The sequence below is a fragment of the Melampsora larici-populina genome (genome assembly GCF_000204055.1).
Source record: "Melampsora larici-populina 98AG31 unplaced genomic scaffold MELLAscaffold_20, whole genome shotgun sequence".
In the NCBI taxonomy this organism is placed as follows: Eukaryota; Fungi; Basidiomycota; class Pucciniomycetes; order Pucciniales; family Melampsoraceae; genus Melampsora; species Melampsora laricis-populina.
In genome coordinates this window covers 797,445-931,167 of record NW_006768784.1, presented here as the reverse complement: position 1 = coordinate 931,167, position 133,723 = coordinate 797,445, and the positions used below count along the sequence as shown (strand labels likewise).

General features: G+C 39.9%; 24 protein-coding genes across 24 annotated transcripts; 10 read left to right on the top strand and 14 right to left on the bottom strand.

The window, feature by feature from the left end:
• Nucleotides 1-5,957: 5,957 nt before the first annotated feature.
• On the top strand, nucleotides 5,958-6,326 carry MELLADRAFT_63568 (uncharacterized protein; the record flags this gene model as incomplete). Its single annotated transcript, XM_007410459.1, has 1 exon — nucleotides 5,958-6,326. The coding sequence occupies one exon, from the start codon at nucleotides 5,958-5,960 to the stop codon at nucleotides 6,324-6,326; it is 369 nt and encodes a 122-aa protein (XP_007410521.1).
• A 5,761-nt stretch (nucleotides 6,327-12,087) lies between these two features.
• MELLADRAFT_106934 (uncharacterized protein) lies at nucleotides 12,088-13,126 on the bottom strand (the record flags this gene model as incomplete). Its single annotated transcript, XM_007410411.1, has 3 exons — nucleotides 12,088-12,225; nucleotides 12,296-12,402; nucleotides 12,823-13,126. The coding sequence occupies 3 exons, from the start codon at nucleotides 13,124-13,126 to the stop codon at nucleotides 12,088-12,090; spliced, it is 549 nt and encodes a 182-aa protein (XP_007410473.1).
• Nucleotides 13,127-17,666: 4,540 nt separating this feature from the next.
• Nucleotides 17,667-19,429, bottom strand: MELLADRAFT_71976 (uncharacterized protein; the record flags this gene model as incomplete). Its single annotated transcript, XM_007410410.1, has 5 exons — nucleotides 17,667-18,031; nucleotides 18,091-18,149; nucleotides 18,237-18,432; nucleotides 18,505-18,743; nucleotides 18,805-19,429. 5 exons carry the CDS (start codon nucleotides 19,367-19,369, stop codon nucleotides 17,882-17,884), a joined length of 1,209 nt encoding a protein of 402 aa, XP_007410472.1.
• Nucleotides 19,430-20,925: 1,496 nt separating this feature from the next.
• Nucleotides 20,926-21,645, bottom strand: MELLADRAFT_106933 (uncharacterized protein; the record flags this gene model as incomplete). The annotated part of the gene is made up of 4 exons (XM_007410409.1): nucleotides 20,926-21,043; nucleotides 21,149-21,226; nucleotides 21,326-21,403; nucleotides 21,503-21,645. The coding sequence occupies 4 exons, from the start codon at nucleotides 21,643-21,645 to the stop codon at nucleotides 20,926-20,928; spliced, it is 417 nt and encodes a 138-aa protein (XP_007410471.1).
• Nucleotides 21,646-22,534: 889 nt separating this feature from the next.
• On the top strand, nucleotides 22,535-23,065 carry MELLADRAFT_63565 (uncharacterized protein; the record flags this gene model as incomplete). Its single annotated transcript, XM_007410460.1, has 1 exon — nucleotides 22,535-23,065. The coding sequence occupies one exon, from the start codon at nucleotides 22,535-22,537 to the stop codon at nucleotides 23,063-23,065; it is 531 nt and encodes a 176-aa protein (XP_007410522.1).
• A 955-nt stretch (nucleotides 23,066-24,020) lies between these two features.
• MELLADRAFT_106932 (uncharacterized protein) lies at nucleotides 24,021-25,466 on the bottom strand (the record flags this gene model as incomplete). Its single annotated transcript, XM_007410408.1, has 5 exons — nucleotides 24,021-24,464; nucleotides 24,528-24,683; nucleotides 24,743-24,820; nucleotides 24,878-25,329; nucleotides 25,409-25,466. The coding sequence occupies 5 exons, from the start codon at nucleotides 25,464-25,466 to the stop codon at nucleotides 24,021-24,023; spliced, it is 1,188 nt and encodes a 395-aa protein (XP_007410470.1).
• Nucleotides 25,467-26,146: 680 nt separating this feature from the next.
• On the top strand, nucleotides 26,147-28,022 carry MELLADRAFT_87385 (uncharacterized protein; the record flags this gene model as incomplete). Its single annotated transcript, XM_007410461.1, has 6 exons — nucleotides 26,147-26,222; nucleotides 26,277-26,607; nucleotides 26,678-26,757; nucleotides 26,822-27,192; nucleotides 27,266-27,554; nucleotides 27,619-28,022. The coding sequence occupies 6 exons, from the start codon at nucleotides 26,147-26,149 to the stop codon at nucleotides 28,020-28,022; spliced, it is 1,551 nt and encodes a 516-aa protein (XP_007410523.1).
• A 10,726-nt stretch (nucleotides 28,023-38,748) lies between these two features.
• On the bottom strand, nucleotides 38,749-41,404 carry MELLADRAFT_116607 (uncharacterized protein; the record flags this gene model as incomplete). The annotated part of the gene is made up of 6 exons (XM_007410407.1): nucleotides 38,749-39,506; nucleotides 39,662-40,053; nucleotides 40,137-40,331; nucleotides 40,427-40,569; nucleotides 40,643-40,719; nucleotides 40,794-41,404. 6 exons carry the CDS (start codon nucleotides 41,081-41,083, stop codon nucleotides 39,260-39,262), a joined length of 1,344 nt encoding a protein of 447 aa, XP_007410469.1.
• A 449-nt stretch (nucleotides 41,405-41,853) lies between these two features.
• Nucleotides 41,854-42,758, bottom strand: MELLADRAFT_106929 (uncharacterized protein; the record flags this gene model as incomplete). The annotated part of the gene is made up of 3 exons (XM_007410406.1): nucleotides 41,854-42,189; nucleotides 42,286-42,664; nucleotides 42,742-42,758. 3 exons carry the CDS (start codon nucleotides 42,756-42,758, stop codon nucleotides 41,854-41,856), a joined length of 732 nt encoding a protein of 243 aa, XP_007410468.1.
• Nucleotides 42,759-43,486: 728 nt separating this feature from the next.
• Nucleotides 43,487-44,648, top strand: MELLADRAFT_74881 (uncharacterized protein; the record flags this gene model as incomplete). The annotated part of the gene is made up of 5 exons (XM_007410462.1): nucleotides 43,487-43,760; nucleotides 43,841-43,952; nucleotides 44,031-44,091; nucleotides 44,178-44,265; nucleotides 44,334-44,648. The coding sequence occupies 5 exons, from the start codon at nucleotides 43,732-43,734 to the stop codon at nucleotides 44,365-44,367; spliced, it is 324 nt and encodes a 107-aa protein (XP_007410524.1).
• Nucleotides 44,649-45,895: 1,247 nt separating this feature from the next.
• On the top strand, nucleotides 45,896-47,444 carry MELLADRAFT_87381 (uncharacterized protein; the record flags this gene model as incomplete). Its single annotated transcript, XM_007410463.1, has 6 exons — nucleotides 45,896-46,107; nucleotides 46,237-46,310; nucleotides 46,405-46,547; nucleotides 46,657-46,851; nucleotides 46,947-47,304; nucleotides 47,437-47,444. 6 exons carry the CDS (start codon nucleotides 45,896-45,898, stop codon nucleotides 47,442-47,444), a joined length of 990 nt encoding a protein of 329 aa, XP_007410525.1.
• Nucleotides 47,445-48,135: 691 nt separating this feature from the next.
• On the bottom strand, nucleotides 48,136-50,352 carry MELLADRAFT_74880 (uncharacterized protein; the record flags this gene model as incomplete). The annotated part of the gene is made up of 6 exons (XM_007410405.1): nucleotides 48,136-48,707; nucleotides 48,792-49,321; nucleotides 49,389-49,547; nucleotides 49,626-49,902; nucleotides 49,982-50,141; nucleotides 50,214-50,352. The coding sequence occupies 6 exons, from the start codon at nucleotides 50,350-50,352 to the stop codon at nucleotides 48,395-48,397; spliced, it is 1,578 nt and encodes a 525-aa protein (XP_007410467.1).
• A 2,482-nt stretch (nucleotides 50,353-52,834) lies between these two features.
• On the bottom strand, nucleotides 52,835-54,292 carry MELLADRAFT_87379 (uncharacterized protein; the record flags this gene model as incomplete). The annotated part of the gene is made up of 4 exons (XM_007410404.1): nucleotides 52,835-53,343; nucleotides 53,406-53,733; nucleotides 53,804-53,917; nucleotides 53,987-54,292. 4 exons carry the CDS (start codon nucleotides 54,290-54,292, stop codon nucleotides 52,835-52,837), a joined length of 1,257 nt encoding a protein of 418 aa, XP_007410466.1.
• Nucleotides 54,293-59,861: 5,569 nt separating this feature from the next.
• On the bottom strand, nucleotides 59,862-60,179 carry MELLADRAFT_106925 (uncharacterized protein; the record flags this gene model as incomplete). Its single annotated transcript, XM_007410403.1, has 1 exon — nucleotides 59,862-60,179. One exon carries the CDS (start codon nucleotides 60,177-60,179, stop codon nucleotides 59,862-59,864), a length of 318 nt encoding a protein of 105 aa, XP_007410465.1.
• Nucleotides 60,180-64,752: 4,573 nt separating this feature from the next.
• On the bottom strand, nucleotides 64,753-65,514 carry MELLADRAFT_87378 (uncharacterized protein; the record flags this gene model as incomplete). The annotated part of the gene is made up of 3 exons (XM_007410402.1): nucleotides 64,753-65,164; nucleotides 65,251-65,387; nucleotides 65,488-65,514. The coding sequence occupies 3 exons, from the start codon at nucleotides 65,512-65,514 to the stop codon at nucleotides 64,753-64,755; spliced, it is 576 nt and encodes a 191-aa protein (XP_007410464.1).
• A 3,367-nt stretch (nucleotides 65,515-68,881) lies between these two features.
• On the top strand, nucleotides 68,882-70,683 carry MELLADRAFT_74879 (uncharacterized protein; the record flags this gene model as incomplete). Its single annotated transcript, XM_007410464.1, has 4 exons — nucleotides 68,882-69,263; nucleotides 69,355-69,426; nucleotides 69,519-70,119; nucleotides 70,234-70,683. The coding sequence occupies 4 exons, from the start codon at nucleotides 68,925-68,927 to the stop codon at nucleotides 70,422-70,424; spliced, it is 1,203 nt and encodes a 400-aa protein (XP_007410526.1).
• Nucleotides 70,684-71,990: 1,307 nt separating this feature from the next.
• MELLADRAFT_29223 (uncharacterized protein) lies at nucleotides 71,991-72,535 on the bottom strand (the record flags this gene model as incomplete). Its single annotated transcript, XM_007410401.1, has 3 exons — nucleotides 71,991-72,097; nucleotides 72,149-72,347; nucleotides 72,425-72,535. Coding segments are annotated over 3 exons (417 nt in total), but the record flags the coding sequence as incomplete, so codon positions are not given.
• Nucleotides 72,536-78,164: 5,629 nt separating this feature from the next.
• MELLADRAFT_106921 (uncharacterized protein) lies at nucleotides 78,165-78,530 on the top strand (the record flags this gene model as incomplete). The annotated part of the gene is made up of 1 exon (XM_007410465.1): nucleotides 78,165-78,530. One exon carries the CDS (start codon nucleotides 78,165-78,167, stop codon nucleotides 78,528-78,530), a length of 366 nt encoding a protein of 121 aa, XP_007410527.1.
• Nucleotides 78,531-81,904: 3,374 nt separating this feature from the next.
• Nucleotides 81,905-83,218, bottom strand: MELLADRAFT_43586 (uncharacterized protein; the record flags this gene model as incomplete). The annotated part of the gene is made up of 5 exons (XM_007410400.1): nucleotides 81,905-82,400; nucleotides 82,482-82,563; nucleotides 82,646-82,703; nucleotides 82,779-82,926; nucleotides 83,080-83,218. One exon carries the CDS (start codon nucleotides 82,372-82,374, stop codon nucleotides 82,153-82,155), a length of 222 nt encoding a protein of 73 aa, XP_007410462.1.
• Nucleotides 83,219-83,554: 336 nt separating this feature from the next.
• MELLADRAFT_63555 (uncharacterized protein) lies at nucleotides 83,555-84,107 on the top strand (the record flags this gene model as incomplete). The annotated part of the gene is made up of 2 exons (XM_007410466.1): nucleotides 83,555-83,917; nucleotides 84,003-84,107. The coding sequence occupies 2 exons, from the start codon at nucleotides 83,555-83,557 to the stop codon at nucleotides 84,105-84,107; spliced, it is 468 nt and encodes a 155-aa protein (XP_007410528.1).
• A 7,661-nt stretch (nucleotides 84,108-91,768) lies between these two features.
• Nucleotides 91,769-93,533, bottom strand: MELLADRAFT_63554 (uncharacterized protein; the record flags this gene model as incomplete). Its single annotated transcript, XM_007410399.1, has 4 exons — nucleotides 91,769-92,286; nucleotides 92,346-92,411; nucleotides 92,474-93,349; nucleotides 93,503-93,533. The coding sequence occupies 4 exons, from the start codon at nucleotides 93,531-93,533 to the stop codon at nucleotides 91,769-91,771; spliced, it is 1,491 nt and encodes a 496-aa protein (XP_007410461.1).
• A 3,082-nt stretch (nucleotides 93,534-96,615) lies between these two features.
• Nucleotides 96,616-97,554, top strand: MELLADRAFT_87373 (uncharacterized protein; the record flags this gene model as incomplete). Its single annotated transcript, XM_007410467.1, has 3 exons — nucleotides 96,616-96,672; nucleotides 96,748-97,328; nucleotides 97,413-97,554. 3 exons carry the CDS (start codon nucleotides 96,616-96,618, stop codon nucleotides 97,552-97,554), a joined length of 780 nt encoding a protein of 259 aa, XP_007410529.1.
• Nucleotides 97,555-114,240: 16,686 nt separating this feature from the next.
• Nucleotides 114,241-115,685, top strand: MELLADRAFT_116600 (uncharacterized protein; the record flags this gene model as incomplete). The annotated part of the gene is made up of 3 exons (XM_007410468.1): nucleotides 114,241-115,021; nucleotides 115,082-115,484; nucleotides 115,507-115,685. The coding sequence occupies one exon, from the start codon at nucleotides 114,241-114,243 to the stop codon at nucleotides 115,012-115,014; it is 774 nt and encodes a 257-aa protein (XP_007410530.1).
• A 12,857-nt stretch (nucleotides 115,686-128,542) lies between these two features.
• Nucleotides 128,543-130,233, bottom strand: MELLADRAFT_87371 (uncharacterized protein; the record flags this gene model as incomplete). Its single annotated transcript, XM_007410398.1, has 9 exons — nucleotides 128,543-128,548; nucleotides 128,596-128,929; nucleotides 129,039-129,069; nucleotides 129,178-129,202; nucleotides 129,269-129,373; nucleotides 129,453-129,457; nucleotides 129,536-129,620; nucleotides 129,687-129,752; nucleotides 129,832-130,233. 9 exons carry the CDS (start codon nucleotides 130,231-130,233, stop codon nucleotides 128,543-128,545), a joined length of 1,059 nt encoding a protein of 352 aa, XP_007410460.1.
• Between the last annotated feature and the right edge of the window lie 3,490 nt (nucleotides 130,234-133,723).

The window sequence follows — 133,723 nt, the reverse complement described above, 5'->3', positions numbered from 1 at the left end:
TTTTGTGATGTAATATTATATCTTATATGCTTTCAAATCTCATCGGAGCCATATCCACAAGGCTTAGGCCGTCTTAGGCTATTACAAGGGGACGTAAGGCCCATTTTTTACGACGCTCTCAAGCTGGGCGGAGCAATCCGTTTCACATGAGATGCACACCAGAATATGTAGAAAGGTTTGACAAACACTGAAATCTGAGACATTTTGTGGAGAAGCGTAGAGGGGACGCTGAAAAAATAACATAAGGGGACTTAGTCCTTGAAGCTACTCAAACTTAACTAAGTCCCTCGCCAACGGCCCGACTTAGTTAAGTTTGGAAGCTACTCCGCAATAAAATCCGAGCCCGTCCTAAGCCCCTCTTTGAGGGCGCGGCGACCGCGCTCGTGAGGGGCTTAGTTAAGCTTACGTCACCAGCAACTTGTGGTTTCACAAGTTACAGCTGTTCATTCCGGATCTCGCTCAAACAGAGCTCAACAATGATGTAAATCGAAGATAGAACAAGCAGACCACAAATAATCTTTATTTCTTAAAGCAATTTATAATCAACCTGGTACGAGCTTGAGATAACATTATCATCGCAAACATTCGATGTTAGTGTGGATAATGACTTATAAAGGTATTCTATGAATGTTTGAGAAAACAAATCAGTATCAAAGATATGGACAAGATAGTAAAGTAAATTAAAAACTTTTATAGTAGATTTCTAGACTGGCTCTACGGTACGATCAGGAGTAAAAACCGTGATGAGATTGTGTCAAAAAAACAAAATGAATTAATATAGATATTTGTAAGTATAGGTATGATGGGAGTCCAGCCAAAGTTGAAAAAGGGAAATTGAAAACTTCAAAGTTTTTTTCGGAGGTATGGGCTAGACCTCTTGGTTATTTATAGAGGAGAATTTGTCAAGAAAACAAGAAGACAAGATTGAATACTAGGTGGGATTTTGGATGGTTTGATAAATGATGATCGCATCATACGCGAAGGCTCAGGAAGACACTATGTATTAAACGAATGCAAAGGAAACTACGAAATGATGGGTAATATTTATGTGGTATATTTGAGTGGGGGTGACATCTTCTCGCACGTCAAAGCTAAACCATCGTGTCGGCCTATCGGAGGTACTTGTAGCAAGTAGCTTGATATTGAGTACCCATGGAGGGTATGATTCAACTAAAGTTTTTGACTGTTAGTGGACAAAATCTCTGGGACGGCGTGAAGTATGAAAGAAATATTTGCTCACCTGCCTCAGGTCTCAGGGGCTCAGAGCCTAGCCAGACGACGTGCCCCCCGACGGGGGCGGGGGAGGAGGGTATGATGGGGGAGGTCCGGGACAAGGCGGTGGCTTTGGACGGAGCGGCGGTTTAGGTATAGGCTTGATGCTGATTGATGGCAATGGAATTGGCGATACTGGAATGTTGTTCGCAACAGTGCCAAAAGTCGATAACATATCGAATGAAGATATTTGAAGCTAATTGAACCAATCGTAAGATAAAGTGAAAATGAAACGGCGTTGCCGAGCTGTGAAAAATACACGTAAATATTATTTTTTGGATTCTAGTTGGAGGAGGTTTAGCAGGAGACATGGAGTCTTTTATCAGCCGGCCGCCCATATGTGCCCGTGTGTATCTCGATGGCACAGTAGATGTCCGAGAACCTCCGAGGACCCTTCGAGAATTTTAGCTTCCTCGTGATACGATGGCACAAGAGTTGATTGACTATCCATCCCATTTATTCATCACGCGACTGAGTATATCGAATTTCAAATCAAATAAAGTTAGGGTGCTTTCACTCAAGCACATTCATGATTCTTATCAGGATGTCAACATGATAAGGAATTCTGTCAATTTTGAATTGTAAAAGTGAACCATACTCCATCAAACCAACACTTTGAATTTTGCAGAATGCAAATTCTCACCGCAATTTGCTTACATATATGATTAATAATAGTACAGTAGTGAACGTGCCATCGTGACGAAGGTTATGCTCCCACAGCGCTCATGTCGAAGTCGATGCGACACGGGCAGATAAGCCTTACGTCACCCTCCTATGATATGCACAATCTCACCCAATCTTGCTTCGTACAGTGAGCTTGTGACCATCCGGTCCAAACTACACCTCCGTGATTTAAAAAGTAACACTGGTTTGATCGCAATCTGAACTGTTCAGATACAAGCGTGACGACACTCACAATAGCTCACGAGCTTGAACTTTGCCATACCTAATCTATATCTAAATCACATGAATGGACCTGAAGACATAAAAATGTCAGAAATATGACACTGGATATAAAGTCGGGAGCCCCAGTAGAACGGAATCTACGTGGGAAGGACGGTGCGTGGTAAAGGTGTCTGATTCAAGCCTTGATGTTTTTTCACCACATGTATTGCCTTGAAGAGATTGTGTATTTGTTTCGCCTCAAGTATCGTTATTTACTTGAGGCACATAAAATCATGAAAGACATTTTTGGCAAGGCAAATCCGGCCAGTTTTTGGAAGTAAGACTGTGGACCAATATATCAGGCGCGGCACGTTTCCGACCCCTACTGAAATCCTTGGAGACAACGGATTGTGCAAAACTAAAAATGGCTTCATGTTGCTTAAGATTTTGAAGCGCACCAGCTCTCTTCAGTCCCCACCGGCGGCACATGGGCATCATTTACAAAATACGTGCGGGAAGTTCCAACCTATCAATATGTTGTAGATGCTAAAAGATTTGAATCATGAATCCTATGCCATTTTTTAGATTTTTTTTGTGGTAGGTGTGGTTTTTATGTCAATTACACGGTGGTCAATTATCATTCTATATTGTGAATGTTTGACAAGCTTACAATACATCAGTCTAAATCTGCTTCCTCCTCCTTCCTTGGCACATTTTGTTGACAACTTTGATCTCAAAGCTTTGGCAAAGGCTTGGTACATATACATACTTAGCACCATATATGAATGTAACACCAAAAGTCCCACACTGTCACTTGGGACTTTGTTCAGTTTATGTAACTTGATCTAAGTAGCTAAGTGGATATGTTGTACCTTTCTTAAAAACCCTATGAGTTGAAAGTATCATTATAAAATCAAAAAGCATGTACATATTTATGTTGTGCTTCAAAGTTTAAAAACAACGGTATCAGAACTTATCAGAGCCCATTGCCAAGATGGCTTAGCTTAACAAAGGCCTCTCTGGGTGGGCGCGTCCGGGGGCTTATAACTAATTGTTGAATTCTGGCATGAACACTCCAAGGAGTATGTGTTGTTATGTAGTTTTTGCATTTTTTTTGCTTCCCTCACAAACAAACATCTCTTTACTCCGCAGGGAAAGTTGTTTAGAATGATTTTCTACACATGCTTTCAGCCTCATATTATAGGCACTCTGAGTAGCAAGGACAAAAGATTGGTCTGAAGATGACTGCAATATCACCTGTAGTGTGGCCTTTTGGGATCCTAAATTTGCGTAAGATGTGAACACACCCTGTACACCACTTTACAAGTGAGACACAAGGCTCAAAAATTTACCTCAAGAGTGTATGATGGCAACAGTTTTCCCAATGCTCATGATCTTCTTGAGCACTTTGAGTGAATTTAAAGTGTTGGTATAATGCAAGGATAACCTCTGAGAGTTTTGAAATCTCCTCATTGCAACTCAAAACACTATTTACGTCCACCAATATTGACAACTCAAATCAATTTTTATGTCTGCCAATATCCTCATCACAACTCAAATCACTATTTACGTCCACCAAAATTCTCATTGCAACTCAAATCACTTTTTGTGTCCACCAATATCCTCATTTCAACTTGCAAAAACCCCTTTTGGTCGCTGAAAAGGTGTCATAAAAGGTATTATATGTGGTTCTGAAATACCTGTCTGACCAGTCTTGAGTTTTAGGCGCTGTTTCACAGCCAAAAAAATGTAGGTGCTTAATTTTTAGTGCCTACATATGCCAAACTGCAAGTAGGTGCTTATTTGACCAGAATAATAAATGTAGGTGTTTTTCATGCGCCTACATTATCATACCAGGCAGTCATTTTCCAGTGCCTCCATTGCAAATTCCCGCAGATTTTCGATGTAGGTGCTTTTTGGTGGGAAACATCCATGTAGGCACTGTTTTGGCAGCACCTACATGGCTTTTCTGTGGGCTGCAAATAGCAATGGCCTTTGATAGGGAAGACAAAATATAGAAAGGTGAATAGTAAAGATGAATTTGTTTGACAATAGTGAACTTGATGGGATATATTCATATGGTGGTAAACAGGAATGACAGAACCAAAGCTACTCATGGTATCTAAAATCTCAGTACTGTTTGATATGATCTGACTAGTCTTACGTACAGAGACTAGAGCTATTGGGTCTTGGATCAATGTGATTGTGTTGCAGGGGATTGTGTCTTGATAGTGAGATCTGATGATTAGATTGTACCATAGAGAAGAGAGCCATCTCTGAGGATGACGTACAACTGAGTATATATAAGAAGAGCTTGTACATGTATAAGCATACAAGCATATCCAATACAATGATCATAAGACGTGATCATAACACTGTTGCAGATAGAAAAAGTTCCAAATTAGCATGTTCCATTTTGTTGATAAAAGGTTACCAACCACAATTCTCTTTCAAGGTTGATACTCCAAAAAATCTGCCAATGAAAAACTATCAATCTCCACACTGAGTATTTTGACTAAAAGATGGGCAAGGACAAGATTAGCACAATGGAAAGAATATTTACTTCACGGAATGACAGAGAAAACAGCAAAGGGATTGATGAATGGCTGATCTTTCAAGGTTGCAGAAAAAAATCAAAGAGAGGGGTTCTTCATAAATCGCAATTTACAAAGGGTGAAGTCCTTGGGACACATTCAGAATGAAGAATGCAGTCTCATATCTTATCAGGGAATGGGGGTAGTGCTTCATTGGTGCAACAGTGCCCTTACCACTGCTGGATCCCCATGAAGGAGTTCTTGCTCAAAAAGTATCCATCCAGGTGTTTGAGCCTATCAAATTTCTGTGGATCTGAAACTAATAGCTTGTCTTTATGGCTATGTAATTTTGCTTGCATAGGCTGTCAAAACAAAAAGGGTAATTTCTTGACAATGCAAGACAAGTGCCATTAGCCATCCATCAAAAGCCAGCCAAAAGAAAGGGGTGGTTATGGGATCAATTATGCCTGGTGGAAGCTCTTATGAAATTGGGACCCTTGTAGTTTGGCCCAGAAAATGGATTTTCCTGCACTTGGTGCTCCAATGGAGTATTGCTCAGTTTGTGCTAATCAGAAAAGTGGGATGAGTATCTACAGAGTTGATGGTGAAACTTTGGATTTTGAATGATCATTGTTGAAAATGTGTTCAACAAAGGATGGGACAATATCATGGTGGATGTTTGAGAAATACAAGCAAAACTGAATCAAGGAATGAAAGGTATTGTTAGTACCAAGTGTTATATGAAGATAAAAGCCACTTTTGAACCAAGATCATCGTGTTGGACCTTTGGTCTGTGGGTTTGTTTGTGAATGTGTGAATATGATTGAAAAGGAATGTGAAGTTTGTCACACAAATTGAAGTTTGTCAGTTTGCTGCTGGGGTTTTGACGAGGCACAAGGAATAACCCTTGTCCATGTCACCAAGACCCGAGATGTTTAGGCTGGGTAGGTCTATCTAGGCTACTAGATACGCACGGTAAAATGATTAGGAGATGATCTGGGCCTGGACCAGGCACAGAGAGAAAGTAAACTCTTTGGTTAACAAGATAACCGAGATCTTTCCCTCTCGGTCTGAAAGAAGTCTTCCTGGACTTTGCTTTCTCACTTTACCAGAATCACTCTGGTGTCGTTTCTCCTACTCACTTATCCTCTAAGCCTTAAGCATCTCACTCTTTTTCTCTTCTCTCAAGAAGCTTCCTTTTCGAACGCGGAAACACTGCTAGACTCATCCTTAACACTTCTAAACTCATCCTTCCAAGAATAAAACATGGATGACCAATCTAGTCTAGAAGCTCAAAATAACAGAGAGACCAACCTGAAGGCGGCATTAAAAGGAGGACCCAAGACCAGAGCAGGAGCAAAACAACTTTCAATCACAACTACTCAACGAGAAGGTAAAAACACCGAAGAAATTGATGAAAGTGGCGAAAGCGACCAAGACAAAGACGAAGACCCACCAAATGAACAACAAACGACATCAAAGAAGACTGTTAAACAAGTTATTACCTTAGATGACCTGAATATGGACGACGGAGAGAACTCAGATGAAGCAGGTAACAAGGAAGCAACAAGCCCGATATTCAATGAGAAATCCTCTTCAGACGATTCATCATCAGAAGACGATAAAATCAGTTAGTTAATTCACTCTGTAACATCCGTCCCAATCCACAGTCATGATATAGTCCAACATCTCAATTATACCAAGGCGTGATATAGTCCGACCTTTTCCCTATCTACTTTCATCCACACAGATATATGTATTACATCGTGATTTAGTCGGATAGTATATATGTTGGATTAAAATCCAACTACTTTATGAATCATAAAGTATTACATCGTGATCTAGTCCGATAGTTGTATGTTGAGATTTGAATCCTAAATCGTGATATAGTCCGAGATTAATGTAGATGCAGGTCCGGAATCGTGATGTAGTCCGAAGTTTCCGAATAAAATGACCTAAGGAGCATGTTAAAAAGCTCAATGGTTCTAATTTAAAGATCTACATCTCAAACTAATCCAATCGCAGAATTCGATCCCAAATTTCACTAAAGCAATGAGAATGCTGACGAAGAAATTTGTCTCTACATTCGTTTAGATAACTTAGCTGCGAAAGCACAGAAGGCCTTACTAAAGGGGAACAATGCTAAAGCAGCGTCAATTTTAGCGAAGTTATCAAAAGTGGAAGGAGCAGCTCAATCTGGGAAGAAAGAGCCTTTAGCGATTAACCCGTTGCCGTACACCGGAAGAGTCTCGAGTTCGCATCTGAAGACTTTCAGCAGGTTTTGGAGGCATCACATCAAACTTCTAGATATGCACCTGCCACTAACCATTTTTAACGAAGAATGGATTGAATCAGATTCATTTACTGCTGAAAGCTCATCTTCGAAAAGCAAGTCAAAGAACACCGGAAAGGTACCGGATAATGAATGGTATCTAACTTACGCAAACTGGGTAGATGCTAGTCAGTTGATGTTAAACTATTTAAAAGACTTTGGCCATGTTGACATAGCACGAGGGTGAGTATAATCCGTTGAATCCTACCTTTGATACGAAACAAACACTAATTTGTTAAACGGCAATCAGCATGGAGACCCATTTCAAGTATGTACAAAGATTGAGCAAGCTCTACAACTGGGTTACAGCCTTCAGATACGACATAGCGGTTAGGCAAGATGTATTCTGCAACCACGTAGAAGGCAGTCCAGGTAACCCATCTATACCTCGACCAATTTTCTTAGAAGAAGCGATTGCTAGAACAACCACTCACTTGGACGGGCAAATCTTACCAAAAGATAATCGTCAGTCATAAACCTTGATACATGTCAAAACTGATCAACTGATGTATAATTTGAATATGTCAAATCATACAGCATATGCAAAAGGCCAAGCGAAGGAGTACTTCAACCTGATAAATGGACTTGAATATGTTTATGGAAAAAATCACAACTCAACCGAGGGTTTAGCCGCATCAGAGCAAAACACCTTGACGGTACCTGGAAACAGCGGAGGTAATTTCCAAGGCAATAGAAGGAACAAGAGAGGAAAATTCTTGAATAGGTCTACATCACCTTACGAGAAGCCTGATGATAAAGGAAAGGCTCCCTTCAAAAGAAGGTTAGTCACGTTTGTAGAGTTAAGTAACGTCTGTTTAAGATTGACCTAACTTGACCCACAATTTTTTTCGAGATAGCTTCAATGAAAGATGTGCTAGTAGTTGGAAGAACAAAGGAAGTGGAGAAGGAAGCTCTAAAGATTTGGAGAAACCAAAAGAGTGAGACTACTTCTAATGTATCTTTGTGTAACTTCCTGTTGGATTAGATTGTATTTTAATACTTATATGTCTCGATTTGTATCTCTGAAATAAATAGTAGTAGAGTTGTATGTGAATACGACAAAGACATAGAGATGAAATTTGATTCAATGACACACAACACAATTGACGAAGATGTAGATATGAATTTGAACGCGGTCGCACAAATCAAGTTTAATAACAGATGGCCAAAACAAGCTAGATGTGAAATGAATGTTGACGAATGGAGGAAGAAATTGATGGAGCACAATTTGATAGAAAAGTACGAGTACTTGTTGATAGGCTTCATTGAAGGTTTCCACCCTTACCATACGATAGGAACCGAGAAATGGTATACGCCGGACAACCATAGTTCAGCGATTAAAGCAAAAGCTAAAATAGAAGCAAACATTGCTAAGGAGATAGCAAAAGGCAGGATGTGTGGTCCATTTACGCACGAAGAGTTATATAAAAACCTCGGTTTCTTCAGGACAAGTCCTTTAGGCGCGGTAATAAACAGCGATGGGTCTTTCAGACCTATAAACAACATGTCATATCCAAAGAACGACAAAAACACCCCTTCGGTAAATTCATTCGTTAATAAGCATGACTTCAAAACAACATGGGATGATTTCAGGATTGTGTCGACATTCTTTAAGAGACTTCAATCAGCAGTTCTTCTGGGTATTTTTGACTGGGAAGGAGCATATCGGCAAATCCCGACACACCCGACTCAGTGGCCTTATCTGGCAATCAAAGGCTTGGATGGTTATATTTACATTGACTTGGCAATATCATTTGCGGCGTAGGAGGATGCGGGTCATTTGGAGGACCTGCCGACGGCTGGAAAGATCTAATGAAAGCTACATTTAAGTTAAGAGAAGCCTTTCGTTGGGCCGATGATAATTTGATGATTAAAGACGTTGAAAGCAATGTGACCATGGAGATGATAGTAAAAGCAAGTGAATCTCTAGGAGTTAAAACTGATGTGACGAAGTACTCAGAGTTTGCTGAAGAGTAGAAGTATATCGGGTTTGTTTGGAAGGCAAAGAATAAAACGGTGACTTTACCGGCGAAGAAACTTGAAAAGCGACTGAAAGACATTGAGGCCTTTTGGACGAAGACTGAATGGACCAAAAACGAAGCTGAAAAGATAAACGGCAAAATAGGTCATTTGACACTGATACTGCCCCAACTAAAATGTTATTTGACAGAAAATTTCAAGTGGGCAGCAAGAATGAGGGGGTGGTCAAAAGTGAAAGCAACAGATGAAGTCTTGGAAGATATGGCTTTTTGGAAAAACGCCTTACTTCATTTGGAACCTACAAGGATCGTACCAGACCACATTGTCAAGAATGTCGGATGGGTAGGAGATCCTTCAGGGAGCTATGGTATTGGAATCATCATAGGGAAGCGTTGGGCGCAGTTTAGATGGTTAGAAGGATGGCAGAATCCAGAAGGAAAACCAAGACAAACAATCGTGTGGGGCGAAACCGTTGCTGTCCGCCTAGGATTCATAATGTTAAAAGAAATCATGGTAGTTAAGGGTCTGACATTCTCGTGTTTGACTGATAACACTACGACAGAGGCAGCAAGGCGTAATAGGAAATCAAGAGATTTTTGGGTTAACAACGAATGGAAGAAGATCCAAGGGATGCTGATACATGACGACTGCGACCTGAACCTTGTACGGGTAACTTCTTTAGACAACGACACAGATAAATTGTTGCGCGGATTAGATAGTTCCAAGGGTATTCAAAACCACTTATGGGTTGAAATGCCAGAAGACTTAAAACATTTGATCATTCAAGTTGATCCGAAATCGAAAATAAAGTAACCATGTCTTCAGCAGAACTTGTGTTAAGAAAGATCACTCCTAACGAGGCCGGAACGCTAGACGACGCGAGTGAACTTATCTTGAAACTTGGCTGGACTGCTGCTACTAAACGACAATACGCATCAGCTGTAAACAAATTCTTTGCTTTCTTGGAATCAAAGTCTGCACTTTCAACCTTTCCTGCATCATCCAAAACAATCTATCATTTCATTCTATGGTGTAGCGAATCGAAGTCTGTAATCAGCGACATGACAAAGAGATATCTAACGGGCCTACGCATGTGGCACGTTCTCCACGACGTGCAATTTCCTAATATCAACTTAGATAGAGTAAGGTTACTGTCAAAGGCAGCAAAGAAGAATGATGTGAAAACGACATCTTGATCTAGGGTGGGCCTCACGTTGATGGACCTGAACAAGATACTTTCGAAGCTTGACCTAAGTAAACAAGGCGACGTAGTTATCAAAGGAATTTTGCTAGTCGCCTTCTGGGGATTGGCGAGGCTTGGAGAATTGACCTTTCACAGAGACGATCCTGATGTGTTCGTCAGGAGGGGAGACGTAAAGTTCTCCGATGATAGAAAATGAGCCTCGATTCAAATCCGTCTAGCAAAAACCGCGGCTCCTGGCGAAGACCAATTCATAAACTTATGGTCTCAACCAAATGTACTGGATCCCATTCAAGCCTTAAAGGATGTGTTGAAGATCAAGACGTCATTTCTGCAACCACTATTCCCGAGCGATGACATGTGGGTCCCAATGAAGGCCAGCACAATCAACTCTTTATTGAAACGCCTACGGCCCAAAAAGGATGTGTACTGGTCGGGCCACAGCATGCGAATTGGTGGAGCATCCCTAAGGAATCATCTGGGTGTTAGCATTGAAAAGATTAAGCGTCATGGAAGATGGAGGTCATCGGCGTACAAGCTGTACATAAGGCCTTACAGCAAGACAATAGCTAAACGGACCACCTTGTTAGCAGCGAAGTTAAATTCTTCTAGAAAATAGGAATACACTTGTTTCTTTGTGTTGCAAGTTCCGGTTTTGTTTGAAGGGTTATGCGCTGTAATTGTGAAATGTGCAACTGGGTTTTGTGGTGAACCACGTGCCTCGTGTTCTTTGTTTTCTGAGAGTTCCATCTCAGTGAGATTGGGTTTGAGCCCCTTCGGTCAGTGACTCGGCTCAATGAGCCTACACTCCCTGAATTGGGGTTCGAAAGGACTCTTTCCCCTTTCCCTCACTGATTTCTCTCTCGTGAAGAGAAACTCCCGAATATCTCAAGATGTGAGATCATTCAGTAAGAGTTCTTGGAGACAGAAAAACGCATTTTTGGTTTTTCACCCACAGCACGTAAGCCTCACTAAGAGGATAAACTCCTGTTGGCAAGTCTTATCAATTGCACACCTTAGCGTAAGTAAGGGAAAAAGGTCTTTAACACCCTTTTTTGTCTAATATCTTTAGGCATCTAAATGGTCTGTACGTAGACATGGATTGCAGATTTGAATTTCAACACAACAAAAATGGAACTTCAAAGTCATGGCCCTCTGTGGCAATACTGACATGTCCCATAATTATCACAGATCCTTCAGGTAGAATAACTTCAGGCATCATGTAGGCACCATTTTGAAGAATTTAGGTGCTGTTTTGCAGATTCCAGGACCTGTCTCTGTGATGTATAGTGGGTTGTGTCAAGACTGTGGTAACCATGAGTTTTGGCCCAAAATCTACGGCCATCCACAAATCTAGATTTTTGAGAAATCGAATACAATTCCAAAAGACTTCTTTACACTCTCATTCTGAAAATAATTTCTTGGCCCAATCAAAGACAATTTTGTTAGACTTTCACTATAAAAATTTGAATTTTTCACTGGCTTGTACAGACTCACAGTATCAAAGGTGTGGAGCTACTGATTTGGGCTTACCACTGTCCTGACACAAGCAACCATAGGTGCCTTCTCCTGGGAAACAAACTTGCATGGTTATCACCATCAAGACTCAATGAGCCTTGGGTCAGAATCTCCAGCCAAATTTGGAGATTTTCACAAGATTTTTTCTCATTCTATTCATCTCATTTGAACTGAAGATAGTCAAAATCATCAACATGGCCAAGTGAGCTTGTAAGCTTGCATCAACTCAAAAACCAGCCAAATCCAATGATATTCAAACAAGTAAAAAATCTCAAAACTGGTTAATGCAAGTGATTTTTGTTTAATAAGATACAGCCAACCTATTCAGACTGGAATACTCTAGAACTTGATGATGGCATCCTGATTCATTTTTCCATGGATGAGGCAGTGAACATCTGTTTTTCATGCATGGTCACAATTTTGACAGTCAATCTTGTAATTTTCCAACCCAAGGCTTCTTGAGTCTTGATGGTAACACTAATACACCTCTGGCTACTAGACTCCTGGGATATCATCCGGAGGAAAATGAGACGTATTGGTCGGACTCTATCCGTATCTCACTGCCAGACGCACATACGCGTGCGTCGTGTCATTTCGCGTCTGATTTCCATATCCATCCATGCAGAGTCCGACATCCAGACGTGTCCTGGCCTCAGACGTGTCTATGAGGCTAGCCAGACCTGTCTGGCCTCCAAACCCAGTGGTCTTACCAGTCTTTGAGGCCTTCTACGACCGATTGTACAAATGTAATTCCCTTATCTCCCACTCTTTCATTAACTTTATCAACAACGGCCTATCAAGACCAAATCATTTTGAATTCTGAATCAAAACCAAGGACTCAATCATCAATATCAAGCAAACCCTTGTTTTTTAACTCATTTCGACAAATCGAATTGCAAAGACATTTCAACCAATTGAACCGCAAAGACAACTATGTACAGGCACCTATAGACAAATCATGATGAGTCAACCTCAATCAACACAATCAACCTAAACGCAAAAACACACATTTTATACAACTATTTACATATCTGTCTCTCATCAAAATGATCAAATTCATAACTCAATTTAAAGATCATCAGTAAATGGGTCGTCCCCACCTCCATCAGGCTCTTCCACCTCGAACCCAAACTCATCAGCCTCAAACACCTCGACCTCATCCCGTGGCAGCCTCAATTCCTCCTCTTCCTCCCCCCACATTAGCATCCTATGCTCCAGAATCTCCTGATCATCCAGCACCTCGGCTTGAAGACTACGTGCGTTCACATTAACCTCCCACTCCCTTTGGCACTTCTCAATCAGCCTGTCCCAATCACGTGCTAATGAATTGTTGAATTCAGAAGTCGAGCTCGAGTACGGCGCTGTTTCTCTCAGCAAACCGAGCATGTGTACATTCCATGACATCCAGTCTCGACTGTGAAGCTGGCAAAGATTTATCTCTGCTGCCTTCAAAACGGTTTGACTTTCATTCCATACATCTTTTGTTTGTCGGCCCCCAGGCTGAACCAAATCGATTGGACTTTCTATTCCATGACATTCCGGGTCCCATTCTGTAATTACAAGTTGTAACGTAATTCATCGAATCAGTCGCAGACCTGTACCACTTCATTATGTTATGTGCACAAATGATACAACTTACCTTTGGTAGATAAAGTAGAAATACGATCAAAGCTCTGGTCTGTTTTGAGGGCATATAGCATCATTTGGCGGATCTCCCTGCTGATGCGGCGGAGCTCTTCAGAACAACTTCGCTGTTCTAAAAAGGCTTGAATACCTTCTATAGTGCCTCGGTCAACAGCCCAAGCCTCCGCTGGATGTGAGAGTGACCCCATGCTCCAGAATTCATCCTCAATTGACAACTCCTTTGTCTCTCCGAACAAAGGACACAGTAAGTAACTGACAGGCAAGATTGCATTATACTTTGACACTTGTAATTTGAATGAATCATACTTCTTCTTGAATAAGTTATGTTTGTTTCTCATGAACTGCTTGAGACTCTGTTGTACGCGAGTGCCTAACAACATCCAAATGCATTTGAAACATCACTCTGAATTGATTCAAAAATAACAAACTCGTAATCGAAAGGTAGAAGTTATGTACCTTGGCCATGCTTGTCCCATCGTCTTTGAGCCTCTAAAATCCCCACCTTGGCTTCATACAGCCTCTGCTTTGCCATACGAACTCGGATGAGCGCCCGAGCCTTAGCATCTACCAGATCGTACAGTGCATGAGACTTTTGAAGGGAAATACAAAAGGCAAAACTTGTACTTACTGGTGGCTGCTTTGAGAGTGCGAAACTCTTCGCTTCCTAAATCAGCCACCACGGTTGCGATTGCCTCTTCAAATGCTACAATTGAACCTGGCAGAGTGAGTGCCTGCTCTCGTTCCGATTCAGTTGTATTCGGATCACGAGTGTTCCTCAGACTTGCAAGTTTCACACTGTTTCCAATTGTACATATATCAGCTTGGTACAGCTTCGTACTGAAAGTGAGGAGGGAAGATGCAATTCACTGTGATTCTTGCAACTTCTCCTCAAGATCAAGCAAATGAACTAATCGCTCCTCAAATTTGAGACGACTCTTGTCTGCCATGGCGGCCAGTTGCAGAGCTCTCTGTCTGGCCCACTGAGCGGCAAAATAGTCCTGAGTGTAGCGTGGATCAGACTGCAACAAATCGTTTAATGTCTTAGTAGCTTTTAAGCTACGTTCCCTAGCATGCGTCAATTTCTCTCGAGCGGAACCAACTAATTATACACACAATACAATGCATCAGCTAAAAGTGTGATGTGGTTAGTACAAAGAGACTGACTTGACTCTCACCTGCATTACCGCGCAAAAGACTGTTTCGATGCTTCGATCGGAGATGTAAGGTGATCAATTGATGCTGTTTTGTTGAGTACCTATTTGGCATAACCAACGGAGACAAAAAAGACCAGTCACGCTCAAGACCCTCGCCATCCGAGAGTCCCCAGCCCTTGTTGAGGCGAGGGTTATATTCCAATTGACACGACCACCTGTGCACATATGAGTGGAATACACTCGTGCCAAATTTCAGCTGCTCGTTTTGGAACAGTGCATTCTAAGTTGAGACCTTCTGTCAGTAACAAGTAAGAAAATACAAAAGATCACCTGTGGCATACAGATCCTCTGGTGAAACACCGAAGAAAAAGAGAAAAATACATACAGTATCAGACCGTAAGATTGTTATCAGATCGGTCAGCTCGCCCAGATTGGTTTTTCGTAGGGACTACAAGTCACTACCAGACCGATCTGGTCGCTGAAATTTATGCAGACCGGAGAAGTCCTTGCAGACCGGTCTGTACTCACCAGACCGGTCTGTACTCCCTCAGACCCAGACCAGTCTGTCCACATCATTTGGCAAAGACCCCACAGACCGGTCTGACACCTCCTCGCAGATCAGTCTGGGCTCATATCACAAAACCTCACTTGAAGATCCCTCACGAAGACATCAGCCAGACTGGTCTTGCTACACTTCACCACTCACTCTGACACCACTCACTCCGACACCACTCACTCCAACCAGTCTGGACTTGGTTTTCAAAATTTCAACTTATCAAAAATAAACAGAATCGATCTCAACCCACCACCACACAGCCACCTCAACCGATCTATGCAGTCAGCCACATTTAAACCAATGATCAGTTGATCATCACTCTCAAACCAAGCTCAAGTCGAACGAGACCAACTCTCGTTGCACTTCGTCAAGAAATCCACCAGCTAAATCGATACACAATTCACAGTGCAAACTTGCTTGCCTTCTTCAGTGACCTTGGATTTAGCTTTGGTTTCAAAACTGAGGCTAACTCCAAGGCCTTTGAAGAAGGCAAGCAAGCAGTGTTCTACTCAAGACGAACAATCCTTACGACTCAATACACTCTCACTAACGATCACCAATATACTGATTGAACATCATTTAATAGATCAACTGTGTCAAACTTCAGAATCTATTTCATCATCATCAACTTTATCATTCATAAATAAAACAGCAACCAGTCAAACTACACATTCCAATCATTTTCTTCAACCTGTCCATCACCTAACAACAAAGCCTGTTCAATCAATTCTAATTCATCAAGTGGTCGCGAAACAATCGAGCAGCAGTGTACGGTTTTCTCCCAGGTGCTTTTCAACTTTTGAATCAATGCACCCCACTTCGAGACCAACAAATTGACCTCTTCAACACTGCTAGTCGAGTATTGTGCGGTTCTTTGAATCAGCGAGGGAATCTGACTATTCCAGATCAACCAAGTTCGGCAGTATTTCATCACGAGCTCGCTGTGCAAGGCTTTGAGAACGGCTTGACTCGTTTCCCACGATACCTTTGAAATAAGGCCACTGCGTTGAACCAGCTCAACCGGACATTGTCCATTTGGACAGCCGTCCACCCAAGCTACATACACAAAGAAGAACTGTCAGTGTTCAACAAGTAAGTTGACAAAGTACTTAAACTCACGCATCTCACTCAGTGCGAGCAAGCCCAATAATCGTTCCTCCAGTAATAAAGCACATCGAACCATGTTGTGTACTTCACAGGCAATTCGCTCAACTTCCTCCTTGCCACTTCTTGCTGTACGAAAAGCCTGGATCCCGGTCTGTGTATCCAAGTCAACTGCCCAGGGCTCGTCGGGATGTGTAAGGTGGCCCATATTCCAAAATGGATCAGTGATATCCATCGACTTGATCTCATCAAAGCTGGGCAATTTTTGAGCAGGAAAGTCTGGAAATCCAACATTATAAGCTTCAACATTGGTCTTGTATGTATTGTATTTTTGCAATAATGCTTTGTTTCTTTTCTCCATGACAGACTTGTATCTTGGCTGGTCCGAAGTACCTGAATAGACATGAAATTTTAACTCTAAAAGCATAGTATGGAGACTTGTACCTCTACTTACCAATCCCAGGTTTATCCCATTTTTTTTGCCACTCGATCTTCCCAACTTTAGCTTCATAAAGCTTCTCCTTTGCCATTTGTATTTGCATCCTTGCTCGGGCGCGTGGGTCTAAGGAGTAAGAAAGTGAACAATTAGTCTCGTGAATCAATGTATAAAAGCTAGCAAATTTAGGTTCAATTACCTTTGACCTCCGGCATATCTCGAAAGTCATTGCCTCCTATATCCATTGCCAGATCAGCTATAGACTCCTCTAAAGCCACCAGTGTTGATGGTAGGGATCGCAGAGAGCTGTATTCTTCCTCTGTCATGGTCCTCCGACGCTTTCTTCGAAGCTTAACGAGTTCATCACTTAATCGAACAGGACAGCATACAATGGAAGAAACTGTATCGGTATATGAAAGACCTGACAAACAACTTAAAAAAACTCACTGTTGTTCTTGGAACTCTTCTTCAAGATCAATCAGCTGTCCCAGTCGGACCCGAAGGTCTTTGAGAGAGTTGTCAGCCATTATCTCAGACTGACAGGTTTTCTGTCGATCCCACTGCTGGGAAATGTACTCGATCGTGAGTCCTGCAGTAGATTCTAGATGAAAAAGCTGAGCGCGTGCCTCAGCCAACCTCTTTTCAGCAATTCCTAGCTTGCGATGGGCTGATTTGGCTACCAGACACAGTCAAACTTGTCAAAAAAAGTAGAATCAAGATAATGGAAACAACAGAGAGTGACAGCTTACCAGCATCACGTAGCTTTATTGCAATACTGTGTAAAATCTTCAGATGTATTGCATCTAAACGGTTCTGCTTTGTTGCCCATTGAAGCGCAGGAATGAGAGACATGATACCAAACCAGTTACGCTCCAAACCTTCGCCATCCAAAAATCCCCATCCAATGTTCAGACGTGGATTGTACTGGAGTTGACAGCTCCATCTGTGAACGTAGGCGTGGAATGCACTCGTGCCAAAGCTCAATCTTCCTTCTGAACGCTCGTCGGAAAACAGATTGTTCTATAATTACGAATTGTTATAGTCATTTTTGAGTTGGCAAGGATATTTACGCAAATAAATTCTCACTCTGATTACTCCTTTCTCCATAGTACATCCTATATCATACAGAACACCCACACCCGCTTTGTTGGTATCTGTACAAGCTTCCATGACCGCTTCGAAGAGAAATCCCAGCAAGGCATGCACAAAATATGCTCTGTATACAAGATTAAATCAATAAGAGACCTGAAAATGAAAAGAGTAATTCACTTTTCACCACTTCGGATCACATTGACTATCTTGAGCATGTGGTCGTGTCGGCATGCCAGACCGATCAGACCAGTTTCTTCGCTGCCTCGCCAGCTTGAACCATCTCTTCGGTCTTCTGCAGCTGTGTGTTGAGTTGTGCATGGGTCCTGTGAATCAATTTTTTTAAGACCATCTGTCAAGTACATTACCAACTAGATATACATACCAGAGGGACTTCAGTCCTTCCATTACCTGACTGTTGAGGTTCCCAACGTGCAACTTCATCTGTGCGAATAAATAAGGACGGATTGGAAATCAGAATTTCTTCGATATCTCGACTGGCTGCCTCATGACGGCGCTGTTGAAAATTACCATCAACACAAACGATGTATTGCGGGCCTTTCTTGATAGGGGAACATCCTGCTGGACCGAAACATCTTGGACAATTGCACGCAAGTTTCTCCAATGGGGTAAGATTCAGGCTCTGAGCCTCGAGATCCTCAATCATCTTGAGTATCTGGCGATAGTAATATACAGCTGACGCAAGGGGTTTTCGCCAGAGGCGAGGCTGACACAACCACGTCAGTCAGTATCTAAATTATACATTCCAGCTTGAAAACGTAATGAGATATGTACGCACCTCGTAAGTTCCAGGCACTAACAGCTGAGGATTGAATGCATCGAGAAATTCGTCGATCATGAGAGAAAAGGGTTGAATATTCGAATGGCAGTATTTCCAAGCAAGATGATACAACCGAAGGAGTCTCAACGAAAAAGCAGTCTCAGGAGTTTTTGGGGATGCCCCAAAGTATCCTTGATTGAGAAGACGAACTTGATCCGGTGTGCAGCTGCAGAACTCGACTTTGAGTTGTCTACGATCTATAACACTAGGTCAGTTAGTTCTGATCTATTGATGATCAAGAATGAGATATCATCTCACACAACAAATCGACTGTGTCGACCAGCCGAGTACGCTTACGACTTGGTCCACATGAGCAGATCTCGACAGTGTTGAAATTATGATCCCAAAGTGAATGATCACCGCCATTGGATGTTTGCTTGACAGCCTTCATGAAAGCAATAAAGACCCTTTGCATTGTTGATTTCCAATGTATGTCCTCTTGGATTTTTTGATGTTTGTAAGTATCTCTGGAAAAATACCGTACATATGTGTGCATTTCTTCTTGATCTGACTCTTGACCCAAATCTTGAAACAGCTCTTGATCGCGCTCATCTTCATCAGGGAATCCAGAATAATTGAAGTCGTTGTGCATAATTTCCGGAGCTTCTTGCTGTTGATTGATAGGATCCAGATTGGCGGTATGTTCCGAATTTCGAGACGGATCATTGAGGGCGTGGCTGATGGATTCACACTTACGCTGACCCCATTCCTTTTGAGCTTGATCCCGTTCCGCTTTTTCGATGGTAGCTTGAGTGTCGGCACGCTGACGTTTAGGCTTGTGTTGAGAGCCTATACATGGTATGGATCGACCTGATGTTCCCATGTTAGAAGATTGATTTCACCAACGTGGAATTGGATAATTCAGGGACCCATCACCGCTTTGCGCTCAACTTGTTTTAGCACATCTATTCAGCATATCACTTCCCCTTTGGGCAGGTCCCTTAAGTGCATACAGATCTCAAATGTCCAAGTCCGGCTCTGTCTCAAATATGGAATTGCCACAAAGTTACGTAATGAAGCAAAACACAGCTAGTCTAGCTGACTGACCGTCTTAAGGTTTCTTTGGGCAGCTCAAGTTGTATGTAGTTGAAGAATAAGGTCTGTGACAGGCACTGACAGGCATCAGTCTGTCAGACTGAGCGTGTGAGATCTAAAAGATTCCTTTGAGTTAATTCCAATGGTAGTTGAAGAACACGGACTTTGCAAGATGAAAGCCTTCAACCACTTGGAAAACAATCACCCAAAGGTACTCGAATGATGAGACCTGACACAGAACATTGATTGAGGAGGTTGTGATTTAGGGAGTTTCTTCAGATTGCAAACTCATGTATATTAGCTGGACTGTGGCAAAAATTAATGAGTGTTTAGTCTGATGCGGGTCAGATGTGGGGGTCTACGTGAGCTACAGAGGTATGGTAAAACCTTTGCTATATGGCAGATGAGCTCAAAGTGGAACCATTTTCAAAGAGTTTGAGAATTATACTATGATTGTTTCAATGGTTGACAAATCCACATTTCTCTATCCCCATTCAAATGAGTGTTGAGTGCAATTTGGGTCAGATCTGGGGGTCTATGTGAGTTACAGAGAGCAAATAAAACTATTGCTGCATGGCAGATGAGTTCAAAGTTGAACTAGTATTGAAAAGATTGAGGATGTTCCTATTATTGATGAGATTTTCAACTTCTGGACAGTGCTCTGTCACCACTTTGATGAGTGTTGAGTCCAAGGCGGGTCAAATGTGGGGGTCCATATGAGTTACGGCGAGCCAATAAAACTTTGGCTGTATGGAGGATAAGGTGAAAATTTAATTATTTGCAGTGCAAGTGAGGAGGGATCTATCTTTGGTGAACTTATTGAAAACTTCACAGCTCTATATCACAACTTGAATTAGTGTTTTGTCACTTTGTGGGTTGATGTTGGGGGTCCATCTGACTTACGGAGCGCAAATAAAACTTTCACAGATTTCAAGGGAAACCAATGTTTGAACCATTTTATTGAAGTACTAAAAATTCTCCATAAAAACTGGAATTTCTTGGAAGTACTTGGGAAATACAAATTTGTGAATGATGACCACAGCTATCAGCATACACATAATTGAATGGTCAGATGCAGCCAAAAAAAAAAATCAAAAAGTTGGAAATTATTTTTGAGAGCAGTTGAAATAATGGTGGAGTAATATTGGGGCATCATGAAAATGTGTGCCATTTTGGTCTGACTTGAAAACTGTAGAAGTTTTATTTGATCACCGTCATTCCAAAAGACCCATACAATAGTAGAAAAAACACCACAATGGGTCATAGAGCAGTATAAGACTGTCAGTAAGGGGTTCAAATGCTGGGCTTTTCCTAAATATATTTTAAAATGTTTCAAATCTAAACTCATCTACCATATTGCAAAAAATGTACTTGAGCAACAACCCTCACATATACCCCCAATTTGACCCTGGCACCAGCAAAACAAGCTGCAAAATACACATAGAGCACTTTGGGAGGGTGACTAAAAAGTTTCTAAATATATAAGATTTCTCAAAGACTTGAAAATACTTCAACCACATTCTCATCTGAAATGCTGTGATTGTTTTATTTGCACCCCGTAACTCACATGGACCCCCACATTTGACCTGCATTGGACTCAACACTTGTCAAAGTGGTGACAGAGCACTGTCCAGAAGTTGAAAATCTAATCAATAATAGAAAAATACTTAAAATATTCAATACTAGTTCAACTTTGAACTCATCTGCCATGTTGCAAGAGTTCTATTTGCTCTCCGTAACTCACATAGACCCCCACGTCTGACCCAAATTGAACTTAACACTTGTCAAAGTGGTGACAGAGCACTGTCCAGAAGTTGAAAATCTAATCAATAATAGAAAAATACTTAAAATATTCAATACTAGTTCAACTTTGAACTCATCTGCCATGTTGCAAGAGTTCTATTTGCTCTCCGTAACTCACATAGACCCCCACGTCTGACCCAAATTGAACTTAACACTTGTCAAAGTGGTGACAGAGCACTGTCCAGAAGTTGAAAATCTAATCAATAATAGAAAAATACTTAAAATATTCAATACTAGTTCAACTTTGAACTCATCTGCCATGTTGCAAGAGTTCTATTTGCTCTCCGTAACTCACATAGACCCCCACGTCTGACCCAAATTGAACTTAACACTCATTTAAATGGGGACAGAGAAATGTGGATATGTCAATCATTGTATCAATCATAGTATCATCATCAAAGTACTTAAATATGGTTCAACTTTGAGCTTGTCTGACATATTGCAAAAGTTTTACTATACGGCCGTAACTCACGTAGACCTCCACATCTGACCCGCATCAGACTAAACACTCATCAATTTTTGCCACAGTCCAGCTGATATACGTCAGTTTTACTAGATAAATCTTGATGATAATAACTTAAGATATGTGACCATACCAAACAACATCTGGTCCAATGCAACCATATAAAATGACTATATCTGCTTGAATTCAACGCCCTGAAGGCTATGTTTTCTTGGGAAAATCCACTTTTTTGACCTCTTGCTTTACTAAATAAGAACTAATATTTATTCTGAACCAATGCGGTCCATCTATCAGTAAAGAACACATTTTCACAATTTTTAAGAGACGTTCCAAAAGTCTACTGGCTTGCTGATCATGTTCCTACTAGTAGTAGTATGAATCAAGAGTAATAAATGAAGCTCATTCTCAGTTTGTGCACCGAGTCTAACACATGCAATTTCTTGTCACTTTATGCTGCAAGTTGAACTTCACCCAAGTTCAAGCTGGTCTGATGAGTCCTGATGTTTCCTTGTACATACAGCCGTATGCATGATTGATGAACATTTGAAAAAAACTTCTCGAATGTTTTGAAAAACTTTTCGAATAATTGAAATTTCAAATGAGTTTGAGAACCCATGATTCTCTCTTTACCACTGTCAAAAGCGCCCAAATCAACAATTCTCAGCAGCATACTCTTCAATCCGTATCATGAACACTTACAGACGAGCTGGTAATGGCCGTTTTTATCATCCTCAAGTGAAGTTAATGGTTGTTCAATGGCTGCTTCAAGGCGCAACAGTCCAGGATGTCTTTCTACGAAGCGGCTTGAGGATCTCCAGAGCTTCTTGTGAGAGATGGTTATTCAAGTACCAAGCCACTGGCTCTGTCATCTCACCTCCAGAGGACTACAAAACACTCGGCGGACCCACTCACATCGAGCCCCATGAGCGTGAGATGCTAAAGGACGCCATCGAGGACGATCCGACTCTTTTCCAAAGAGAGATGGTGTGGAATTTGGAGGAAGACTCAGGAGTTCGAGTGTCACAGCCAACCATCTCCCGCGAGCTGAGCAAGAAGATTCACTTGACTCATAAAGTTTGTCGAACTCGCAATCCCAACCAATCTGAAATGGATCGGGCGGCGTATACACAAATGGTCTCTGGAATCCCACTTGATCGATTGGTTTTCCTGGGTCAGTCTTTCTCTCTACTTGTTTTTCCAAATTGCTTGCTGATCTAATTGCAATTGTTCTTTGTCTTTTGCTTCTAGATGAAACCTCAATCGATAAACGTAATATGTACAGGACTATGGGATGGGCACCAATTGGTGAACATACTGATCGAGTTGACCGCTCACTCCGAGGGACTCGCTACACAGCCATAGTGGCTATTTCACTGGATGGATGTCTTGCTCTCCAAGTCTTAGAAGGTGGACCGTGGCGCATCGACTTTGAGGAATTCATTCGGACCTATTTAGTACAGTTTTTTCCCTCGTTCTCATTGTTTACACCAATCTAATGTTTTGATATCTTGCTTTCTAGCTGCCTATGATGAATCCATGGCCTGAAAAGAACTCTGTTCTTGTAATGGACAACTGTCCAATTCACATGGGTCCTGAAACTGCTTGGTTGTGTTACGAGCAAGATGTAGTTTTGATGTACCTACCGACGTATAGCCCGGACATGAATCCGATTGAGAAGACCTTCTCTGTAACAAAGTCTCATTTTGTCGACTCCCAAGAACTGAACCGCGAGGATTTAACAACAGAGGAAGAGATTGATCGGATTTACATAGAGATTACACGAACAATGACACCTGAGTTGATGATAAGGGTCTACTTTGGTGCCGATTACTTTTAGTCTCAAGCAATTTAATTTGTATCATCCATGTATCAATCAAAATTGTAAAGTGGTCAATTCTCGAGATTGATTCAAAAGATAACTTTTATCTCATATTGCTTTCATTCTTCAAACCTCACTAGTCTCAAAGTTGTTTTCTGTTATTTACACTATGTTGTTAGATTGCATAAAGAGATACAAAAGAAAAAAAACAATAATAATAACGCTGTAATACATTTTGAATCGATTGATTGTTTTGTGTTTCAACAATAATGATACTGTGATAAATATTGAATCAATTGATTGAGTGTTTTGTGTTTTGTGTTTTGTGTAAAACGAGAACGCGAAAGAGATGCTTTAAGTTGTATTATGACCAGTGGCTGCTTTATCATGATAATGTTGTCGATATACTTTAGCTGTGTTAAGCAATCCTGAACGAGTCCCTAGATCAAGACCTTCATTCTTCAAAATCTCAGAAGTCATTGAACCTTCAATCACTTCAAAAGCTCTCCAAGTCGTGAAGCCAAGTGCCTTGATTTTTGAACCTCCGACAGAGTTGAGGTCAATCTTTGCACGAGAAATGAAATCTTCGAATGGCGGGGTGATTACACCACTATCAGATGCATCGAACGGGCCGGCATGCCTGTTGGTTGTAATGGCAGTTGTAGAGGTACTCGCCGAGGGTGGAGTTGCTCTGATTGTTTCCCCTCGAACAGGGGGAAACAAGGCTGAGGCATTTGTCATTGAGAACAGTTCGGTCTTTGGTGGGTGTTCGTCATCGACTTCATCATCCCCATTAATCTAGACATAAAAGAATGAAGTTTATGAGTTTTTTTTATACTTGTTCCAACAACACATGCTTACATTTGCTTCAGCCCAAGTTGTCAAGCGTAAGTGACTTAGCGGTAGCTTCCCCAAGCTACTCGTGAATTCGCAACCATCGCCCCTTGCAGTTTTCTTATGGTATTTGTCTCGTAAGTGTGCCACTTCAACTTGGATCGGCCCAATGGGTTCAACAGGCTAAGTTCAAAGATCAAAATCAGTATCACCCAAATAAAAAAATGTTGAGTAGAACTGACCAATAGACCGGGCTGATAAGCAGCAGTCGCTTGAAATGTTTGGTTTCCACCCGACAAAGTGCTGGAGAGACTTGATTTCTGAATCACTTTGAAGATAATCAGTTTAGCTCAAGAGAACAAATGTAAAGAACTTACTGTGGCTTCATCTCTGGCAGCAACCCGGGGGTTATCCATAAGAACATGAGCCTCAACATCCATTTTACTATTGTCGTTCTTTTTAAGAAGCTCATAAGCCTCGGTCCATCTTGATTCGTCCTCAAGTGGTATGATAGTCCAATTCTTGCGATTGTGGCGGAATCTAATGTCCCAGGTGATATCATTTGCCTCAGGCCCGGTGAGAAGACGTGAGGAGAGAAAAGGTTGGAATCGATTGGCTACTTCAGCCAGTTGGGTTTTGAACTTTGTGAAAGTGAGTCTATTGATTTCGACTGCAAAGGTGGCATCAATCTTGTTGTTCTTTTTCGACTTTGAGCTGATCTGATCCCAACCGGGATGCTTTGGAGCATCGCTTGCATTTCGGGGTCGTTTTTGTAACCTTACAGTCTGCTTGGCTATAAATACATCGATAATTGCTTTGATCAAAACAGCTTTTGTGTAAACAAGAGAAAAGTTCACTTTATCAGTCAATCAGAAGGCTTTCAAGATTGATGTTGATGAAAAACGTACGTTGCAAGTCTTCAACATCAATCTCAATTGATTGATTGTCTTGTGAGTCTGAGGTCATCGGATTGAATCTCCAGGGTCCTGATGAATCAGGTATGAATCAATTGATCAAACTGGGCGCTTTTGACAGTGGTAAAGAGAGAATCATGGGTTCTCAAACTCATTTGAAATTTCAATTATTCGAAAAGTTTTTCAAAACATTCGAGAAGTTTTTTTCAAATTATGGTTCTCAAACCTATGCAAAAATTTGTGCAAGTTTTGAGCAACTTCTGTGCAAGACATGAATAGAACTTGCACGGAACTTGCACGGAACTTGCACGTCGGTCTCGCACGGTTTTCGTACCAGTTGGAACAAAATAGCTGGGGTCGTCAAAAAATTTAATGCGCAAGATTGGTGCAAGAAATCTTGCACGGATCTTGCACGTCGGTCTTGCACAGTTCTTGCACAGGTTTGAGAACCATAAATGTTCATCAATCATGCATACAGCTGTACTTTGAAGAGAAAGAAACTGAAAAAGTAACCATATGTAGTACGGTATGTATACTACGGTACAGTATGAGAAATTTATTGAGCGAGTAAGTATGTAATCAAACCCTGGACAAAACTTCTGGAAGCTTCCAGATCCAATTTGCCCTTTTGATCTCTTCATCAGACTTCTCCACTTGCCCAATTCGCCAGCAACTCCTCAACTCACATCATCTCTCAGCCAACACCAGCCAACACCTTCATCCCACATTGACATGGCCCCTTCCACTCGAGCCACTCGATCCAATGCCCTTCATCGTTCTCCATCACCACGTCCTTCAAAACGAGCACGTCAGCCTCGTGCCACAACCCGAGTCGCTCCAAAGTCTACATCAGCTAATTGAGAGGGTGATGGTGCTCAACCTACCCTGTCTAACCCTCAACAACTGCTTCAAAATACAAACAATACTCAACCAAACCCATCCCACCCTAACAGTGCCACTATCAACACTGATATACCACTCAGCGAGATCACTTTACAAAACTACCATCAGGTCAAGAACTACTGGCCCATCGGACGCATCCAAGAGCAATTAGATAAGCAGAAAACCACAAACCACCAGATCAGCGCAGCCGTAATCACCGAAGGACAAGCACTCATGGCTAGTCTTGACCATAGTCTTCATATGATTGCTATGATTTCAGGAGTCGACATAGACAATTTGAAGCGCTCATTGTAAGTTTAAACAAAATTACACTACCTATAACACCTTCACTTACATGACCATTTTGTATTGGCATCACAGGGGCTTGAAGGGAGGAAGTCACGCCGAAAACACGTGGCATCGGTGGCTGTCTTTTGCACTTGAGGCCAATAAACATCCAAGTGAGTCATTTTTACAGTCTTTATAGAATTTTGTAGTTGAACACCAATCTTGCATCTTTTCCAGTGCCTCCTAGAGGGTCTCCAAACTCCTCTGAGCTTCTCACGATCCGCAATCAAGCTAATTCGAAGGCTTATCAAGCTCTCAAAGACGAAGAACTCGATGTTTTCACAGCCGAAATCTTCTTCTCCCTCGGAGGTTACCCAGACTACTCTTCAATAGTTATACCGGAGGATAATGTACACGGAGACTCTGAAATACTAGTTCCAGAAGTTCCTAAGCTGGCTCCTGAGGAAGAAGAACTGTACCGTCCTATCTATAACCGACTTGTCGATCAGGATAAGGTCACCAGGGACCGCGAGCTGAATACACCCAGCAACTCATCTCGAAAAGAAGAGAAACGCTCGCTACAATGTATCAAAAAGATAGCACAGCATGTAAGTCCTTCAATGGCTATTCTATCTGAGAAGAAACCATCAGATTAATTTTGCTTACTAACTTTCTTTCCAGCTTGCGCGGGACCATCAACTAGTTGGCCTAGAATATTATCTTATCGCCTGTAGTAATACAACTGTAGGTGGTGGATGGTGTCGGGAGTATACGAGTCGTGACGAGATATCTACGTGGGTTTCGACCAAGGCTAACCTGCAAGAGGTGTTTCCCTTATACTGTCAGCATCGGGCTACCATTGAAGAGGTGAATACTGTGGCAGCCAAAGCCAAACCCAATGATCCTAAACCACCAAATAAATCCGACCAAGATAAGAAGAAACTAGGTGGGCTATTGAACAAAATGGTTGGTACGTCAATACCTCAGCTTTTCACTTCATTCAACGTGTGGTCTGATGATACCTTGTTCCCTAGATGATCTCATCGGGTATCACCCTGCTCATGGCTTTCCCCGTGTCCCCGATCCTGTCTGGGCCATCACCGATCGCAAAATACCGATTATTGTTGAGCGTGATGATGACTCAGAGATGACCCCCGAGGAGTTTTCCCTTGGTTTCAATGGCATGAATGCAAGAGCTCGACGTCACTGGCTTGCCGACATTGACAGTGGTAAATTTAGGATCAAGAAGAAGGTTACAAGCAATGAAAGTGATGCAACAGGTGCTGGTACATCTGGTTTGAACGATACTAGTGCAGCTACTAATTCCAATGATCAACAAACAACTGATACACACGATGATAATCAAGTAGACACGAATGATCTGGGAAACGGTAATGCAGCAGCACAGGCTGATCTTGATGGGGAGCCATTGAATTGAGTTTGTAGCTTTTCATATTGTAGAATGGATTTGCAATCGGGGAATCTCATGGATATCTTGATCAAACAGTGACGATTTCTATAATTGTTTCATCCGTTTTGATTTTTTATTTGTGTTCAACTTTTACCTTTCAACTTGTCTTCAACTGTGTCCTTTCTTTATCTTATAACAAACTCATATTGAGTATTGACTGCAACTCTGCAACTTGGATCAAATTGAATTCTTCACATGATGGAACAATTGGTCGAATCACTGTACTGAAACAATTTGTTTGCCTAGCACTTGTCGGTTGAAATGATTGTAACCCCAACATCAACTTCGAACTTGGCGAGCGCTAGTATACTTCATGTTCTTTTCTTTGTTGTCGACTTTCTTATTTCTGTTGGAGGGGAAGATTGAGGCAATGAGTTTGTACAGCATTCTTGATGTGTTTCTTGAAGTTGAAGTAACTCAATGGATTTTGAATTGCATCACGCATTCACTTATTCAATAAGTCATTACAGATCCAAAGTGAAGTATTCAAATTTATTCAAATTGAGTTTCAACAGCATCGAAAATTCAGTCAATTTGTAGAAGTTAATGAGTGAGTCTTCTACAATCCGACTGAACTTCCTTGTTGAAGATATGTACATATCAACCATTTGATTTCTCAAATCCAGCTCAACTTGACCAAGTGCCTTTTGCTGAGTTATTAAATTATTCCATATCAAATCTGAACAGCATCAAAAACTAATTTGGTCAAAGAATGATGACGAGTATAATAAAATTTAATAAGAAACTAGTGTTTGGCATGTGGACTTGTATTGACACTACAGTATAGTTTTCTATGCGCGACCGGTTGTTGTCTCTTTGAAACCTACGTGGGGAGAGTCGCAAAGAACAGTCCACCTGGGATACTTGTATTGGTACATTGTGGGAAGATGGTTTTCCCGGACCCGGAGGTGCGCTTTTCCTCATGTTCAAACGTGACCAATACATGTAATTTGATCCAATCGAGGATTCAAGTGAGAGTTGAAGGCGTGCTTGCGAACAGTACAAAGCGCTGATTTTCAAGTTTTCAAATTGCCAAGTTGTTATTTGTTAGACTTACAATTCGAGACTTGAGAATGGGACAAAGTCTGATGTGACACATGGAATCAAAAGGATCCGGTGAAAGTGAGAAAACACAAAGTCGAATATGTAGTAAACCTTTGGGCTCATGTTTCAATAATTGAGGGAACACAAAGAGTGTCAGATACAATCTTGAAAACGATGACTGTGTGTATGTATGTGTAGTGGGAGTCGGACAAATAAAACATCTAATGAAACTGCTATGAAAGTTCATGCAGTATGTATTGCTATGGAGTGAGAGTAAAGGAGTGGAAACTCGACTAAGATATTGTCCAGGCGAGCGAGAGGTGCAATACGAGCACAGGACGGTAGAGTGGCGAAGTTTGCTCCTCATCCAATGTGTGAGATAGTCTGGTTTGTGTGGACACTGGTTGGTAATGCTTGGGAGGTTGGTTCTCCAGACCGTTTTGAAGTGGTGAGGCAAGGTAATCGGAACACTCAGTAGCAATTCGACCAGACTGGTCTGTGATTATGGACTGATCATCTGGATCGCCGTCAGACCTGTCTGTGAGGCCTTGGCTTTTTTGATATTTCTTAAGACTGGTCTGGGTTTGACTGGTCGGGATTGGATGAGTAAGACTGGTCTGGGTTTGACTGAGTAAGACCGGTCTGAGGGAGTACAGACCGGTCTAAGGGAGTACAGACCGGTCTGCAAGGACTTCTCCGGTCTATGAATTTCAGCGAGCAGATCGGTCTGGAAATGACTTAGAATCCCCGCAAAAAACCGGTCTGGGCGAGCTGACCAATCTGATAACGATCTTGCTGTTAGATACCGTATGCATTTTCGTCTTTTTGTTCGGTGTTTCACCGAGGGATCTGTATGCCACAGGTGCAAAAGATACTGGCTGATTCAAAAATACCTTCTTGAGACTCTTCTCCAAAGTACAGCCAATATCATACAATATACCAAGCCGCTTTGGGCGGTCTACTTCGGATTGTCCCGCTACAAATCCTAAGATTTCATCGAGGAGGGCAAGAACATAATACTGCCTGTAATTGTCAAACACGAGTATTTATTAATGAACATTCATCAATGATAAAAACAAGTGTGTACTTGCTTTTCACCGCTTTGTACAACGTTCACAAACCGCAGGATATGATCGTGGCGGCAACCCATACCGATCAGGCCGGTTTCGTCGCAGGCTTTCCAAGTGGTACCTGCTCGGTGATCTGCAGCAGCTGTGTGCTGTGCACTGCACGGATCCTGTTTCAAAATGTACTCTGAAGTTAGAATGATACAGTCAAAACTTATTAACCTAGATACGACTCACTGAAGCAACTGATTTCTTATTGGTTTCGGTTGGTGCCCACTTCTCTACTTTGGCAGGTTTCATGAATAAAGGTGGATATGCCGGTTTGCGTTCGTCGGACTCACGACTTGCTGCTTTGTGTCTTCGATGTTGAAAGTTACCATTGAAGCATATTATGTAGTCAGGTTCATCCTGCTCATTATTATCCTGGAGAGGACCAAAGCATCGGGGGCAGTTGGAAGCCAGCTTGTCCAAATGCGAGAGGTCCAGTGCCAAGTCACAAAGCTCGTCCTCCATTAGCAACATGTGTCGATAAACATCAACAGCGGCAGATAGGGTTTTTCGCCAGAGCCGGGGCTACAACTCATATGTAGTATATACATATGGTCAGGTTTGAGTTTCAAGTTTGTAGGAATAAGGCCAAGGAAATGACTGACCTGAGTTGTTCCGGCCACAAGAATAAGAGGGCTACTGGCATCTAGAAAGGTGTCTAGTCCCAATGCAAACCCTTGCATGCAAATGCTGCACTGTTCCCACAGTGTGTGGTGGAATCGAAGAAGCCGAATGGAAAACGCGGTTTGAGGATGAACCGGTGATCCCCCAACGTATCCCATTCGGATCAGCCTCACTTGGTCACTGGTGCATTGGCAAAACTTGATCTCTTTCTTGTCACGAGCTATGTACAGTATCCGTACATTCAAATTAATGCTGGCTGATATTTAATTTGACAATAAATCATGAGACTCACAGAGAATATCCACTAGGTCGACTGATTGTGTTGTAAGATCTCCAACACCACAAGCACAAGTGTCATTAAAATCTTCATTCCAATTTTGAAGATCACCCCATCGTGCGGTCCTTGACGACTGGGTCATGAAAGCCACAAACATTGGGCCAAGTACCTTCTTCCACCAAAGGTGCTCAAGCAGCTGCTTGGATTGGTAATAAGTTCCCCTGATGTACTCTCCAAAGGACACGTGAAATCCTCCAACCAATGGAGGAGTAGGTTCTCGAGGTTCGCTATCTTCCGACGGAGACAACGGTGTTTCAAAACGGTATATATACGACATGGCATCTGCCTCATTGTTCTCGGATTCGGAAGTTTGATCGTGATCAGGGCCACCTGTGTTTGGATCGACCGGATTGTTCTGGTTTGCATGCCGGTTCGCGGTAAGAGCATTATGAAGATTTTCCGCGTTCTGAAGTGCTGTTCGAGATTCCACAGCCGCAAGATCATTAGCAACTCTCTGAGAAGGGCCAACATCTGCTCCTCGTGCCCGTGGCCGCTTGGTTCGAGGACCAAGTGGGCACTTGATGACTCGACCTTTTCCCATTTTAGATACTTATTCTTCAAGCCGATAAAATGAGACAAACAATGAAGACCAAGGTGAGTTGTTGAACTGAATCAAAAAAATTAGGATGGGATAAAGAATATCTCGAAAGGAAGTTTGTTCAATGATAGATTAGAAGGAAGTTGAGAGAGACAGAAAACAAAGGATCACATAACTAGCCATGCTTTTGTGAATAGAGGAACCCATTAAGAAATGATGTAATCATTCTTACATCATTCATTGAGATAATCAACTCTCCTTCAGGCACAAATGCTTGTTTAGTGCAATTTTGAAAATTAATCAACCATCCATCTACCCCTGCATCTGCAGGTAAGTGACTATGATAATGAATATTAAACTTCTTCATTTGGATTTTGATTCCCTTTTCAATAGTTGAGCAAAATTCAAGTTTGAACCTGGAAAATATTGATTGTCATTTGGGCTTTCAGATATTCCAAGGTCACTGGAAATGCAACGGTTTTGAAGAGCACTCACTTTCACCAGGAAGAGTTTGAGAAATGAATACCTTTGAAGTATTTCACACGTATAAAGATAGGACATCTTCCCTCTTGAAAATCCCAATTTTGTTCTTCAAATCACCCTGTTTTCTCCCGCTCACTCCTAAAACATCCCCAATCACCATCAAGATGGTGGAAAAAAGGTCAAAACTCCGCCTTAAAATACAAAATCAAATTTCATTGGGAGTTTCATAATGCACTTTTTCAATCACATCACATCTTCCCTCTTGAAAATCCCAATTTTGTTCTTCAAATCACCCTGTTTTCTCCCGCTCACTCCTCAAAATTGAAAACAGTGGGGTTTATTTCTTGAACACTGACGGAGTTTCAAATGTACATGCTCATCAAATCATACATAAAAGTGGGACTGCTGTTGTATTATATGTGAGCTACTTTATGGGATATGTTTGTTGAATGTAGCTCAGATTTCGATGTGAGTACTTTTGACACTATTTCAATTCCAATATGAAGGTTTAAGAACGTGTAAAAAAAGAAACTTTGACTCTTGAGATTCCTCTTGATATAGCCACATTGATCACTTGACTTTTCAAAATAAAATCAAATAGGTAGGCCCTCACAATGTAAGTGTTGATATTATGGTATGTTGGGGGTGCCGGGCTTCCAAATGCTTCGTGACCCGGGGACTGACCGCACAGACCGCACTATATGTACAGTCCAGGTGAGTCACGAGATGGATCTTGATTCTTCCTTCATCTTAACATTCATCTTCATTCAATCCCATCACCCTTCCCCTACGTCCATTATCTTTCTTCCCAGCATGGCTAGTACTCGATCCGGTCGAACTCGAGGTCCCCCTTCTGGTACTGGAGCAGCTTCCATGTACTCAACCAGAGCTAAACGTTCAGGCCGAGTCCTTGCATCACCTACCAGGAAGTCCACCTCGACCAAAGCGCGCTCAACCAAAACTACCATGACTAAATCAAATTATTCTACAAACTAAGCAAATGAACTATCAATCAACGAGTTCTTACCTTCAACCTCCAACAACCAGCCAACTCCTGACCCCCCCGTTTTACGGTCTCCAACGTTGGCTGAGCCTTCTGCTGCTCTGCCACAGTCTCAAACTTCATTCGATATCTCTCAAATCAATGCAACTATATCTCGAACCAATGCCACTTTGTCACCACCCATTCACAATGCTCGCAGCATACCTTCAGACTCCAACAACCAGCTAACTACTAACCCTTCCATTTTACGGTCTCCAAACTCGGCTGAGGCTTCTGTAGCCCACTCACAGCCACAAACTTCAACTGATATCTCTCAAATCAATACAACTATATCTCAAACCGAAGCAACTTTGTCACGACCCATTCGCAAGGTTCGGATCACCAACCGGCCTAGAAACGATGGACCTGCAGAATCTAGCGACGAAGAGCTTGGCGACTTATTCAACCCGGGTGCTATGTCTGATTCAGATCTGTCTCTAGAAGAAGACTCAAGACCTTCTAAACGCCAACTTTCCCAAAGGAACACTGATCAAGCACCACCGGCCTCTAAACGTTCTCGCCGAGGGCCTCAAAACGAATCTCAAGCTCAACTTCAAGGTGTTGATTCTCAAGATATCGATACTCAAGATATCAGTTCATCTATCAACAGGAATGCACCTCTTCCTCAAAGTTCATCAAGCTCACATGCTACCAACCTTCCAACACTCTTGAATTATCAGGCGGTGTGTAATGAGTGGTCGATGACCAGGATTTCAGCAGTCAAGCGGACTAGCTCAGCTGTGCCACAAAATATCCAAGAGGAGGCTAAAGCGCTCAAACAGCTGTATCATCATCACAAAGAGATGCTCGCGATGATGGGAAATGTCACCTTGTTTACATTGGACAAAGCGATGTATGTTCTTTCATTCATAGTCATACTATTTCACAACATTCTTAAGATTGATCCAATCTTAATCCGCTTCAGAGGCGATCTAGGTTCATCCCGAGGTCAAGGTCAGGATGGCTATCGCCTTTGGATGAGCTATTCAAAGATGGCCAATAAGGAATATAGTGAGTCAACTCCTTCCCCAGAAAGCTACATGAACATACTTACTTAAAATGTCTATGGTGGGTATGTTTATTATGTTTATTATTACTACAGTGCCTCGAAACAGCGAACCAGAAAGTCTTGGCGAGCGCAACCAACGAATGGGTAGGGCATGGACTGCTCGACCTGACGCCGAGCGTCTTGTTTTTCATCCTTCGGTATTTTATATGTTATCTGGCTTACCCTCGAAAAAGGAACAAAAGCAACTCAATCTATCACCCGAAGAACGCATCGAGCTGCAAGAGGTCTATGACGAAACGGTGTGTGGTCAAAAGGTTGCCAAAGCTTATGCCAAGGCATTGTCAGGTATTCCTGGCGGTCAATCATTGGCAGACCACAATTGCCTTTCAAAAAAGCGTGTGCAGCAAATACATTCTCAGGTATGTTGTTTTATCATATGTTCATTATTTGAATCACTATATTTCTCCATCGTATTTCTCTTGTAAACAACTGATTGTTCATTTGGCACTGATAGATTGAAAGCGAATCCACACGCATGGACTTTGCATACTATTTTCTTGCATCTGGAACCCATCCTCAAACTGAGGAAGGCAAAGGTTCCCATGGATGGTGTATTGAATACACCTCACACCCGGAGATGGCTGAATATGTTCGTGCCAAAAGCAATTTTCCGGTTATCTTTGCAGCACGTGCTCAGGGCAAAGCAGTGGAAGAAGCTGTCGCCGATGCTATAGGATCATCAAAGTCGTCGACTGAAAAAGAAAAGCGCCAACAGCCAGCAGATGTCATAAACCAACCTCACCAAAGCCCTTCGGGCAGATCTAAGTAAGTCATTTATCCCTTGTCATTAATATAGTTGTTTCGGTTTCATTACTGAGGTCGCTCTCTAGAGGAAGCACTTGGATATTCTCCAGGAAAAGGTTTCCCGCGCAAACCGAACCCGGGAGAATGTCTTAAAGCTAGAGGTTTTCCGGTCAATATCGTCCAACTCGATGGAAGCAGCCTGAAGCCTGAAGATCTTGCCTTGGGTGTTGACAAGATGCCAAGCAGCAAGAGATCACTGTGGCTGAACGACGTGAAAGCAGGTTTATTCAAACTAGTAAACGACTCAGCCGTGGCAAACGGCAGCAACAATATTAATGATTTGAATGATGGTGGCTCAAATCCGCAAGATATTGAAGACGACGAAGAGCCATGGGGAGGTATCTCTGGCTTAGACGACAATTGTGATCATAGAGTTGATGATATGTATATCGGTATGGGTGTGGATGAAGACAATACCAACCTCGGTATGGGTCTGGAGGACGACGACCTACCTGATGATGATGATTTTTAGTGATACCATACAGATATTTAGCTTTGATAGATAAGTAAATGGATCATTTATTGGGTTTATTGTTTTTTATACAAAATTGTGATCTTGTGTTCCAGATTTTTTTTTATCACTCGCTTACTTTTTCATCCATTTATCATTTTTATGGTGATACCATACATTCATTTACCTTACATGGATAAAATAACACTTGAGGTTATCTTTTTTTGGTGCTTTTTTCTTACAAAATATCCTGCGTTTCATATTCCTTTCTTGTTATGACTTACTTTTTCATTGTCACACCATTTGTTATCTCAAATTGTCAACATCAATAATTACAACACAATTGAAATCTTGACTTCATCTCGTCACTTGACACTCGCAACTTCAAGAACGGTGTTGGTAGCAATTGATTCAAAGTATAATTTGATTTTATTATGTGTACAGACGATATTCTTCCAGTGGTAAGCTAAGTAAAAAAGGTGTCGGACCTTCGGTTGTACTAATGTCTCTGTGAGATCGAAAATGAGTTATACAAAATTTTCACACGACTCGCTTATATACAGTACATTTTGAATTCAACTATCCATATCGAGCTCACTATCGAGTTTAATATTAGTTGTGTTGTTGCAACAGGTTGCAACTGCTTGTATGTACCGTGATACTTGGCAAAGAATCAGACCGTATGCAAAAGGCTGCTGGACTGATGTATCACATCCGTGGTTCATCTCATGGGTCTCTCTGTCTCTCTTTCAATAGTTTGTCCTATTCAACGTGGAAAGGTCTTGAGGAGACGGTTTAATACGTGTAATGTAAATAGCAATTTTAAATCGCGACTTTGTCTGTTTCTATTTGCTCATGAAAGATAGGAAGAGATAACATATTGAGGCATTTATCGGGGATACATACAAAAAACGAGTTGAGATGACCTACAATAGCGTTCATTCAAATGTTGGTAGGGTGGTGCAGATAGAGATGGAGGTGTGGTGAGGTTGATCCGTTTGATCGGATTGATCTGGCTTGGTATTAATTGGTTGGTGTGGCTTGCTCTATTGATAGACCAACACGTCCTGATAGGGAGTTAGGTCTATCGATAGGTGGGTGGGAGTTGGGATGGACGGCGTATGATGTGTCATGTGTCTGGACAGAGCGAGTGTTTGTAGGGAAGACCACTGGGTTCGGAGGCCAGACAGGTCTGGCTAGCCTCATAGACACGTCTGAGGCCAGGACACGTCTGGATGTTGGACTCTGCGTGGATGGATATAGACATCAGACGCGAAATGACACGACGCACGCGTGTGTGCGTCTGGCAGTGAGATACGGATAGAGTCCGGCCAATACGTCTCATTTTCCTCCGGATGATATCCCAGGAGTCTATTAGCCAGAGGTGCACTAATAGGCACTATTTTAGCCTACTTTGGCAGAACCCATAAGCTTGGATTTACAGTACTCAAAGTTGTGTATAGTTTTTTTTTGGCAGGGAAAAAAAATTTGGCCTCTTTTTCCCCACCAAAAAAATCATACACGCAAAACTATACACAACTTTGAGTACTGTAATTGCAGCAATAGGGGGTTTCAAATTATGAATTTTTTCCATAAAATCTTTACAAAACAGACAAGTTTCTGAAATGGTCTTCAAACACATGCAAGAACTGTGCAAGACCAACATTCAAGATATGTGCAAGATATCTTGCACAGATCTTGCACATCAATTGTTTTGACAACCCCAGTTATTGTGTTCCAACTGGTGCAAAAACTGTGTGAGACCAACATGCAAGGTCCATGCAAGATCCATGCAAGTTCTATTCATATCTTGCACAGGACTTGCACAAATTAATCTTGAAGTTTGAACACCATAAGTGTTCTTTTTTCAGCAAGTATATGATTTTTTATGTTTACGGGAAATTTTACAGTCTCAAACAAGTTGTTGTACACATCCCCACACCTATGAATTGTAATCATTGGGTTCAGGACAAACCTTGTCCCTACCTCTACAGAACTTGAATGATTACGTAAATCACTTGGAGAGGACTGTCCTGTAAAATAACTGTAAAAAAACTTAACTTGAAACCCCCTAATATCCAAAACTTAACACAAACAAGTCCATCAAACTGTAAAACACATCTTTCTTATTGTACTTTAAAAGGTTTTCCAAATCAAGAATCAATTGTGTTTGTTAAGTTGATTGTAGTTGATTATATCCTTTTCAGCAGTTCATCTTCCTACTCCACTTCTTTGGAACTGCACCAAACCATACCAACCAATTCCCACTTTCCCAATGACATCTCAGAAGTTAGAAAAACCTCCTTCAACATAACCTTAATCTTAAGATCTCATCTCATATCCTGAACCTCAACTAGGCAAATTCAAGCTGAACAAGCTCACTTCCAACTTCCATAAGTAATTAAACAACCCCTTGCAGTACTTCAATCATGACTTTTATTTAGCTAATCTTTTCAAAGACGGTCAAAGAGAGTCACAATTCCAAGTATTTCTACTTTTATAAATTCAATTTAATCAATTCATGTGTTCCCTAAACTTGTTCTGTACTTCCCATCTCATCCAATCTCAATTCATTCAATCATCTCATATCATACTGACCAATAAAGACTTCCAATGATCTTATCAAACCAAAACTGCTCATTTAATCTATCCAGACCTCTATATGATTCCAATCATCAAAATACCATTTTTTGCTAGTAGACAAGTTCCAAGCCCAAAAAGTTCCATCACTACCATCAAGAATCCTTGTTCCATTCTCTTTTTTTCATTAATACAAAGAAATCATCCTTTGGAAAAAAAAATCAACAATTTTTTTTACTTTTTTTATAAATTCAATTTAATCAATTCATCTGTTCCCTAAACTTGTTCTGTACTTCTCATCTCATCTCATCCAATCCCAATTTACTTAATCATATCATACTAACCAATAAGATTTCCAGTGTGATACTTATCAGCCAAGAGACTGTTCATTTAAGCTTCACATCCAGACCTCTTCATGATGAGTTCAATCTTTAAAATCTCATGGTTTCCAATACCCAACTTCCAAGCAGAAGTTCTCCTTACAATTGCATCAAGAATCCTATATCATCTCTTTCATTCATGAAAAATAAACCATCCGTTTTGAAAAAATCAAAAATCAACAAAAATTCCAAAAATCAAAAAAAGGTATACATATACCAAATAAATGAAAATAAAAAATCGATAAAAGATGTATGCATGTATGTCATATGTAGAAAAACAATCAAAAAAAATTACAACAAAATTAGTTTTTTTTTCTTGCATCATCATCAATTTATCAAAAAAAAATTTAACAACAAAAAAACCCCTTCTTGGAAATTTAAAAATTAAAAAAATTGAAAAAATTCATCAACCATCACAAAGAAAAATGCAAAATGCAAAAAAAAAACAGTTTCCATTTAGATTTTCCTTTCCTTTCCTCTTCTTACATCCTAAAAAATAAGATATAAATCCCAAAAATGCAAAGACCAAATCATCCAAAATTCCAAATTATCATCTTCAAAAAAATGAACTTCCCAAAAGAACCCAATCCTTTCGATATTTTTCCCAAAAAAAAAAAAAATTCCATCCCAAGCATAAAAAAAAGGACCCACAAACCCAAAACGAAAAAAATCATAAATCATACAAATTCTTCTCAAAAAAAACCAAAAAAAAAACCAAAGATCTCCTAATCATTTATTCAACCTGATCTAGAAGCATAAGTAGGACTCAACCCATCCCGATCCCTTAAATCTTTTCTAATAAAAACCGGCAAGAGTGGTGTATGATGAATCAATTCTTGATCGACTTCCAAATGACGATCATCAGGAAAAGAATGGTTAGATTGAAGAAATACACCATGTTCTAAACTTGACCAATCATCTTCTGATGTCCTTCCCATTCTGAGATTTTCCTCGATAGATCGATCTCTGATAGGCTCCCATTCACTATTCAACCAAAAAGAAAAAAAAAACCAAAAAGAAAAACAGATTCATCAGATTCATAATTCATTCGGGAAAGTAAAAACCACTTGAATTCAACCGATTTAAGAACCAATCAAGCGTGTTTTTTTTGTGGGGGGCAAGGAAGTGATGTAGCTAACGAAGAAATCAATCCGTTACCATAATAAGGATCCACATGATGAACCTGACCGTCACTCTGATGATCCAATCCCGTCCTAGAACCAATCCTTTCAGATTCCCATCTAGCCTGAACCAACGGTCTAGCCTTTGACATTCTCTTATAAATAAACATCGCAGCCACCACAGTGACCAAAAAAGAAACAATCAAAACTAAATATTCAATAATTTTAGATGAAGTCGATTTCGTATTAGATTCTAAATTAAATAAGGTGCCTAAATAAACTCCGGCTAATTGTTTAGGCATCGAAAGTAAGGTAGCAGTTGAAAAGATCCATAAACTCATGCCTGTAGTAGCAAAGACAGGTGTGATTAAATGTGAAGGAATAGCTGAAAGTCTTGCAAGAAATGCAATCTAAAAAAAAAAAAAAAAAACTTAAAATTAGTATCAAAACTTAAAACTTAAAAAAAAATAGGGGATAAATGTCATCAAGTTACCCAAAACCCTCCATCTCTAATCACAATACACATACAAGCATAATTCAAATCTTTTCTTTCCAACTTCTCAGCACGTTTAGTACAAGCATACTTAAATGTCCAATAATTAGCTACTTCTCCAATAAACGTACCTACCGAAACGATGGCAAATCCAATCCAAAGTCCCCAAACTAAACCACAAATAATAATCACAATCTTTAACCCAAACACACAAAATCATCAGTAAACTGTCTTTTCTTGGAATTTGTCTTTTTTGGAAATTGTGTTGTTTGGGGGAGGAGAGAACTTACTTCATGACCAAACAAAGGAGGAAAAGATATAATAAATAAAATGATAATCGGAATTATCCAACCGATCTCTACATTCCCGACTTTCAAATCATGTAAATCATCTGCAAAAGGTTTAAGTGAAACAATAATTTGATGATGAAAAACTAAATCAAAAAAAAAAAACACAGAAAACGATCAATATGAGTTCAATGAATTGATAGTTGATTATTGACTTACTTGTTACGATCGCTACTGCTATAATAAGTAAAAGAAGTATAACATAATACTTGATCCAATCTTTCCTCAAAAAAGTACTACAAAACGCAAAAGATCAGAACCCCTATCCAAAAGCAGAAAACCCTATCCAAATAAACAAAAAAAGCTCAACTTGAGACTCAAAGGACCAAAAGCCGAATCCCACTGTTTATCCCTAAAAGATCTAGGTCTTTTATTTTTCGAAAGCTTCGAAGGATGATTCAAGTTATCAGAAGAAAACGAATTAGCCAGTTCTGAAACAGTTTGAGTTGATGATGGTGGATATGATGATGGATGTTGATGTGGTGTGGTAAAGGTACCATGACCGTTGGTATGGTTTGATGGGTGGGATGGGTATGTGGGATGGGTTGGGTAGGTTGAGGTATTGTGATTGGTTGGATGGTCTAGTGGTTGCCAACTCATTGTTTTTGTAGTCGGGTTTGATTTGATTATTATGAGTTTGGTGATGAGTTTGATGATGAGTTTGGTTATGAGTTTGATGATGAGTTTGATTTGATTTGATTTAGTTGAATGAGTTTGAGAATGAGAATGATATATGATAAGTGATAAGAATGAATAGAATGATAGATGAGTTCGAACAGATATGAAGTTGAAGTTGATAAGATGGTGATGATGATTGATAAGAAGGCTTGAGTTGGTAAGTAAGAGTTGGTTAAATTTGAATAAATCGATTTTAGATTAGATTGGATTAGATTAATTTTAAGTTTTCTAGTTTAAAAACTCGATTCTTCTTTGTTTGATAATGTAGTTTTGCTGTGTGTGCTGTGTGCTGTGTCTGGATGAGATCGGTTGAAAGGAGGGTAAACTGATGAAACAACTTGCCATTTCATGGATCACTAAAATTCAAATCAAATCAAATCAAATCGATAAAGGTCTTCTTCGTTGTTACACTCTACTCAACTAAAAATGGTAAATTACCAAATTCTATCTCTCATCATTTTAAGTTTCAATCAAAAATATTCTAAACATGTTCCTATAAAAAGCTAAACCTTCAGACTCTTACAATCAAATATAAGACGAATGATCAAATCCAGTTCAGAAATCTAATATTCCTTCTCAAGTATAATTTCCTTAATAAGATTTCATCAAACCGGTCTTCCAAAAATCATGTTTCTTGTTAAAAGACCCTTTTTACATCTACTCTGAGAAAGTACCATGATGAGTTTGAGCCATCATACCATGTTGTTGACGATTGGTAAAACGCTTTTATCAGATGATTGGGTTTCTACAACACATTCACCATAAATCCAAAACCAATCTTGATAACCATGAAAGAATAAACCCACTTTGATTGTTGAGATTGCAGTTACATAAGAAAAGATCAAACCAATCGAAATGTGTTCAAAGTCTTGAAGACCAACTAATTTGATCAGTTCAACTTCCATGAGATCACTTCTTTTGGTCGACCAAACCGTCAAAATCAATTCTCCAAAACTATCATCAATGATAAAAAGTCCAATAAGAATCCCAATTTTATCTTCACTCAAGCTTATGACGATGATCAACACCTTCAGACCCCATCTCCTAGCCCCCAAAAAAACGGAAAAATTCAACTCGAATCAATTAATCTTTTTTTCACAAAGTTTAAGAAGGAAAAAACAAACTTCTTGAATCCCATCTTTTTGTGATCCTGTGTTTCCTAATCCTAATTCACCAAACCCTTGGTCTTGATCACTACGAAGTTCATGTTCATCATCTTTACCTTTTCCAACCAGTTTATGTGTAAGACCTTTAACTTTATCTATCATACTTTCTCCTTTATGATCTACACAAAAAAACCATATCGTTTTTCCAACAAAAGTCAATTTCTTTTTAGTTTTTTGAGGATGAAATCGATTGAGAACCACAGAAAGGATAGTTTTACATTGTGGTCCTAAGCCTACTTTTCCAGCATGGTGTTGTGTAGGATACTCATCACCTTGAATTTCTTCTGAATTCGAATCACTTAAACCCGTCGAACCAGAGGTTTCTAAACTCGTTTTTCTTTCGGTTCCAATTCAAACATACGTTTTAACTCTTTTGCAAAATGTGAATCGAACAATGAAAGAAAACTGCTCAACTTTTCTGGTTCGGTCATCTTCGGGAAGATAGTACTAGATGATGTCCTTGCAAAAGAATCAGGAAAAGACGAATGAAGGTTTATGGACGGATTTGTTTTTTTTTTGGTAAGAGTTGGTTCTAGATGATTTTGGTTTCTTTATATTTGGAAATGAACTTTGTTTTCATTTTAACTTTATTCAGTTTGATCTCATTTAAAGTTTCAGTCCTCAAAACTGAGACTTTTTGGATTTGTGAACTGATTAAAAGTCTTTGAACGATTTTCACTTCTTGTCATGCTATAGATTGCACTTGAATCGAGTTTACCATTGGTTATCTGTTGATCAACTTATCAATTGATCTTTACAAACCTTTTGTAAACTTCAAAACTTGACCATTCTTGATCATATATCTTAAAAACTCGTATGTTCCACTTTCCAAGTTCTTGGATAAACAAATCAGAAGAGACCTCATAAACCCACAAAACCTTGACCCAATTTTGTTCCCCAGAATCAAGCAAATTAGTCAAGGGAAGTGGTAAGAAGCCTTTCTGAATTGATTGTGAATAATCTCTTTGATTTTCAGCTTGGTGACTCGTGAGCATGAATGATGATGACATCATAGTAACAATTGACCTACCTGTCCATTGAAGTGTCATTCAATTCACGAAACTGTGAAATCTCACTCACGAAACTGACTTTGACTGTATGCAGCAACGGTTGGAAATTAAACTTTGCACCGCCTCTTGTCACTCTTGCCAGGCTGGATGAAATTGAATGTGACGATCCAGATCAACAAAACCTTTTGAATGTTCTTTGCACGATCCTCGCGAGTCGCCACGCTTGATCCTTCTCATCTCCAGTTCTTTTAATCTCCTACATCGGACTTCTCTTCGCTTTTTAATTGATGTATCTCAACGGATCATAGGCTTTTACAATTTTCTACAATCCTTCAACCAACCAATCAAACATTCATAACTTTCCAAAAAACTTCAAACCTTTTCTTACCATAAGATGTGTGATGATATATGTATCTGTATTTCGTAAGTCAAAACCAAGCATCACTGTTCAACCCAAATCTTTAACTTACATTCGAGTTTCGTTTCGGGTTTCTTTCATGTAGAATCGGATGTCCAACTAAAATCAATCAAGGAGGTGGTGACGGTCAACCTAGGATATGTCCTAGGTGTCATAACGCCAGTGTGTTTCAAGCCGATAGTAGAATGTGGATAGAAGTTAGTCCTTTCTTTTCTTCATATTTTCTTTGCTTTTGAAGTTGGTTTGGAATCTGATTTGATTTTTCGTTTCTTTAGATTTGTTGTGTACCATTGATTCCATTAAAAAGTAAAGATATTTGGCATTGTAGTATATGTAGTAAGTTATCCTTTTCTTCATTTTCACTTTCGATTTCACATCTTACTCATCTAATTTTTCTTTTTCTTTTTTTTTTCTTTTGGTAGATTGGCAAGCCGAATTAAATTCATTTCAACCCATGATAGCTGGTTTTGCTCCTCCAGTCTTTGCTCAACCAGGTTATGCACCAAACATGTAAATTCTTGATGATTTGATTGGATAAATGATTTTAAACTTATTTGGTTTGATGACTTTTTTTTCAGGCAACCTGGTCCTCCACCTTCTCAACCAATGTAATGATAATAATCAAACCCCAAGATTCATTGTATTATCTTCTTTTTCCCGTTTTTTCTTTATTGGATTTGTTAACTTTTCTTAAAATTCATGTAGAGATAGGTTTGATCATGTATATATCTATGCTGGGTTTTTTCTTTGAATGATTTCTACTTTTCTTCATGTTTGAACACTTTTATCTTTGTATAATACTTGATTTTTTTATCTTTGAGGTTTGAATTCAGATTTGATTTCTATCCATCATAATCAAATTCATCAACATTCGTCTGTTAAACAATTCATTCAATCTCGATGGTTTCTTCTTCCAAAGAGGATTTATCATCAAACATATGTACCAAATCAATCGCCCTATCAAACCCCATAATCTACATCAGAATCATATTTGAAGAACCCAAAAAATTTCAACCGATCAAAAACACTCACAATTGGAAGTCTAAAGTCTCAAAGATTTATACACTTATAATGTATCATGAGTTTGATAAAAGCTTGCATTTATACCTCTTAGCTGAGACTTTGCTCACGTATTTACAAAAATCCTTACTCTTTTTCTGACACGATACCAACTTGACCAAACAAAGAAATCCTACCTAAGTTCTGCATATATATGATTGATCTGCGTAGAAGTAAAACATTGAGTTTAGTGCCACTCCGATTATTGAAACTCAAACTGTATACCTATAGGTGTGTGGCAGTGCAAGGAATTTTTAAAAAAACAATTGATACCAATTTGTAAAGATTAACCATCTTGGCTACTTTGAAAATTAATGATTTATCTTTACATATATGACTTTGGTTGAGATCAGTCTTTGTACTATATCTTACTTCAAGTTCAAGGAGGTTTGAAAGTGAGAAAAGCGTTTAAGCAAAAGAATCGTATCATATTTCTTGTGTTCTTACGCCAAGATAAGTTTTCTTAACAAATTGCTTGGGTAAAATTGAAACTCATCAATATTTGAAACACCTTGCTGCTAAAAAAAACACCATAGTCATTTTTTTTGGTAGCGAAGACTATATGGTGAAGCTTAATTTGATTTTGTGAAAGAACCTCGGTGTCCATTTCTCCGACAGCCAACTACGGTGGGCTAAGCCTATAAGCTATCACTCAGATCTTCGAAAGGTGTCACAAACTTTTCAGCTTCATGTGAATATCTCTGCTACAGTTGACGTTAATAAAAATCTAAACAAATTCCTCTGAGTCCTCGGTGCTCATTTGTCCGAAATTGATTGAGTTTCATTGACCAAAGCTCGGTCGGTCAGTTTTTAAAGATCTTAAAGTTGCATTTTCAATCCATTGACAAAACCGATTTGCTCTATCTGACTCCAAGTTTACTGGATACACTTGGTTACGTTGATTTGGGATCAGGTTTTGTATATAAGACTAACCTATCAACTTCCCAACCATCACCTCTTCAACCACCTATCGAACCTTTCAGTATCAGTGAACACCTTCTTCTTAAAGATTTCTAAGCTAGAAACTTTGAAAGATTCAAGCTTATTTACTTTTACTTTACTTTCACTTTTACGAAAGAGTATGCCACCTTTAACGTCTGATCCACGGTATCTTCCGTATGGAAATGATCAGCCGATCACTTCATCTGATTGTTATCCTCCTCAACAACATACCATGCCTGAGTTAGTTAACTTTCCATCTGCAAGAACGACGAATGATGAAATCGGTTTCAAAGAACAAAGTGAAATGCAAGAAATCGAATCTTTGAAAGGATTTAAGAAATTTAGAATCAAGTTGAGCAATTCTTTTAACATTTATAAATCTTTGATAGATTTTTTTTTCAGTACATACATATTTTTTTGAATCTTTTCTATCAAAACTGATGATCTTTGAATCATTTCCTTTAAAAAAACTCTTTACAGATTTTTACGTCGGAATCAAATCAAATGGTATATCATAACGATCTTAATCGTAGGAATAATCGCACTCATCACAAGTAAATCAATTCAACACAACACAAGATTAACCCCTAAACAATTTTCCAAACTAACTAACCAAAATCATATGATTTTTTTTTTCGGATTAAAAAGTTTATCATGCTCAAATCATTAAAGCATTAAAACCTTTTGCAGAAGATTTAAGAGAATTAAAAGTAGGAAACTTTAAGATTGGTTGGGTTATACCTATTTTGATTTTGATTATTATTTCTTTTCCACCTTTACTTGGACACGAAGTAAGTAAACTCTCAACAAGAAAAAAATCTCTTTCAATCAAAATTCTTCTTATCAACAAAATCAATCAAGTTCTAAAACCGATATGACTCGATTTCTTTGATCTTTTAGATTATAGTTTTACTTTGTGGTTTGGTTTGGGGACTTTGGATCGGATTCGGTATAGTTTCAATCGGTACTTATTTAGGAGAATTAGCAAATTTTTTCGTTTTTAAATATGCTTGTAAATCAAGAGCTGAAAGGTATGAAGAAAAGAATATGAGTTTTGCTACTCTAAGTTTAGTAATTAGAGAAGGTGGATTTTGGGTAAGTCTCTTGAATTTACTACTTCTGTTTCATTTTACTAGATAAACAAAATTGTTTTTTTTTTCTTCTTCTGATGTTTTTTTTTGGTTTAATAGATTGCACTCTTAGCCAGACTTTCAGCTATTCCCAGTCATCTATTAACCCCAGTCTTAGCCACAAGTGGCATGAACGTTTGGATCTTTTCAGCTGCCACAATCTTATCGATGCCCAAACAATTATCACATGTTTATTTAGGTACATTATTTGAAGTGGGAAAAAAATCAAAATCTACATCTGAAAAATTAGTCGAATATTCAGTTTTGATTTTATCTTTTCTAATCACTATCATTGCTGCAATTTATATTTATTGGAGAATGAAAAAAGTTAAACCTATTGTACTGCAAAATAGATTGGATCTTAAGAATCAAAATGCGCTTCATAATCATCCTGATAGTGGAGTTCAACCTTATGATTGTAAGTCAAATCAAATTGATTTCATTTACCGTTCTGATCAATTTGATTACTGATAAATGATCCTTTCCTTTAATTCTTCCTCCTCAAACAATCCTTGTTTCATTACTCTTCAAATCATCTTGAGGCTATCAGTACCCTGAAAAGTTAGAAAACTGATTGTATTAAGAAGAAATGGACTCAATAAATCGATGAAGATCAATTTGAAATGATGAAAGGATTTTTGTACTGATGAATGGAACGCTCAAGTTTTAATATTTCTGATGATACCTAGCAATTGTATATAGTTTGTATTTATGTTGAATATTTATGTACCATTTTAATATGGTCTTGTTTCGTTTTATCTTGTTTTTTTCATTCATATTTCATGAGCAGAAAAAGAATTTTGTTTGGCTAAGTTGGTGTATCTTTGAAGGAAGAAAGATTAGAAAAATGACAAAATCAACAATAACGCTCCGTGATGTCTTTACCAACGTGGTTGTGCGTTTGGGAGCTGGACTGCAAGTGACTATTTCTGACTATTTTCACATTATCAAATCAAGTTGAAATTCCTTGCAGGTTGTATGCGTGTCACGTGGTACAACAACCCAAACTTGATAACCAGAATACAAGTCATCAAGTTCATTAAGTAATCAGAGTGAAATGTACTCAAAAGCCATTCAACATGTTATCTGAATTGAGACCTAAAAACCATTAATCAACTTAAAATACTTGACTTTGATCCAATAAAGAAAAGGAAAGAAAACCTCATGTATACACGTCACGCCATTGGGCACATGAATTCCGATTCAAAACAAACCAATTTCATACAGACTCATCATATTGCAAGTCTTTGATTGCCCAAAAAGCTTTACAGAAAACTATTTAATTTCGATTTTCGTGTATATATAGATCTCAAAGTGCTAGTAATTGTAATACCCCTTAATTCAAACTTCAAAACAAAACAAAAAGTACAAGTTTTGATTTTATGATAATAAAAGAAAGGATTATATATAATAAGAAACCAAATCCAAGCATGAAACCAAAACAAAATCAAAAATCAAAATCAATATATAAATTCATTTTTTTTTCTTTTTCTCAAGTTTCCTAAATCTTAAGCCCCATAATTCTTCGTGATAAGATCAGCTAAACCCAATCCAGCTTCTTTCCAATTCACTTCACCCAATCTAATAATCGAATACTTAGTTCTAGGCGTATCTTGATAAACTTCTCGTTTGGCTCTACAAACGAAATCCCAAGTACGATAAGTAGCATCCAAGATCGCTCTTTTAAAATTCTCTTCATCTTCTTGTTGTAATTGAATTAATTCATTGGCCGTTTTACCCAACAGGATTTGTCCTACTTCATTAAATCCTGATAAATACATCACTCCTGAATAATCACTTGCTGTTAATTGGATCAGGTATCTATTTTTCATCATAAAGAAGGCCATCAGATCATTTTTTTTTCAATCATCATCATCGTATAAATGAAAATTCTTAAAAACTTACCGATGATCAGGTGCAGGATAAGTTTTATCACATTTCTCACATTTCCATTCATCATCGCCATCTTGTACCATTTTCTTATTACATCTTTCAGTAGGACAAGCAGGATAAGAAAACGTTTCATTCTTGATAAACAACACAGTAGCTCTTAAATTGAAATAATCTCCTTTTTCACTTTGACCTAATTCTTCTTGTTTAACTTGAACAATGGTTTTCAAACTATCTTCGGTGATAGGTGCTTGGTTATTCATTCCTACACTTCCTGCTCCTGAATGACTTTGGATCGCAACAGTCGCTCCTTCGGTATCATACCATCCTCGTAAATCAAAGGCTTCGGGAATTTCGGGGTTGATGGCCATGATCGAAGATGAAACCATGCTTAGGTTTCGACCTTGGAAATCTCCTACTCTTACTCCTTGGAATGCTAAGATCGATTCGACAGGTGCATTGAAATCTTCCGCTTGTTTTCCCCATAGAGTCATTCGAATTGAAAATGCAGATTGATCAACCAATGTAATATCACGTTTTGACATCTGTAAACAATGAGATCGTGTCAGATCAAGATTGATAGATAGACAGCTATCGTAAGTTTTCGCGTACTTCTCGTTGGGTTTGTTTGGTCACAATCTGTCCTAATTCACCAGCATCTTTAAGCACTGCTACAATATCACAGACATGGTCTTTCTCAACTTCGCCTAATTGGCCAAGTTGCATATACTTGTTCAACTGAATTAAAGGAATATCGCCTGCATCCACACACTATTAGAACAAAAGGAATTACAAAACCAGGATTAGTAAAATCGAATCAATGAAGAGTTGGAGGGATTGATGACTCACTTCATCAACTTCAGTTTGATTCTCAAACATGATTTCATAATCATGTGGTAAAGTATTAAACTGTTTCTTGGCCAATGAAACCTTGGCACGTGAAACGAAAAAAACGTCACCGACGACTAATCGTTCGTATAATTGATCAACCGTATCATTAAATCCAGTAGCTTTGATTTGACCTGATTCATCTGAAAAAGTAACGGAGAAAAGTTTTCCTTCACCACGTGCATTATGCCAGTGTTTGATATCAGATTTTTGCACAACTCTTGCTTTGATTCTCCATCTGTTAGGAAAAAAAAATGTCAGAATTATCACAAGACCTTTTGAAAATAAGATGGAGGTATCGAGAAAGATGCTCTCACTTGTTGGAATAAGGACTTAGACCCATGATTGGGATCACAGAAGGTCCGCCCTGACGATTAGAAGCATTGATCGATGGTTTAGCATTAGAGTTTGACACCATAGGTTTAGAAGGCGTTATCGTCGGTTTAGTATCTTCATTTGTAGGTTCAGGTTTAGCGACTACAGGACGAGCCGCTCCACCCTCTGGTGCATCACATGCTGTAGGATTACCAATCTTTTCGGTACAAGTACTATCGATCACCTCTACAGTCAATAAGACCACCACTCGACGTTCTCCTACCATATTGATGGTATAACTGGGTAGTTTGACAATACACATCCTTTGCAACATTCCTTCATCTATCAAATGATTAAGTTGGGTTGAAAGCATAGCAGTAATAAAATGAACTCCATCTGAAATCATGAGTCTGTGTAACAAGAAAGATGAAAAACAAACGTGATCAGTATCACGTGTTGCTGGTGGGAAGATAAAAAGAGAAAGAGAGATACTGACCTCCATCGTTGAGGTCCGGCAGTAACAGCTCTAGCATTGGGAACTCCGACTGGTTTGAGAGAAAGGACTTGGAGAACTAGATCGGGTATATCTTCTTTTTGTTCTTCATGAAGCTTGAGCACGGCCCCTTCAGTAAGCTATCAAGTCAAATAGAAGATATCTCAAAGGTCAATATGAATTCAGAATGCTTATGAAAATGATATGATAAAATGGTAATATTTCAAACCTGATGAATCATCTTTCTTGAAGAAGTAGCGATCAAAGTATGAGTAGGTGTTAAAGTTGAAGGGGGTAGCAAAACGCGTAAAGATGACAGAACCGATGGTGGGTTTGAGAGAAGTTGTGATGAGATGAAAGATGAAGTTAAATTGGGTCAACTTTGTAGTTTGGCAAGTCACGGGTTAAAGCTCTTCACGCGATTCACGGGTCTTGACGCCAAAATGTCGATGATCCAGGACCGGTACCGGAACTATGAATGTAACTCGTGTCGCAGTAAGAGCACCCACTATGGGTGCGGTAACTCGGTGATTTATCGTAAGTTTAGTGCTAAAATCTAGACAGGTCCACTATGGACCTGTTTTAGACTTGCGGTCCCTACGACTGCATCAGGGCACGTTTGGTTGCGATTGCAACGGGTAACCTCAATTTGGGGTCCGTGACTTCGCCCCGGGGCGATTGAGATTTTGTCGAAAAATCTCAATCTGGATCCCTTTTTCCAAGATCACGTTTGGTAGCAAACCCAAACAACCTCCGAAATTACCTCATCTCACCTTCACATCCATCACATCTACCTTTTCCAAGATGTCCAATACGGACTCTGACTCTGATTCAAGTATCGATCTAAGATCACCCTGGCCTTCATCCGACGAAGATGACGATGACCTTGTCCTCAACCTTCTTCTCGAGCACGCTCGTAATCTTGCTTATCGACGAGGGCTTCCAAAACAACCTTATCACACCTCGGCTCTTCGGGGTTTTCTCTACGAAAGAGAACTGCTTGAAGGACATCCAGGACGCTTCCGACAAGTTTTGCGCATGGACAAAGCCACCTTCAAGTCAATCATGAAGATTCTACAGCCACATCTTGACGATACAATTCATGTATCAGCCAATGAACAATTTATGATATTTTTATATATAGTTGGAAATGCGTCTACCAACCTCACTGCAGCTGAACGATGGCCACATTCTGGCGAAACCATTTCCAGATACTACAACAAAGTTCTTGACGTTCTTGAGAGCTTGAAAGACAAAATCATCACTCAACCGGGGCCTGAATACCCTATCCCTGACCGCATCGCTGAAAACAACCGATACTCACCGTTCTTCGATGGGTGTATTGGTGCTCTTGACGGCACTCATATCCCGGTGAGAGCGGCGGTCGCCGATCAGACTCCGTATCGAAATCGAAAGGTGTTGCTCACCCAGAATGTTCTGGCAGCATGCTCCTTTGATCTCACCTTTTCATTCATACTTGCTGGTTTTGAAGGAAGTACATCCGATCCCAATGTACTATACGCTGCTAGGCATGAGGGTGACTTTGTCATTCCTGAAGGTATGTTTTTTTCTCATTTCATAGTTTCATTTTCATACTTTTCTTCTCACCTCACTTTGGTCCTTTTTTTCTTCCAGGACGCTTCTATCTAGGTGATGCAGCGTATGCAAACGGTAATGGCATCTTAGCACCATACCGTGGCTTCCGTTATCACATCCAAGAGTGGGCTCGTGGCCGGACTGCACCACAAAACTATCAGGAGCTGTTCAATTACCGCCACTCTCAACTCCGAATGATCATCGAACGAATATTTGGTGTATTCAAAATTAGATTTGTCATACTCATGTTGATGCGATGTTTTCCGATTCATCGACAAGGATCTCTGGTTCTCGCCCTCGCAGTCCTTCACAACCTCATCATGCGAGGTGGTGAAGACCAATTTTTCGATGAGTTTGATCGAGAACAACAAGATCGAGATCGTGCTTGGGTTCAACAAGCCCAAGAGGACTTTGTACCTCCCAGAAGACGCGACCGAGCTGCTGCAAACGCTCAGCGAGACAACATTGCAGAGAGAATGTGGGCTCATTATCGAGCCCACCGAAATCATCATTGAATTCATCTTATCTTATCATGATCAATGAAAATTAGTTTTATAAGAAGAATTTAAATGTCATAAAGACTTTTGTATTTCTTTCAAAGCCGGGTGGATTGGGTGTGTGGTGTGATTTTAAAATATACTGGTGAAAGAAAATTAGTCAATGATTAACTACATATTATTATCAGCTAATAAACATATCATGACTATCTTTTGTTAATAATGTGATTCTTTTTAGTTTGTTTGATTGATGAAATGATAAGACTATGTTACATCTCATTTGCCTGTTTTTTCTTCTTTTCCAACACTTCTTCTTGTAACCATTCCCAGCGGTCTTGATCATTCAAACCTTCAAAAACAGCGGCCTCAATCTCTGCTTTGATGACATTGATTGCTATGTAGCGATCTTTGAAGTTAGGGAAATGAATAGAACTCTCTGAATTGAATAATTTCATAGCATTCTGTTGATGCGGAAATTTCTCAGATTTGATGCGAGCAGCTTCCTCAATGGATCGATCACGATCGGTTGAGGCGGTTGCTCGGAGTCCATCGCGTTTGAGGGCATCCTTTGCCTTCTCGACCGAGTCCTTTGAAGCTTCAGCAATGGCATTTGCTAGCGTGCCTGGCTTGACCTGGCGCGCTGGTGTTTTCTTCTTGATGCTACTTTTTGAGGCAGGTTGTTTCTTTCGAGAAGCCGAAGGTTCTTCTGAGTCAGAATCAGAGAGATTGACTCGGATGGCTTTTCCCTTTCCTTTCTGTGACTTGCTCGCACGAGCTCCTTGAGAGTTACAATTTGATGAGAATGGGAGACTGAAACATAAGAAAAATTGATTTACTGACCTGAATTGATAGTGACCTTTTGATTGGAATCTTCGCTGTCTTGAGAACCATCATCTAGAGCTCGTTCAGCTGCGGTTAATCCTTGAGCATCTCTGGGTTCACTGTCTGCTTTTCTTTTATTCTTTTTTTGTTCTTCATCTGATCCATCGTCGTCTGATTCATCGTCGTCTGATTCATCTTCATCCTCTACTTGTTTCGCTTTGACTCGCACAGCACTGCTTGTTCCAGTACGTAGTGCACCGGCAGGTTTCGATGTATGGAGTAACTCGTCCATTTGATTGTAGAAAATGAAAGATTGGTTTCGAAATCCGCCGGCATCTTTGTCTTTCTAGTGTACATAAGTATAATGAATAGTCAGAATGTTATATGAACATGATCATTATACAAAAGTCACTTACATCGCCAGTCTCATCCCACCATTGCTTTGGCATATCGATCCAGCATTCACCGTCAACCCAGCCAATTCCCGAGTTCATCTTCAATCTTCGAGCCTTACTGTATGTACTCTTTCTCTGAATAGATAGACACAGATATGTACTAAGCATTATACAATCGAGCATGCAAAGATTGAATGTACTTACTCCAGTGTACATGTTCTTAATTTGCCGTTTGGTCATAGGTTCATCTGGATACGCTTTATTGTAGCTGTTGGTGACGTTCGTAAATGCAATTGGCTTCCAGGTGGTGCCATTCATGTTGCCGTTTTCTTTCTCGGATATGAATTCATTCAATGTGAACCAAACCTTGGAATCAGTCCACTTGGCCTTTTCCGTTTTGGATTCAGTCGGTTCTTCTTCGGATTCATCTTTCTCATCTTTCTCATCTTTCTTTTGTTTCTTTTCTTTCTTTTGTTTCTTTTCTTTTTTTTCTTTCTGAGCTCGAGGCATAGTTTGTGCTTTTTGAAAAGATGGGCTTATAAAAAAAAGGCCTTGATTGTTTTGAAATGGTAAAGAGAAAAGTGATCGAGGATGATCTTTGATAGTACTTTGATCAATTTGATTCAAAGTGATCTCGACGTCAAAGAGTTCCAAAAAGGTTTGGAACTCGTAGTGATGACGTCAAAGGAGATCGAGGACAATCTTTGACAAGTCCCAAATAGAGATTATCGACTGGATAATCTCCCTTTTTGAGATTATCCAAAAGGTACCCAAAAGCTACTTTTGGGACCGGGATTGAGATTTTTTTTAGGTACAAAAATCACTGCCAAACGTGTTTTTTTCAACAGCGATTTTTTTGAAATTCGACTGCAATTATCGAAAATAATCTCACAAAATAATCCCAACCAAACGTGCCCTCAAATCTTGCTTTCCCCATGTTTAAATCTACGAACAGCTACGACTTGATTTATCGTAGGAAAACTACTGTTCTCAAAACTTCAAACTGCATACATACCATTTCATCTCAAACTCCAAACTTCAAACTTCAAAACTTCACGTTTGAACTTCAAATTTCAAAGTTCATCAAATCTCAACTTCGAGACATCACAACTTGGAACATCACACTTCAAGTCGAATCAAATCAAGATGTCAGTTCCTCCAGCCTCAACCCCTGCTCGTTCAACAGCCAGTTCAAAACGCGGGGACAACTGGACTGAACCCAAACTTGAACAGCTTGCGATATCGTGGGTTGTGACTAGTACTCGGCCAGAATACTCAAATAACATGAGTGGTGATGCCTTTTTCGACGATGTTTCTCTTCATTTTAATTCTCACTCGGTCACAACCCGCTCAGGCAAGATGTGCAAGGGTCAGTAAGTACAACTTTACCTTCTATTTGTATATTACAGATTTAAATATTTTAACTTGTTTTACCTTCAGATGGCGTACTTTGAATCCAGCAACTCTCAAGTTTTCAGGAATCTACGCTCGTCTGGAACACGATCCCCCATCTGGCTCTTCTCCTGACACCTGGATAGTTGATGCCATGAAGATCTACCAAGCCGAGATGAAAACTTCTTTCAAACATCTCGCTGCTTGGCAGAAACTTCGGTATGAACCCAAGTGGGATGTCCATCTTATCAACCAAAGGAATCATCCTCCTCCAGCACCCCCTCGAGAACTCCTTCCACCTCCAGATGCGACTGAAGGTGGATCAACTTCAGCCTCAACTTCCTCCAACTCGCGTGCTCGACCTGAAGATAGTGGTGAACGTCCGATGGGTGGAAAGGCTGCAAAGAAGCAGCGAGTTGATTCAAGAAAAACAGCTAGTGATGACATGGCAAGGATCGAAGCGATGAATTCATTTACGGCAGTTGCAAGCCGACGAGCAGATGCTAGTGAAGAGTCTAATAGAATTGCAAATAGCTTAATGACAAGCGAACTTAAAAGTAAGGATCTTGAAATCGCTCGAGCGAAGGAAGAAGATTGTCCTGACGAGATTTCAAAGAGAATATTACGAGGGTTGAAGGAAGAAGTTGCTCAAAGATATCAATAGTCACATTCTGATTTCTATTTCCTCATCAATTAGTTACAGATGTTAATCACATTCAAATCGAGCTCATTTTCTCTTTCATAGTCTCAGTCATGTCAATACAAATCTTAAACCATCATCGAGCAAAAAACTTATGTATTTAAATTTAAATCGGTAGATATGAATCTCATCCAGCAATATAATCATGTGTATGTATATTTAAATTAGTTTAACAAATGCAATATCAGTATAAAAAGTTGGTTTTAAAAAAGTGACCATCATTGCCCTGCTTCCTTCAGCCAGAGGTCCATTGTGAGATCGCGCTGAAGCTCTTGATGAGCAGTCGAATTTCTTAAAATAAGGGTGTTTTGAAGGTACGTCATGAGGGTATTTTGTACACCAGGATCTTGTAGTTTTGGAATAATTCTTGTTTGAGAGGTGTAAGCTTTGATTATAGGATCGAGTGATCCTTGATCTTGGATGATCATATTGTGTAAGACTAGACAACACATCATAGCCGAGTGCATATCTACTAGGTACCACATTCAACACGGCATATGAGTTATTCCAAATCGAATTTGTATAACTCCAAAAGCTCTTTCTATATCTTTTCTAGCCGCTTCTTGAGCTTCAGCAAAAAGCCTGGCTGCTGGTGATTGCCGATCTCGCGGCGCTTTCACAATTGTTGGCCAATCGGGATAGATCCCATCACCTAGATAATAGGCTTGTTTGTAGAGTTTTCCGTTGACGGTGAAATGAACTTCATCTTCATTTCCTAGAAAACAAATTCCTCAGATAATGAACTTGAAAGAAAGCAAAATTGAACATACCTTTGAGAAAATCGGCAAAGAGAAATGATCGATTTAATACATTGATATCATTCAAAGAACCCGGAGTTCCAAAGAAAGTGTGCCAGATCGTGAGATCTTGGGAGGCTACTGCTTCAAGTATAACAGTAGGGGTATGTTCTTTTCCTTCAAACTGCCCACTCCATCCAAGTGGGCAGTTCTTCCAAGCCCAATGCATACCATCTAGACTCCCCTTACAGCCAGGAAGACCACGTAACTCATACTCTTTCATAATCTGATTGAGTTCTTCGGGATTGGGTGGTCAAAGGTAATCCGCACCGTAGATTTCGTTGATATGCTTCATGAAAAGCTTGAGAGTTAATATTGCTGTGGTTTCCCCAATACCAATATAGTCATCGGTCGCATCCGCTGGAATTCCCAAGGTGAGCTGCTTCAGAGCACAAACTACCTTTTGATAAACTGTGAGTCCCATCACACCACAGGCATCTGCCTTTTGAACCCAGAATCTATCATATTTTTGTAAATCTTCGATGATTCTCAAACACAGCTCTTTACTCATTCGAAATCTACGTTCAAATTTGGACTCGTATCTAGCGTTGGGTGCGAAGTAATCCTCGTAGAGTTGCTGAGCACGTCGTTCTCGATCTCGATCTATTTGGATTCAAGTCTGAGGAGGTGGAGATGGTGTGCGAGGCTTATCAAACAAAATTTCAAATATGAGTTGGTCAAACTCTTGTTCTTCATCATCATCGTTTGAAGCCTTCAAAAGACCGTTGATTTGTCTTTTCAAGGAATTCGGCGCAGGCATTTGATTGAGTTTTTTTTGGATGAGATTTATGAAAAGATAAGTTATCATATTTCAAAATCAAACCACTGTGGATCAGGACGATCCACAGTGATTCATCGTAGCTAAATCACTCGTTACATCATCCCATAGTGGATTTCATGCGTTTACCAATTTAGGTAAAACGCGCATGATTAAATCTTGCACTCAGGAACGCTAAATCTACGTTAAAACACGCCCACCATAGTGGGTGCTCTAACAGCAAATTTATCCAAACACAACAAACTATTCCGTTGACTGGCAGAAGGTTCCCAACAGATAGTTTCAATATATGCGAGAGGCATATAGATATACAGTGAGTTTCCTTTATAAGCATGGTGATGGTGGCACACAATCCTATGCTAATATAGAATATGCTTCTTATCGAACAAGAGCTCATAAGAGCATAAATGCTGTGGAGAAATATTTATGCTTAAACATTATGTTTAGCTCTAAAAATGGCTTTTTTAGGCCGAGAAATGGATCAAATTCATTCCTAAATTCATTGATTTCATTCGTAAATCATGTGTAGAGACATTGAGAGTTCAAGGGTGCTTTATGGCAAAAATATAGCCAGATTAAGTGATCAAGAAAATGTTTACATGTGATTTGGGAGGAACTAGGCAGCCGCAGGTATCAATCAATTTTTTGAGGATGCGAAGAAGATTGTAGATGTTTAAAAAGAATTGCTTGGAGGGCTGATAGTTGTAAAAATGAGATAGACCAAACAATAAGAAAGTCAGAAAGAAAACAATCATATAAGAGTCAGAGGAAGAGAATGGTTTGGACGAGGCCGGAATCGATTCAGAAAAGTCGGTCGCTCAAGGTGATTTTGATATTAATCGTGTGTCTATTACACCTGGTTGAACCGGATTTGATACATGAGTGTGGATTTTAGTCGAGTTCTTAATGGAGAAGAACTGCGTGATCTTTGACTGAGTTAGATTTTGGGTCTGTCTGAGGGTGAGATCATCAAGAAGCTTATTCAAAGCTTGTATGTGATCAGCCTCGGATTGGTTGATTTTGGGATGGAAGTACTGGACTGGACGCGAAAATAAGAAGTACTTGAGCTCATCAACAGCGGATTTTGCCTGTGAGATGGTTGACGTTTGCCGAGGTTCATCAGCATCTTCTTCTGCCTCCTCTTCCATCGGCAAGACCTCATGGCCAGTAGCAGTGGTACAAGGATCTCAATGTCTGTAGGCATTGGAACTTCAGCTTCGGTAGATTGAGCCTCAATCTCAGGATTCAAAAGGGCCTCAAAACTACAGCCGTTATCACAATTAATGGTAGAATTCTTCATTGGTGTGTTGCATCGGAATTTAATCTAAAAGTCAAAAACTAGTTGAAGCCGGCTCAAAGTGACAGGTCTCCCAGGCCTCCTTGTTCATTTGGGTGCAAAACTGGGTTTAATCCAGTTTTGACTTCTCCAGATTTAACCTCGAGAGCGACGCATGATCACAGAATTCTACCGTTAATTGTGATAACGGCTGTAATTTGGTTGGAGCAACTACTTTCTTCAAGTATGAGAAGTGGTCTTTTGAACACGTGAGGGGTCAATCTGTCCTAGAAAGAGATTGACAGAAACAAGATGGACACCTGCACATGTACACAATGGAGATGGCCAAAGTTGCTGTAGATTGTCAATCTGACCTTTCCAACTCAATTCAGTCTGATTTAAGCCGGTTTAGCTTCCTTGCTCACATCATATTGAAGCATAACTGCTTCCGTGATTTATGTCATGCTTGTTTTCCCATGCTAAACATGTGATTTTACAAGCATATCACCCAAAACCTGGAGCATATGTTTAATATGCTTATAAATCTGATTTTACTGCCCACCAAAAATGGACGCATCATTTTTGATGCTTGAATAAAAATATGCTTGTGTAGTGAATGCTCATAAAGGAAACTCACTGTACAATGATCAAGTATGTAAGCACCCTGGTTATCTGTGACACTAGATCACGCTGAAAGGACTTTGATCACGTTCATATCTTCCTTAGTTGTTTGTTTGAGGATGTCTTAAGAAAGGGGATATCCAGAAAGTATATCAGCACCATAGTGAATATGGGCATCAGAGACTCGTCCGCATAAACCTTTGTATCATTCCAGCTGTAGCCTTACAAGAGTAAAAGCACAAAAAGGAGGTCTCCCAAAGGCAGGAAATCAGGAGTAATGAGGACTCTTCCAATACAAGTCTATAAGAATTCAGAACTCAAGAAGTCTACCAGATGGCTAGCTCAGGAAAACTTGAAGACAAGAGAATAAGACAATCTATGTGGTCATGCTTTGGGGTCTTGGAAGAACAGGTCCATTGGGAACTGTTTATAAGAGATATATTTTAGCCAAGGGATGATAGAAGACTAATTATGCAAACTTTCAAACTGACATGCAGAATCATTTTATCTGAATCTCAACCATGAAAAATATAACAGGTTCTGAAATGATCACTTCTACAAGGGTTTTGCACCACAATTTTCTGGCATTGCGGGTTTGTACAAATGAGTTCGGTCTTGGCGACCTCCCTTTCACATGCCACTGGGTCTTCATGTGGTGTGAATGTATCCTCTTCACACCCACAACTAAACAATTCTCCACATTCTTTGTTGAATCTCCTTTCAAGTCTCCTTGGAAATTCACACCAATCACAGTCACCATATGCAGCCACATCTGACAAACCAGCCTCTTCTGGCAGAGCCTTTGTGTACTTGGGCCCATGTGCAAGTGCCATAAAAGATATGACTATCATAAGTTTCACAGAGCCATTGTAAAACATTGCTAAAAGTTTGATCATGAATCAGTATCTCACTGATCTGACAGTGAAAGCTTCTGAAAACTTACTGGAAAGTGCCTTCTGAATGATATAAAGTCAACAGTCAAACTTATCAAGAACCTCTGTGACTGTTGATGTAAACTTCCCGTGCAAGTGATCTTATAGGTAAAGACTGTAAATGGAAGAAGCAAGTATATGTTAATCTAATTGTTTTAAGGATGTGGTGGGTCACTTCAAGAATAACTTTGATGCCCAGTACTGTAGAAGATGGGATCAAGGAGACAAGCATAGAGAGGGTAAACATGAAATCAAAAGGGAAATATCTCTTGGATCAACTCTAGATAAAATGGATCCTTAAGTCTGTACCACAACATCAAGATAAATATAAGAGTCATCACATTATCCACACTGGGATCTGGTTGCCAGACATTTCCATTGAGGGCATGATTCTGATCCTCTAAGTTAAACCACTTCAAAGAAATCAAGAGGATCAAGAACAATGAAAGAGATTTACCCACTGTTTCTATGAAATGATAAGTTTTGTGATATGCAGTAAAGACAATGAATGATTAGGAGTAAGACTTTTTGGATAAAGATTTTTTGAGATGGTATGATGACTCCTTGGATTTAGGTGGAAAGAAGGATGATATCCCCTCATATAAGCTTACCAAGTATTTATTTTTACTTATGCAGCAAGTGATACATGTTATAGGTACCTATAAATATAGAGAGTTTCACTGTGTCATTACATACTTTGGTGTGTATCCTGGAAAATAGTTATGAGATTGTGTTTGTTGTGATGTATGTTTTTTTAATCTGACATGATCTGACATTTCCCATGATTGAATGATTGTATGTACAGGCTCTGTTAAGTTGTGACACAAGCCCTTGTCAGTTCAATTCCACCAAATTGTCTCACAAATGGTCCCTGTTTTTGCTGTCATATTATGTGTGACAGTACTCAAAGTTGTGGATAGTGTGTGGATAGTTTTTTGTGGATAGTTTCTTTTGGCAGGGAAAAAGAGGCCAAAATTATACACAAAAAAGTATACATAAACTACACACAACTTTGAGTACCGTAAGTGTAACAAATATCACATGTGTTTCTTTGACTTTGCATTAACAATGCAGCTTGACCTAGTTCAATGTAGACTCAGCTCAGCCTGAGCCCCGGAACCAACGCCCCAAGGGTTCCCTGAGCCCCGAACTCTCGGGGTGCGGGATCGGTCAGGCTTTTTGGGCCCCTTAGGGCTTGGAGGCGGGGGGGCATAGTGCTCAACCCCCCAATTTTATCCGCGGGGACCCCCGGCTTCCCGCGGGTTTTGGCATTTGGGATAGGGGTTGGGGGGGGGCTTCTGAGAGCCGGGTTTTCATTGGTTCGGGGTAGGGTTTGGGCACGGGGGGGCTTATTGGGTATTGGTTTGGGGGGCGGTTACCCGCATTTTTCCGGTCGGGGCTCAGGCTGAGACTCAGAAAATGATTTTATTTGCCACTGGATTGTCCTAATTATACTTTGACCAATTTTGATAGCAAACTGAATTACAGGAGAATTCATGGGCAATGAAAGGTACAATTTAGCTCAGAGAAGGACAACCAAAACAGTAATAGTTTCAGCCAAATCCACCTGTCAGAGAGACAAGAGGTGTGTATATCAAAGAAATAGGATAAAAAATAATAATACTTTCATTAGAGATGAGAATCTAGAGTCTCCTTGGATGGTGGGCCAGAGATGAATTCAGCCCATAAAATTGATGAGAGTCATTGTAATAGACATGACAAAAAGCTTGTATGTTTTCTTTGGGGCATTTTTTTCTTTTGAGTGTTAATGTTAATCCAATAATATCTTGGATGTTTGCCTCTAATGCCATTGGTTGATAGTGTATAATATCACAATGTGTTGAAGAAACTTAACAAAGTCTTCCAATCCTCAATGCCAAGAAACAAGAAACCAGGGAACTGAGGAGTCAAAGATAATTTTAAAGCACAGTGTAGTTTACAAGAGGTCTCTTGGATATATGGTGTAGTCCAAGGATGTGCTCAGGGTCTCAGGAAGAGACCGGATCAGGGGCAGGTTGGGTGTGGATGTGGAGACTGTATTGTATTGCTGCACAATGGCCAAAACCCTTGACAGATTTTGTGGTTTATTCATGAAAAAATAATCAAATGTGGATGCTATAAAAATTCTAACCACAACACAATCTATTGCATTGCTCCTTGCTCATTGTTGTATAAAAACCCAACAAAGAATCTATGCCAAGAAATATGATATCAAAAGATTTCAAACTTTAATTGAATGAAAATATATTGTATCTACGCCTGCCATCCTAAGGACAAGGATGTATCTCATGCTTGTTGTCCACATCACTGGTATCAACAGGTGTTCCTAAGTAGCTTGTTTTTTTCCAAAATGAAAATCAAAGAGTTAAGCAGTCAAAACATAACTGGTGTTTAATCCAAATTTCAAACTGCCTATGGCTTTGGAAATTGCCCATCCCACCACTCATGAATCTCAAGCTCAATAACCTCATCCAATCTTTATTTTTTGTTGCATTGTTTTTGTTTTTTTTTACATTTTTTTGTTTTAGATCTTTACTCTTTGTTTTCAATCATTTTCTTCTGTTTTTTCTAAACTTTTGTTCTTTTCATGGTGTTTTAGTTTTTGATTGTTTTTTTTTGTTTGTGTTGTGATAAGGCGTATGGGTCTGAGGAAACCATGTTGTGAAATCCTGTAAATTTTACATACAATTATGAGGTTTTGTCCTGTAACAAGAACAGGTTTTGACTTCAATACATTTTCATCTTCTTTGTTGTTCTCAAAAAGAACACAAAAGATCTTTACTATCTTATAATTGAATTTCTTTCAATTAAAGTGTTGTGGTAAACAGACTGTGATCACTTTCAAGACCTTCACAGTGATTAGTAGTGTGTGTATGTGATGACTCAAGCCGTGTGTGTGTGGGCAATTCAGATTTTGAAATCAAGATTGATTGGGATTCAAGGACTGGTTTCATGTGGTTGATGAATGAGGAGATGTGGTATTCAAATCAGGAATAGTGTGTGGAATGTAGATGGAATGATGGGTTTCAATTTTTCCTCTTTGAGAATAGCTATACAATTTTGTGTGTGTTCACTTGTTTTGAGCCCCTTGTCAGAATTTTTCTTGTGTCTGTACCTTGTGCTCAGTTTACTCTTATACCCAGCCTCTCTTGAGCTCTGACTTTCTTCCTCACTGTTAGGAATTGATTGCTCAAGAGTAAGCTCTTTCACTGTTCTCACCTTCATCACTGTTTCCTGGATAGCGCTCACATGTGTCTCAAATAGTTCTTTTTGTTCTCTTACTCCCTGCACTTCTGCAGGTAAGGTGTTGATCTCTTCCGCCCAGTGTTCATTGTTCTATTTGAGTCTTATCATAGAGCTCACATCATACACCTGTCTGTCCAGGTTCTCTTCTGCTCTATTGCATAGATTTTCAGATCCGCATTGAATTATTTCATAAAGAGTTCCTATCCTTGCACCTAGTTAGTTACAGATAGTATAAGGCTATTCACTACAGATAGCCTCAAGAACAACCAGGCTCTAGAGGCTTGTGGTTTGGTCATGGCTTTGGATTCTCTGGTCACTTGTGCCAGGCCAAGGTCAGCTTGCGGTTTTGGGCTGATTGTTGGCTTCTGACTCAATCCCCAACTCATACAAATAGTCTTGCTCAGTACAAAGTTATTGCTGAGCTAAGAAACCAAGATCAAGACTTACACTTAATGGAAGATCTCAAAGTCTTGATGTGAATGAAAAGATGCACTGGGGAGAATTAGTTTTCAACAAAGAAGTTTGACGACATGGAGTTCAATCACTTTTCACTGCATTTGCTGAAGCCATTGTAAATGGAAAAATAAAAGTAGATACTGGGTCTGCACAAGGTTGAGGGAACAAATCAACAAGATGAAATATCTGGTCACAATCACAATCACTGCTCCTATTGTAGTTGATGAAATATGAGTGAAGACTGATTCTGAAAGCCATTGTAGTTGGTGAACTCAAGACTTCAAATCCACAAGATAACATCTGATCTCATCATCACTATCACTGCTCTTGTTTTTAAGCTATTGCCATTGGTGAAATAAAAGTGGAAACTGAGTCTACAGAAGTTGGAAACAACAAATCAAAAACATAAAAATAACTAGTGATCATCCTGTACACCTTCTGCCTCTCTGTACTTCCTCAATAATCTTGCTTTCATTAATCTGAGGATCTCTCTTGATTGTTCATCTGGACACGTGTCAACTGAAGTCATAATGATATTCATGTCATCATTATACACCTTACTTCTCTTGACTTCTTCCTCAAGTCTGAGAGCACGCTCAGCAAGTTGGTGTCCTTTGTCCAATACAACAGCTCTTCGCTCCTGGATATTGGAGTTATGACAGTGGTTGATGTCGGATTTATGTGCTTCTTTTGCGGTGATTCCCAAACTGTTAGGAAAGAGATGTTAGAATTATGACAAGACTTTTAGGATAACATTGAGGTATTAAGATCTTCACTTATTGGAATCAGGACTTAGATCCATGATCGGGATCACATAAGGTCCGACTTGACGATTAGAAGAGTTCATCGATGGTTTGGCATTAGAGTTTGGCACACTAGGTTTAGAAGGAGTTATCGTCGGTTCAGTATCTTCAGTTGTGGGTTCAGGTTTGGCGACTACAGGACGAGCCGCTCCATCCTCTGGTGCGCCACATGCTGTAGGATTACCAATCTTTTTGGTACAAGTACTATCGATCACTTCTACAGTCAATAAAACCACCACTCGACGTTCTCCTACCATATTGATGGTATAACTGGGTAGTTTGACAATACACATCCTTTGCAACATTCCTTCATCTATCAAATGATTAAGTTGGGTTGAAAGCATAGCAGTAATAAAATGAACTCCATCTGAAATCATGAGTCTGTGTAACAAGAAAGATGAAAAACAAACGTGATCAGTATCACGTGTTGCTGGTGGGAAGATAGAAAGAGAAAGAGAGATACTGACCTCCATCGTTGAGGTCCGGCAGTAGCTGCTCTAGCATTGGGAACTCCAACTGGTTTGAGAGAAAGGACTTGAAGAACTAGATCGGGTATATCTTCTTTTTGTTCTTCATGAAGCTTGAGCACGGCCCCTTCAGTAAGCTATCAAGTTGAATAGAAGATATTATAAAAGTCAATATGAATTCTGGATGTCTATGGAAACGATATAGTGAAAGATGGCAGATTAGGTAGAATTTCAAACCAGATAATTCATCTTGAAAAAATGCATAGCGATAGGAGGATGAGTAGTTGAGTTTGAAGGGGCGTGCCGTTATAACAGCAAGTGTCGGTGCATTGGTAATCAGCACGCGCATTCCAAACTGAGTGCTCCGAGACTTCAAAGCGGAGATACTGCCGCCTACTGCCGCTCAAAACAGACAAACAGAACAACACCCGTGTAGCCGTGACCCGGCAATGAATTGCTCCCGTGGCCTCCGCGGCTTGGCGGATAGAATCCGCCCCGCGTATCCACGACTCAACGAGACTTATATCCAAAATGGGAGTGAGATGGTATCCCTAGGCGGAATGTCAATGTCAATGCATATTGGAGCAGTGTCAAGATTGGTCAACAATCAAGGACAGTACATAAGGGTGGTGGCAATGGTGCAGTTGTGTAACAATGGCTACCACTCTGTGCAAGGGTAGCCTAGAGTGGCTTTTAAGTAACCATGGCATATATGAGTCACTCAAGTAGTTGGCTGTTGACAAGTTTTCAGGATTAAAACCTAGATCATTGGGTAAGTTTGTGGTGAGACTAGATCCAGAGGCAACATTTAGGGCACAGTACAGAGCTGGTGCACTTTGAGTGTCACCAGCAGACTTGCTGTTGAGTCTGCTGGTGGATGGAGTGTGTGCCAACACTGAGGCATTAGTGTTGCTTGTAATGCTAGCGTAAGACCCACATAGCTCTAACACCACGGGAATTAATTAGTTTGAACCCCGATTGAACCAAATTTCGGTGTCCGGGTTCAAAATTTCCTCGAATCATGAATTTTGTTCACAATTTGTCTGCAATACGTTTGCCGATTTCCCTTGAGCGGTACTCTGCTCGCCCCGTGTATGCACAGCTACATCATACAACAACAACGCCTTTAAACAACAGTCACCACAGATTCGCCGATATGCAGAGCATCAAGACTGAGGATGCATGACAAAGGAAAGATGGCTCAATGGTCGGAAATGGGGTTGTTGTTGTATGTTGTAGCTGTACATACATACGCGGGGCCAACAGAGTACCGCTCAAGGGCAATTGGCAAACCTATTGCAAACGAATTGTGAACGAAATTCACGATTCAAGGAAATTTCAAACCCGGACACCGAAACTCGGTTCAATCGGGTTTTGAACTAATTAATTCCTGCGGTGTAAGCAAAACATTATCTGAAAACTTAATGTGTCTCAAAAGAGCTCTTGTTAACGGGCTTTTTTAAGTTATGTCAGCCCCATTGGATAACAAGATGTTATTTTTCAAGTTGCACATCAGCCTTGCACCCCATTACAGTAGCTCTATGTCGTGTTAAGGAAGCACAAGGGCCAAGCTTTCCCAATATACACAAGATTTTTGCAGGAATAACCACCAAAAACAACTACTTAGCACAAATTGCAGTCAATTGTGCTGCAGGATGGACACAAGGGGACATAGGCATAGCATTGCCATGGACATGAATGTCCTGATGGTAAGTCCAAGTTCAACCCTTGTGGTTTTTATAATCCACCATCTCTTGTCTCTCTTGTCTCATGATTTCTCATGTCTCTACCTTTCTCCCAATTTTTTTTCATCATCTACAATTCCTCATCATCTTCAATCATGATCACTAATCCTACTTGGTGGTTATTGGTTGGAAACTTCATACAGATGTTCAACTATGTTTTTATCCAATTATCAGTCATGCCTACAAGTTTGTAACTATCTCAACTCAATTTCACTTCATCCTCATCCTGTATTCCAACACCAGCCACCCCTAGCCGGCCTCAAAGAAACCACATTCCTATGTCCAATAAAATGATTGTACCTTCCCCAATAGCCACCAAAGAGTTTCCATTCACCAAGGTCCACCAAAAGCAACTTTCAAGAAGAAAGTAACAGTAATTGTTGATTCCAAAGATGAGAATTAGAGTGGTCAAATTTGTCCTGAGTTGTTGTCCCAAAAACAGCAAAGCACAGAAGAATCCAGAAGACCACAAGCACCAATGAAGTAAGTCAATTCAATAACATGATCAAACCAAGCTGGTGATTGGTTCTTTCCTAATACTGAATCTTCAAGTTTTCAAGAGCTCTTCTCAGCATATCACAAAAGTGGTCCTTTGAGCTGATTCAGACAAGGAAAACCAACAAGTGTGAAAACAAAAACATACCAATCTCTACAAGGCAGAGAAGACTGACACCCTACTGGCGTACTTTGGAATACTGTTCCACAGCAAAGCTAATGATGTAATTCTTGATTTCATTTTATTCCACATTGTTTATCCATGTTCATCGTGTACCCATGACAAAATTAACCAGTATGGATCAGTTACATTAACCCAACAGCCAACCTCAAAGTGCACTGAGACGGATTGACTCAGGATGGTCAATCCACTGCAGGATGTCCAAGACAACTTTGAGCTTGAGCACAGTGACTAAAGATACCTCTTTCAGTTGCCAAGCTCCAAACTCCAGAAGAAGCTGCACAGAAGAAAACCAATGGAGCTCTGGATGCCTTTGTCTCCACAAAGGCTCTCAAATTTAATAACCTCACATCCAATCAAGGCATGTGTGTCTGGCTGCTCTGCAAAGCATGACCTTGTTCACATCTGACCAATCTATGGTTGTGAGCTTCTATCCAATACATTAGACTCAAAGCAAAGCTATATGGATGGTGCTGGGCAGCGCTTGAGGCCAAACACCTCAACGTGTCCATGAAGAATCAAGTTATCAACCAACCCAAGTTATAATCTGTTTTCCTGTTTTAAGGTGCTTTTTGTATTTCAATCATCCATTCTTGACAATCACCAAGAAGATGGAGGGTAATATACCAACTGGTGCAATGGTAATACCTCAGTATGTTCAATTGCAAGCAAAGTTGTAGGAACAAGAACTCAACAGCAAGTGATGCACTCTAGCCAATGATTGAAGTGATGATCACCAGAATACAAACCTACCTAGACAAAGCTTTGTTGACCAAAATTCTCACCATGGCAACTGTCCTCCACCGGTGCTTCACCACACTCACCATCAACAGCTTTTTTGAATAACCCTATACGGTCAAATTTACTAGCGGGTGGTCAGGGTACGGTTTTTTTTTTGGCAGTGTATTGTTTCCTCTCACCACTTCAGAAAAAAAAACAGATCTTAGGATTTTAGCCACGTCTAATTTATTTCATCAAATTTAAAATCACCAAATGAAACTCGAACCCAAAATTATTCCTCATCCGATTCCCATGCACTGGCCCATGTGTTATTTGCATATTCCTCACTTTATAAGGCTAGCTGAAGTTCTCGATCGTTAGATATGCTTTTAACGAGGTTTGTATGTATGTATATACTCTCTGTCAAAGTTGATCTGACTAAAAGAAACCTCAAATCGATCAATCAACCTCGAAAAAATACCCAGTAGATAACCACTTCAAGTTCATCAAACCAGAACCCAAGCTCATTCATAATGTCACGTTCTCGTAGGATACTAATCATAATCACAACACTCATAATAAGTTATCAATACATATGGAAACCATACTTTTCATCCACCAAATCAATCCTAAACAGAAATCAAACCACTTCAACTTCTTCTTCTTCATCTTCTTCATCAACAACAATAACGAAACATAAACAAAGAGTAGTAGCAATAGGAGATTTACATGGAGATTTACCTCATGCGGTTAGAGTCTTGAGGTTAGCTGAATTGATTGATATGAGAAATAAATGGATTGGAAAGAAAACCGTCTTGGTTCAAACTGGTGATATTGTGGATAGAGGTAGAGATACTATTGTTCTTTATCAAGTTGAGTTGTTTCATATCATTCAGGTGAAGATTTAATTCTTCACAACACTGATCTATTTTTTCTTAATGGTTCGATTTTTTTTTGATTTAGTTGATGGATAGGTTAAGGAATGAAGCTAAAGCTGCTGGAGGAGCTGTTGTTAGTTTACTTGGAAACCATGAAGTTAGTCGAACCTTTTCTTTCTCATTGAAGACTTGATCGTATTTCCCAAGCTCTGATCAGACTCTTAACATTTGATGATGTTTGTTTGATAGTATATGAACGCATTAGGAGATTGGAGGTATGTAACAGAAGAAGATATCGAAACGTTTGGAGGTAAAAAGAATCGAAGGAAATTAATGTCGTCAGAAGGATGGATAGGAGAAAGCTGGTTAAAGAATTATAACACAACGGCCCGAGTTCCATATATACTTTCAACCGATTCAAATCTAAACCAAGTACCCATCGATCCTTCAACATATTTCGAAACCTTTCAAGATAAATCATCTAAGCCAAACCCATTCTTGAACTCAGCCATAGCTTTTGTACATGGAGGAATCACACCTGAGTATGCAAAGATTGGAATCAGCGAAATCAATAGGATCGGTCAATCTTTCTTAAACCGAAGCTTACAAAATCCAAAACCCACTGGTGGATTACCATCAGATACAACAATGGAAGAAAAGATGTTTTATTCTTCTCATGGTCCACTTTGGGAAAGATCATATGCATTAGAAGAGAATGAAGAAATGATTTGTGATCAGATTGAAAAGACGATTAATCTTTTGAATGTTAGAAGATTGGTGATGGGTCATACACCTCAGTTTAAAGGAATCTTGGGTAGATGTCAAGGTAAAATTTTATTAATTGATACAGGTAAGTGAGATGAACGGGAAAAAACCCCTGCTCGATTTTTCTCTTCAAACAGACAACTCTTAACGAAGACGGAAAAACAAATTGAAATCTTGTTTTCATTGATTTTTCTTTTAGGTATTTCTTCGGCTTATGGAGGTGCATTATCTGCTTTAGAAATCCAATATACTCTTACACTTGATCCTAAACCGAATCCAGAAACCAATCATCCAATATGGCATGAAAGTGAAATCGTACATGGATTACAAGAAGGTAAACTTAAACAAGTCCTTGCTCAACATACTAGAGTAGTCGAATTCCCTTTTTGAAACTTTGAAAAAAATTCTACATCGATAAATTCTCTTGAAGGAAATGTTGTAATTTTCAGTCATCTATTTTTATTACAAACATTGGGGAATCGATTTGATTTTGTTTAAAGTTTTGGAGATTGTGTTGTGCGGTGAAATCTAGATTGGTTTGGGGGTCATGCTGAATATTTTCTTTTCTGTACAAATATAATATGTCTGATATATTAATTCGAGGCTCAGATATTATTTATAATGTCAAGATATATGCTTCGATCTCAATATGTGAGATCACATTTCTTATTAAATAGTTTTCTTTGTTTTATCTTGATCCATTACCTTTGCCCCTTGCCATCACCCAGGGCCATTACATGAGATGATCATATATATTACATGCTTAACAACTTTGATTCTCAAACTCTTCTTACTTTGCGGCTTATCAGGCATTCGTATTGTTGATGTGTCAAAATTGCTCACAAACGTCATAGCTGCTTGTACTTCTATCCTCTTTCATATACCACTTGGCTCAATCTCTCATACATTCATGATCAGGTTCAACTGCTCAAAATGTAAAATTTCAATCAATAAATTCTCAGTAATAAAACACTTCAACAAATACTTGTTCATCAATTTCCATAGAGAAGAAAGCTTTACATCCATCTATATATCAACTTTGAATTTATAAGAAATTCAAAATGGACCTAAACCAAAGTGTAGGAAATGAGAAATCTCTCTCATCAAATCCCAGGATGATTAGATTTCTATTACCTACGTTACTCTTGAAGATCTTTTTTGAGTTTCTGATCATTCACACACCATCTTCTCTCTTTTCTTTCATCTAATCCTTTTAATCTCATGTTAATCTCAAGTTTCATAATCAAACTTTCTTTATAATCAATCTCTTATAATCCTCTTTAAAAATCCTTTTTCAAAAAAAAATCCAAAAAAAAAAGAAAAACAAAAGAAAATAAAATCATAAACTTCCTTGTTGTTTTTTTTCTTTCGTTTTCTTCTTCTATCAAAAAAAAAAAACTTTTTTTTTCGAGGATAATAAGAAAAAAAAACTTCAAGTAGACATATATATATATATGTAAAGAGATTCAACTTCTTTCTTCTTCTTCTACAAAACTTTTCTCTCGGTATATTTCATTGTCCCAACCCCCCCAAATCCACAAATCCATCACTCCATTTCCTTCCCTTTTTTCTTAAAGTTCCATCAATTTTCCACACTACTTCCTCCTCCTCCTCCTGTTCCCATAAGACTTTCACGTTTCCTATTCAAAGATCTTTGTTGTTGAAGTCTAGAATGTCCTTGATTTCCAACTTGACCTGTAGTTGTAGTTATTGTAGTGCCTGTTGAAATCGTTAGTTTCTGTCCTACTCCATTGGCTAAACTATCGGCATTTAATTTGTAAACCAAATTACAGTTTAATGGTAGTTGTAAAACAGTTTGGATGGCTAGTCTAAAAACCCCCCCAAAAAATCAAAAATCAAAACCATCAATCAGTGTTTTGAAAAGAAAAAGAAACGGTTTTTTTTGTTGTGTGTTTTTGAACTCAACTTGACTTTCTTAGCTATCTTACCATCACCCGATAACTGATTATCTCCATTCCTATGCCAAACAGTCATCAAATCCTCATCTTTTCTAATACTCAAAACAGCTCCACAAATCTCTTGAGTTTCGATTCCTTCTTCTCCTTTATTCGATTCCGTAGAAGCAGAATGAATTAATTTCTCAATCCCTCCACCAATTAAACTAAACACCAAAGATTCCCATAACCGATCGGATAATCCTTTACGTAAACGGATCGTCCATTTGCCTCCTTTCACATTGTTCGGGTCTTCCCAGACTGGTTTGATGGGGTTGCTGAATAGATGGATGTCGGCTATTGGGGTTTGAAGTGATGGTCTTTTGAGATGTAAGTATAATGGATAAAAGGTTTCGACCTATGATTATTTAAAAAAAAAGAGGATTTGAATTAGTTAAATTAAGCTTTGGGTCTCGAATCTTGAGAAAATCTTACTGAATTGCATGATCCTAATCTTTTCATAGCTTTACCAAACTCTTCTTCATTCATCTTTTTATTAGGAGATCTATGTAAGATCCAAAAGACCCATTCGAATCTCAACGGATGTAAATCTTGTTGTTGTTGTGAAGGAGAAGAAGAAGCAGTGGGTTGATTGATCAGATCATCTGCCAGCAATTTGTTTGAATCTTTTGAAAGGATAGGTAAAGAAGCCAAAGAATTAAACGATCCTAATCTTCTAGTAGTAGGAGGAGAATGATGAGAAGGTTTTAAATGATGATGAAAGGGTTTCTTCTTAGACTCATTGTTGTAAGCTGATTGAGCGTTTGTGGTTTGAATCTGATGGTTCATAGGAGTTTCTACTAAACCTATTCTTCCGAATCCTAAGCCTGTTTTATTAAAACTAGTAGGAGAAGATGAAGGATTAGTACTCGACAGATTACTAGAGTTTAAACTTGATGGGTTTGAAGGATGATGGATTCGTAGGTTTGGATTGGTTGGTTTACGTGGTAAGTGTGCTAAGGTTGTGATAGGATTAGATGATGAACTGGTCGTATTGAAGTTAGATGATGATGAGAGATGTGATTTTGGATTGGTAGTTAGAGTTTGTTGAAGTGATTTTGAATGATTGATGGATGGTTTGATCGATGATGGGGAAGATGACATGGTGATGGGATATGAATGAGTTGATATCAGTTTTTGATGATGAAGTGATAGTTGTTGTGATTTTTATTTTCTGTTCTGATTGACACTCTGACTGTGGTTTGAATTTATTTTGATTTAGATTTAAGTTATCTTATGTAATCGTCATGTGACTTCAAAACTAAACTTACAAAAACTCAATCTGGATCACAATCTTAAAATTTACATACACACTTTACACTTAGTAAATAAAATCCTACTACTTAACTTACTATCTGTTTACATAGAGTGGAAATAGGTGGAAATGCCAAAACAAAAACAGTCTTTTGATATCACTTGAATGATAAAGAAATACGCCCTCTCCAACCCATCTAACCAGCGTACGGGAATAGTGGTGAAGTAGGAAAGGAAGTGAATAATTAACAAACAAAAAATATTTATCAGTATGAATTCAACCAAACCCAACAACTTGAGAAGACCACTGAAATAAAAAGGCCAAACACCATGGATTATGATGTGTAAGGCTAAAGAAACATTAAGGGCACTCAAAGTTCAAAAGTAGAATCTCACTTTTTTGAAACCTAGAATACTAGTTTTTTTTGCAAGAGAAAAAAATGTTATGTAGCCCAAATCTTTTTCACTTCCAGGACCATGTGCTCATAATTTTTTCTCTTAGTATTTCCCTTTGCTCATGCCTTGTGTAGGTCTCTGGCAACAAATATCCATGGGTCTTGTGAAAGCCTCTAAAAAGGTCTTATACTTCATCTCAATGGAGCACATCTGTATCTCTAATGAATCTCTTTTAGAGGTCACAAGTAGCGGGATGACCTTCATGTCTGGCAAAAAAAAGTAGAGAATTTGGCTGAATACCTCCCTTTCTCAATCTCTTCTTGACATTGATTGTCCAGAATTCTCATAAGTTTCATACAAGATGTGATTTGGTCCATCCACAACTTCAGACAAAGCGCAAGGTAAAGATGAAGTCAGCCAAAAACCTACATGTAAAACTTTGAGAACCAAGGCAACAAATGGTCTGTTTGGGTGTTTGATCAAAAGTGTTTCAAGATTGTGAACTTCAATTGGAGTATTAATTGTAAAAAAATTAATGGTACTGCTTAAGCGCACAAGCAGCATCAATGTCTTCATCCAACAATGGCCCATCCAGAAAAGTTTCTGCGTCAAAACTAGATTTGATGGCCAGTGAACAGCATCTGTGATTGATACCATCCAAGAAGTAACCTCATAGAAATCTATGTGAAGAATAATCCTCAATTATCATCTCTTCATTCCATCTTGATGGGCTAGAAGATAAAAGATGTCAGTTACTAGTGTACAAGTGGGCACAGAAAAGATACAGCACCCCCATGGGCCAAAAGATCACTACAGTGTATGTAGTGTGATCCAGTCTGGCCCCAGGGGTGATGTATACACTGTCACCATCTCTGTTCTCATATGGCATGTTGACATTTACACACAAAGTGATTTGAAAGAAATCTGATTGTGTTTTATTTGTGTTAAACAAGTATACAGGCCTGCTTATAGCCTATGTATGGCTCAGATGGATCACATTCAGTTTTCTTCTCATACATACACTTGACCCATCCAGTATCAAATCTAAACCAACACAGCTCAAGCCAACTCTCACTTGTCAATAACTCAGCAGGCCTATCAAAATACATGCTACCAATAATTTCTTGCACAATGTGGCACAAAACCCACCACTGATCACCATCACATATACCAAACATAATTGCCTAGCTGACATATAGCCAATCAACCCGGTTCACAAACACACTTTCTGTTCTTGTTGTAAATGGCTTGAGACACCGTAAGACCTAATATGATTGTGCTTAACGTGAGCACACTTCTCCAACTACCACAAGTATTGCAGACTTGGGACTAACCTAATATGATTGTGCTTGACGTGAGCACACTTCTCCAACTACCACAAGTATTGCAGACTTGGGACTAACCTAAGTTATTGGAGGTAAATATAAAAATGAGAATGTGAGTTAAGAGCAAAAGAAGGCTCAGAAGTTGATCTAACGGAATTCTCTTTCCAATAGATAAATTAATTTCAATAGTAGCTAACCTAATATGATTGTGCTTAACGTGAGCACACTTCTCCGACTACCACAAGTATTGCAGACTTGGGCCTAACCTGAAAGACAACAAGAACAAAACGAGAGAAAGAAATTAATGAGAAATAGAGAATGAAAGTAATGAGAAATAGAGAATGAAAGTAATTGATAAGATTATATAATATCTACCTAAGTTATTGGAGGTAAATATAAAAACAAGAATGTGAGTTAAGAGCGAAAGAAGGCTCAGAAGTTGATCTAACGGAATCTAGTATTGTAACAACATTAGTACCTTTACAGATATAAAAGTTAGTGAGGAAAGAGAATAAGATAGAGGGAACACGATAACATATATATCTAATCAACTTTGAATCAAACTCATTGGGACTGATCAACTACAACATTTGTTGGGAAACTGAAAGAAACATCACACATAACAACAAACACAACTCTTAGACTAGTTAATAGAAACCTTGACATCTCTTCTTCACCTGTCACAACCGTTGTAGTCTTGATTGGCTTTCAACACTTGTAACCGTGATCTCTGCTTTAATTTGGACCTCTACTAACTCCCTTACTTCAAAAAATATCAATCTATCAATCAATGTTGCTAGCAAGAGGTCTAACCAAGAAGATAAGCTTTACAACAAATCTTTGTGGTTTTATTACCGGTCTCAATAGTCAGAAACCCCCCAGTACAACTTCTTTGCTAATTTAAAACAAATGATTCTATTTATTTATTGTTTACCATTATTAAATTGCCTAGACCATAATACAAGAAAGCAGAATGGATTTATAATGCAATCAAGACCATGATGTCAAAGTGCTAATCAATGACAACACATTGGGTTATGTTTGAAAGTTATTTTTGACTTCAACTCCACCAATCAAATTGATTGAAGTCAACTCAATCCCTTTGAAAACCCTTTTTAGGCCATGTCAAGCCAAACAGCTTCCAAAGGAATCAAGATCAATGCACAGGAGTAGGTTGCATACCTTTTGTGAATACATTTTGAGTATTTTGTAGAAAACGTGGATGTACATAATGGATGGTGATCAAGAATTATTTCAGGACTGGAGGTTTTCCAAATGGTTGTAGGTCTCTTGAGAGTTTGAAATGTACACCAACAATTTGTCATTCAAGAGAAAGAAACAAAATTTATGTGATGGCTTTGAAATTAGCTGTTGTTAAGGATTGATTCAATCTCATTACCCAAGATGTAGGGAACTTGGGCATGTAAATGAAGCCAAGATGTGAAACAGATGTGATTGTAGACATAAGCTAATTGGTATAATACATCAGATAGCTATTCATTGATGATTTTGAGTGCTCATGCAGTTGAACTGTCACCACAATACAAGGATGCTTCCAAGGCAGAACAGGTTGGGTGTCTTTGTTGGTCAACAAAGGGTAGTACAGTGCAAAATACAGGGGATGGAGCCTGGAGGATTTCTGATGTCTTCAATGACTCAAAAAAGCTACTAAGAAAACACTTTGGTGTGCACATGTCAATGTGCCACTCCAAAACAGACCTGGTGATACTTTCTGTGTCTGCTTGTACACCTGGAATAAACAATCAATCTCCATTGGTGGCCTTATTGTGTCATCAGCACTTAGGCTTTTGTTGCAAAATGCAAGATTGATTGGGTTTGTTGAGACAGAAAAAGCTCTATGGGTGGGCTGTGGTGGTATGTGGCTGTCAGAATGCAACTACATTCTGTCTACATCCACTGTGCGCACAGACCACAAGGCCAGTTTTTTGATTTTTTTCAACCTTTCTGAAACTGACTTTCATAGGTTCAACTACATTGGACCTTTCCCTTCTTCAAGGCTCATTTCAAGCTTCTTTTTTTCAAAGCACCGTCTTGCAAAGCAAAAAGTATTTGAACAGAGTGGGATTCGAACCCACGCCCGAAGACCGCCGGATTAAATCACGCCAGGTGCCCGATTGCTTCCTTAAGACGGCGCCTTAGACCACTCGGCCATCTGTCCTGTGCATGCCTAATTCCGCTTATTTCTGGGATTTATAGCCATGTTCATTGATCGAATTGGGTGATCAGACATGGGTGATCTATAGAAAATGATAGTATTAATATATATGCTATTTTATGCTGTTTATTTCATTCTTCCTTTTATACTGAATCAGAAATGATCAGGATTTATAAATGTGTAGTTTGAGTTCAAACGTGTGATCCAGAGTGATGGTCGATTGGAAATAAGCAATATTTGAGAAAACTGGTTTATCCAAATCTTCATCTGATCATACCTTTTTTTGTGAGGATTTCAAAGTTATTTTCTAGAGCTGAAATGAAATGTAGATCAAAATACCACATTCCTGAGATTAGCTTGCATACTTCTAGTAGACTTAATCAAGACCAATTGAGGTCGATTAGAGTACCGGGAGTATCAAGATGATCAAATTCATAAGGTCTGATCCGGATGATCAAGATTGGTGACAGAGGCGCGCGCAAAGACTGATTTGGCCCAGTAGAGTGAGGAGTTGGAAATGAAGAGGTATAAGATCATCGCAATCGGTGTGCTTGAGAAAGAAAAGAGAAGGAGTTTTGTGTATGAGATGAGCGGGACAGTGATAGAAAGCCAGAACAAAACGTAAGGCCACCTTCAAGTCGCAAAGATCCAAAGATGAGATCCGATATATGGAGTAATTCAAAGTTGTCATAAAGGCTCTTTGTATTACTAGCTTACCAAAGACGGGATAGCGATATGTGATAGGCGCTTTTGTTTGACCAGGATAGGAAGACAAACTAGATTGGGATTAAATAGAAACTTGAAGTTACAAAAGGCGAGAACGATCCAGGTGGACCAGAGAGGTAATGGGAATTGTAATACTAAAGAGATCGAACACGACGTCAAAGGCAAGTGCAGCTTGCAGCAAAACAACAAAGACATCGATTCGTTCATCTGCTTTTGAAGAAATCTCGTATCATGTCCCGATATCCCAAACAAACCCTGAAATCTTTCAAATCATTTGCGTCCCCAGCATCAATCCAAGATGTCGAAACAACCTGATCAACTCGAAGCCGTTCCTAAACCAACTGGTTCTGACACATCACCATCTCAACAACACCCACAACAAGAACCATCCTCTACAACTTCTTCTTCTCATACTACAATACCAAGAAAAGAAAACAACGAATCATCCATTTCACCAATCCTAGCTCCAAATGGATTAACAAAAGAAGTAAGAAATGGTGCAAGGAAATCTAAAGATCTATCAAAAGATGATGAAGAGGAAAACAATCGGGTTAAGAAGACAGTGAGACGGTTTGAAAATAATCAGGTTTTTAAACCTAGATCGTTTTGTATTGATGATCATTATATTGTTGAGGATAATAGAGCTGTTGAAGGAACTTTATAAAACACATTTTGGTATGATATTTTGAATCTTAGTTAGTCATCGAGTGTTTTGGGTTTAGGGAATTGGGTATATATATCTTCTTATATGATAAGTGAGAAGATGGTTGATCAAGATCCATGAGCGGGATGTGTTTTTTGTTTTGAGATTCTTCCTTCATTGATATACTTTTTTGACTTTTAACTTCTTAGTGCGGAATTCTTCTTCTAGTGATGATGTTTAAAACTTATTGATTTGAAACACTTTAGTTCGATTTGATTGATCTTATATAGACTCTTTGATAAGATGATGAATGATAATGATGATGCCGTCAAATGATGATCGAAACCTTTGAAGTTACATTCAATTTTCCTTCTTGAATCGTTAATCGTGATCAATATCGGTTGTCGATTGAAGAATTTCATAAACCTCTCTCTCTCTTCTTCGCGTGTTTGACTTTTGAGCCCGAGACCTTCATCGGCTGATGATTGGATTTGACTCGCTAACAATTGTGAAATCCACACAGCGAGTGGCCTTGAAAGTCTCATGATCACAGTACTGTCTTGGTGGATACGGGCAGCGAAATCGCGCGGCCATCACGCCGTGAACTCAGAATACCTGCTTTATACTCGCCAGGTGGTAATCCTCATGTTCAGGTCACGCCGAGAGATCCTGACAGGTTTGTCACATCGATGGCGCTTGCAACCATATATCATCGCACAAGTCTTTAAGATGATGATACTGAAGAGAACTCTAAGACTCGTTGAGATCCGTTACCGTGAAATCCTATTTGGATGATATTTGGTGTTTGTAAATTGTAAGGCAATCGGGGTGAAATGGAATGAAAAGTCAGAAATGACGGAGTACCTTGAAGAATTCGGGTGAATGACTTCCAAATCCGAGGGAATCTTGGATTTGGAAAATATAATGGTTATTCAGGGTGGTATTTATGTTTCCGGATGATTTTGACCAATGGACAAAACCGGAACATTACGCTAATGGTGATGATATGAATGAATGATGATGACGAAAATAGCAATCACACTACCATCCATTATTTAACAGCACCCAATAAGAAAATCATGCTTTCGCAAGCGTCGGGAAAAGGAAAGAGGGACTAAACAGAAAATAGGGTATCACAAGATTAAACTGGAGCTGGTCCATATGTCCTCTGAGCTGTTGCGTCATACAAGCCTTGCTGCCCTGCTGTCCTTTTCATCAAAAAACTAGGTCATCGTAGATCTCTCAGTATATAAGCAGGATAAGTTCTTGCTCCAGAGAATTCCCACTCGGTCTCACCTTTCGACTGCATTTCAACCTTGTCATACTTCGACTTAAGAAATCAACCTCTTGACAATTTTATCTTCAACTTCACTTCAAATCCCATCTCAGCCTTATTACTTGGTTAGTCAACAAGAGTCTCCACATATCATTCCCTTGATGATACACGAGTCTTATTTTAATTACTCATTCTTTTCATCCCTCAACCCTAAGACCAAGATTCACAATACTCCACATCAATAAAAAACCCGTACGATGCGACCTCCGATCACCACACTTGAAGAGAGACTCGCAACGGATGAAACACCCATTCAAATCCCCGAAGGGGCGGCGCCGAATGTACATAACGGAGAACACCAATGTTACTGGTGTTCAGACTTTGGACACCGCTATCAAGCTTGCCAGAGTCGTGCAGCAGGCGAGCCAAGGACCGCTTTACATTACAATGATTGGAGAAGAGTGTCTACTCTTCTAAATTACAGCATTGATGTCCTGGGCTTGATGCCAACTCAGACTTGAAGCCGATCATTTCCACACACCTCGGGATTTTCATCTCTCTGGACTTGTGGTTGAGTGGAAGAGAGCCTGTCGAGGATACTTTATAAAAAATTCTTTAGCGCTTGAGCTCCAGCAATCGCCGGGATTTTTGCATTTTGATAATCAGTCACTTTCATTTCCAAACGAGCAGTACATTGTGGATGCAAACTTTCGGGTCAGGCTCATTACACGCTCTAGTTTTGAAACACATTTTGGTCTTTTCATGTTACTCATCAGAATGGTAAAAAATGGTCAAAATGGTCTGCTGCCTGGTTGCTGTCTCATTTTTCTGTCTTGTTGTAAATTTACTCGTGAGTTGAATGTATCAAGTGTTATGTTCATATATTTTGTATAGGTCCTGGTGTTTCTTTGTTTTTGCCACTCCGAGGTCCTCAATCTTCAAGTTTTCCTGACTACAAAGGCAGAAATCAATCCTTTTGCACATTCAATAGACTAGTGCTGTGAAACAGCCTACATTTTGCTAAACCGCTTCTTCCCACCATACGCAGATCAACCTCAGACATCACAAAAAATCACAGATGATTGCTAGCTTTACCAAGCTCGGAACATGATCATATTGAGCGGAACTCAAAGGATGGGCGAACGGACAAAGCATTCAATCTCATGAACTGAAACTTCAAACAATACTGATCATTTCAAATAAGATCCCTTGGATAATATCTTAAATTTTGCAATCAAAATAAAAATAATTGAATTCCACCTTCCATTTGTTGAAACAAAAATCAAAACATTACAAAAAACACCCAAAAAGTAAAGCAAAAGCCAAATCGAGAAAATGTATCTAACTTTCTTATCCCTCAAAACCTTTCCCCCAAAAGAAGTCCAAAAACAATAATCTCAAAGAGACAAAAGCTACTTAGATACACCAAGGAGGGATCTGTCTAACAAAAAATATTTAGAATAGATGACTGGATTAAAAGATGTCAAATTAAAATCAATACATTGTTTTGTAAGGAAATCTCATCAAGCCTTTTAAATTCCTCTTCCTTCTATATGTACTACTGAAACAAATCCTCTACAAAATTAATTATGAGAATTCTTTATTGGCAGCCCCACAGGTTCCCATAGGAGTATAAGATAATAAATAAATAAAAAGGCCAAAAGAGTGGTATCACAGCAAAACTCTGGAGATAGGTGTTACAAAGAAAAAGTAAAAAAAAAAATTGGAAACACTTGCCCGATTTTGCCCGCAAAACTCGAGCAAATTGGCGGGGAATTTGTGACAAGCTTTTTCCGGTTTGACTGTAAAAGCCATATGTGTCAGTGAGTGGTCAGGTGGAATTTGAGTGATTCTATTACATTCATGCACACTAAATAAAAACTGTATAGATCATCAGACCATTCTGGCTTGAAGTAGCTTTAGGCTGATACATACTTATGCTTGGTGTTCACAATTCTCAAGAAATTAACTTGATCTGCACTACTTGGATAACTGAGCATAATCCCTGAATTCTCTTAAAACATCATATTTATACTCTTTGGCGTATGATTACTTTGCCTTCCCGGGTTTGATACTTTATGTATCAAGTTTGAGTTATAAACCACTTCTTTGAACAATTAAAGAAAACCCTTACTTGATCCTTCATTCATTCATCTTACTCTTACAAGTCCAAGGTGGTCGTAGTAACCTTTGCAACAGTTTCAACTTACATGAAGTAAAAAGTAAAAATAAAATATACAAACACACACATATCCGTTGCTTTTTTTGATGACCAAACCTTTAAATCTCCTAAACTAAGCAATACAAACAATCCACACCCAATCCCCAACCACCTCTCAACCCACCCCTTGACCAAAAGAAAAAAGTTTAATCGAGAATCAAATCATGAATAGGTTCTTTACTAGCACCTAATCTAGCCAACTTATCAGCTTGATCATTCCCAAGTAAACCAGAATGACCTTTGACATAAATCAATTGAGCTCCATTCCGATGGATTTGATCTCTTTTGAAAAGCAATAATCGAATCGAATTAATCAAGTCTTGGTTTTCTACTGGTTTACCTGCTGAGGTTTTCCAGTTGTTTGACATCCAATTCGATAACCATTTTGTTAAACCTGTTTACAGATCCCAAAAATCAGAGTTTGGGTTAGAATCTTTTGGAGGAGTTGGGAAAAGATATAGGAAGCTTGACGGACAGTTGATTGAGTATTGTGAGTCGGTATAGATTTCGAGTTTTAGATTTGGATCTGGATCATGTTTTAGTACAAGATAAATAGCCTGATCGAAAGGAAAACAAGGTGAATTGATTTGAGTGATTTCTTTTTTTTCATGACTGAAATGATTTCACAGATCGACTTACATATAATTCAGCTCGATTATTTGATTGAAGAGGACCAGGTAAACGACAAGCTAGATTACTAAATCAAAACCCAAGAACCTGAGTCTTTGATAGATAAAATTAAATTAAATCAGATCGACATGAAGCTTTTTACCTAGGTATCTTGACCGAACAATCTTGATTAGGTTCCCACCAAACACCTGAACCGGCAGGGGTTAATTTGTTCTTCTGTCCATTACTACTACAAGCTCCATCACAATAAACTCGTAAAGTATTGAAATTATTTAATGATTTGGTTTGGTCTTGATGATTGAAGTTTGGCAGATTTGAATGATTTAAAGCAAAAACGATTCCACCAGTATTACTACTACTAGACCCAGAACTAGGGGTATTCGTAGTAGTCGGAGTACTAGTGATTGAAGTAGATGGAACAGAAGCATCGAGGTTATAATCACCGGTTTTTAGGAACTCTTCGGCTTGTTGTTTGGTTTTGAATTTCTTGTAAATCGCTTTTGGATAACCATTGACGGATTTTTGAGTTTCTGGCCAAGAAGTAAAGATTCCGGTTTGATAACCTTTATAAACTGAATAAAATGAAGTTAAGTTTGATGATTTTGACATTCTTTGATGACTTGACTTTGGCATGCTTCTTTTCGTAGATTGGATGGTTTTTAAGGTGAGTTGATGATGTGAAGGGATATGAAGTGGGATATCTTTTGTTTTGTTTTGAATGTAATTTCTTCCTGATCAGCATGCATGCGCGAGTTGCCGACGCGATGTAACTCGAGCCGCATTACTCGATCTGAGATTGCTCGGGTACCTCGGGTACTTGGCTCGAGTATTCGATCAAATTGAAATTGAAATTTGTATGGGTTTCTTGACGTCATTGCACTATCAACTAAACCATCACAAACAAACACACCACAGAACATGAATCAAGACCGAGAATCAGATATAGAAAACTCAAGATTACTATCAAATCAAAATCAAGAAGAACTAGATCAAGAAGAGGAAGCAGACGAAGAAGAAGGACAAATCTCAAGAATCTTTCAAAGAGACATCAATCCATTCGAATCTAATTTGATTATTTTAAGTTTGATTTGTTTATGTTTAGGTTCGATTGGATTTGGTTTGTTTGCTGGTGAAGTTTCAAAATTAAACGAATTTAAAAAATCAACTCATCGTCATCATGATAATGAAGGTCAAAGGAATCAAACTCATACGATTGTGGTGACTAAGACTGTAACAGCTCCGTTTGGAAATCCTACTGATTCGCCTCCTTGGAATCCTAAAGTAAGTCTTATGAAAAATTATGGTCCATCAACACATTTGGATTGAAAGATTGATTAACTTGTGTTTTTTTTCGCCGGTTCAACAGGATATTTGTTTTAGTGATTCTTGTATTGATGCGGCTGGTGAATTAAGAAAAGGGATTGATTGGGATGCAAAGCCTTGCGAAGATTTTAATCAATTTACAAGTTGAGTGTTCAATCACTTTATCTTTTTTGAAACAAATTCAGCTCAGTTGTCTAATTTTGATTTGAATGAATCTTGTAATAGTGAGTCAAACTAGAAATTCAGTCATCGAAAATATAAAAACAAATGTAAATCAAACGATCCAAAACCTTTTCAATACTCAAAACTCATGGGATCCAACACTAGGAGCAATAAACCAATTTCATACAACATGTAAAGAAGATCAAAACAAAGATCAAGAGGTTTTACCATTCTTAAATCAAATCTCATTGCTTTGGAATCAAACCCATTCAAAAACATCAAGAACTTTAAGAATCACTTCTTTACTTAGTTTTTTACATGCTCATTCGATTCCAATCTTTTTTATGAATTCAATTCATAATCAAAAAGTTTTGATTAGACCAGTGGTTTCTGATTTGAAGGGAATCGAATCAGCTTTTGATAAACTTTATTCGAAAACTGAAAGATCTAAAAGATTGAATGGCGTTAAAAGATTAAACCAAGATTTAAATTCAATCAAACCAAAACTAAAATCAAAACCAAAGCTAATTTCAATAAATGAATTACAAGCAACAGTTTGTAGTGACAGACCTGCTCCTTGTTTGATCAGATGGAAAGAATATTATTCTAGTTTAAGTTTTAAGAAACCTGTTTTAGAAGTTTTGGTAGACGGATTAGATTATTTTCGACATTTATCAAGGTACTTTTTTTTGAATTTGATAGATTTGTTGAGATAAGAGATTGGAATTTACTTTTGGGATATGGATTTTCTTTTAGTGTAGTGGCTTCTTATTCTGACCAAACTATCGAATCTTACTTTCATTGGATCTCTATCTCTACTCTGGTAAGCTCTTCATTCTCTGATCAGTTCAGTATCTTCAAGAGTGGAGAAAGATGACGAATGAAGACCTACTTCTTTAATGCTGATTACAATAGGTTCAACAGAAAGTCAGTTGTGATTGGCAATTACAATCGTTCTTTGGTCCGATCCTTTCTAAACATTATCTTTCGATCTCATCAAATGGACAACAAGACTTGATGAAAAAGATCGAAACCACTCATTTCGTGTTAAGTGTCATGTTAAATTCGTCAATAGAAAACCCCATTGAAGTATGTAAATCGAATCTCTCTTTATTTCCTTTTCTTTTGTTGATTAGATCGATTTGATTCATATTTGTTTGTTTGATTTTTGGGGAATTGAAAAGATTGTGTTTCCTTCGATTGAAGATCAACAACATGAAGAACTTGAAGTGGTTCAAGATGGAAATCATGTAGGAAATTTAATTCAACTTTATTTAATTCAAACTAAAAAGATGTTTGAAAGATATCAAAAAGTTTGGAATATGTTAGAACCTGAAATGTGAGGATGATTTCTTTAAATAGATTCATATTGAGATTGAGTTTGAGAACTGATGTTTGGATGTTTGAATTTTGGATTTGGATTGTGTAGTGTAATGGATGAAAAACAAGTGTTTTGTCCTGTTGGTTTTTTACAAACTCCGATGGTTTATCCATCACCTGAAGTTCCTATCGGTTTAACATTTGTGAGTTTATCTTTCTCTTGAAATCTTCTTCATTTTCGTCTCTCTTTTTTTTAAAAGTCAGTTTCTTTGATGAAGATCAAAACATGATGGGTTGCGCTCGTGTAGGGTTCTTTGGGTGTTTTAATAGCTCAAAAAATGATGATGGAAAGTTCAAGGTCAATAAAAGATGACGAATCAGTTAAGTATCATTAACTTGATTTAAAATCGGATTGAAAGAAGTCTAAAGACTGATTTTCAAGTTTGTTTTGATTGATTTAGTTTAAGCTTGAATCGGTTTCAAAAAGCTATTCAAAATGGAAAGAAATCTCAAATCAACCTTCCCATCATCATCATCATCATCAAGGTTTAATTGGATTAAATCAGTTTAAGACCAATGAGTTGTTTTTTATTTCGTTTAGTAAATTAGGTTTTACATTACCAAATCATCAACTTCGAAACCTTTTAGAATTTAATGAAGCTTTTGGGTGTAAAGAAAAGAGGTGATGGATTATTTATGAATTGAAGGGTAAGATAGGTTTTTTTTTGTTTTTTCATAGATTTGGATTTCTTTAGAATGGGTTTCTTAGTAGGAAGAAAATGTGATGTTGGATGGTGTAAAAGGTTTATTTTTTGGTGTAGGATTGGGTGTATGATTGTAGATTTGAAAGTTGGGTTGTAATTGTATTGATGGTTTGATCTTTGAGCATGCTTCTTTTGCATGAAAGATTTTGATGTATTCATTGTTGATTTTTGAAAAATAAAGATAGAAATAATTGTCTAAAGTCGTTTACTTCTTTGTCTTTGTATTTTCTCCTGCATTTTTGAAGAATTGTAATTGATTTTTTTTCATGATTGTTATTTATAGATACTTGGTTGGAATTGATTTACTTTGGTATGGGTATCTTTGGGTTGATATGTAGGTTTGAAGTATTGAAGAGATTTTGATGGTCAGAAAAAGTTTGATATTTGCCATATATAGTAACTTCTTAGCCTGAGGTGATAAAGCACAAATAAAAAACATAAGAGCTTGAAGGGCCCATTTGATTCAGTCAATTCTAGTCAAAGATTGCTTTCTGGCAAATTCAAATGGATCTTCTGATCAACTTGTTTTGGTTTTGGTTTGAAAATTTGTACAGCCCTTTGCATAATTGATGACTTTGAAGAAAAAAAACCTTGAGTTTTCAAATAAAAAACCTCGAGTTTTGTCAAAAAGCTGCTGAGTTTTTCAAAAAGTCAGTGAGTTTTTCTTTGGAAACCTGGCTCACTAATTCTAAAAGAGAAAGAGCTTGCTCAGTTTTTGAAAAACTTGATGAGTTTTTGAAAAAAACTCGCAGGTTTTTTTTTGAAAACTCAAGCGTTTTCTCTTTTTCCAGAGTCATCAATTCTGCAAAGGGCTGTACTAGCAGGATCTGCACTTTGACCAGAATTTGCTTAAGCAAATTTTCCTTGAACTCATAATTTATGATCAAGCACATTCTGATAAACATTTCATATAGATATGTTACATGAATCACAGAAATATCTTGGAAGTCTATGAAGATGGGGTTTAAGATGCAAGTAAATGATTTGTTTGAGAAAATTCAAACCAGCTCACAGGTTCTCATCAATTGTAAATGTTTTCTCAAAGATTCAAAAGGTATGAGGCTTGATAACTCAATTTTGTGTGTATCTTGTCTCATCAATATATCACATTTCTACAGGTCAAACAAGCCTCATCCATTTCTCATAAGGTGTGTTCTGGTATGTTAAAAATTACGGTGTGCTAGAATGGATTTTTAGTTTATGTGTAGAAAGAATATTGCTAGATAGATGGCCTTTGAGTCACACTTCTTTGGGCTGGCCTACCACATGCACGTAAACACTGAACCCCTACATATGGGACCAGCATCCAACAAGGCTGTGGTTTGGGGGTGAACCCAGAGGTAAAGGATCACAATGGTAACCAATCACCTTCCTTAGCCTTAGGACCAGAACAGCTCCTGCAAAGAAAAGACTTCTCAACTCGGGTGGTGGGCCCAATTTTAAAGTTTTTGAGATCTACAATGAGTGAGCTTTATGAGATCCCTAGGATGCCCAGTGTGGGCTATGTAGGAATGAGGAGGTATGGTGGAATGGGGAGAGAAAAAGTTTGATCCACTGCAAACATTATTCACCTTCCCCAAGTGGGCAGGAAAGAATGATTGGGAGTATGATTTGTCATCAAATGATCTATCACTCCGCACCTGAGCCATAATACCCACACTACATATGTGTAGCAGGCTCAGTGAACAGGTGGTTATGATGTACATACAATTCTGCTCAGTTATCTGCTCACCAGGATAGGTTATCCATATGTAAAACATGCTGTAACTTTTTTTATATTGACAAAAGCATTCAAAAGATTGACTACATACACTGACTCAACATTTTGGTGTAATCTCAACAACTCAACTGCATGTAACACCCTTTCTGTTACTAAGAAATAGCTTCAGCAATATTGCCTGAGCAGCTAGAGATTTATATGTAGTGAATTTTTGGGGCAATCTTTTCAAAGTCAAAAAAGTTACATGTGGTATAACATGTGATTTATTTCTTCTGATGGGTCAAAAACTGAGCAGACCTGTATGTAGAGTCCCCTCCAAGTGGTTTACGTAATCATTCAAGTTCTGCAGCGGCGGGGCTGGGGCCTGTCGCCAACTAGGGCTGTGGCCCGGACCTGCGAGCTCAGGGCCGGCCTCGCGACCAGACTCGGACCTGATGTGACCCGATGGCTTCCAAAAACAGCTCGGCTCACTCAGGGCAGGGCCAGAAGTTGAGCCCAGAGGCTTGGCAAGGGCAATGGGTGATGATCAGCTGGCAGGTAAGTTGTATGTCACCTGTTTTTTCATTCGAACATTGTTTTTTGATGGGCTTAGTCACCAGAAAAGCAGTGGCAACCCAGTCGGGTCGGGCGCCCGACACGCCCGCAGGGCCTTTCAGAGCATTGCCAGGCTAAGTCACCTGGCCCCGGGCCCAGCCATGTGGACCATTGAGATGTGGTCGGGCAAAGCCGGTTGGTCAGGGTTGGGCCCAGGCCACAGCCCTATCGCCAACCCAATGATTATGAATCCTAGGTGTAGGGACGTGTACATGATAGACCACTATTTCCTCAGCTTGCTGCACATATGTAGTGCGGGTGTTATGGCTCAGGTGTCCAGTATTGGATCCTTTTATGACAAACTGTACTATTAATCATTTTCCTCTTCTAACTTGAGGAAGTTGGATGATGTTCACAGTGATCATCTCTCTCAGACTCTCCACCACCCATCCACCTGTACTCTTGCAACAGGTGACCAGTAACTGTCACTAGAGAGTACTGTCCTATCTGCACCTGTAGCTTTTAAATACCACTTCTCATGAGAAATGGAAATCTGTCACTGTGAATGTCATTCAACTTCCCCAAGTGGAAAGGGGAAAATGATCAGGAGTATAATTTGTCATCAAAGGATCTATCACTGTACACCTGAGCCATGACACCAACACTACATATGTGCAGCAGGCTGAGTGAATAAGTCGCTACCATGTACATACAGGCTTGCTCAGTCATGTCCTCATCTAGATGGGTGAATCATGTGTAATACATACTGTAACTTTTTTTCAGCTTGAAAAAATCATTCAAAAAAATTACTACATACACTGACTCAAAGTTTGGGTGAAATTTTGTCAACTAAACTTCATGTAACACCCTTTCTATTACTGAAAAATGGCCACAAGAATGTTGCCTTGAGGACATATGTAGTGGATTGTTGGGATAATTTTGTCAATGGCAAAAAATTTACATCATGTATCACATGTGATTTATTAGTGGTACACAAACATCTCAACCCAACCTAATAAAACCCATGTCAACCCAATTGATTTTTGAATTTTCTAGGGCTAAAAACTCAAAATCAATTGGGTCGCCATGGGTTTTTTGGATGGGTTTTTGAGGTCGGGTTGAGATGTTTGTGTACTGCTATTTAGTCAGATGAGCAGACAGCTTAGCAGACCTGTATGTACAGGATAGGCAACTATTAGCTAAGCCTGCTGCACATATGTAGTCACAGGGGCCAAAATAGATACTCACATACATGTGAGCGTTGTAGACTTTTTGGAATTCTCCAAAAAAGATTCATTTTCTTTCAGATTGATTCAATTCACAATCTTGTTTGTGTTCAGGTGATCATCCTGTGGTTCTCATATTTTACTTGACATTTATTGAGAAGGCTCATTTCCATCTTGGATAAGCAATAACTGATTCCCGATGAGTACTCAGGATCAGCTCATGAGGCACTGAATACTCAGCAATTTGTTCAAAATGAAGATGAGCACATGAACTATACCTTCCTGAGGCTTCATTTTTCAGTGAAGAAGCCTGCCCAGGGGCGTCCCATTTGAGCTGCTCAGCAAATACTCAGTAGCATCCCCTGACTGGATCACTGATGGGCCCGACGTTTCTCAGACTTCCTTGCTAAGGAATGAAGCCTGATAAAAGCGTCATCCCATCTGCTCATTGCTCAGCTAATCCTCAGTGATATCCCCGGATAAAGTTTTTCACACTGAGGGGCTGAGATCAACTGAGCAGCCCCTCAGCCAATACTCAGTGACATCCTTTGGATCCTTCTGATCCGGCCAGGAATGTCCCTGAGGACTAGCTGAGCAGGCCCTCATCCAATGAGCAGTGAAATCCTCCGGATCCTCCTGATCTCAGGGATGCCCCTGAGGAATAACTGAGCAGCCCCTCATCCAATGAGCAGTGAAATCCTCTGGATCCTCCTGATCTCAGGGATGCCCCTGAGGAATAACTGAGCAGTGAAATCCTCCGGATCCTCCTGATCTCAGGGATGCCCCTGAGGAATAACTGAGCAGCTCAGTTGAACGAGCAGACGGGCCTCAGGCTTCATTCCGGAGCCATGAAGCTTGAGGCAAGCTTGGCGCTCTGTGATCCATCTGGGGGATACTTCAGAGACTTAGCTAAGGGAATACTCAGTTCAGCTCAGCCCCTAAGCTATACATTGGTGGCATCCCTTGGAACTTACTGAACCAGGGAATGCTGCTCAGGATCAGCTGAGCAGATGGATCAGCCCTTCCTCAGACTTCTTTGCTCAGGAATAAATGCTGAGGAAGGCTTAGTTTGTCTGCTCAGTTCCTGATGATCATGTAATCAGCTGACAAACAGAAAGAAAAGGGAAACAAATGGGAAACAAATGGGAAACAAATGGGAAACAAATTGGAAACAAATGAGAAACAAATGGGAACAAAACAGGAACATTTCAACGCTCACATAGTTGTGAGCATCAATTTTTGCCCCTGTGAGTGTGTGTGTAATGGCTCAGGTGTGCAGTGATGGATCTCTCAATTACAAACTACACTCTTAATCATTTTCCCCTTTGTACTCAGGGAAATGGAATAACTTCTACAGGGTGTGTACCCTCTGCAGGCTCTGGGAACACAAGTGCTTCTGCTTCAGTCCATACTTTTTCTTACTACCCAGCTCTCATTTTAGATGGTGCGCTCACTCCCAGGGCCCTTCTTCAGCATATCACCTGACAGATGTGATATCTATCATCTTGCTATAAAAGGCTTATCTTTGCTTATCTCTTATAGTAGTATATGTGAGCTGTGTGCAAGGCTATGAAGCCATGTATCACATACCAAATCAAAGCCTTTCAAAACACTGATGAAGGCAAAAAAAACTATCCTTTTAAAAAACCAATAGATACAAACTGTTTTTTCATTGATTGGTTCCCTGAACCTAATCAACAGATAGCTTTTTGATTTGTAATATTTCCAAGTACATGCGTGTTTTTATCAGCCTTGTATACCTTCCCCTAAAATATCTTTTCTAGCCTTACAATTCAATGAATACCTTCCAGCCTTTTTTGTATTTTGGCGTCATTACAAACATATCCACTGCTTCAATCGGATACTAATTGGCGGACGAGGCTTGATGTAAAACAATGGGCCAAAGGACTTGAATCAATGACCGATGGCAGGAAGATACAATGTATCTGATGGTTAGATATTGATTGGAAATGATCATTGTTAGAATTTCTCTCAGAAGTTTTGTATAAAAATCATCATTTGTGGATCGCATGTATATGTGAAACTTATATTTGAGTAAAATTTTGCGGTGGAGCCTATTTGATTACGGCAAGAGTGACATTTCAGATAACATAGGAATCAACAGGCCTTCCTGGGCCAAGACTTTCAATAATGGCATCAAGTCCTCAAAATTGCTGCCACGTTCTGCCATCATAAATTTGTATATTTTCCTTGTCGAGTACCTTTGTGGGTAGTAGCCAAAATAAACTTGAATGTGAAAATCAAGGACGCTTTTACCAAGGTTACAAGCTTTGGTTAATCGTAGAAACGTCTCTCTGCTACGGATGTACCTTTCATGCATATATAATAAGAGTTGAATCAAGGCTTTTGCTTCATCAAAGCCAGCAACCTTCTTCCAAGGATCGATGAAGTCGAAGTCACCTAGTCGACGTTCAATATCTTCTATAAAGTAATCAGCATTGCGGAACTCAATTGGATTTTTCAAGTTGAGAAAAAATTTTAGGATCCATCGAAATTCTTTAAATAGTTCCAGATTCTTTGGCAACTGGGTCATCAACGAATCTGCTAGTGATGATCTTTGGAGTGCTTCCTTGATAACGGCTAATTAGGAAGCAAAGTTGTCAGATACCATCCCTTATGTTACAAGTCTCATTACTCACCATGGTCTGATGGGTTCTCCTCGATACCTTCCCACATTTGCTTCACTATCTTTCTCAGAGGCTGGTCTGACGATTGAGTTTGATATCAGTGGAGTTTTCAAGACAAACTTGAATACTGAAAGCCTGACCTTTCAAAAGGAAAACTTCCAAATTCCCTCGAAAACCAAAGGGAGGAAATGTGCGTTTGAAGACTTCGGACTTCATGATGCTTTGTTGCGCTGGAATGGACCATTTGAGGCACGCCAGAACTCCCACGGCCCAGATCCTTTCCCTCATTCCCAATGAATCTAGCTGCAGAGTATTATAAGCAAGAGTCATATATGGCACTATGTATTCTGCTATCCCGTCATCAGTGTAAATCGTTGAAGTGAAATCTTTCCCTAATTCCATGACCGCCTGTGCCAGATTCTTGATCTCGGGGATCTGTCCAGGTGCCGAAGATGCTCTGGGAGCGACCCGATAGTAAACCTTCCAACTTCGAGCTCCTACACTTTCTGGAGTTAAGTTTTTCAACTCACGAAGGCGTTCTAACCCTAAAACCTTGGTGGGATGAAGTCCTTTTTGTAGAGTTGGAGTGGGTACTAAAGATATATGTTCTGGAGTGAAGTTTGCCATCTCTCGAAGGCGTTCTAACCCCAAGACCTTAGTGGTATGAAGCCCTTTTTGTAGAATTGAGGTCTGTGTGGCTACTGCAGACATGCCAGAACCTTCTCCTGTGTGTAGGTGCTCAGGCCCTTTGGGGAGTTCAGAATAGACCATATCCGCCAAGAGATGCAGATCATTCTCGCAATGAAGAGACAAGAGCGACGACACAAGGATTGAGATCAAGAATGATATCAGAGATATACTAGAAGAGTTTGTTTTCATCTTTTGCTTCCAATTTAGGCGCGAAGAGCTAATGGTAGAGTAGACTTCAATTTTGGGTTTCTGGAGGAAGCTCACAATCAATCTCGGTTGATTTGACCCTTTCGAGATTTGATAGCTTTTTGTCTCTCTCAATGCCCCTGTTAAAACGTGTTGAGCAAAGGCTCCGTCACAGTCAAACGGTTCAATTTCCCTCTCGAGCGTGTTTGCGACATATCTCTACTCGTCGCGCAAGTTGTGGAGAGCATTGCGACCTGCCTCCTGTCAAAACTTGTTCACCCAAGACGCAGTACCAGTCAGACGGCCAATCACTCTTTCGAGCATGTTTGCGAAATTCTCCGCTCGTCGCGCTGGCGCATTGGGCAGAATATGATGAGCTGCGTTGGGGATTAGGTTAACGTAATCTTCAAACAGAGAAAAAAGGTCACACTTTTGAGTGGGTTGCCAGCACAAGACACGCAACGTGAGCTGTAAATATTATACGGGGATGTACGTACCTTAATAACTCTTCTTCAGTATAAGTTGGTCAGCGCTGTGCGACAATTCCAAACTTGCTTTATATCTATGCATACCTGAATTGATTCATTCACTGCCGCGAGCTGCTGAAAAATTGACAAGTATATATTCACAAACATTTATGCAAGTGGTTGTTCAGATCAACTTCAATGTGTGGCAGTGTTTTGGTAGCGCAATAAGCACATATATCGCCTTCTTATCAAAATTTCCAGGTATCGCTTTGTGAAGAAGCCTGATGTCTTCAATTTATGAGTGCACTACACTTAACACAAGCCCCACCAACCGCAGAGACGTGCCCCGGAGCCTGCAGCCTGCGGAGGGGGACGTCTCTCACAGGCTCGAGGGACGCCGCGGTTCGAGGGGGGACTATGTGCAAGTCTTTTGGATGCATTGGTATGGTTGCTGCTCCCGGCCTTTCCACTACATACCCTAAAGGCCACTTCACCCTAAGGAATCCTTCTTCGTACATTTTCAGAGTGGCGTCAAGATATTCAGATTGAAAGATATCTTTCTATATTCTCTGAGACCAATTTGATGTGTTATATTTTCTTGGACAACTAATTATCAATAGACCATGACCGTGAATGTCTTCATTTTAGGGAAGTGGCAAAGTCTAGATTTCCCCCTTGGAAAACAGACAAAAGGAAACAAATTGGTCTTTAAATATATACAAAGACAGCAAGTGATATATTGATCTTCAAGCCATTCACGAAACATGAGAATGTTGATTATGTACTTTGAGAGGCTTAGTTTTTATTCTGTACTACTTCCCAGGCTTTGGGAGTACCGACCTTGGCAGAGAAAACTAGATTGGGTAGGTGAGCGAGCAACACTATCGTAGAAGAGAATAACAAGGCACTAAATAGAGTACAATAAATTTGTAAAATCTTTTATACAACAGGAGATTTAGTTTTTTTTCTGCTCCTAGGATTTTTGGTGTACATACTAGAGACCAGGCGGGCATGCCCGCAACAGTGAAGTGAGTTCCTACTTCCGCTTGTTTATAGAACTTTTCCAATCAGTCCTCTGAATTAAAAAATGTATTGTTTCCAAGTGAGTTGACCAGCCGTTGTTCAAAGATTTCGAACGCGCTTTGATCCTATGCATACACCGGATTGCTATGTTTAAATATCACTGTCAATGATCACGTGGAAGTTATAATGTTTCTTCGTATGCTTCCAACATATATACTCCCAGTTGTTCTTTGAAGTCATAATTGGTGTCAGTTTTGCATCTTGTAAACATCTTTGTATTTCATCGATATCATCTTCTGATCAAAATCTTAGGCATGGCCCTGAGAAGCGGCTCAATCTTTAACTCATGGATGTAGCATTTTTTGATGAACCGGCAGTCAATACTTGGGGCTGGCAAAAGGGTGAGTAGGAAGAGGTATCACAGCGATAGGTGAGTGTGACAAAAACCCACTGAGCGCAAGCCGCTGAATCTGATCATATAATCAGCCTCAAACGAGTTCGCGGCGGGATATTACAAGCATTTTCTTCCTGCTTTGTTTCTTTCATCTTTGTTTATGTCTTGGGTGTTCCAGGATTCTTGAAGTAAGTCCTCTCAGATCTATGGGCACCTCTTCAGATTTCAGAAAATTCACACCCTGATAGGGCCTGAGTAGGACCCCGGCATGCTCTTATAAGGGGTACAGATCCAAAAATGTGACTTTTGAGCTTGCTCGGAAACTTGTCCCTGGCTTTACCCATAGCTTTAAGACAGGTTTAGTCTTTTCAATCAGCTGTATTGGACTTAGCGACTCTGAAATTCAGGCAGAAACCGGTAAAATCCAAGAGAACGCTGTTTAATCCCATATGTCGTATCTCCGCGCGAGCTCAAAAGTCACAATTCTAGATCTGTACCCTTCATAGGAGCATACCGGGGTCCTGCCTGAGTGTGGTTCAGTGAAGTTATGCATTTTGTGTGTCTCACGATAGGAACTCATGCAGAGAGAATTTATAGACAAGTGTGGCCAATTTTCTATTCCACTATGATGTGATGAATTCTGATCTCGGTGAACTGTGAGACTGATCAGAGTTTTAAGAAGTATCTTATGGCTTAGACTATGGGTATACAGAGGTGGGCAGTCTGGTCGATGAAACATTTCAGCTTGAAAACCACTCTCAACCACTTCGACTTCGATATCGACACTCAACTTCAACATCAGCAATGTTAAACCATGGTATATTTCTAAGCTTGGCTATCCTTTCATCTTATCTAGTCGACGCATCTCAACCATCAGCAAACATTTATCTAAGGAACCCTACCTCTTCTTCTTCTTCTTCATCGTCTTCAAACATCGAAACTCAATCTTCAGTCACTTCAATCACTTCATCTGAACTTAATGCATTCCTTTCTCATCATTTACAAATCTCTCAATACGAATCTTTACCTCCTAGTTTACATCCTCAAACACGTAAATCTCAACTTGTTTTTGGAAGTTTGAATGATGAGATTCCTGAAGATCAGGATCGAGATGGAAGGAAGAGTAAAAGATTAATCGTTATCTATGGTAGTGATGGACAAAGTCAGTTTATGGTTCCTTTTTCATCCTAGTCCATATGAACGTTTCTGATGTTCTATTTATTTGATAATTTTAGATCTTGTGACTGACCGATTTGTTCGTTCATCACAACATCTTGTTTTACCATCACCACCCGAATCACTTTCCTTTGATGGTCTTATTTCAACTTATATTGGTAGAATGGTAGAATCATTAAGCATTCCGATTTCTTCAATACATGGTCTTAAACCTTTTCTTAATTCATTTGGAGCTACTGGTGATGGTTTAAAAGATTGGGCAAAACAATGGGATAAAACTTTTGATGATTGGTTAGAGTGGGGTAAAGAGACTTTTCACATTACTGACGAAATTAGTCAAATCGAGATGGTCATTGAGGCTAAGTATTCTAGATGGTTAACTGAGTATGGTGCAATGGATGTGGTCAGCTTTCTTCTCGTTATCTCTTTTCCTCATATCTGTGAGTATCTGACATGCTCTCTCTTCGAATCCCAACAGAGCGCAAAACAATTCATCCAAGACCTCGAAATGCTTGATGCATATCAAGAATCGATCGCTTCCCCATCTAGCCTTCCACCTCCACTCACCCTTTTCAGATTATCAGGCCTGGAACAGATCGTTCGACAACACGGTCAACATTCACCTCAATACAGATTAGCCATCAGCACACTAAAGAAATTCTTAGATGGAATCCTTTCAACACCTACCGAATCACAAACGATCTTAATTGCTGTCCCACCTAAACCCGCTCATACTAGATTAGGAAAACGAACATCACTTTCATTACTTGCACCATTTCAAACTAGCGAAAGTAGTTTTGTTAGTAGATCATTATTAGATAGACGTAGTGAAATCTTTGCAGGTACTTCACCTAAGATCGTTTCTTCTACTAGAGCTTGTTATTCAAACGTAACTGAATGTGAAGAAAACACCAAGACTTGTAATGGGCATGGAGCTTGTGTGATGGGACAAAGAACTTCGGGTGGCAATTGTTTTGTTTGTGAGTGTAAGAAAGAGAAGAAAGATGGAAAAGTTGTTGGTTGGAGTGGTGAGATGTGTCAAAAACAAGATCTCTCTAGGTTTGTCATTTTCGATTCATCGCATCACACAAAGGAAATTATTGATCTTGAGCCTTTTTGCGTGGGGTTTTGCCCAAAAAATAGCGAATTTGTCTTGATAAGTGGATCAGTCATTGGATTAATCATTGCATTCTCAATGGCAATCGCTTTATTATTTTCGATTGGTGCAGAAGGCTTACCACAACAACTAGCAAGTGTAAGTGGATCGAGTAAGAAAAATGATTAAGTTGAAGATCAATTGTAGGATGAAGATGATCCATAGCATTTCTTCCCATGAGAAATTCTTTTCTTTTCTTTTTTTATGTTCTATTTGTCATGTTATGTGTTTTGTTTGGTTAAGAAAGGAGTACGGTGTGGAGGATGTTTGAGAGATCTTGTAGGTTTAGTGCTTTGCTTTATTGATTTGAAGGGATTTTTATAAAATTTGAGGTATTATAGAAGTCAACCCATGGACCAATTTACTTTTGATTTATGATTTTGTGTCACAGAGATGCAAGATTGAAGTAAGTTTTGATCCTTGTGGTTGAACTTTGTAGATGTGCTCTGCTCTTGTATGTGGTTGGTGGTATGATGAGAGAATCAGTCACAGTCTATTGTGCAAAGTGTTGGCACAGTACAGCCATTTGCAGGAGTGATGTCATTTTCAGCAAAATCTTAGTTTGTGGAACACCCTGATTGAAGTTTAGAGTAAACTTGTTGATCAGTTTTTCAAGTTTGTGACCTATTTACTTGCTGAGAGATTAAAATTACCAGGGCAATGAGATATGATGAATGTAGGAGTAAATTCACTTGAACTTGACAAGGCTCATGTTTAATTAATCATTGGTGATGAAATAAAAACTGGAAAGAAGGAAGATCTGAGGTACCTTATAGGTCATGAGTGCTCTTTGAACTTTACTGTGATGATGTTTCAAGCTAGCAAGAAAAGTTCTCTTGGGACAAGTACATAAATGTGTCTTTTAGTAATTTCAGATGGATTCAATTGAGGATCAGTCCTGTTTCTGGCTTAGTGACACAGTAAATCAAGCTTGATGATGTTGGAGATGCTCCAAGGGCAATGCATATATACCACAAAAATGTATGGAATACAATAAGATAAGACATTTTCATATAAAGATCACCATAAGATTATGATTCAGGTCAAGGATAAGCATGCAGGTAAGTAAAAGAGAGGTACATGATCATTCAAAGTAACATAGAGTAAGCAAAAAACCCAAACTCAATTAGTTTCAGAGAATGATTTCAGTCAAATAACACCTACAAGGTCAATGAAATGGAGGTTGAAAAGTGTTCATTGAAACAAAGGAACACATTTTTAGCGGGGGTTAAGAAGAACTCTTTGATATCATACATCCATTCTGTTGAAGCTTGCCCCCCCTAACAATTGGAAATCAAAGAATTGAGGGGTCTGAACATTTCCAACAGACTATGGGTACATATTTGTGATGACCAGAAGATCTGAGGATTTTACCTATAAGTTTTTGTCCTGTAAAAAATGGGGTTATAGAATCTAAACTGGGTACTGGGGGAGACAAGCTTTGCAAGAATCCAATGGATGTAAGAAGAATTGAGGAATCTTAAGACCAAGATTAGGAAATCAATCTTGAAATGGATTCAGGAGAGTTTTTTTGTTGGGCTTGATAATATTAACATCAAGTTGAAAGTATCTGCTACATAACATACACTATGGCCCAACTATGAACCCCAGGCCTGACCCACTGTGAACATCATTCAACTTCCCCAAGTTAGAAGAGGAAAATGACTAATAGTACAGTTTGTCATAAAAAGATCCAATACTGCACACCTGAGCCTTACCACCCACACTACATATGTGCAGCAAGATGAGTAAATAGTTTTCTATCTTGTACATACAGGTCTGCTCAGTTTTTGGCCCATCAGAATGAATAAATCACATGTTATACCACATGTCACTTTTTTGACTTGGAAAAAATTTTCCCAAAAATTCACTAGATATAATTCTGTAGCTCTTCAGGCAATAGTGTTGAAGCTATTTGTTAGTAACAGAAAGGGTGTTACATGCAGTTGAGTTGATGAGATTACACCAAATCGTTGAGTCAGTGTATGTACTCAATCTTTTAAAAGATTTTATCAACCTGAAAACAGTTACAGCATGTATTACATATGAATAACTTATCCAACCACCTATTCACTGAGCCTCCTACACATATGTAGTGTGGGTGTTATGGCTCACATGTGGAGTGATAGATCATTTTATGGCAAATCATACTCCCAATCATGTTTTCCTGCCCACTTGTGAATAATGTTTGCAGTGACCCTGACCGGACGCATCAGCCTCAGCATCTGTCCAAAGCTGGCAAGGCTGACCCTGGGTCATTTAACCTCACCTAGTGAGACCAACAAAAGTCCCTCAGGTGTCCTGGTAGCCCTGGCCCAGACAGATGCTGTGTTATCTTTATTATACAAGCTTATCAGTGGATAAACAAGGCTTTAAAATTGACACACAACTTTTGTGAGAATGTTGTAATATTGCCAATTCCCCTAGTCAATCACTTATCAATGCACAGACTCCCAAGACAAATCTCAGGGCCCTTTGTTTGTCAAGCCTGTCCCTCATGCTGGAATCACCAGTATCCTCACTCAAATCTGTGGCTACCACAAGCATTTCAAGCATAGTAGCCAGGTCAAGATGACCTTTGACAACACTGTGGCAAGCTGTGCCAAGTTGAAATGGACAGTTGGCTTGGTTCATGAGGTATCAACTTGTTGGTCTTAAACCCTGAGCTCTCTTGATAAATTTGTGGAGCTTAGAGTTGTATCAGGATAAAGGTCACCTATACTTGATGTTCTTTTGTGCCATGCCAGATTATCAATGGCTAGCAGAACACCTTGAAAACATAAGTTATTTGTTTCTTGTTGATTTTTTGATTCAATAGATAGCAGTACACAAACGTGAACACCCAACCTGAAAACCCATGCTCAAAACCCATGACAACCCCATTGTTTTGGGGGCTTTGTCCATGGGTTTTTAGGTTGGGTGTTCATGTTTGTGTACCACAAATATTCAGTTTATTCTTTCCATCAATCCCTTGTTGATTCATTCCATGTTTTTGTTATAGGCTTGGGCTAACTCTCAATACAAGGATTTGAAGGTTGCAACTTGCTATCATGCCCATGATCAAGAAGATCATCCAATATTGTGAGGCTGCACAGAAGAAGACAGTCTATGTATGTTCCCCAATCCTCAATCCTTGTCTAAACTTACAACTGTCAAAGGCTAAACTCTTGGATTACTTAGTTGGGACCGGGTAACCAAGCACTTGATCACATACTTTAATTATGAACAAGCCAGCAAGTTCAAAGTTGTTCCTGACCCCAAGATCAAGATTGTTAAATCAGAGGAAGTCATCAATGACACTCAACCTCAACACTTCTTTAAGGAATGGGACTTAGGTTTGGATACTTCATGTATCAGGTTCACGCTAAACGGCTCTTGAGATGAGCTTGATTAGCACGGTTCTAACAAGCAGGTCATCTAACAAAGGTACTGATACAAACTGATAAAAGAGGAGTTCTGTGGGTGGTACGTGCGTTCCACGCACCTCCTCATCGGTACATGATTTTATAAAGAGTTAGATGAAACAAACCATACATAATAACGAAAAAAGAAACACCACTTCTTCTTTTTTTACACGTATTAAAGGAAACGAAAATTATTTTTAAAAGTATGATAGAACTGTAGCTTGAAAATAAAAATTGCTTGAAGACTAATTCTGCTGTTTGTTAAAGATTATTTTTTCATTTAGTTATTTTCTTTGATTGTAGACTAAATAGTTTGGGCGGGTGGGAGGAAAGAAAAAATGTTATTGCTGATAAATTCTCAAAGGGTGGAAAGATTTCAGGATAATGAATAGTGATGAATGAATTTGTAAATTAATATTTTATAAGATTTTTATAATATAGATTGGGAAAATAGGGAATTGATAATTCATCCTATCCATCCAATTCGTCATGACATCATATCTGATTACTTATGAGATGAGTATAAGATGAGTCTTGTCTGAAAGGATTGGATGGAGTTGCTGTGACCCGGCTATTGCATTATCCAAAACCCTTTCCCGTCCCATTCCCATTTGTCAATACACGTACCGACTCCTAGTCCCACAAGACCATTCCAATTGAACACAAGAACACTAAATATTTGATGGCCCCTCAAGAAGATGAGATATACAATCCCCTTGAAAACTGGTAATTACATCAACCTCACTGGCCCAACCTTGGACAGATGGAAATGGCAAGCCTTGAAGTGCCTACCACCAGTACTCCATCTGAGAGTTCTTTTTCTAATACTCTGCAAGTCATGAGTGACCATAAAATTTCTTCCACTAATCTCAATCATGAGGCACAAGTGTGTCTCAAGAGCTGGAAGAAGGTTTTTGCAAAATAACTTCTTTTCTTCTTCAAGTAACTCATCATCAGTTTAAATTTATATAATGTTCTCAAACTTTTTCTTTTCCAAGACTTTCATAGCTGGTTTTCCCTTCTAAGTAATTATTTTTACCTTTTAAGTAAACTCTTGTAGCCTCCATAGTAGTTTTTTCTATGTTTTCTCTCATGTTTGGTTTACTTTACAAGTTCATACAATCTTATATCCTCTATATACATATGAACAAGAATTTCAAGCCAATATATTCCCTTTCCATCTCTTGTTTGCCCCTACTCTTGAGCCTGGCCCTGCCTGACCACACGGCCAGGGCTTTTACGGCGTGCCCTGTTTTGCCCCGTGTGTTTTTTGAACTTCCTCAGGTCCGCCCATGGCCGGTCAAAGCCCCGTGATCGACCCTGAGCTCACAGGTCCGGGTCACAGCCCTACATTGTATGCAAACTTCGACAGATCCAAAATTTATGCTTGAATGATTTACATAATTCCATGGTTAACTTGAAGATAACTGAGAACTAATGTGATGCTCAATACTATAGTGCTTTCAAGACCATATATGCCCTCAAACTTTGTACTGCAGTGTAAGTAGATATCAAGCCTGTAAAGGTTCGCATATTCAAAAAGCTAATAACCTGACCACTAAAGAAGTGCTTGAGCCTTGATGACACTCTCAGAGTAGGTGATCTAAGAACAAGAATTGGAAGGGTAAACTGTGATGGTATACGTAAGTACATTCAATGATGATAAGGAAAAGTATTGTTGGGGTTTTACTTTTTTTAAGAAGATTTGGTTTCATGCTTTTTTTCTATGTATGCAAAGAGAAACTTGATGGCGAGGTTTATGATTTGTTTGGGATGAGGAATCTGTAAGGTGAGGTAATCGTTTAAAAACATCAAAGTGTCTGTAAATATCAAAATGGTGTTGCATTTAAAGAAAGTTTTGTTTTGAGAATGGGATGTGTTCTCTCCACTTCTGGTAGACTGAGCCTTGTCACGCACTAGTCTTCTCAAGTTGTCGCGCGCCCTGCGGGCTTGCTTGGCTTTTTAGGCGAAGCCGCGCCCCGGCCGAAAGGCTGGCGCGTGGTGAAAATTGCAGCAAACAAAGAAAAGACACCCCTTGGGGAGGAAGAGGAAACATAACTTGACTCGCACCCAAGGACTAATTTGTAAGAGAGTAAACAGAAAGAATTTTTTTTTTTTTTTTGATAAAGGACTGAAACGTAACAATAAATTAAAGATATAGGATATGGCAGTATTACTGGATGCGAGAGAAGGAGCTGATACATTTTTTTTTTTTTCATTTCATTCGAAACGTTGCTGTGGATTGTGCTGAGGGAAGGAAACTTTTTGACAATTCGATGCCTGTGTTTTTTCTGATTGGTAGGTTGTGGGTGGGTGGGTGTTTCTGAGAAGTTTTCTAGTTTGTGAGACTAGTCGTGAGAGAAGGAGGCTAGTGGATCCTTGATGTCTCAAAATTGATTACTTCTGAGATTCTCGTGATAGGCTGTTTTCCTGTGGAAGGGGGAAAACTGCTGTACGTCTGCCGATGGTTAGTTGGAGCTCGCTGCCCGTGAGTCTTTGCTTGGTGAAGATGTGGTTGGCTGCGAGTGTGGAATAGACCATGCGTCAGCTGCGGAATCACAGTATCAATTTTTTGTGACATCTGGACCCGGTCTGAAGAATCCGAGAGACATATCCCACTCGTTTAATAGTTCCATCAAACACGAGTGTGTATTACCTTTGCTAAAAAGCTTGGCCCGATCAAGAAAAAATAAAAAATAAATAGACCCGAATTTCGCCGCAGCAGTCACAACGCAGCAGAGAGAAAAGTGGGTGCCTTCCAATCCATTCCATCCGTTTGATTCCTCCGCTGATGCCAAAAAAATTTCGTCCAATCCCAGTCAATCACTTCGTTTTCCTCACCAAACTCAACTCAGTCCCTTGTTGCTTCTCGCATCCTGGAAATGTGTCTCTCCACTGTGGACAATTGATTGATGGTCTGTGTAAGAAAAAAGGTACATTTTTTTGCTTCAATTCCTCCCATTTGTCTCTTCAGTGCATTCCATTCAACCTACTGATAATCTCCAATATCCTTTCTAGGCATCCTTCTCCCATCCTTACCACCATACTGTCCCAAAGGTATCGATTTTGGAGTCAATGTGTTGAAGTTTAGAACTGTAGTTAGAGAAGATTGTCATTGTATAGGAATTAGAATCAATGAATCCTAGATAAGATTGGTGTAAAAATTGAAATCCTTTTACTCTTCTTCATAGGATCACGAGCGAATCGATCAATTTTGATCTTGTTCAAAAAAATGAGTCTCTAGATTACACCAGAGAGTTGAGATTGTTCACAATCTCTCCCATAGGAACACAGGAAGCTCAATCGGTTTTTATCGATCAAACCACTTGATTTTTGATCGGTAAAAACCAATCAAAAGCAGAGATCATTGTCCATCTTGTTCATAGGATCATAGACAATTTGAGTAGGTTTGGATGACTTCAAACCCAATAATATCTTACTTGTCATCGTCCTCATAAGATATTTGAGATTGCTCTCAACTCATGATCATCGGATTGTCTCATGAGTCATAGGAGAATCAATTGGGAATTGACTGGTTTTGATATTGTTCATGACCAATCAATCATTTTGATGATCTCAATCACCTTGAAAACTGACACACATTTTGAATATCTTTCATAAGATATTCAATCTCAGACTTTTGTTATGCAGCAGAGCATGGCACTGGACAGGTTGAAGATATGTAAGATACATCTCATTCAACTTGGCCTTTTTCTCAGATTAGCAGAGTAGTCGTAAGGATCATAAAAGCTTCAACATCAATCCTTAATTTCATGTGTTAACAAATGCTCGTTATCAACATAGGAGGAACAGTGTGAAAAGCTTCACATAACAAATGATCCGTTGGACCGGATTTGACCTACATAGTGACTAAAACATGTGATCTCTGAACATCAAACTTCAACACATTGACTCCAAAATCGATACCTTTGGGACAGTATGGTGGTAAGGATGGGAGAAGGATGCCTAGAAAGGATATTGGAGATTATCAGTAGGTTGAATGGAATGCACTGAAGAGACAAATGGGAGGAATTGAAGCAAAAAAATGTACCTTTTTTCTTACACAGACCATCAATCAATTGTCCACAGTGGAGAGACACATTTCCAGGATGCGAGAAGCAACAAGGGACTGAGTTGAGTTTGGTGAGGAAAACAAAGTGATCGACTGGGATTTGACGAAAAATTTTTGGCGTCAGCGGAGGAATCAAACGGATGGAATGGATTGGAAGGCACCCACTTTTCTCTCTGCTGCGTTGTGACTGTTGCGGCGAAATTCGGGTCTATTTATTTTTTATTTTTTCTCGATCGGGCCAAGCTTTTTAGCAAAAGTAATACAATAGTTTTGTGATAAAGAAGAAAACCGATAAACTCAAGTTGAGAAGCCAATTTCAAAAAAAAAAATTGAATCATCTCTCAATTCTTCAGACTTGCCGCTCGACAAAGGAATCTTGTGATCTTATCTCATCCATAAAAGAACAAAACTGAAATGCATGCATGCTTCGTATGTATGGTCTGAATGTATTACCGGTGTTCCCAAAACCCGCGACGGTACACAGGAGTCTATTTCTGAGGGCAGGGGTGAGAAGCAGGAAGGGCGCGTGCTCTCATAGGGGCACGCACCGACTCTCCAAGAAGCTGATGGGTTTCAAGTTCGGAAGCGTGAGAAAGGAAAAATTTTTCCTCCTCCCACGCTTCCAAAATTCACAGCTCTCCCTGGGAGACTTCCTGCTCAGCTCTTCTCACCCCTCTTCTTTTCTTCAAAAAGATCTTCATAAACAATTTTAGATTTCGTTGGTTTTACAATAGCTCTGCAATTCCACAAAACAACATCCAAAAAAAAAAAAAAAAACTTCACTAGTGATTCCATAGAATTAATTTCCTTTTTCTCTCTCATAGAAGTTTATCTAGAAGATTTTAATTCTCATACAACAGTGATCAAGATAGAAGATGGGCAAAACTAGAGCAATGGCAAAGGGGTCCAATTTGGGCCAGTCAACGTCAGGTCCAGCAGCTGAAGACGACAACCTTATCGAAAACGACACCTCCTTCCATGATGTAGATGAAGACGGCAAGGCTGGTGAACATGAAGGTGATGGACTGGAGGACGACGAAGACGACGCATTAGAAGAGGCAGATCTGCAAAGGGAGCCCCCAAAAGCGCCGATCAAACTAGTCCTGAAGAATGGGAAGTTCGTAAACGTACTCACCGAGGAAAGGAAGGAGAAGTTGAAGAACCCTCGCCAAGATGACTCGCTAGACGACTCAACGGACGAGGATAGTGACTCCAGCGCATGTGAGTTGTTAGCGTCTCAAACACTCTCGTCTTTGAGACACTCCCGTATTCGGTAGAGAATGCCCCCGCATAGATGTGCTTGCACTCCGCCCTACGGGTGTTCGGGAGACCCTCAGGGGTTCAGATCCAAGTGACCTTTGATAGGATACTTGTAGATCCGCAGGCTCCAGCCGGAGACATAGGAGTGGTTCTCACGAGAAGCTCGTTGATCCGGTTGTCCTAGCAGTGAAGAGAGGCGGAATGTGCTTTAAAGTCGCGGTAGCTGATTTACCATTTCGAAATTTTACCTCTCCGGCAGCTTCGGCAGCTGTTGTTACCTCGAGAGAGAAGCCAAGCAGTGGCAACGGGAAGGGGACGAAGAAGCCGAAAGGCAAATCCTCTGAGCGTGTGGCCTGGCTTGAAGAGATCGTGGCAGAAGTGGAGAAAGGCCATCTTAATCGTGTGAAACACTTGAAAAAGAAGTTCTACGATAAATACGGCGGACCCGATCCTAAGTCATCCTCGAAAGAGAAGTCTGTGAAGGCGAAGAAGAAGAAGAAAGAGTCGATTGTCAAGTCGAGATCGAAACTCTCTAAGTCCAAGAAGAAAAGAAAGAGCGATCAGAAGAAGAAGAGAAAAAGACACCTTTCTTCTGACTCTTCGTCGAAAGACTCAGACTCAGACTCTTCGACAGGAGACTCAGACTCAGACCAACGAAGCGGGGCGCACGCTGTTTCCTCAGACTCCTCGGACTCACGCTTGGATTCTGCTTCCTCTTCTCACTCAGAGAGGAGTTCCTCAAGGCGGTCTTCTAAACAAAAGAAGGTTTTGTTTAGGAATAAAGAGGTGAAAGCCTACGACCTCCCGAATTTACCAAAGAGGTGGGCGAAACATTTCAAGAAAATGGATGATTACATACCTCTCTCGATTTTCCTCAGAGAAAACATCGACAGTCTGGGAACGGCAGACCCGAACATCCTTGACTCGGCGAGCGAACAAGCGCTGAGCAACCTCGATATCGAAAGAGATCGGTTGATGGACTTCGGAGAGTTCGTGGAGGCCTCTAATCTAGAACGGCGGTACGCGACAGACCTTTATGGCCACGTCGACTACGCGAAGTGGATCCCTAAGCACGTAAAGGTTGTCACTCAGATTGGAGAACGCTATGGCTGTTGGATGGTAGCTCTCCGCTATCATCTATACATTCGGTCCTCTGTATTCCGCCGACAAGAATCTGATTCAGCGGATGAAGAGTTAGATAAATTGAGGAAGAAGAAGAAGAACGTGTCTTACACTTACGTCTCTCTTCCGGATGGTCACCAACCAGGGATCGAAGCGGTGGCGAAATGGCACGCGGAGCTGGCTGGTGATTTGGTATATGGATCAATGAATCCATACGCTCAGGGTGGCCCGAAGTTTGGCTATAGTTTCAGAACCGGGAAAGAGAAACCCCGTCCAGCCATCAAAGCGACGGTGCCCGCCGAACAGTCGAGCGCGAACGGAAACTCTGAGCACTGGAAGTCCAGAAGAAGTACCCGGGGGAAGGGTTCAAAACCTTCTTATCAAGGCGAGTCCAAAGCAGGTGGTGGTAGCTACACCCCTTTCCATAAGAGCAGCAATGTGACGAATCGTGAGTTCAGACTGTAATCTGCCGTCCCTTTTTAGACTCCTTTCTCACGCAAGGTTCGCTCTCCCGACTTGGACGCACACGCGCTGATTCCTACCCACAGATGCACAGACTTTGGAGGCCCGAGCACAGGCACAGACGTCAGCTCAAGGAGCGGTGCAGAAACCGGCATATGTCCCGGCGAAGGTGACGCCAGCCCAAACAAAGTGAGCTAACGCAACACGCGCTAAAAGAAGTTTTAAAAACAGAAACTGACTAGTTTTACATTCTCAACCATGCTGAATCTTGCGGTCAATCGCTCCGTGACACCCGAATGTTTTTGCTTTACTCCGGTGGCCTGTGTCCGTTCTGGGGGGGGTGGAATTCTTTGATTGTTTCTTGTTCTCTTCGTTGAAATCTTTACTTGTGTATTGGTACGCGTCCAGAAAATGATTGTCTCGTACTGAAATATGTTGTCGGGTGGTTGAGAAGGAAATAAGAATCTGAGTTTGGTTTTGTTCCCATATTCTCTCTCTTGCTGGCGTCTTCGTGATGTGGATTTAGCAAAGTGAGTCCGTGGTAGATGCAGCTTTGACTCCAGTCTTGGCGGTTTCTCAGGAACCAGGCAAGAGTCGGTCGAGCAACGGAAAAAGAACTACCGACACAGATTCAGAGTCAGATTCTCAGTCAGAGGAAGAACAACCCGATGAGAGAAAATCAAAGATCTTACCTTTGAACCAGCGAAAGATATACACGGTGCCAGTCACTAACATGTGGCCTGCAAGAGTCCGCTGTGACATGGTCATCCCGATGTGGTCCGCCTTGATGAAGGAAGTTGGCCTGGATGAAGACATCCCCTACATAATCAACGGGTTCAGGGAGGGCTTCTGTTTAGGAATCCCTCAACACGAGATAGAAGGTTTGGAATGGTACACACCTCCGAACCACGAGTCAGCCAGGGAAGCAAGAAGCGAGATAGAAGCTACAATCTGGAAAGAAGCTCAAGCTAAGAGATTGATCGGCCCCTTCTCGAGAGAGCAAATCCGAGAGAAATTTGGGTTCTTTCGAACAAACCCGATGGCAGCCGCGATCATTGGGGATGGATCCGTCAGGTTAATAAACGACCTGTCGTTTCCTAAGAACAATCCATCGATTCCGTCAGTGAATTCTTTCGTGGACAAGCGGAACTATGAAACCCAGTGGGACGACTTCAATTGGGTAGCACTGTTCTTACAAGAAAACCCGGGACACTGGATGGTGGCGATTTTCGATTGGGCAAAAGCGTACCGGCAGCTGCCGTTACACCCTTCCCAAAGACGATTTCTATGCCTGTTAGACTTCTATGACAGGGTGTGGATCGATCTAGCCGTGGGCTTTGGCGGAGTAGCCAGCTGCGGGGTATTCGGCGCCCCGGCAGATGTCTGGAAAGTCGTCATCTCGGTCTTGTTGAAGCTCATCGTATTCCGGTGGGTGGACGACAACCTCATTTTCAAGAGGCCCAGTGATGAGGTATCGCTGGAGGACGTCTCGAGATTGAGCGCCGAAATGGGGGTGAAGTCTAACCCTAAGAAGAACCAGGAGTTCGCGGATGAACAGCGTTATCTCGGGTTCATCTGGAATGGAAAGGACCATTCCGTCAGATTACCGGAGGAAAAGTTGGAGGAAAGACTTGCCTTGATAAGAGAGTTGTTGGTCGAAGGCGCGACGTGGAAATACGCCCAGATAGACAGCATCTTAGGGAAGCTGGGTCATACAGTGAATATAGTCCCCCACATGGCAGCCTACCTCCGGTCCTTCTACCGATGGTTGAAGAGTTGGGTCAATCCTCAAGCAGAGAGGAAGGTGCCTTCAGACGTAAAGGACGACCTGGAAGAGTGGCTCACCTGCTTGACAACTTTTGACTCACGTCCACTAGTGACGTGCTCGAAGCCCTTGGAAATCGGTTGGGTAAATGACGCGTCGTCGTCTTTCGGGTGAGTGTCACGTACCGTATTGTTTTGTTACGTTGTAGGCCGTGACTAACCGGACATGCTTGTTAGGATCGGAGTACTGGTGGATGCTAACTGGGCGAGTTTTAAATTTATTGAAGGCTGGCAAACTTTTCGGCTACAAAATGGGAAACGCTCGATAGCTTGGGCTGAGACCGTGGCCGTGAGGCTGGGTCTCCTGGTCCTGGACAAGATCTCGTCAGTGAGAGGAAAAACATTTTGGGTAGACACCGATAACATGACGACAGAAGCCGGCCTTCGGAAGAGGAAGTCTAAGGATGCCCTCGTAAATGAGGAGCTGAAACAAATCCAGCATCTACTCACTAATTTAGGTTGCAACGTGAAACAGAGGAGAGTGGTTTCCGGGGATAACAAAGCAGATGGACTATCCCGAGGCATCCTCGGAGATCTCGCTTGGTACAACGAAGTTCTGATTCAGGTGCCAGAAGATCTTCGCTTCATTTTGCATCAAATTACCCTGAAGAACGATGAGGAAATCCCCTTCTAGAAAGTCAGAGACAGTCACCTCGAACGAGCCGACGGAAGGTGATCTGCGGAAACTTACAAAGGCGTACGGAACATTCAAGAAGAACGCTCATGGAGTAGACGTCTCAAGAGATGACAAGGTCCAAACCCATTTCTTGAGAGGCACCTGGGCAGACGGAACATTAAAACACTACAATTCAGCTATCGTGAAGTTACACAGATTCGCATCAGTGAAAAGGTTGAATGCAAATGAACTCTTACCGATATCGGGAGACAGGATGAAGGAGTTTGTCGTATGGGGTTCTAAGAAGGTAGACGAGAGGGCGAAAGACGATGAATCGGTCAGCTCGAGAACTCTAAAAGCCTACGTAGCCGGGATCAAGGCATGGCACCTCTTCCACAACGCTGTTTACCCGTCACACATCGACGGCGCGGTCGCAGGGCTCTTGAAAGCCTCGCGTGCTATTGAGGCAGAATTCAAGAACAAGGAAAAGAAACGCCCACCGGTGATGGTGTCCGATCTCGTCGTCCTGTGCGAACACCTTCCGAACAAGGGGGAGAAAGGCCTGGCAATCCTAGCTTTGGCACTCGTCGCATTCTGGGGGACAGCGAGGTTAGGCGAGTTGGTTACCAACGAGGACTCGGACAAGGTACCTAGATGGGAAGACATAGCTGGGGGAAAAGGAGACGTCAACGTCAGAATCACCTTGAGGAACGCAAAAACCGCGGGTCCGGGAGAAGTTCAATTCATACACCTCCAAGAACAAAAGTCGACCCTGAATCCGGTGAAGGCCCTACGGAAGCTGTTCGATTATCGACCCAGGAACCCGTCAGATAGGATCTTCTCAATAGGGTCCGGTAAAAGTCGCGAAATCCTCAAGAAAAATGAAACAGTGACATACCTGAGAGAGATTTGGAACGAGAATAGATCAAAGAAAAATCAACTTCTGTATGGTCATTCGTTCAGAATCAGGGGGGCCTCGTTAAGATGGAACCTCGGAGCTTCGAGAGAAAACCTCAAATCCTGTGGAAGGTGGTCTTCAGACGCGTACAAGATATACCTTCGAAAGTATTCAGATAGGGAGCTAAGTTCGACGAAGAAGCTACTGAATGATTTGAAGATTTCATACGGAAAATGACAAGCGGTTTGAGAAGACCTCGGGCGGGGGAAAAATTTTAAAAAACCTCACTCTGATGTGTATATGATTTAGTTGGAAGGTAGCTTCAGCGTCCTTCGAGTTTGTTCAGAAAATAAAGTTCTCCTTTTGTAAGGATCAGCGCGCAGATCATCTGAATTGGCCGCGGATTTGTGGTGACAATATAAAGTTTAATTTCCCATACAGAAAGGATGCGTTTAGGGGAAAGATGAACGGGAGTGTTGAGAGTTGTTGAGACTCACGCAGACGAGAGATTTGGGGGCTTCTCATGGCTCACGGCTCTTCGTTTACGTGAGTCTAGGGGCTGAGAAGCCCACATCTCCGAGAGCTCTGTTCTCGCCTCAGAGAGGTTCGAGGTATGATCTGAGGATCTTATAATACCTCTGCTCCTGTCTGGGGCCCACCCCACACCACTTTACACACAAACAAACAAACATGTAAGTCTGTGTCTAAGGTGGAAGAACTTTCGCTCCTGGTATTGTAGGTTCCTTAAGCACGGGCTCAGTCACCAGTCATAGTCATATTCGACATAGACTTACCACCTAACAACTGTCTATCACACACACGTGAGAAATAGACAGGTCTCACCCGTTCGGCGAGTTTTGATCAGACTTCTTCAAAGGAAGTCAACTGAGAAAGAAGCTCACCTCGATCATTGTAATTCTACTGTAAGGTTTTTTTTTGAATGCCTAACATACATATATGCAACTGCCATCATCCATCAATCAGGTTGATCTTGATTCTTGACGGGTACTTACTCTTATTGTTTTTGATTGCATCTGAATTTGGTCAAACGGATTTTCCTTTACCACGTTCTTTCCTTTTGCCGTCTTCAAAACATTCAACACAGCATTGACTCTTGAGGGTAAGATCGGAATTGAGAAACCCATGAGTTTGCATACATACATATATTCCATATCATCGCCAAGTTTGATCTTGTACATAGATTATGAGCTCACTACTTGACGTCAGCTTAAGTAAGCCCCTCACGAGCGCGTTCTTTAAGCTTAAGTAATTTGACGCAACCCGTACAAGAACGTTCAAGACGCCATCCTCCACAATTTTTCAAAACATGCGCAGTAGATCACTGCGGGTTCTTTAAGGAATTGTACTATTTTTGTGTACATACAACAGACAAAGAGCTCTTTTAGTTTTTCATTTCGGTTCTGCATGCATCGAGGAAGCTTATATAAGCACGACTCCGACACGAGTGAAGAGATAAGTTTAAGATTAATGAGCACACAAGGTTCAAATATCAAGACGCTAGAAGATCAGCTGAGGAGGAATCGGGTAAATCGAAGGAGAAGGAGAACCGATGTGGAGGTGAGATCAAAAGTTAAAACTGAACTTCATGATCTAAAGTTGATTGTACTTTATTTTAGGGATGAAAAATGGCTGTGTATGTCAAGATGGTGCATTTGCTTTGACAATCATTCTTATACTTTTTCTCGGTTGGATTTCTCATTAGGTTCTTCACGTTTGTTTTTAGGTCCCGTACACGTACATAGCTTTCATCTGGTATCTTTTTTCTTTGCACTTGATCGTTGGAATACCATAGTTCCTTTTGTAGAACCTTAAGTTACTTTCACCTCCTGCTCAACTTTGTACAGCACTATATAATCTTTGACAGTCAAAACGGTGGACATAGCAGTGGGCCGAGGCAAGTCAGGTGATCCTTCCGTTGGATAATCTTTTGCCAAGCCGGCGACTTTCGAATTAGTAGGATTTCTAAAGTGTACAACATACATACCATACCATACAAAGCTGAGCATTTATGCATATTTCCTTCAATCCGAGATGGTTTCCTCAACCCTCCACTCTGCATCCCCCCTTGTGTACAGTTTAGACCCAAAAACTGAGCGAGACAGTCACAGACGCTCAGGACGATTTCTATCTACTCGATTGCCTGGTAGTAGTACATAGTGTGTGTGTGTGTGGTAGGCAAGGCACGTGTTGTGGGGATGATAAACGCTAAAGTTGAGTGTTTTAGTCATTCAATCAGATCAACACTCCTGATGCAATCAGATCAGTAAGCGATAACTTCCTAATTGTATATATAAATATATGAATATAAATATAGGATGTAGAACTTGAAGAGAAATGATGATCGGATGTTATCTAATCCATAAACTTCAAGACTTTTGATAGTTCTCCTATATCTGAATTGAAAGTAATTGTGTAGGTATCATCAACTCTTCTTCCGGATTTCCTCAAGTAAGTCGCAGCGTTCATTGAGATCTATCATCATCCATCATCATTCGTCATCTCGATTTCCTTTAATCCGAGAAGATTACTCTCTCTCTCTCTCTCTGTTTGAATATGTAGGCTCTTTATCATCAAGACTTAAACCCCTTTCCCTCTCTCTCTTTCTCTGTCTCTTGGTCTCCCTTTTTAAATCTCATATAAAAGATAATAATCAATTACGGTACTCAAAGTGACAACGGATCTTATCTTTCATGCCGATTCTCAACTACATAAAAGCTGACCAGTATCTTTTCTTCCTTTTCTCTTTTGATCGATCCACTTTAAACAAAACAACCACTTCATTCATCCAAGTTCAAGCTTTCCGTTAAACCCTGCATACATACCTTAGGAAAACTTATCTAATACTAGTTTACTTTTAATAATCTACTTTTTTATCTTCTTTCTATTCTTCTTTCATTCATTCATTCCTTAATACCTTTATAACCGATTGACTCTTTCGAAGAAACCCATCTCTCAGCACCCAATACTCCAAATCACTCAAACACGTGGGTCTTCTTTCCGATCAAACTTTTTTTACTTTCGCTTGCTTATAAACCCTACCTGATCTTTTCCGCATCTCATGAATCCACTAACAATCTTTTTCCTGGCTTATCTATCTGAAATGTGTTGTTTGCAGTTAATTTGGTTTTCTAATAAGATGAGAAGATCAAGTCTAGATTCCATCATTTCATCCATCGAAACCTCAAGTCCAAGTTCTCCAGATCTCAAATCACAATTCTCATCAAACCCAACACTCGAAACGATCAAAGTACCAAACCAAACTACCTCAACATCAACTCTACATCATTCATCAAATCCAAGCCACAAACGATACTTAAAACTTTGGTCAACTTATCATTCTAAAGAACAAGAAGAAGAAGAAGTGGGTAAGAAAAGAAACAAGTTATCTAAATCGAAGGGTAGATTCAATTTACCTTTATTTAGGAAACCTTGGAAGCGTTCTAGGTTTATAAAAACGAGTTTCCAAAAACTTAGTACAACCCATCAATTCTTTCTACCTCATGACCCATCCACCCCACTTCATCCCAACCAAGCTCCAACACCCACATCCACCAAACTAAACTTATCCAACATGTATCCTATAATTCCAGAATCAGTAAGACCTACAAGTAGGACCAGTAGTTCACCAAGGATTTCATACGATTCGACTTACACTACAATCGATTATCCAGATTCGATTAGGAATAGTACTGGATCTGAACTTAGCTTTAGGTGTCGTGGACTGGTTTATTCTGATTCTAGTGATGAAGAAGAAATTTGGAATGGATGTGCTCATCAGAATCAGACTCTTGGGATTAAATCGGTACAGGATTCTTGCGTTTGTCAGTGTAGTCTTAGGGTTGATGATTGGGTTAGGATTGAGGATGAAGATTTGTTAGATGCTTGTGCTCTTAATGCTCATCAGACGTGATGTTGAAGTACGTAGGATTTTTGTTTCATTGGGTTTTTTTCGTCACTGATTTTTGGGTTTGGTTTAGATCTGGTATCAGGATTTATTTGATCGATTATCCTTGGAAGTACTTACGCAAAAACCGACTTCATTCCACCTAACCTTAAAAAACCGCTAAAGAAATTCAAAAATCATTCAAGAATATGTACTTTCGAATTCAATCAAACCCCCTCAAACCTATCAACCAAACCACTTTCAATAATCAAAAAAAGAAATCAATCTCATCTTTACTTTGCTTTATATGTGTACTTTCCTATCTTTTTAAAATGCTGGTCTTACCTTATTCGTTTACCAAAAGAAAGAAACTTAATTATTTACTCAAATCCTTCACCTTGAAGCTTTTTTTTTCGAGGTTTGAGCTTTGCTACTCTTGGTTTCTTAAGGATCTCTTTTTAATACTTACTGATATCTTTTTTAATACTTGTTCTTTTTTAATACTTACTTGATCTCTTTTTTAATACTTACTTGATCTCTTTTTTAATACTTACTTGATCTCTTTTTTAATACTTACTTGATCTCTTTTTTAATACTTACCTGTTCTTTTGTATTAATGTAAATATAGTTGTCAGACCTGATGAATGAATCAATGAATGAATGAATGTGTAAAAGTCTTGCAGGGTTTGGTATGGTTTTGTTTTGTTGATTTCCAAAATTCTTAATTATTTTATTTCTTTTACTCTTTGAAAAAAAAAAATCGCAATCCGTTTTACAATCTTTTCTTCTTCTTCTTTGCATATTTTAATTTAATAACACTTTTTTTGGTTTTCACTTTTTTCCTTTTTTTCTTTTCAATGATCGTTGAAAGACGTGATTGTTTTTTTAGAAGAAAATATATAATTTTTTTTAATTCAAAGTTGAATTTTCTTTTTTTCTAAATCATCATTTTTTTAAATAATAATAATTTTGAAATTTTTATTTTGAATGAATTTATCATCATCTTTGTGGAAGAGAAAAAACATTTTTGGATTTTTCCGAGTCCAATCTGCTTCGGATTATATATAGGGGATACAAAGTTGAAATCCGGCCGAAAATCTGGCCGCGTGGCCAGATTTCCAGATTCCATTTTTTGCGGTAATTCGGAATCTGGACATGAGTCCGGATTCTCTCAACTTTGAATCCCCCGACTTCAAGTTCCATGCCAACTTTCCACTACACCACCAGTCCCACATCCAATATCGACGACTCGCCCCCACTTCACATAGCAACAACTCGATACCATCGCAAAATAGCCCTCAAGAGGTCCATTCAAACAGCACGACATGCAAGAAAGGCGTATGTTCAGAACAACCTAGACTCACTTGCAATGTTTCAAGTCAATCTCGCCGGGATAGATTTTTCTTACGCATGATTCAAGCCTTACAAATCCATCAAATTGCTGTAACTGACAAGAATTGAAAGAAGGCAGCTTTCTCGGTCAACCAAACTTACAATTTAATCAATCACAACATGAACCTTATGATAGATCAATCTCAAATCTTTCGATTGATGAAAAAAGACCAACTCTTGACTTCAATTCTCACAAAGATTCCATCTGGTCTGACTATTCTTAAACTTATCTGTATCCTTCTTTGATTTGATTCGTGTGTGAAAAGATTATACAAAGGATCTAATGCAAAATTCAGAGTTCCGAAAAGTGACTCTTTAACAAAACTTCTAGATCGAGGATGTCTTTGGACTAAGATCAACTGCTATTGTCTGCCAGTTTCATTCATCCACAGGTTTGAAAGAGTCTTTGTTCTGCAGCTTGAGTTAAAACATCTAAAATCGCATGTTCAAGTGTTTTTAATTGATATGAAGCAGCTAAAGAGAAAACAAAACCAAAACCAAAAGAGTAGAATAGATTTAAATCAGATCGAATATGATTTTTAAAGTATTAATCAAGAGAAGAAAAATGATCTGTTACCGATCTGTTGTACCATTGAAGTTAATTGTCCTTTATTCAAAAAATCCGTAATCTTCACTCGATCTCGATGATTAGTTGAATTCCATAAAGGAGGATAAGGTTGATTTGAATGAGAATGAGAATGTAATGAAGATCGATTTGACTCAGAGTGTAAGGAAGGATTTCTGGGTGCCTGGTGTTGGATGAGAACGAAAATCTTGAGATTGAGGTGTTGAGTCGGATATGGAATTGAGGTGAGTGAAGAACTGGCCAGTGATCTGTTGATTTCTCTTTTTGCCAAATTTCAAGTCGTGGCCAGAAAAAAATGGAATCTGGAAATCTGGCCACGCGGCCGGATTTTCGGCCGGATTTCAACTTTGTATCCCCTAATAGTATACTGGTTTCATACGTAAAGGGGCATATGACTTTTGAAAGCTTTCCAGTGGAGCATAATCAGAACTTCATTAACATTCCCGGCAAAGGCACGACATGGGCAGATACTTTGGAAGTATACCACTGAGCGAGTTTGGGCTAGGTGAAAGTCAGCTGTGAGTTCACTCTGTTGAAGTGTGAAATCCACCCATGGAAGGGTCGCTGAACCTTCAAATGACTGCTTTGTGGCAAAACTTTGATGGATGAATGGTTCACGGTGGTGCCCAAAGGCACAACAGTACCGTGTCTTTCCACAATGTGATGCGGGCTCGGACTATGGGTGGAGGAGAAAATAGCCCTATACTGAGCGTAGGTCTCTCCTAGTGTACAAGTGAAGTTGCAAAGGCAAAGGGAAAATTCCTTCACTCCCTTTTCTCTTCACACCTCAAATTGCCCATATCCACCTATACATAATCCCATGCTCACATCTGGAAAATCTCTTCACTCTTATCTCACAATTTTAGGCTTCTGAGCTTAACCTTTCTTTTTCAAAATTCACATTTAAACCTTTCTTTTAAAAACTCAACACACTAACAACAAGACATCCAAATTCAACACCATGATGAGGAGATCAAGTGAAAGAATAAGGGGAGGCTCAGTCCCCTCACTAGATTCTGAGCAAACTGTCAACCCCCCACTGGAGCTCAACCAATTGGCTCCTACTAACATGACAGGTAACCAGCATGGGAGAGGTTGAGGGGGAGGATGTTGGATCACTAGAGGTTTGACTAGACCTGAAGCTCAAAATGGTCCAACGGGGGATGGAACCCCAGCAATCACTCTTACAGTACCTAGAATGGACAAAGATGGCAACCCTAATGCCACACAGTCCTCAACATCAGTCTCCAATGCTGAAGGAAATCTATTGACAAACAACACACCTGCTCCTAATGGCTCATCAAGCCAAGCAGCTACCAGCACAACAGTCATTCACCCCCATGAAACGGACCAATAGATTTCACAAGCTTGATATCCAGGGATAACATTAGCAATGCTACAAATGGCAACACTGCCACTATACTATACAGTATTGTGATACTGTAGTATAGTCAAGGCACACACATCCAGAATTTCATCAATCATCATTCCAGTTGGCAATACAATAACAACAAAACTCAAGGATCAAAGTCAAAATCAAGCCAGCTGAATCCTTTCATCTCACATTAACTCCTGAGCAATCCATCTTTTTTATCATATCTTCTTTATCACTCAGAATAAACAAGCGCAGAAACCATGAATCAATAATTTAATCAATCACTTGAATTATCACACCAACAAAATCAGAATCAATGAAACAAACAGTCAAAATCAATATCATGTTGAGAGATATCAGATTAGAAAGGTTTTTGAATAGTTTTATGAATGGTAGATCTACAAATGGTTTAAATGAAACTAAATCAAGTTCACCATCACTTCTGATTAATTTAGCTTCAACTGATACAAACACAAATACAGATACGAATACAACACCTACACAATATGGAGCTGATTCTTCATCAAGATCAATGATGACCACTACCTATACACAATCCCCCACCATCACTTGATTCTCTTCTTCTTCTTCTTTGACTTTTTCCAGCAGTACTCCATTCCCATCCACATCATCCCCCTCATCATTTCAAAAGATGAAGATGAAAGAAAGAGGATCAGATGAGATGGAATTAGATTTGTTGGGATTGAAAGATGAAGGGATCAGATCTAGATCTGGATTTGGATTAGGATCATCTTTATTGGCAAATGTGAACTTATTAGCATCAATTTTGAGACAGAATTGAAAGTTGAGTCCGTTTGTGAGATTGATTACTCATGTTGTTTTTAGATCTACTCCTACTACTGTTCAGAATCATAAGTCAGATTTTAGGAAATAGAGGAATGGGTTGGATGGAGTGGGGTTTAGGAGTTGGTTGAAATACTTGAAATCATCATGATAAAAGCTTTTTTTCTCTTGTTGGATTATAACCATAGACGATCTAACAAAAAAACAAAAAAAAACAAGTCTCATTTCATCTATCTGCCAAGTTTTCCTTTATTCTTAGTGCCAATAAATCTTACATCAATAACAATTGATAGAAGACCAATTAAACAAAATCATGTTTGCTGCTTAATCTCCTTAACATTCACATCTTTGGGTCTACATGATCCAAAATGTTGTATGAGTTGAGAAACCAGTCAATCTTGTCAAAACTTAGATTCTATCTTTGTTTTGTTGCCAACTGCTTTTTTCAATTTTGATTCAAAGAGATATTTTTTGATTGTAAGGAGTTGTATTTAAGGGATACTATAATACTATACTGGCTTTTCAAAGTATAGCCAAAATTATACTATACCCGGTATATTGCTATACTGGTATAGTATAGTATAGTGGCAGTGTTGCAAATGGTGAGCCTCAAGCTTTGAATATGACCCACCTGAGGCGATGCCACATGAGCAATGTATTCCTCCACACCTTGTTACATGATTCCACCCTTGTTTGATGCCTCTACAGAGTAAGAACCACAGCTTAACAATCTCATACTAAATTCTTTGGGCCCTTTACTTTTTCTATGGCAGCTCCAACATCTCCTGCACAAAGGAACACCATCACTAGTGTCAGTGTCAGTCCACAGGGTATCCATTCCTGGCTTGTTGCCAATGGACTTTTGGTTGTTAGCAACCCAAACACCACCACTTTGTCAGTGCAGGAAATCACCACAAGACTTGGACACATACCAAAGCCGCTTTCCATGTCAGCGCCCACCGTGCAACCAACTTTATGAGCTAGAACTAGCCAGTCAGGCGGAAAGTGATCCTGTTGCACAACAAGTGATTTGTCTTGACGGTACCGGAACCAACAACAAGACAACTGAAAACCCATCCACCAAAGCCATATCTGTGACAAGGTCATCAAAAACACTGGTTTAGTAGCTCTCTCAAAATACTAGGCTGACAAAATCAAGCCGCTGGAAAGTTACCTACCTCTTTCCATCTTCAACATTAACTGGTTAAAGTAAGAATTGCTCAAGCATACAGTGCAACCAAAGACTTCAAAAGACAAAGAAGACAAGTCTCATGGATTGATGGTTCCCCCAAAGGAAAATGACTTTTGGAGAATGAGTCACAGTGTTTAATCTTTTTGTGGATTACCTCTACTATTACAAACATGACAACCTAGCTGCAAAATTTAAGATTCATAAAGAGAATGTGTTTTCAATCATAAGAGAGAGGCTCTGTTGGCCTATGGCTTTCAGATATGACTTGGCAGTACAAACAACAGTTCTCACCTTTTGTAATTCAGATGAGAAACTAGCAAACCCAGAAGATTGTAACAAGACCATTGAGTGTGACACACGTCTATATTCCAAAAAATTAGGTGACTTCATTCATAGATTTGCTGACTGCAATCCCTGTGCTGATGATCAATGCAAAGCAAACCTAAATCCAACTAGTTGTGAAACTATGTGCTGCAACAACAACTCATTGGAGTCTACTTCTAGCAATCAGTTTAATATCAATAGCTCTGGTAAACCAAACACCAGGTGTTGGGATTTTTCCAACCAAGCTGTCTACAATGGCCCAGGAGATATCACTTATAACAACAGCTTGGACAATAGAGGCCTCTGAGGTTGAGCTGCTAGAGGTTGTGGTAGAGGAGGAAGCTGGAACATCATTGATGGTGGAGTTCATGAAGATGGCCATAGAAGTCAAAGAGGAAATGATGGTAGTGATAACCACAGAGCTGTAGGAAGTGGGTCATGAAGAAACAACAGATGTGATGACCACAGAGGCAATGAGTGTGAGCCTAATGGTCCCAGATTTGGGGGAAACAGAAAGGCAAAGTAAGCCCTTTGGATATTGTATTTTTCTTTGTGTTCAGCCTTTGCTTTGGTGACTGTAAGAAAGATGTACAAAACTTTTACTGGCATGTGTGATCTGCCAATAGATGGTTGTATGTTGTCCAGCATTAAAGGAATCCCCACTTCCTTCTTAATTTGTATGGCCCAAGTTTATCTGAATAGTTGTTGATGGTTCTAACCATAATAGTTTCAACCTGCTCTTATTCATGTTTTCATACTGCTTGTTGTGTTGAAATTCCATTTTTTTATGTGATACAAAATAATATCAATTGATAGATTCTTGGCCAAGCTTTATGATGACTCTCATACCTCCTGTGACTTATTGTTTAGCATGATGAACAATAGAAAAAAGATGCAAGGTGCCACACCTTGTCTAGAGATTGATGAGTCCATTGAGAGATCAGGAGTTGTGAAGTTGTCACCTTATTTTAATTCAGGGAGGCAATATGAACCTTGTTGGCCAGAGGAAGAGGTGGTCTGTGATTTGAACATAAGGAAGTAGATACAACTGGTAGAGTGGGCCAATATAGGGGATGATTCTGAAGAGGTGTTGAGAGGTTGCTTGCAAGGTTTTCCATCAAGGAATTTCCAAAACATATGGGGATAGGAGATGGTATACCCCAGATAATCATGTGTCAGCCATCCAAGCAGCGGAGAAGATTGCCAACACTATAGCAAAAGAAAGAAGAGCCAATAGGATATTTGGCACGTTCACTCACATGGAGATCTTTGACAAGATTGGTTTCTTCAGATCCAGCCCAATGGACAGCATCATTAATGGTGATGTTTCGTTCCATATCATCAAGGACCTTTCCTTTCTGCAAGGGGAAAAAGAGGCACCATCAGTTAATAGTTTTTGTTAACAAAAAGGACTTTGAGATGAGTTGGGATGATTTTAAGATCATCACAATATTCTTTAGAACTCACTCTGGAAGGTACAAGGTGACAATCTTCAATTGGGAGAAAGGCTACTGGCAAATCCCAATCCACCCATCTCAATGGCAATTCCTTTGACTTATCTAGACACACAGATCCAGTTTGGAGGCCTAGAGGGGTGTGGTATTTTTGGCAGACATGCAGACCTGTGTAGAAAAATCATCAAGGAACATTTCAAATTAGCAGCCGCTTTCAGATGGGTGGAATCAAAGGCACAGTGAAAACTTGCATATCCCCATATACTATTATGTACAAGTGGTGCCAGAAAAGATACAACACCAGTTTACTACGCCCAGTACACCAGTTGGGGCCGGCGGAGTAACTGTGTTGTATCTTTTCCGGATGCACTTGTACACGTAGTCACGGAAAAGCTACGGTTTTTTTATTATTTTTGAAAAAAAGTCAATTTTTGTTTTACAAATCTCATCATAAGTTTCAATGTACATAGATCATACCTGATAAAAATGGACAGCATGAAGCATCAACATGCTGTCTAATTGATGATGTAGAGACAGAGACCCACGGTAAAGAGTTGAAAATATTTACTTGGTCAATCACCAATGGGTGGATCCGCCCTTGGCTGCGATGACGGCTTAGATTCGCTCAGGCATTGAGGCAGCTAGACTGTCCAATTTCTCAGTAGGTACACTCTCCCATGACTCCAACACATTGGCCTTCATAGAATCCAGATCCTTGATCAGATGTTTGCTTGAGATATTAGATTTCATGATGGACCAAAGGTTCTTGATTGGGTTCAGATTGGGTGACTGCGCTGGCCATTTTAACTTACAGGCGTTGTAATATCTATTGGTAGATTTTCCAACAGATGTGTCGTCCCCAGATTTAACGTCAAGGTCCAAAACACGGAAAACCACCTCCCCGATTGACAACTCTATACCCTCCTTGTTTGAGATTGGACATGATTGGACATGTAAGTTTACCATCTTCTCTCTCCTTATAATCCCATTACACCCTACTCTACCATACCAAAAGCCGGTAAATCTTGGTTAAGATTTATCTTTGATTATTTTAATATTTTTAATTTTTGATTGTTTTTTTAATAATTTCCTGTTTACCAAGACGGTTCCCATGCCACTTTCCTGAACCCACCACTCCACTTCCTCATTGTCACATCCGGTCCAACCACCTCCTTCAACAGTTCCACATTGGACTTTGGAAATCGTGTGAATCATGAGTGTCCATTCAAACACGAGGATTCTCAACCTTCCTCTTCTTGGTACCTTGCAATACTTATATTGCCATCCGCGCCAACCACCCCTTTCACCAGTTCCTGATCCCATCACAATTCACTAGTTCCTCTGACCAGTTTGGATATCCGTTCAATCGTGAGTAATCTTCTTTTTTGTTTGCTTGTGACTTGGTACCTTGCCCTCAATGCTGATATTGCTCTTCATACAGATGCTCATCAATACATACACCACCAATATCAAGATGGTGATTGTTCAAATGGTGATGCGTGGAATGTGATTCCACGGCATCGTCTCAACCCTCAGTGTGGATGTGTTGCTAACGTCGGTCCGGCACTGGTTTTACCTGTACCAGACCACTCGGGCTGTGATCACAAATCCAGATGATCACATGAGGCAGGGAGCGCGCCCGATTCTAGGACCAGCTCAACACAATTTCATTCTGGAATCACTTGAACATGATCCGACTTTATATCTTGACGAGCTTCAAGATAAGATCTCCAACCGATTTGGAATTCATGTCTCTCTCAAGACTCTTTCAAACGAGGTCCGATCATGCCTTGGATGGACTCGGAAAAAGCCACAGACTGTGCATCCTAATCAATCCGCGGAGGCGCGTGGTGAATATATTGGTCAGGTCTTTGGCATCAATCCGCAATGCCTGGTCCTCACAGGTAATCTTGTACTTATCTTGGTCTTATCACTCCTTGTTTCTCCAACTGATTCATCGTGTTTCATACAGACAAAACTGCCGTGAACAAGAGGCATCGTTATTGAGAATATGCAAGAGCACCACGTGGAGAACGTGCTGCCCGCATTGAAAGATCTACTCGGTCTCAGAGATGGTCGGTGTTACCCGCCATCTCTTTAGGTGGCCTGGTGGCCTTGTCAATCCAACCCGGTGGCTACTCTAGGATTGACTTTGAGGGTTTCTTGGAAAACTCTTTTGTAAGTGTGTCTTTTAATAGCTTGGCCAATTCAATTATTCACTGATACTTTAATGGATTCATCAATTAGTTGCCAGCAATGAATCCATGGCCTGCTAGGAACAGTGTCCTCGTGATGGATAATGCGCCAATCCATCACAGAGGTAACATTGCTGTGCTATGTGATGCACAAGGCATCCGCTTACTCTACCTTCCCTCGTATTTGCCGGATTTCAACCCTATCAAGCTTGGTTTTTTGCCGCTCAAGTCATGTTTGAAAAGGAGCCAAGCCCTTCACCGTGTGATTAGTGTGGCTGGTAAGGAAGCATCAATATTTGTGGCATGTATGGAATTATTCACTGACACCCTTTGCATGAAATTATTTCAAAGTTGTCGATATCTTTGATATTGTTTTCATTGATTTGTTTCCATTGTCTTTTGTCTTAAACAAAAGTCATCAGTTATGTTCTCAAGTTAACTATGGATATACAAAGTTGTTTGTATATGCAAATATTATCCCATTGTTGATAGATATATTTTGAAAGAGTACCAATGTCAAGCAATCCAGCCTTGCTTGAATGTTTTTGATCAGAAGCAGTATGAAAGTCTTCCACTTCTATTGATCATGCCCAATGATCACCAGTGCTTTGAGTGACATCTCACCAAACCGCACAGAAACCAGTCAAATATTGAAGACATTATCTTAAAAACTTATAATAACTTCATTATATTTTTTATGAGTATCTACATATCCAGATCTCATATGGATACCTAGATACAGTTGACTCTGAAATAACCCATATCCCCAATAAGCTATACTCTACCCTAACCCATAGTTTTTTGCCTCCATATTTTTTATGGGCGGGGAAAAGGGGCCAAAAACCCATAACTCTATCATACCCCATAACCCATAGCTTTTTTTTTGAAAATCAAAGCCAAAAACCCATAGTTTCCCACAAAAAAAAATCAAATGTTACACCTGGAGTCTTGGGACACATCAGCAAAGCTCTTCAAAACCCTCCAAATCCAACAGGTCCACACTTATGATCACAATCTCAACTCATCAACCAACAAACATGCTTCTTAAATATTTAACTCCTTTCTCTGTCTTGGATATTGAAGAAGGTTATGCTAGATTGAAAACTGAAAATGACCAGCGCTTGATCCCACTACGCCAGCTTATGAGTGAAGGGAAGCCCCTCTCTGAAGCTGATGAAAAAATTATTGATGGTGCAGGAAATTTGATTGATGAAGAATGTGTTGTTTGGATGATTAAAAGTGTTGGTAGTGTATCAGAAGCTGAAAAGCTGTTCAATGCCAAGGAGCTCAAGACATTAGAGCTTCTGATCTTGAAATATAAGCAGAAGAACATTGTGGAAAAAAGTGTGACTAAAGCACATAAGCTTCCTTTTTTCAATCAAATCATTTCAACACTTGCTTTACTGAAAGTCACAGAGTGCTGACGCATTGAATCAACTTCACATGATGAAAACAGGGCCTATGAAACAATCTCGTACAGATAATTCAGCTGAATCAAAAGACCAGTCATCTGATTACAAGACTGAGCCCAAGCCGAAACAATTGAAAGCATCTTCTCGTACCAACTTGACTTTGGCTCAGAAGATCACGGTTCTAGACTGGCACAATGAGAACGATCAAATTCAATCAAAAACTGCAAAGCACTTTGAGACCACGTTCCCTGGAATCATTATCCGACAACCTCTAGTCTCGAGTTGGATTAAAGATCAGGACAAACTACGAGAAACCTATAAGTCAGGTGTAGGGATCAACATCAAGAGAAAAAAACAAACCAAGCATCCTCAAGTCAACGAGGCTCTGCAGACTTGGGTTCAACAAGCTGACATGGCTGGTGTGACACTGACCGGGGACGTGATCCGTCAAAAGTGGCGAGATTTTTCCATTCTCTTCAAGATTCCCGAATCTGAATGGCTCAAGCTAAGTGAAGGCTGGCTGAATTCCTTCAAGATACGGAACAGTCTCAAGAATATATGCAAGCACGGGGAGGCCGCTTCAGCTTCTCTAGAGGCTGCCATTGCTGACCAAAAACGGATTCAAGAGATCACTGATCTTTACCACCCTCAAGACATATACAATATGGATGAAAATGGATTGGTTTATGGGTAAGTCAATCAATATCAAGCAGTCTTGTTCTCCTCAACAAGCCTCTTTGCTGACTGCATATGTATCACTGGACATAGGATGCCTCCGGATAAAGGTCTCTCAAGAGAAAAAAAATCTGGAACAAAGTCCAACAAAACTCGATTAACTTTTGCTCTCACATGTAATGCCAATGGTTCAGAAAAGCTGAAGCCTTTCATTATTGGCAAATCACTCCGACCAGCCTGCTTCAACAAAAAGAGTGCTGAGACTCTTGGATACTATTATCAAAACAACGCAAAGGCCTGGATGACCTACGAGCTGTTCTCTGAATGGACAACTCACTGGGATAGAGAGCTTCAGATAGCCCAAAAATTGATAGTTCTTTTTGTTGATAACTTCTCAGGTCACAGTGAACCTCCTGACTATAAACTCACAAGCATACGACTAGAATTTTTTGCACCAAACCTCACCTCACATATTCAGCCACTCAATGCTGGTATTATTGCCTCATGGAAATTTTGATATTGATCCGAATTCATAAGTTACTCCATCAATCATTACAAATCTGATGTACCTATTGGTCTAATTTACAAGATTAACCAACTCGATGCTATGGAAAGATCTGAAAAGGCTTGGTTTGAAGTGACCAATACAACAATTCAAAACTGCTTTCAAAAGTCAGGCATCATCACCCCGTGCACGCCCGATGGATCGCTAAAGAACAGCAATCCGAACAAAATCAAAAACCTCGATCTCGATACAGACCCAATAATCAATCCATCTGCTCAGCAAGATCTTGAGCAGGATATTCAAGAACTTATTTCATTGAATATTGTTCATAAAAAAATATGATGTCCATTACAGAACTCCTAAATCCTACCACTGAGCACACGAGTGGCCTCAAGACCTGGAGTCCGGAGGAAATCTTCAAAGCAATCAAACAACGCAACAACATCACACCAGATCACACCTCTCTCTGCTCTAGAACACTCTGAGATCAAGGTACCTCCTCGCCCAGCATACTCTGACTTCCTTAAGTCAGCCAATGTAATCACAAATTACCTCAGGCACGAAGATTCTGAGGAAGCGAGATCTTGTGGGAGGGCTCCTCGGCGAGCTCTGTGTACATTCAGCGCAGCTCATTCCAAAACCCTAGTCCAGCCTAACCTATTGTCTTTCCTCGCTCGCTCTTCTTGAACCGTATGAAATCTTGCCTTCTGCAAAAAATTCTCTGCAATACCCCATAACCACTAATATATGGGTTATTGCAGAGAATCCCAATAGCCCATACTTTTGGGGTTCCATAAAAGGGTATGGGTTATCTCAAAGTCAACTGTACCAGGGAGAATCTCTCTTTTTTTGACCTTGATTACAAGATCAAGATCATCAAGTTGATGATTAGGTACAATGCCCGCTGAGGCAGCGTATGTTGATGAATTGGCAGTGCGTGATTCATCTGATATCAAACATTTCCATTTGTTTGATGACACAAAAAAATAACAATTTATTTCTCAAAGATTTGATCACACAATACGCACCTAACAATATATTTAATCAATCTTCAGGATGAATCAATCATCCTGCTTTATCCAAATCACTGTGACCCGCTTGAAAGAAAGTTACAACGATATTTCTAAACAAGCATAGACACTGCCAGCATAGATGCCTTGGGTTGAGAAATCCTAAGCATCATTGGAGGCAAATCCTTGGACAGACCTTGTCCAAGGTTTCCGCCCAAGGGATTTTTTTGCCCTGAGAATTACCTCGGATCAAAACCTCGGGAAGCTTCTGTCCAAGGTTTTACATCCGAGGATACCTTGGATTTTGTAATCCAAGGTAAATATGTTGGCGGCGAGACAACACAAGACAACTGAGGATGAGATAAGGTAAAAATCCACATAAAGAAACTGACTCAGTTGCAAACAGGTTTAATAGTTTGTGTAACAATAAGGAAATAAAACTGTAGATATTCAGCTGTTCAGATTTGGATAAGTTTGCAATTTGCTGAGCTGAACAAGAATAGAACAAACTAAAAAGAAGATTTTGAGGTTGTCGATGATGATCATTTTGAGCCACAGGGTAACAAATCATTTCGAGTGAACATCTGATCAACGGGTGGTCCAGTCGATAACACATGTTTGGTGGTTGAGGTCAATCCTGAGATAGAAAGCCAGGAAAAAGAGGCCAAAGTAATCAGTACAAACAGTTACATCATGTGGACAACTGCCAAATGGAAAGTCTCTTATCTTACATTTCAAGTAACGGGCTTGAGCTTCGGTCATCAGGCGGTTGGCAATTTGACGGTCCATGCCTTTGGCAGTTAAAATTGCTTCAGTGAGTTTCACACTCGGAATCAAGTTGGTCCACAAAACCATTCCATCTTCTCTGAGAATGGTGCGGGTTTTGACATCGTCAAACGCAATGTTGCAGTCGGCAAGGAAGAGCTTGAATTGAACCGTGTGAGAGGTGGATGGTCTTTGGACCTCAAACTCGATACTGCTGCTTTCACCTTTGGTGGACCAGTCACTTTCATACTCACTGGAAACACAGATAGGTTGATCAAAGGAACTTTTGAGATCTGGAGGTAGGCGGCAAAAAAACAAGTCAGCACTCTAGTCAGCTATGTATTCAAAGACACTAAGCTCACTTTCCTTGAACTTGATCTTCTTCAGGTCGGGCTTGATATCAATCAAGTCGGTTGGGCCCAAAGCATCAAGTTTATTCCCGATCTTTGTCACATTGGGCTTGATGTCAGGCATGGAGGTCGAATGTTTTGGACCACGAACCGGAGGCACCAGGCTGGGTGTTACACTTGGCACGCAAGACGAGATTGGCACCATACAATTTATGAGAACTCCCTTTCAATCAAAGTCCAACCCTGTCATCCACACCCATGTTGGGGTGGATCCACTGGTTCTTCTTGATTTCATATTGAAATTCAGGAGTATTGGGTGGTATATGCACGGTGGCAATCTTCGCCATCTATGTACATGAACAGAGATCAGATGAAGATTAACCTACCAAAATTGGACACATTTGGCCTTTCAAAACATGGACTTACCACACCTTTAGCCCAAATCCAGGCCGCGGGGTAAGTCAATCAATAACAAAAGTTGGGATCCCAAGGGGTGGTCAAAACAGTACCAGGTTCTCCGGCGTACGTTCCAATCACATGTTGGCTGAGAATCTGGTTAGCCAGAGTGTTTAACTCTTGCTTGTTCTTCGATTCCTGGTGTGAAGAAATAATCAAAAAGTCAATGCATCATATTATAAACTTGATATGACGGAAACATACCTCAGATTCCTGATCTTCAGCCCCAGTGCCATTAGTCGCAGCAATAAGTTTCTTGGTAGCCGATTCCTGTGAATACCAACATGTTAGACTAGACTATTCAATTGAGGTTGAAATATATTGACAATTGAGAAAATATCACACTCACCTTATTGCTTACTCTCACTCTGACTTGCATATTCTTGTTCTTGATTGAAACGATTCCCTTTTTTCTGGTTGATTTTTTGAGGGCTTCAACAAAATTTTGCCATTGAACTGCACCATCAAGAACAACCTTGAAGTGTCCTACTGTGGTCTTCCACTTCAAGTCGGGCGAAAAAACACTATTGAGAATCAAATTTTTCAATCCAACCTCATACTCTTCGCAGGCTCCAGCCACCAGGTCTTTGAACTCGTTCAGACTCATGCCAATCGGACAAGTCTGGATCTCTAGAAAGCCGGTGTTGATAGCCTTAGAATCTACAAGATTCAGTCTGTCAGCCTTTGCTGCTTTCTTACCAGCGCCAACTTTTGGGGTGCCCTGAGTTGGACCGTTGATTTCAACCTCCATGTCGGTGTAGATCTTGAATCACACCTCGATCGCCATCTGATTGTTCTTTTCAAAGGTCTCTCGACCTACTGTCCCCACTTGGCATAAAGGGTTTTGCCTGATAGATGTGGATCGCTGATCGCCGCCCACCCCATCATCAGGCTCATCAAACACTGAAATTGAAGATCATTAGTGGATTATAAAACAAGATAGCGGTGAAAAAAGAAATGATATGTACTGACGATTGTTCATGTGGCCAGTCAAGGGGGTCGCAGGTGGCGGCATTGATGAGGAGTTGGACATTTGGAAAACTACAAAAAAGAAATATTAACATCGGAGTAATCAAAATACTAATGGAAGGATGAAATGCACGACAAACACAAATAGGAAGATGTCAATGGGACTCTGAGGAAACTTCTGGGGTTAAACACAGCAGAAAAGGAGAATACGGAGGATGATAAGGAAAAATGATTGATCAATTTGGCCAATAATGTGGGAAATGGAAGGATCGATTATTAGGACCTCAGTTGATGGGATCAAGGGACTACGAGAAAGGTGGCCTTAGATGATAATGAGATTGCAACGTGAGGTTTAGGAGAAAAACCTCACACGGGCAGAACAAGGACTCGAGTGAGTCTCAGTATAAGCATAGTCTACTAAGGGCTCATAACACCACTCCCCCTTTATGTTTCAACTCCCTGTTGCTGAGTTAAACATCTTTCCACGGGTTTGCATTAAAAAACCCACTTGGGGAAAAAGTGTCACCCTCTCACCATTCTCCTTTTCCTATTTTTTGAATTTATTCTTCCTGGGTACTTCTTGTTAAACTCTTCTACTAACTCACTTGCATTCCTTACTCCTTCTTCTGGTTCCCACGAATCATGCTCCGCACTATACCCCTTCCAATTAATTAAGTACTCAATCTTATTTCCCCTTCTTCTCTTGTCTAGCACTTCATTTACTTCAAATTCTTCGTTGTCTTGAATAATCACTGGAGGCGGTTCTGTGTTTCTTTGATGTGAAATCTGGCTTGAGGTAAATTTTCGTAACAGGCTAACGTGGAACACTGGATGTACAGATTTCATCGAGTCAGGCAATGTCAGTTTGTATGCATTATCAGTAACTTTTTTCTCTATCATGTATGGTCCAAGCCATCAATGTCCAAACTTAGCTGATGGTCTTGTCGTTGAGATGTGTTTGCTGTTCAGCCACACTTCTTCACCCTTCTCCCAATTCGGCGACTGTAGCACTTTCTTGTTAAATTGCCTCTTCATTTCACTTTGAGCTTGTTCCATAGCGCTTTTCAATTCTTGTTGCACCTCCCGGATTTGATTAATCCTGTCTTCTACAGCTGGTAGGCATTGGTCGTCTGATGGAATCCCTGTAAAGGCAACATCATAGCCGTAATTAGCTTTGAAGGGAGACATCCCAATGGACACATGTATGTTGTTATTGTAAGAAAACTCGGCCATGGGTAGTAATGAATTCCAATCATCTTGCATATAAGACGTGAAGTGTCTCAAGTACTGCTCTACTGCCTTGTTCGTTATTTCTGATTGTCCATCCGTTTGAGGGTGATAAGCCGTCGAAGCTTGGGTGGCGATCCCTAGTTTCGAATTCATTTCCTTTGTGATTCGAGAAATAAATACACTACCTCTGTCCGAGGTAATTGTTTTAGGGGTTCCATGCAGGCGCCATACGTTATTGATCATTAAGCGAGCAAGTTCTTCTGACATTATTGATTTTGAACAAGGAATAAAGTGCGCCATTTTCGTTAACCTGTCAACCACTGTTAATATGCAGTCGCAGCCATTAGACTTAGGTAGGTCAGTTATTAGATCATAGCAGATATCTGTCCATGGACCACTTGGGATTGGTAAGGGTTGTAAGCTTCCAAACGGTTTAGTGGTGCGTGCTTTCACTCTTTGACAAGATCCACATCCATCCACATACTTGTTTACATACGCCTTCATTGAAGGCCAGAAATAAGACCTCTTGATTAAGGCTAATGTTCTTGACCGTCCTGGGTGTCCAGCAATTTTGCTGTCATGTCTCGAACGTAATATTTGAGCTTTAATTTCCGGATTGTCGGGTACTTCTACTTTCTCATTTCTATATAACACTCCTTGTTCAACTGAGTATTCCAACAAATGCTTTGAGTTTGGCATTTCTTCATATAGCTTCATAATTTCAGAGATATGTTCGTCCTTCTTCGAATGTGTCCTTATTTGATTCAGTATTTCGGAGTCCCCCCAGATAAGTTCAGGTTCATGTTCATCCTCAGCGCTGATTATCAGTTCACTAATTTCTGGGCATTCAATCTTCAATTCGTCGTTTTCCACCCATTCGTCTAGAGACTCAATAGCATCAATAAAGGCGTCTGGAGGCAAGTTTTGAGGTTTCAGTAATTGTCCAAATGTTAACTTCTCTTCCTTTGACGGTGCTAAGTCAGGTCGTCGTGATAAAGCGTCGGGCTTTGTGGATTGTCTTCCAGGTCGAAACCGAATCTCGAAATCAAAACTTCCTAACACTTCAGCCCATCTTGCTTGTCTTCTGGTAAGCTCTTTAGTAGTCATAAGTGATTGTAGATTCTTATGATCAGTGTAAACCACGACCTTTAATTGATGAGGATTTCCTTCAAGGTACTGACACCACTCTTTAAAGGCTGATACAACTGCCAACAATTCTTTGTTGAACACCTCGTAGTTCCTTTCTGCTTGCAATAGTGATCTCGATAAAAAGGCTACAGGATGTAATTCGTTGTCGTCACCAGAGACTTGTGATAGTACCGCTCCAAGTGCGAAATCTGAACAGTCACATTCTAGAATGAATGGACGGTAAGGATCTGCAATCTTTAGAACAGGAGCTGATGTGAAAGACTCCTTGAGACTCTCGAATGCCAGTTGGCGTTGATTTGTCCAGATGAACGGGGTGTTCTTTTGAGATAGTTCGTGCAGTGATCGTGTTGTTTCGGAAAAGTGAGATATAAACCTTCTATAGAAGTTCGCAAATCCTAAGAACATATGCACCTCTGATAAGTTTTTAGGGGCCGGCCAGTCTCTTACAGCTTTTATTTTAGCTTCATCCATTCTAATCTGATTCCTAGAGATTACTAGACCAAGGTACGTGACTTCTTTCTTGGAGAACTTGCATTTCTCTGGTTTTAACCATATGTTTTGCTTTCGAAGGATTTCAAGGATTTCTTTCACTTTGCTTTCATGATCTTCTCCTGGCTTAGTGTATATTAGGATATCATCTTGATATGCTGCTACGTCTTTTCCAATGTGCGCTCTTAAGATGTCCTGAATGAAATACTGAAAGAATCCCGGTGCTCCAGTTGGACCAAATGGCATCGTCAGGGGTTCAAATTGACCAGCTCTGCAGATAAAAGCTAGCTTAGCTTCATCACCTTCCCTTACTCTTAGATTATTATACCCGTTCCGCATATCAAGGCTTGTGAATTGGTCAGCATCAAGTAAACTGTCGATCAATTCCATCGTTAGAGGTAAGG